Source organism: Physella acuta, unplaced genomic scaffold (genome assembly GCF_028476545.2).
Source record: "Physella acuta isolate Inbredline_101_S28 unplaced genomic scaffold, ASM2847654v3 ptg000607l, whole genome shotgun sequence".
In the NCBI taxonomy this organism is placed as follows: domain Eukaryota; kingdom Metazoa; phylum Mollusca; class Gastropoda; family Physidae; genus Physella; species Physella acuta.
This window is the reverse complement of record NW_026732126.1, coordinates 5,641-149,819: the sequence shown is the minus strand read 5'-3', so window position 1 is coordinate 149,819 and position 144,179 is coordinate 5,641. Positions and strand designations below refer to the sequence as shown.

Below are 144,179 nucleotides of genomic sequence, written 5' to 3'. Positions count from 1 at the left end.
ACAAAAGCCTTCCCACTCTAGACTCGGCCCCTAACACTTCCAAAACATACCTGTACTAACTTTGAAACCACCCTCGGTGAAAACTTCACCGACACTAGTATGGACTCTACACCTACCGATTCCAAAACATGAATGTTCCGAGTTCAAAACCAACCTTCACCGACACTAGTATGAACTCGGCTACCAACAATTCCCAAACATACATGTACCAACTTTCCAACCTGCCTCAGTGCTAACAAAATTCCCCGACCCTAGTATGAACTCGACTGCCAACAATTCCTAAACATCCCTGTACCAACTTTGTAACCTGCCTCGGTGAAAACTTCACCGACCTTAGTTTAACTCTCCCTAGCAATTCCAATGATGCATGTACGAACTTTGTAACTTGCCTCGGTGAAAACACCCCCGTCCCTAGTATGAACTCGGTTACCAACAATTTCAAAACATGCATGTTCCGAGTTCAAAACCAACCTTCACCGATACTAGTTTAAACTCTGCCCCATCAATTCCTAAACATGTATGTACCAACTTTGTAACCTACCTCGGTGAAAACTCCCCCGACCCTAGTATGGACTCTACACCTACCGATTTCAAAACATGTATGTTCCGAGTTCAAAACCAACCTTCACCGACACTAGTATGAACTCGGCTACCAACAATTCCTAAACATGCATGTACCAACTTTGTAACCTGCCTCGGTGAAATCTTCACCGACCCTAGTATGGACTCTAGACCTAACGATTTCAAAACATGTATGTTCCGAGTTCAAAACCAACCTTCACCGACACTAGTATGAACTCGGCTACCAACAATTCCTAAACATGCATGTACCAACTTTGTAACCTGCCTCGGTGAAATCTTCACCGACCCTAGTATGAAGACGGCCCCTAACAATTCCAAGGATGCATGTACGACCTTCGAAACCACCCTCGGTGTAACCAAAACACCTCCGTCCCTAGTGTAAACTCTGCCGCATCCAACTCCTAAACATCCATGGTCCGAGTTCAAAACCAACCTCGGTGAAAACTCCCACGACTCTCGTATAAACTCTCTACCTAACAATTCTAAAACCTGGATGTACTAACTTCGAAACATCCCTCTGTGTTAACAAAACTCCCCCGACCCTACTATAGGCTCGACCCCTAACAATTCCAAAACATGTATGGTCTAGCTTCGAACCCTGCCTCGGTGAAAACGTCACAGACTCTAGTTGAACGGTGCCCCTAGCCAACTCCAAACCTTCCCTGGGCACCCGAATAAAAATACCTCACCCAGCCCCTTAATCAATAAAAATTATTGATTTGTACTTTAGAGTGATTAGATTGTATGATATGTATGCTAACGTCATATCATATTTAGTTTTTACGTCATTATATTGGTGAAATTTAAATGTAGACATTTTAACGGTGTGTCATTTGACACGACGTACTATAACGTTGTTGATTTTTAAAACTTGAAGTTTATAATCTTAAGCAAATTTACCACCACCTTACCACCACCTTACCACCACCTTACCACCTTACCACCACCTAAGGTGATCAAAAATTAAGATGACAATGTAAGATATAGAAAAAGAAAATACATTGAGTGGTAAAAATAAAAAAATTGTCATTAGACGTAATGTATTATGTATAAGTAAACTTTCTTAAAAATTAAAGAAGTTCAAGTCAAAAAGAAGATTGATGAAAACTGTAATACTAAAGCGAACATGGGAAGGTAATCTGCTGCAAGACTAAGATATATATTTTGTTAACCCTTGTCTTCCTAAATTATTTTTTAACTTTTTAAAGAAATTGACTGTTTAGTTAAGGATTCTGACGCGAATTTTTTCACAAGTGACGATACTCGTGTCTGTAGCCAAGGCTGTTCTAATTTTAGAACAGTTGTCTTTCTTCTCGTTTCTCTATTAGGGAAGCCGTAAGGGGAAGACACGCGAGACGTCTTTTAAAATGTAAACAAGCGTGCACGGGGTGCACTTAAAATAAACCCCGCTGCGACAATTGTTAAATTTATCTGGCTCAGTGTGGTCAAATGGTGGTCAGATCAAAAGAAAATCGGAACGGTCATAAAAAACGTAATTACTTTTCCAGACTTGTATAAAACATGTCTACCCCGCATACCTACGTACCAACGCACCAAGTCGCCCTGTCGCCCATTAAAAAACACGAACCTACCGAGACTTCGTTTCGTCTCAAAACCTGACTTAACGGTGGTTGAAAGAAAATTCCGACCCTTAAATATATTTTTGTTTTCGCTGACCCTCGCTATAAGCGAATAGTTACAACCATTAATCTTTCATACATAGCAAGGGACGGTTCGCAGGACATGTGGAAACAAAATTTTTTAATTTGATCAAAGAATGACCGGGCGTACGATATGTGAACATAGTTCATGTACAGCTGTAGTCTAATGAAAAAAGCCGAGAGCCGTGACTAATTACAGCACCAGCTGTCGCCACACTTAACGCGTAGAGGGACTTAATGGCTTCGATTAATTACCTGTTGTGATCGCTTCAGTGAGCCCGCTATTAAGCAACCACGGGGAGCGCCGGGGAGGATCACGGGCGGATCGATAAGTACAAGCTGTCGCTAATAAGTAACAGCTTGGGGTTAAATGGATGTTATACACAATGACACTTTCTAGTACACGCTAGTGTTAGTCTTTTATTTCAAACGGCGTACAACAAAGAAATTAAAAGCAAACTAATTAAAATGAATTTCAAACAAATAAGCAAATTACGTAACTCGTTAATAAAAATTACACAATATAAACAAAGTAATTAAATTAAACAACAAGTAAACAACAATTAAAAATAAAATTTAAAAATAATAATTTAAAAAAATTAAAAATTAAAAATTTAAAATTTAAAATCAAATTACGTAACTCGTTAATAATAATTAAACTAATTATAAAATTAAATTAAAAATTTAAAAATTTAAAAAAAAAAAAAAATTAAAATCAGATTACGTAACTCGTTAATAAAAATTACACATAGGTGGACCATCATACTGATGGTCAGTGGGTGGGATCAATATAAAACCCATTAATCACTACGAGGCGCGTGTCATGGTAACAGGTGTTCCCACACTTAACGCTGGCTTTGTGGTTAACCACTTAGCTCTTTCAATTAAACGCGGAACCCCTGCTGTGATCGGGTCGGCGAACAACGCATAAAATCGGTGAAGCATAACCAATTTAATTATATGGGACAACATTTGATGGCCCAGCGGCTGCGATCGATACAATACCCATTAAAAACGCTCAGCGCGTGTCAACAAAGGATCCCGGCTCGATAAGTAACAGATGTTACATGTCTGGTTAAAGGCTGTTATACAAAGACTGTTCAAGTACATGCTAGCACACCCCTCCCCTCAACCCCCGTCATTACTCTCCGTTTACTATAAAACATACATACAACCAAATAAACAAACCAACAAATTAAACAACAAAGAAAAGAAATATATCAAATAAATAAATTAAACAAAGTAATTAAAATCAAATTAATTAAAATGAATTTCAAACAAATAAGCAAATTACGTAACTCGTTAATAAAAATTACACAATATAAACAAAGTAATTAAATTAAACAACAAGTAAACAAACTAATTAAACAATCAAAGTAATTAAATTACATAACTAGTCAATAAAAATTCAAACTAATTATAAAATAAAATTAAAATTACGTAACTAGATACAAAATAAATAAAAATCAAATTAATTAAACTTATTAAAAATAAAATTACGTAACTAGATACAAAATAAAAATAATTAAAAAGTTAAAATCAAACAAATACAAAATAAATAAAAAATCGAATTAATTAAACTTATTAAAAATAAACAAACAAAACACAAACAAAGTAATTAAAATCAAATTAATTAAAAAACAATAAAATTACGTAACTAGGTCAAAAATTAATTAAAATTTAAAAAACTCATTAAAACTAATTAAAAAACGCATTAAATTTACGTAACTAGGTCAATGATTACGTCATAATGTTACTAATTACGTCACAAGGTCACCGGTGGTGACCTACTGACCTACTCCCCATCCTGCTCACCCACCCTAGGGTGGGTGAGTATTTTACTATATGTCTTTGCGCCACCCCACATCCTGCTCACCCACCCTCACCCACCTGCTCACCCAGGTGGGTGAGTATTTTACTATATCTCATTGTTCCTGCGGCTCACCCACCCTCACCCAGGTGGGTGAGTATTTTACTATATGTCGGTGTACCTCCTGCTCACCCAGGGAGTATTTTACTATATCTCGTTGTCCCAGGCTGCGGCAGGCTGCGCCTGGAGGGTGAGTATTTTGTTATATGTCATTGTCCCTGCGGCTCACCCAGGCAGGGAGTATTTTCCTATATAGCCTTTGTTCCTGCTCCTGCTCCTGCTCCTGCTCCACATCCCGTTGCGCCTGCGCCTGCGGTCCAAAAGTGACCTAATATACTACTAACCTTTTGTAAATAACAAACAGATCTGCTACAGTAGTGATGTTATACAGTAGCTAACACATGCTGTTGCGTAAAAAATATATATGCCTGAGCTGTAGTGTGAAAGATAGGCAAACGTTCAAAACACTTCCATGACTTATTTCCCTTTTTTAAATGGATAAATATGGATGCTCATTAGCTCCTTTTAATATATTGGTACTAAACAAATTAAAAAAGCAATTACTTCTCTCAATTATTATTTTTTTAAATACACACTAAAGATTGACATAGCATAAAAATGAAATATGTTTAAAACTAATAAAATAAATACAAAAAACACATACAAATAAACATAACACGAGAAACCATTACACATACAAAGCTTTCACGCTTTATATTCTTTTGACGGGCTAAAGACTAGAGGGTAGCTCGCATTACAGCAAACAAATTGAGTAAACTATCTCTAAATCTGAAAAAATTAAATATTCAAAACTGACTAGTGCACTCACACATGACATGTTGTAATTTGTTTAAATTGAGAAAATTTTTTTTTTTTTTTCAAAACCCGATCAGGCCAGAAATTACTATCCAGTGTTTGTATTCTGTAAATATATATATACTAGGCATACTGCCTAGCTTCGCTTAGGTTTTTAAATAACATTTGAGAATTTGAATACTTAATTATTTAGCGATGGATTGGGTGTTGAGTGCTTTAATTTAAACAGTAATGCTAACTTTAGAAAAAACATGTTTTTGTTTGTTGTTTAAATACCATTGTCGGAGAAATATTGGAAAGTACGCAATGTATAAGTAAAATGGAATTAGAACTACACAGGTTCCATGAACAGTACATCTCATAGTTTATATTACATTGCCTTTTGAAATTTATTTATTTATTTAATTGGGATACGTAACTGAATTAACAACTTAATTTTGTACTAAAACAAATGCTATACTTCGTCATTTTCTGTTTCTGTTTAAAATAGTATACAATTATTTGAAAAATAATAATTTAAAAAACGTTACCTCCCTTGAAAACTGAACGTATGACGTATGTCTTTGTTTTTTTTTTACAAATAGTTGCTATGCTTATATAAGAAATTGCGGTATATGAACATATTTAACAACTATAATGGCTGTTTCCGACGGGAATAACGTTTTTTTTGTTAGCCTCCAGGGTCGGTCTACGACGTAACATAATATTAAGGGGATCGTTCTTCGATTTCTTTATATATATATCTCATATAAGGAGAATTTCACTCAAGATCATCTTTTAGCCCTCGTCGAGGGCTTTGAGTCTGACCAACAGTTTTTCCATACGGCCTAGTCATCTATAGTAGTGTATGCAAAAAATTAGCCAGATATACTGAGCTTAAGTACCCTAAAGTCTGCGTTGAAATGACCCTCTGTTTTTCCCATAAAATACAAAGATTATATAGGGAAATACAACTGGTCAGTTTTGACCGCTTTACAAAGTTTTCCCAGATATGCCGAGTTTTTTGTGACACCCCTAGGTGTTCTTCTACCACCTCACAAAATATCAAGGGGGGTCGTCGGAGGAATTTTTTTTTCGTAATAGAGCTCATATAAAGAGAATTTCACTCGCGGTCACTTTTTAGCCCTCGTCGAAGGCTTTGAGTGTAACCGACAGCTTTCCCTAAAGGTCAAGCCATTGACCTAGGAGCGTGCAAAAAATTAGCCAGATATAAAGAGCTTAAGTACCCTAAAGTCTGCGTTGAAATGACCCTCTGTTTTTCCCATAAAATACAAAGATTATATAGGGAAATACAACTGGTCAGTTTTGACCGCTTTACAAAGTTTTCCCAGATATGCCGAGTTTTTTGTGACACCCCTAGGTGTTCTTCTACCACCTCACAAAATTTCAAGGGGGGTCGTCGGAGGAATTTTTTTTTCGTAATAGAGCTCATATAAAGAGAATTTCACTCGCGGTCACTTTTTAGCCCTCGTCGAGGGCTTTGAGTGTAACCGACAGTTTTCCCTAAAGGTCAAGCCATTGACCTAGGAGCATGCAAAAAATTAGCCAGATATACTGAGCTTAAGTACCCTAAAGTCTGCGTTGAAATGACCCTCTGTTTTTCCCATAAAATACAAAGATTATATAGGGAAATACAACTGGTCAGTTTTGACCGCTTTACGAAGTTTTCCCAGACATGCCGAGTTTTTTGTGACACCCCTAGGTGTTCTTCTACCACCTCACAAAATATCAAGGGGGGTCGTCGGAGGAAATTTTTTTTCGTAATAGAGCTCATATAAAGAGAATTTCACTCGCGGTCACTTTTTAGCCCTCGTCGAGGGCTTTGAGTGTAACCGACAGTTTTCCCTAAAGGTCAAGCCATTGACCTATGAGCATGCAAAAAATTAGCCAGATATACTGAGCTTAAGTACCCTAAAGTCTGCGTTGAAATGACCCTCTGTTTTTCCCATAAAATACAAAGATTATATAGGGAAATACAACTGGTCAGTTTTGACCGCTTTACGAAGTTTTCCCAGATATGCCGAGTTTTTTGTGACACCCCTAGGTGTTCTTCTACCACCTCACAAAATATCAAGGGGGGTCGTCGGAGGAAATTTTTTTTCGTAATAGAGCTCATATAAAGAGAATTTCACTCGCGGTCACTTTTTAGCCCTCGTCGAGGGCTTTGAGTGTAACCGACAGTTTTCCCTAAAGGTCAAGCCATTGACCTATGAGCATGCAAAAAATTAGCCAGATATACTGAGCTTAAGTACCCTAAAGTCTGCGTTGAAATGACCCTCTGTTTTTCCCATAAAATACAAAGATTATATAGGGAAATACAACTGGTCAGTTTTGACCGCTTTACGAAGTTTTCCCAGATATGCCGAGTTTTTTGTGACACCCCTAGGTGTTCTTCTACCACCTCACAAAATATCAAGGGGGGTCGTCGGAGAAAATTTTTTTTCGTAATATAGCCTATATAAGGCGCCGGTCAGTCGAGGTCAGTTTTGACCCCCTCTCCGTAGACTTTTCGGCCAACCGTCACCGGCCCTCGTGTTCCATCGCCCGAAGGCACCATCGTGCCAAATTTGACGCGCCTGCGGCGCCGGGAAGTGCCCTATCGGGCACTTGACCACTTTGCTTTATATATATATATATATATATATATATATATATATATATATATATATATATATATATATATATATATATATATATATATATATATATATATATATATATATATATATATATATATACATACATATATAGGGGGGCCCAGAAATTTGTTTTGCGGGGTGGCCATTTTTTTCTAGTTCCGCCACTGGTACACGCCATCTTAAATGTATCCAATGTGACATAATTTGCCGACAGCTTCAGTGTCGCAGATTCTGTGAACACCTGCATACAACTTTACATGTGTTTCTTCCAGACTATTTTCTCCGGGGTTGCACGTGATATTTTCGGGGGAGGGGGGGGGGGACAACATTTTCCGGGGGGTGGGGGACACTGGTAAAAGTATGTTTTCTATATATATATAGTTTTCCATTTCCTTCGGACGGTGGGGGGGGGGGGGGGAGGGGAGGGGGGGGCCTGAAGAGATGCCTGGAAGAAACTCTGCATACACACTGACGAATTTTACATCTTACCTCCTTTTCCCTTACCCAACCCTAATTTTAACACAAAAAAACTGTTCGCACTCCCTCCTATCCTATTACTCTGTCTCCGTCCTCCAATTTCCTACCCAGCTAGCCTGTTCTCCACTAACCACTACAATTAAACTCTCAATTTATAAAACCAAGTGTTCACTTATCCGCGTGAATACCTAATACACGAGGAATTCATTTCCCCTGGAAATTGGTTTTTAATCCTGCCACATATTTTTGGACAAGCTGATTTTAAAACGACTAAAAATTATTCCAATTAAAGACCTGTCGGGGTAGAAAAGCTTGAAAGTTTTCCTCCATCCGCCTGCAAGTTCAAGAGCCCTTACGTTTTCAACTCGGTTTTTTTACCGGCATTTTCCGGCTGCCGGCTCATTTTCTCGGCTTTTTTTTTACATCGTTTTAAAAAGTTGCAAGATTTTTTTTTACAGTACGCTACCACATATTGCGTTATAATTACATCAGCTTGAAAACTATTAGTTTGGATGTTAATAGCATAGCAGGGAAATATAATTCATGGCAATAAATAAGTAAGTGGGTATGTTATCTGATAGACTATTGGATGCCTGCGCCTTGGAAATCAAGGTGCAAAGCCAGGGTAGCGAGTCGAGAAGAGCCTGATGTATCAGCCCCCCCCCCCCCCCACCCATTACCCACCACACAGCTGATGGACCCAAGGGACAAGACGTTACTTATACAATTTTGCATCAGCTGTGTTGAAGAAGCTGCCAAAAGGAAACCGGAGTTGGTAATCCAATCGCTAAGGGGCTCCATTACTGTTTGATTTGGAAGTTATCTCTCCCAGCTGTCCCCAGCCTACCAGCCTCATCTGCCCAGGGTTCAAACTCGGTGCTCTAAGGTTGACAACATGTGCTTTACAGCCCGGCGGTGCCTGATGATGGCCATTGTAGAGCTGTACTTCACAATTTGACTGGTTTTACTAGAGATGTGGAACTGTACTTTACAATTTGACTGGTTTTACTAGAGATGTAGAGCTGTACTTCACAATTTGACTGGTTTTACTAGAGATGTGAAACTGTACTTTACAATTTGACTGGTTTTACTAGAGATGTGGAACTGTACTTTACAATTTGACTGGTTTTACTAGAGATGTGGAGCTGTACTTCACAATTTGACTGGTTTTACTAGAGATGTGGAACTGTACTTTACAATTTGACTGGTTTTACTAGAGATGTGGAGCTGTACTTCACAATTTGACTGGTTTTACTAGAGATGTAGAGCTGTACTTTACAATTTGACTGGTTTTACTAGAGATGTGGAGCTGTACTTCACATTTTGACTGGTTTTACTAGAGAAGTGGAACTGTGCTTCGTAATAATGCTGTTTAATTGTATGCTATTTACAAAGGATGTGTCAGTACACACGGATATAGGTATTAATTGGTCTAGTAAACACGTAGACATACGTCAGTCTAGTACACACCGATTGATATCTGATAAGGATAAGTTAAGATCAATATTGATAAGGTTAGATTACTTATTTCAAAGGATTGAGCAAATATTAGCAAGGATAAAGTAAATATTAGTAAGGATAAAGTTAATATTGGTAAGGATAAAGTAAATATTGGCAAGGATAGAGTAAACATTGGCAAGGATAAAGTAAATATTGGCAAGAATAAAGTAAATATTGGCAAGGATAAAGTAAATATTGGCAAGGATAAAGTAAATATTGGCAAGGATAAAGTAAATATTGCAAGGATAGAGTAAACATTGCAAGGATAAAGTAAATATTGGCAAGGATAAAGTTAATATTGGCAAGGATAAAGTAAATATTGGCAAGGATAAAGTAAACATTGGCAAGGATAAAGTAAATATTGGCAAGGATAAAGTAAACATTGGCAAGGATAAAGTAAACATTGGCAAGGATAAAGTAAATATTGGCAAGGATAAAGTAACTATTGGCAAGGATAAAGTAAATATTGGCAAGGATAAAGTAAATATTTGCAAGGATAAAGTAAATATTGGCAAGGATAAAGTAAACATTGGAAAGGATAAAGTAAATATTGGCAAGGATAAAGTAAATATTTGCAAGGATAAAGTAAATATTGGCAAGGATAAAGTAAACATTGGCAAGGATAAAGTAAATATTGGCAAGGATAAAGCAAGTAGAAGGCCAATACACAAACAGCATTAAAAAAAACCAACGGAGCTGTCTGAAAGAGCCCCTCGACTGCCCAGATGTATCGTCAATGTAATATGTCATATCTGTGGCTGGTGGGGGGGGGGGGGGGCTAATCTAATTTCTCAGTCATCGTCTGCCGGCCGCCCCCTCCTGCTCTTTCTTGCTTGCTTGTTTTTTTAAATATTTTTTTTTTATTATGGGGGACCAATTAGAAGCTGGAGACATTGTGATAATTGTAGGAGATGAGCACATCAAACGTGATATGCTCATCTTCTGATACACTTTGAAGTGGCTGGTCGATGGTCAGTTGACACTAGGTCGCTGGGAGGTCGTGATGTCGTTGGGTTCTGGTATATTGGTCAAGTAAGAAATAAAACGACCCCGCCAAGTAATTCTGACAAGTATTATTTTTACTGCGCTTATTCTGTTAGTGTGTACTCTATCAATACCCACAAGGCGCATATTCCGACTCTGCACTAAATAAACCCTCAGCCCGTGAGCTAGTCATAGCAATGCGGCCCATATTCCAACATGGTGCAATAGCATTTCCGACTAACCAAGAGAAAAGAAATCAATTATAATTTCCTCATTAATCACCAATACTAAATTCCATCTCCCCCATCCCGCCCCTGCCTCAAATAAATACAATAAATTCCACTTGATTGTGCGCCAACAAAAACAAAAATGGACATTTTATCCAATAACGTTGGTCCCTGCAGCAAGCTGAACATGTCTCCACGTCCCCCCCCCCCCCCCCCATCCTGTCCAACATATCCAGAACCCTACACTAAAATAACAGTAGACACAGCGACTTCCTCGTGGCTTACACTTGATTAAATCATACAGTTTCGCATTCGTTTCTTTTAACCGTGGTTTAACATTTTGATGTCAATTTATATTTAAACTTCTTTTAATTTCATTATATCTACATGAGCAGATTAGCAGCTCGATAACTTTTAAAACTTTAATTGTACCAGCTCCAAATTTGCCGTTACAGTTTCACACGATGAGATTAAATTCGATAAAAATGTTTATATTTGTTACAGAGTTTGTTTGTAAAAAAAAAAAAAAAAACTCGTGTGGAGAGGGTGTGAGGGTAAGGGCAATTAGCGAGACGGTGTGTGGTTAAGGGCAATTAGCCTAATGGGCAAGCGTGAAGCTGACGATGGAGGAACCGCCTTCCTGGCAGCAGAGATTGGCCCGTTGATTCCTGCTAGCAGCCTGGGTCACGCTAGTCTGGTGCCGATACAATCAGCTGGGGTGGAGGTTCTAGGTGGGGGGGGGGGGGGTTAGGGGGGGGGGGGTTGTGTGAGAAACAAACATCCTTTCATTGAGTCGTAATGATAGGGGAGTGAGGGGAGGGTACAATTTAAATCGACGCTAAGAGAATATATGGTTCTGGAATCTACGTGGTTAATTGGGTAATTGTCATTACAGTGTCATTAGAGCTAATACGTTAATGTGGCACAAGCCTGATATAGAATACATGGGACATTTATGATTGCTTTTATTTCAATGGAAATAATTAAGTCCAGCGCTTCACATAGATACACAACATAGATACACTACATAGATACACAACATGGATACACAACATAGATACACAACATAGATACACAACAGATATACACAACATAGATACACAACATAGATACACAACATAGATACACAACATAGATACACAACATAGATACACAACATAGATACACAACATAGATACACAACAGAGATACACAACATAGATACACAACATAGATACACAACAGAGATACACAACATAGATACACTACATAGATACACAACATAGATACACAACATAGATACACAACATAGATACACAACATAGATACACAACAGAGATACACAACATAGATACACAACATAGATACACAACATAGATACACAACATAGATACACAACAGATATACACAACATAGATACACAACATAGATACACAACATAGATACACAACATAGATACACTACATAGATACACAACATAGATACACAACATAGATACACTACATAGATACACAACATAGATACACAACATAGATACACAACATAGATACACAACATAGGTGCACAACATAGATACACAACATAGATACACAACATAGATACACTACATAGATATACAACATAGATACACAACATAGATACACAACATAGATACACAACATAGATACACAACATAGATACACAACATAGATACACAACATAGATACACAACATAGATACACAACAGAGATACACAACAGAGATACACAACAGAGATACACAACAGAGATACACAACAGAGATACACAACATAGATACACAACATAGATACACAACATAGATACACAACATAGATACACAACATAGATACCAAACAGAGATACACTACATAGATACACAACATGTATACAAAACATAGATACACAACATAGATACACAACATAGATGCACAACATAGATGCACAACAGAGATACACAACATAGATACACAACATAGATACACAACATAGATACACAACATAGATACACAACATAGATACACAACATAGATACACAACATAGATACACAACATAGATACATAACATAGATACACAACATAGATACACAACATAGATACACAACATAGATGCACAACATAGATACACAACAGAGATACACAACAGAGATACACAACATAGATACACAACATAGATACACTACATAGATACACAACATAGATACACAACAGAGATACACAACATAGATACACAACAGAGATACACAACATAGATACACTACATAGATACACAACATAGATACACTACATAGATACACAACATAGATACACAACATAGATACACAACAGAGATACACAACATAGAAAACTACATAGATACACAACATAGATACACAACAGAGATACACAACAGATACATAACATAGATACACAACATAGATACACAACATAGATACACAACATAGATACACAACATAGATACACAACATGATAAGCTAGAGACTGCAGCATTCGAAGTTCAACATAGATACTCAACATAGATACACAACATTAGACTCAACATTTAGACTCAACATTTAAATTGTAGCTTATCAAATCCTGATATATTCTACTTCAAAGTACATAAATACAATTCAGCTAAATGAACCGAAAAGGAAGATTACATGTCTTTGTGAAGAATTACTGACAGCTGAAATTTGTTAAACACATGATGTTGCTACTAACATTACACTGCCGTGCCATAGACCTGCAAAGCTTTTTTTGACTGCCAAAGATAGGGCGACAGGCATAAGCAAGTAGTAAATAACTTGATTGAAATGTGTAATACGATATAGAGCAAAAACATTGAGTTTAAACAAATATCAACTCTTATGCTCTCTGACCGTTACTGTAAATATTTGAAAGTGTTTATTGCAATCTCGACAAGCATGAAACACCATAATTCTGAATCAGAGAGAAATCTTGGCGTTTATTACTTCCCCTTGAAGCAAACATTTTGTTTGATAGCTTTAAATTTTTCAGCTTTCTGGTAAGCAGCCTTTACGTTTATTTGTATTGTTGGTGTGAAATGATCTCAATATGAAACCTATTCAAAAGTTTAAAATAGCTTCCGTTTAATGGACTGCTACAAAAATAATGAGCGATCACGTGATTCGGTGAGCTGTTGTCGTCTGTCCATACAGTCAGCGCCCCCCCCCCCCCCCCCCCTGTGTGTGATGTAATTTGTTTACAGCTCAGGATAAAGTAACTCGTTTCTATAACGACAGAGTTGTGGGGATTTGCATTTTTTTAGATCTCTGACCTGACACCAAATAAAAGGAAATTAAACACAAACGGTGTTGAAGATAATGAAATATGGAACAATGCACTTTACGCTGAATCTATACATTTTTAGTGTTTGTGGACAGATGCGTAGGCAGGTGGGGTGGGGTGGGGTGGCCATGACCTTTTTAAATGAGCTAGTCCCTTTAAGACACTTTATGTTTACAATTTCCTAATTTCACAAAGCCGCACGTTTAGTTTTTAATATGACACAAAAATATTGACTCACACCTTTTCAACGTAATGTGAAAAAATAAGTTTCCTTAGACCGGCACTCATCGTATTAACATATGTAGTAAAAAAGTTCTAGGAACCACGAAAAAATAAAGTATATAAATATATCATGTTTTATTATGTAATCATCATACCAAATATGATAAAATATCACAACATTTTAGACAAACCCTTCGTGTTTTATAATGTATCCACCATTCCGTTTGGGGCTGTATTTTATTACATTATTTATTTATTATTTATTCGATTAGAGAGTACTATACACATTCGAAAATATATCACCAAATACATACCCTATACATACCAGTATACACCAAACACATACCCTACCACCAGTATATATCAAACACATACCCTACCACCAGTATACCATCCTCTGACCCTACCACCAGTACACCACCCTTTAACCCTACCACCAGTACACCACCCTTTAACCCTACCACCAGTACACCACCCTCTAACCCTACCACCAGTACACCACCCACCCACCCTACCCTTACACCATCAACTTGTTATCCCAGGGACCACCGTGCTAGCCCTACCACCATTACACCACCCACCCACCCTACCCTTACACCATCAACTTGTTATCCCAGGGACCACCGTGCTAGCCCTACCACCATTACACCACCCACCCACCCTAACCTTACACCATCAACTTGTTATCACAGGGACCACCGTGCTAGCCAGCCCCCCGGTCAGGACACGGAGGAGCTATGACGGCGGCTATGTGGGGGACGAGCTAGAGGACGTCCGTAGCTCGGACCTCGGTCTACTGGACCAGCTACTCTCTGGGGCGGTCAGCAAGCGCCAGTGGTGCCGGAAAGGGATGGCGTACAACCAGGTGCTGGGCAAGTGCCAGTACACCTACTCGGTGAGTTCTTGTTTCACGTGTCTGCTCATTTGTATGGCATCATTTGTAGGGGAACAGGGCATTTCCCCCCTGTCAATTACCCCCCCGGACATTTCCCCACCCCCCCCCGACATTACCCCCCCCCAGAGTAATTACCCCCCCCTGTCAATTACCCCCCTGTCAATTACCCACCGCCCAGTAGGACATTACCCCCCGGACAGGGTTAAAGTTAGGGCTAGGTTTAGGGTTAGGTTTAGGGCTAGGGTTAGGTTTAGGGTTAGGTTTAGGGTTAGGTTTAGGGTTAGGTTTAGGGTTAGGTTTAGGGCTAGGGTTAGGGTTAGGGCTACGGTTAGGGTTAGGTTTTAGGGCTAGGGTTAGGGTTAGGGCTAGGGCTACGGTTAGAGTTAGGGTTAGGGTTAGGTTTTAGGGTTAGGATTAGGGTTAGGGTTAGGGCTAGGGTTAGGGTTAGGGTTAGGGTTGTGTCTAGCGTTGGTTTTAGTTTTGTGTTAAATTTTAGGCTAAGGTGGATGCTTAGTTTTTGGTCTTTTTCTTAAGGTTTGGATTAAAGTAGTATAAAGTTATAGAATTCTAGTTAGAGTTAGGATTCTAACTTGAGAGGGGGGGGGGGGGGGGGTAATTCCCCGGGGGGGGGGGGGGGGGTAATTGACAGGGGGTAATTGACAGGGGGTAATTGACCCGGGGGGTAAATACGGGGGGGGGGATGTCCGGGGGGGGGGAAATTTCCAGGGGGGGGGGTAATGTCTTGTAGCCCATTTGTAGTGGATTCGTTCTAGAATACTGGACGTTCAACGTCTGTTGACGATTTACAATAGTTCACGTATTTTTGACGTCTTTCTAGATAGTTGACGTTCTGCATTTGTTGACGTCCTTTTAGATTGGTTGACATTATACATTATATGACGTCCTTCTAGATAACTTGACGTCTACCTAAAGTATGTGACGTCACCCTGAGATTAGTTGAGCTCTAACATTAATTGACGTCATACGTGTGGGCCACTTTACATGAGTTGCTACCATCCTCTAGTTAACGCGTACTTTCTAACCCAAAAGTCACGAGTTCAAAACCCGGGACCTTAGGTAGCCCTAACCAGCTAATGCCATGCAGTGGAGGAGGAAGTAAAAGCCGGGCAGAATGAGAGAGATGTTTAACACTGTTCCAGTCTCTAAGGCTAGTTGAGCAAAGAAGATTGAGAGGATAATGACCGTATACAAGAGAGGGAGAGATGATGGAGAGATGGAGAGAGGGAGAAAGAGAGATAACATTCTCAGCTGGCAATACAGACGGCGCCAGATAGTAAATTTCTCATATAATGACGTCATCTCTGACAAAATAGAACAACGTCCGATCTAACAAAAATATTAATTATATCATCAAATTACTTACAGCCATCTCAATTGGTTTTTTTAACCGGTGAACATAGTTTCTGTTTTGTCGTCGTAGATATTCCAACTACAGTTTTCAACATTTTTTAATTTAACTGTGGATTCCAAAATTTCCTGGTTTTATATTTCAACTTTTGTTTCCCACTCTTCTTTGAGTGTGGATTGTACCTATAGTTTTTTTGGTGTTGTTGGGAATTCCAACAATATTATCTTTCACTGATTTGTTGTAGATTTCAACAATAGTTTCCTTCAGCACTCGTTGAGTTACATTTCACATGAATTCGGTTACACTTAGAAAACCACTTCACATGTATTGGGTTAAATTTAGGAAATCATTTCACCTTTATTCGGTTAAATTAGAAAATCATTTCACATATATTCGGTTACATAAAAACTAATTAAATCTGAACGAGTTGGACAACGCGGCCGATCCTTAATCGTGTCATTTCTGGTCACAATCAGACGTCTCTTTGTTTTCGTATTGGATTCTATCTTACTCTATTTTTGTATACGTTAATCTTTGTAATTCAGATTTAATTTGTTACAAATTATTGTTTTTTCTCGAGATCTTGTTGTTTTCATCTTTTGTATGAGTAAAAAGTTAGCGTTCTTTTTTTTCTAACCTTCAGTGTGGATTCAAAAGGTGCTTTATACATATACATTATATATATATATATATATATATATATATATATATATATATATATATATATATATATATATATATATATATATAATGAGGAGTCTTCATTCGTCAGTGAATAATTATATAATTAATTATAATTTTCTGTGATTTAGTTTTGCACAGTTTTTGTTTCATGTCATCTTTTGATCCACCCTAAAGGAGAAACTGCTTTGTCTGTTTAGCACTGCTTTGACCGGAATCTTGCTTTGTCTTACGGGATGGATAGATAATTAACTAGCTGTGTTAGTACTGAAGCTAACCAGTCCCTATGTAATGTAGAAAGGTCATTGTAAGTGCGGGATATTCTCTAAATCATATTAATGCGTGCATCCAGTCGCTATTGTTAGTGCGTGTATCTAGCTACTCTTGTTAGTGCGTGCATCTAGCTACTCTTGTTAGTGCGTGTATCTAGCTACTCTTGTTAGTGCGTGCATCTAGCTACTCTTGTTAGTGCGTGCATCTAGCTACTCTTGTTAGTGCGTGCATCTAGCTACTCTTGTTAGTGCGTGCATCTAGTTACTCTTGTTAGTGCGTGCATCTAGCTACTCTTGTTAGTGCGTGCATCTAGCTACTCTTGTTAGTGCGTGCATCTAGCTACTCTTGTTAGTGCGTGCATCTAGCTACTCTTGTTAGTGCGTGCATCTAGCTACTCTTGTTAGTGCGTGCATCTAGCTACTCTTGTTAGTGCGTGCATCTAGCTACTCTTGTTAGTGCGTGCATCTAGACGTGGTATCTTATACAAGTGCGTGCACCCAATCAAGTTGCTCAGTTCATGCATCCAGTAACTCCAGTTAGTGCGTACATCCAGTCACTCTTGTTAGTGCGCGCATCCAGTTACCCAATTTAGTGCGTGCATCCAATTACATTTTAGTGCGTGTATCCAGATACCCAATTTAGTGCGCGCATCCAGTTACCCAATTTAGTGCGTGTATCCAATAACATTTTAGTGCGCACATATAGTCACGTTTGTTAGTCACTCTCGATGTGTGCTTCTAGTCACTGTTGATGCGTGCTTCTAGTCACTCTTGATGTGTGCTTCTAGTCACTCTCGATGTGTGCATCTAGTCACTGTTGAATCACGAATGCTGTCTGGCCCGTCATTATCTGTCCCTTATCAAACATCTTGTTCCATTCTCTTGCAAGCAGAGTTTCTTCCAGACATCTCATCGGTCTTTGCCCCCCCCCCCCCTAAACGAAATGAAATTTATATAATTTATATAGAAAATATATACTTTTAACAGTGTCCCCCCCCCCCCCAAAGTAAGTCTACCGCCCCCCCCCCCCGAAAATTCCAAGTGCCCCCCCCCCCCCCGGAGAAAAAAGTCTGGAAGAAACAATGCTTGCAAGTTTGTTTATTCCTGCTCTTGTTCCAAGTCTCTCAGCCACCGCATGAACTGATCTAATGGAGAAGTTGAGACGTGTTCATGTTTTAATCATCGCGATCATGTGAACATACTCCAACAGAACTGAGTTTAGTAACGCTACGTGCGACATCAGCAAGGTTCTCCTTGCTTTACCCACAGCACAGAATAACATACTAGTGTGTATGGGCCCATAAATGATGACATACAATTATACCAGCTTTTTTACACTCACAATACCCCTAACTCCTCACCTAACAAAAAGAAACGCCCCTGGATGAAATGTCGCCCCCCCCCCCCAACTCCAAATGCAGTCCAATTTTAACAATACTTCACGTGCATTGACTTGTATTGTTCATCGTTTGATATAAAAAGTATGTTGTGGAGGAGCCTACTCAGATCTGGTGTTACCGCCTTAGGGTGTTCGCGGATGTGTCACAGCATTGATTAATTAATCAACGCTAATTAATTTTATAATGATGTTAGGATATCCGCCTGAAAAGATCAGGTTGTCTACGGTGTAAGCGCTGTAGTTTGTAGGAGCCTACACATCAGGATGTTGAAACCTACACATCAGGACATTGAAACCTACACATCAGGATGTTGAAACCTACACATCAGGACATTGAAACCTACACATCAGGATGTTGAAACCTACACATCAGGATGTTGAAACCTACACATCAGGATGTTGAAACCTACACATCAGGACATTGAAACCTACACATCAGGATGTTGAAACCTACACATCAGGAAATTGAAACCTACACATCAGGACATTGAAACCTACACATCAGGATGTTGAAACCTACACATCAGGACATTGAAACCTACACATCAGGATGTTGAAACCTACACATCAGGACATTGAAACCTACACATAAGGACATTGAAACCTACACATCAGGACATTGAAACCTACACATCAGGATGTTGAAACCTACACATCAGGACATTGAAACCTACACATCAGGATGCTGAAACCTACACATCAGGACATTGAAACCTACACATCAGGACATTGAAACCTACACATCAGGATGCTGAAACCTACACATCAGGATGTTGAAACATACACATAAGGACATTGAAACCTACACATCAGGACATTGAAACCTACACATCAGGATGTTGAAACATACACATAAGGACATTGAAACCTACACATCAGGACATTGAAACCTACACATCAGGATGTTGAAACATACACATAAGGATGTTGAAACCTACACATCAGGACATTGAAACCTACACATCAGGATGCTGAAACCTACACATCAGGACATTGAAACCTACACATCAGGACATTGAAACCTACACATCAGGCCATTGAAACCTACACATCAGGATGTTGAAACATACACATAAGGACATTGAAACCTACACATCAAAATGTTGAAACCTATAAATCAGGATGTTGAAACCTATACATCAGGATGTTGAAACCTACACATCAGGACATTGAAACCTATACATCAAAATGTCGAAACCTATAAATCAGGTTGTTGAAACCTACACATTAGGATGTTGAAACCTATACATCAGGATGTTGAAACCTACACATCATGATGTTGCAGCCGGCACATCACTATTTTTCATTGCCCTCTCCAACACATTCAATTGCCCATCCCCCCCCCCCACCATATATGTTATAATATATCATTGTCATTTATGTTGTTCTATATTTACAACCGCACGTATTCCCATCCAAACTAGATTTACGGCTCACACACGTGTGTAATACAGTTTTTATTTTTTATACTTACAGGCCATGCGTGCTTTCAAAGGCAAGAATTAACCTCAAGCATAATCTCAAGTTGTTTGGAAGAGTTGTGATTTTTAACGTAGCCCCCACCGCCCTCACCCGCCAATTCTTCCCCTACCCCCTCCCTCCCTACCCAGCAAGCCCCAAACAATTAAAGTCTTGGGTAACTAAAACTAAAACACATTGTTATGATTCTAAAAGCTCAGCTATTACTAAACTTCAAATTTCAAATGGTTCCGTATTCTAAAACTGTTCAGCTATTCAAACCTTTAAACATGTAGATTGTTCCGTACACAAAAACAATCTCCAGAGCCCGTTCCGCTTATCGTGTTCATATTTCATTTTTTATTTATAATCTCCGACTAGGGTGGTTTGCTGTACGGCCCGCGCTGTTTGATACAAGAGATAGACAGTGGTGTAGAACAACCGAGTTAAAATCAATGAGAGAATAGAATCAATTCTGGCGATTGCGCGGTTTTTTTTTTAGAGACTTGCAACAGAAACCCAAACCCTACCCAGTGTGTACCTTGAACAGGAGATGATTATAAAATCAATAGAAACAATTATGAAAATGTAGTTTAACTGCCAAAACAAATAGTTATTTGATATTTTTTATAATTATTATAGATCCCAATTTATTTTTTGCATTTTTAACTATATTTTTAAAAATAAATTTGAGATTTATAATTTAGTTACAAATAGTTTTCGTTCATGTTACGCTTTATGAAATCAATATCACGTGAAGAAATTTTTGCTTTTGTTTAAAATGCACATATTGTTTGAATCTAATAGAATAAAATAAAATATTTCATCTGTGTTGTTTAATTTGTTATATAATGTCCACTTTCATTAGAGTTGTCTAACGTTTCGTTCTGGTTTAATTATAGTTGTACGTTGATGTAAGGTTAAATCTTGAGTCGGTGTGGTTATCAAATGGTGAGACATTAGCTGTGTGGTTATCAAATGGTGAGACATCAACTGTGTGGTTATCAAATGGTGAGACATTAGCTGTGTGGTTATCAAATGGTGAGACATTAGCTGTATGGTTATCAAATGGTGAGACATTAGCTGTGTGGTTATCAAATGGTGAGACATTAGCTGTGTGGTTATCAAATGGTGAGACATTAGCTGTGTGGTTATCAAATGGTGAGACATTAGCTGTGTGGTTATCAAATGGTGAGACATTAGCTGTGTGGTTATCAAATGGTGAGACATTAGCTGTGTGGTTATCAAATGGTGAGACATTAGCTGTGTGGTTATCAAATGGTGAGACATTAGCTGTGTGGTTATCAAATGGTGAGACATCTACTGTGTGGTTATCAAATGGTGAGACATTAGCTGTGTGGTATCAAATGGTGAGACATTAACTGTGTGGTATCAAATGGTGAGACATTAGCTGTGTGATATCAAATGGTGAAGCATTAGCTGTGTGGTTATCAAATGGTGAGACATTAACTGTGTGGTATCAAATGGTGAGACATTAGCTGTGTGGTTATCAAATGGTGAGACATTAGCAGTGTGGTTATCAAATGGTGAGACATTAGCTGTATGGTTATCAAATGGTGAGACATTAGCTGTGTGGTTATCAAATGGTGAGACATTAGCTGTGTGGTTATCAAATGGTGAGACATTAACTGTGTGGCTATCAAATGGTGAGACATTAATTGTGTGGTTATCAAATGGTGAGACATTAGCTGTGTGGTTATCAAATGGTGAGACATTAGCTGTGTGGTTATCAAATGGTGAGACATTAGCTGTGTGGTTATCAAATGGTGAGACATTAACTGTGTGGTTATCAAATGGTGAGACATTAGCTGTGTGGTTATCAAATGGTGAGACATTAGCTGTGTGGTATCAAATGGTGAGACATTAACTGTGTGGTATCAAATGGTGAGACATTAACTGTGTGGTATCAAATGGTGAGACATTAGCTGTGTGATATCAAATGGTGAAGCATTAGCTGTGTGGTTATCAAATGGTGAGACATTAACTGTGTGGTATCAAATGGTGAGACATTAGCTGTGTGGTTATCAAATGGTGAGACATTAACTGTGTGGTTATCAAATGGTGAGACATTAGCTGTGTGGTTATCAAATGGTGAGACATTAGCTGTGTGGTTATCAAATGGTGAGACATTAGCTGTGTGGTTATCAAATGGTGAGACATTAGCTGTGTGGTTATCAAATGGTGAGACATTAGCTGTGTGGTTATCAAATGGTGAGACATTAGCTGTGTGGTTATCAAATGGTGAGAATTGCTTTGGTTAATAAACCATGGGGTATTGCGGGTCGGGTTATTTAATGGTGGGGAATTATTAATGTTGTTGATTTGTTGTGGGGAATTATTAATGTTGTTGATTTGTTGTGGGGAATTATTAATGTTGTTGACTAGTTGTTGGGAATAATTAATGTTGTTAAAGTCGTTGACTGGTGTTGGGTAATTGATGTTTTGACTAGTAATGTGGAATAGTCAATGTTGTTAACTAGTGGTGGTGTTGACTAGTTGTGGATATTGTTGATGTTGCTAACTAATTGTGGGGTATTGTTTGCCGGATTATTATTTAGACATTAGTGATGTGACATTTAGAAAATATCAGGTGCTTACAATACAAGCTTTTTATGAGACGGATTAAAAAAAACCCTAATAGTTTATTATTTAAAAAAAAAAGAATTGAATGAATAGGGAATACATCTAACACTTAGTCTAGATCAAATGTTTGTAAACGCTAACAGCTTTGACAGAGATCAATACCTTTACCAATCAATGAACTCTAGTTTTCATACTAAACAAAGGAGTCACATTAATTATGCAGCCTCCAAATTGACTTGATATTTTTCTCAGTCGCTAGGGGATACAAATTTCATCTTTCTTACTGTAGTAGTGACGTGTACAGTACCCGCTTAACTCAGCGTAGATCTTACATCACGCTATACAAGGTTATCAAAGGGCAGGTCTAAATCACTTCACTAAAGCGTATATCTAGGAGACAATGTCATTTCTTTTCAACTCTTTTTAACTTTTGAAAATCCCATATGCAGAGTCTGACGGAAACGAACCTACATCTGTCAGTGGTCACTAGAATAAAAAAAACCACACGATTAAACAGACCAATTATTTAACAAACTAGCTGGGCTATATATAGGCCTACACAGAAGATTAAATAAGCATTTGAACGACCGTAACACATGGCCCCCAATCCCCCCCGAGGGATTTGAAGTTCTTTTAGTCAAGCAACCATCGTCCATGGGTATATTTGAGGATAAGCCCACAATGAAATATAACATTTACCATAACTACCACAGTTCATCTATATATTGCGATTTCGCATGTAAGAAAAATGTTCTCAAACTACAAGATAAGCAGCGGTGACTATTGTTAGTTACACTGTACATAAACAATAACACTATTATTTCTAATAATTTAATTTTATATTTTAAAATTTTGGCTTTTTGAAAAATAAATAATTAAAATGCTTTTTCAAACTTGTCGATACGTAATACCGGAAATGAAGCTGATCTGTTTATTTGATCTCCGTATAAGAAAGAATTATGTGGCCAGTCTCAGTCGCACCTAACATACTTTACTCTATTCCAGCTAGGTACTCTTTAAAGCTGGGTCGCTTCTACGCCCAAAACAGCCAGGATGACATCATCTTAAAAGTTAACTTCAACCAAACAATTTTTCTAAATCATAGCCAACAAAAAACATCAAACTAAAAGTTCAATATTTTAAAAACCAGAGCCCAGCCTAAATTATTTCACCCCAAAAAATGCAAGTGTCGATTTGACCTCAGCAAGGTAATCTCATCCTTAAGATGGATATGTCTCGAGTTATAAACGGCTAGCCGAACAGATTTACTCGAGAAAAAAAGGATGAAATGTCCACAAGAGCCAATCAGCACAGATGTACACAGCCTTTGCCTGTCAATGCAGAAAAGCCTGGCCACATAGACGCAGTAGATAAGACGCGCTCTCTGCTTTCTATGGCAACAAACGGACTGCGATGAAAATCGTGTTGTATTACTTAAAAATCCTGCGTGGCTTAACCGCAAAAATTTTAAGCCGAAGCAACAGAAAACATACACTCAAAAACGTTAAAATAACAGCCTTGAAGAGTAAACCAACGATAATCCATTATCTCGTATTAAACATTCTATACATGGGCCTCAGAATTAATTTTTAATTTTAATACCCCCCCCCCCCCACACACACACACTAGCCTCGAGTTTTAAAAAATGCAACACATTGACGTCACGCTGACCCCCTCCTCCTCACAAAATTCCGACACCCCCCCCCCACCTCATAAGATCTGACGTCATTTATGGACGACCCCCCCCCCTTCCCCCTTTATAACAGTTTTTATTTTCATGGACTATTGATTAAATGACTGGAGACGGCGTGGTCGGGTAGGTAAACGCATGGTTACTAACACAATAAGACCCAAGTACGCCAGATGAAGCTCATAAGCTGGGGACAGTAACCCAACTAGAAGAGAACACTCCAAAATCAAACAACTGCTGCCTTGTAGATAATTTTTGGGGTGGACAAAGGCTATGGGGAAATTTCAGAAAGAAAAACTGACAGGTCGGAGTCAAATGATGATATGATGCATAGCATCTTGACTCGCACTCCTTATATTGTGTAGGAAGATGGATCTATCACCTTTAATATTACCTTAAAGAACGAAGAAGTGTTTGATGATCCATGATACCCCAAGTTGGGAAGGGGGGGGGGTGCATCAACTACATGGAAGCTCTGATCAGCCCATCAGCTGGAGTATATGTAAACACTTGTGTGGTCAGTCTAATCAATGAGTGGATGTAACTAATGAGTAGATGGCCCAGTTAGTGGTGGCCATACAACTACAATCTAATCAATGAGTGGATGTAACTAATGAGTAGATGGCCCAGTTATTGGTGGCCATAGAACTACAATCTAATCAATGAGTGGATGTAACTAATGAGTAGATGGCAATCAGTGGTGGCCATAGAACTACAATCTAATCAATGAGTGGATGTAACTAATGAGTAGATGGCCCAGTTAGTGGTGGCCATAGAACTACAATCTAACCAATGAGTGGATGTAACTAATGAGCAGATAGCCCATCAGTGGTGGCGATGTAGCTATCATTATAAAATCGTCCAAATAAGCTTGACTTCAATTAACAAAAGCTCTAAAACGTAATGAGTTGTTGTTTCCTTCACGTAAACCAGCTAGGTAGCGACTAGTCCTATTGTCTAGGAAGATCGATCATAGATCAATAGTCCATTCTAATCACAATCATCTCGTTTTTACTCGTGAATTCTTGCATTAATATTTAACATCAGCAATGAACCGTAAAACTTACCAACCTTTCTCCCATCCTCTGGTGTATGTGGCGTCAAGCAGGAGGCACATAACACAACTGAATTACTTAAACTTTGTCAACAGTCTTTTTTGTATTTAAAGAAAAGGATTGTTGATGATAGTGGGTAATGCTTATTTAGTCTTAAGGTACGGAAATAAGCAACGTGCTTATTTTCCCTACCATCAGACGAAATAAGCACGACCATGCTGGCTCGGGAACGAGCAAGATGGAGAGAGCTAGGATGAACGGTGACCAGAAAGATGCGCAACGGAAAAAAAGAGCAACGGGGAAAAGCGCAAAACAGAAAGCGCATCGGAATAAAAGCGCAATGGAAAAAAAGTGCAAAACAAAAAGCAAAACGGAAAAAAAGCGCAAATGAACAGCGTGCCGAGGATGTTTTTGGTCTGCTGTCTTAAAGTTTGGTGTTATTGCCAGAACAAAATTTAAATTGAAGGCCACATCTAATTTTGGTCACATTGATCACACTATCCTTTCACATGTCAAGGTCATAGAGACAGATAAATACTTCGCCTGTCACTTGAATTGATTGGTTCTTTTTTATTTTATAAACTAGTAGCGGTCAAATAAAAATAATATTCAATGTGTGCCATGTGGGCCGGACTCTCGATGAAGCAATTGAGTATTTGAAAAAAATGTGAGACGCTCTGGTCTAATGGTAGAGCGTACAAGTACTAACCCAAAAGTCTCGTGTTCGGATCCTTGACTCGATTCCATAGAACGTCATTGGAGGGGAAGGAAAGACGGGGGTTCTTGTTTTCGTGACGGTGTGTCACTAGGGGAGTGGGTGATTAGCTAAGAAACTGTGATGTAACAGTCACATTTAGTTGTATTTCTCAGAAGTAACGAGGAACAGAAATTCCATTTTTTGTTTGTTTTGTTATTACAGGAAGGGGTGGAACACTTTTGTGACGTCCATTTTTGTGACGACTTGTGTTGATATTTTGATATAGTGTGCATGTCAAACGGCCAAATCAAAGGTGTTATCACGGCCAAACAATAAATATCTCATGGCCAAGAAACGTGTGATGTCTTGGCAAGGTTAAAATATCATTGAATCACACGTGGTAAACAAAAAAACGGGCAATATTCTAATAGTGTTTTCAGACCTTCTACAAATATGTACTGGTGAAGTGTTGAGGAAAAAAGGGAAAGAGAGAAAGAAAGAGATAACGAAACATGTCAGTTGCTTGGCAATCAATGCCAATCAAATGTAAACAAGAGGCCACTAACACAGTTTACACATTAATGAGGAAATGAATGTCCTGGCTGGTAATTGATCTAGCGTGAGATGATTTTCATCAGGCCCCACTCGATCAACTCTTCTCCGTGCTGGCTAGTTCCGCTCTACCCCCGCCACGAGATGGGCAGACGCCGGCGGTGATGTTATGGTCTCAGCAATTAAAGCTGGCAATGTCGGGCTTACGTTTCCTATTGGTGGGCGAGGCGGGACATTAAGATTAACACGGCTGGTGTGATATGGTTCTAGGCATCCAATACAACTAGGGCAAGTCATCATTCGTCTAGTAGGAGTTCAACTGTTTTTATCTAGTGAAGTTAATAGTTATCCACAGCACTTTAACACGGTCTAGTGGAGTTATCCACAGCACTTTAACACGGTCTAGTGGAGTTATCCACAGCACTTTAACACGGTCTAGTGGAGTTATCCACAGCACTTTAACACGGTCTAGTGGAGTTATCCACAGCACTTTAACACGGTCTAGTGGAGTTATCCACAGCACTTTAACACGGTCTAGTGGAGTTATCCACAGCACTTTAACATGGCCTAGTGGAGTTATCCACATCGCTATACTGTAGCCTAATAGTTATCCACAGCACTTTACCATGGCCTATATAGTTATCCACGGGACGGAGTGGCCTAGCGGTAAAGAGCTAGACTGCTAACCCGAAAGTCTCGAGTTCGAAACCTGTATATAATCAGTAGAACATCACGTTTATAGAGTTATCCACACCACTCTACAGTGGCCCAATAATTATCCACAGCACTTTACCATGGCCTAAAAATTATCCACACCACTGTACCATGTCCTAATAGAGTTATCCACATCACTCTACAGTGGCCCAATAATTATCCACAGCACTCTACAGTGGCCCAATAATTATCCACAGCACTTTACCATGGCCTAAAAATTATCCACACCACTCTAAAGTGGCACAATAATTATCCACACCACTCTACAGTGGGCCAATAATTATCCACAGCACTTTACCATGGCCTAAAAATTATCCACACCACTCTAAAGTGGCCCAATAATTATCCACACCACTCTACAGTGGCCCAATAATTATCCACATCACTGTACCATGGCCTATAGAATTATCCACATCACTGTACCATGGCCTAATGTTACAGGCTCACCCAACATTTGCACAAGAAAATGAACAAACGTTGTAACAACAGATGTACAAATGTAATTATTTCAACAATAAATAGCTATCAAGCAGAAAAAAAGCACAATATCTATTGATGTATCATATAAACTATTCTATTGTAATTAGTAGCAGGGAGAAGCTCACATATCAGCTTGGGTTATGATTACATGTACAACATGGATGGAGGGCTGGGACTGACCAACTACAGTGTAACAAAAACTGGGGGGTGGGGGGGGGGGAGGAGTGGACCAGTGAACTGGCCTAGCTGGGTCACAAAGTTGAAGAAACAGCAGGGGGGGGGGGGGACTGACAAATTATCAATGTTCATAAAAAATGAAATGGGAAGAAGGGGGTGGGATGAGGAAGACCAGTGTACTAGCCAACTACAGAAGACTTCTGCAGTTGTCCAGTACACTGAGGTGACCAACACTGACCAGGGCTGGGACTGGCCACTGCAAGTCAGGGCTGACAGCTATACATGCTGCTGTCAACAATGACAGCTACACATGCTGCTGTCAACAATGACAGCTACACATGCTGCTGTCAACAATGACAGCTACACATGCTGCTGTCCACAATGACAGCTACACATGCTGCTGTCAACAATGACAGCTACACATGCTGCTGTCAACAATGACAGCTACACATGCTACTGTCAACAATGACAGCTAGACATGCTGCTGTCAACAATGACAGCTACACATGCTGCTGTCAACAATGACAGCTAGACATGCTGCTGTCAACAATGACAGCTAGACATGCTGCTGTCAACAATGACAGCTACACATGCTGCTGTCAACAATGACAGCTACACATGCTGCTGTCAACAATGACAGCTAGACATGCTGCTGTCAACAAGGACAGCTAGACATGCTGCTGTCAACAATGACAGCTACACATGCTGCTGTCAACAATGACAGCTACACATGCTGCTGTCAACAAAAGGCATGTTAACATTAGAAAAAATACCATTCAGCCTAACTCTACAATTAGATCTAGTTGGTTCTTACTTCAACTCCTGTAAACAGAGTAATCTCAACAATGTATGTAATACATAATGAAAATGTTCCCTGTTGATGTAAAATTAGAATTTTCCCCGGTAAAGAGTATTTTTCCACCATGAAATTGTTTGGCTATTGATTTGGGTACAATATTCCAAGGCAAAGTTCATTTTTTCAATGAAATGTTCAGTTATTGAATTAAAAATGAGGATTCCCCTGGATATGAGCATTTACCTCCTGTTATGCATTTACATAATGTTTTTAGGCAATGAGCAGTATTTCAATGAAATCTTCCCAGCTATTCTATTAGTAATGTTAGAGCACCCAGATAATGGGATTTTCCCCGTAATGCACATTTTTGTAAGAGTAACCATGTGTGAATAGGTAAACAAACAGATTGTTCATCAACCGTAATTAGCATAGAGATAATTAATGTGCACCTTTTCCATCAGCAGAGGCATCTTAAGCAAGAAAACACCAACATCACCTAAAATCTCATCACAAGAAAACACCAATTTTACCAAACTATTTCACCAAAAGCAAACACCAATTTTACCAAACTATTTCAAAATAAGAAAACACCAATTTTACCAAACTATTTCACCAAAAGAAAACAATTTTACCAAATTTTTTCACCACAACAGACCAATTTTAGTTGAAGAACAGCTAATAACTCATACCATGCAACTGCCAGTTTTCCCCTTTTCTTGGAGGAGACAAAAACTGATATCAAATCTATACTTGTTGAGTTAATAAAAAAAATGTTCCAATAAACACATATTGCCATTTCTCTCATCAACAATTGTAATCAACAGATGACTAGTTCTTACAGGATCTCAACAGTTGTGCCCTACATTACAAACATATCCTACTTTATGCTCACAATACAGAGGTCCCAACACTACAGAGCAGAGGTCCCAACACTACAGAGCAGAGGTCCCAACACTACAGAGCAGAGGTCCCATCACTACAGAGCAGAGGTCCCAACACTACAGAGCAGAGGTCCCAACACTACAGAGCAGAGGTCCCAACACTACAGAGCAGAGGTCCCAACACTACAGAGCAGAGGTCCCAACACTACAGAGCAGAGGTCACAACACTACAGTGCAGAGGTCCCAACACTACAGAGCAGAGGTCCCAACACTACAGAGCAGAGGTCCCAACACTACAGAGCAGAGGGCCCAACACTACAGAGCAGAGGTCCCAACACTACAGAGCAGAGGTCCCAACACTACAGAGCAGAGGTCCCAACACTACAGAGCAGAGGTCCCAAACAAATTTCTTTACTTGCTTAGAATCAAATCATTTTTAAATTAACAATGTAGGTATAGGTACCAGAAGTAGTGTAACATGTCCACTATGCATATCTTGGAAATAAAAACTTGCAAAAGTTATTGTCATATGAAAACATTTTTCCCAAGGAACATGTATACTAACTTGCTGCAAGTTTTTTTTTCTAGACAAGTATTGTATACGTGTTGCAATAGTGCAAACATTGTGTTACAATATAAATTACAACAGATTTTTGAACAGACAGTAGCCAGGGGAAAGTAGGTCAAGATGGCAGAGAAACCAAGGGAATTAATACACATTGTTGTAATAAAAAAACAGGCTAATGATATCAATAGCTCTACCAATTAGTAAATTACAAAATATCCTATTTTAATTGAAAATAAGGTTGGACAGATTGTAAATGAAACTACTCAGAGATTGTAAGTTGTGCATTGTTTACTAAGGTCAGCTTTTATTCATTCAAGCTTTAAAAAAATTAAAGCTAGTTGTATCTATGTACAATTTAAAATAAAATAGCATTGTGGGAAATGTTTATGATGTACAGTTTGAATATCAGTTTGCAATTTTATATGATATACAATTTGTGCTTAAAAAGTTTGTAATTTTATCAAATTGTACAATTTTTGTTTTCATAGTAGTTGCTATGATGGTTGTAATGTTAGCTAGTAAAAAAATAATAACATTACTTTCCACCATTGCAAATAAATGTAAACTTTCTGTGTTTGTTACTGTAAGCGAGCAGTAATGAATGTCAAATTTTATGGCTTGATACTAAAGCAGATGGAAGATCAGTTACAAATACAACAATAGGATACTAAACCACAGCTAATCAAAGAGAATGGGCAGACCTAGTGGCCATAAATAGTTTGTAAATATTGTGGCTTTCATCTGCACAAAATGGGTACAAAATACAATTAGCAATGAATAGGAAACAGAACAAATAAATTATACATTATACAGACATATTTATCTAGTAATATTTACAATTAATATAAAGATAAGAAAAACTTAAATGTGTAAGGTATAAACAATATGTAACACAACAAACCTCAGTCAAGTGTAAACAATGTAACAATGAAATAAGTCAAATATCATTGGAGAACCAAAGGGTGAGCAGTCATATGACTGTGTGATGACATATTCTATCTTGTTATAAGACAAGTTATATCACTGGTGGTTTCAGGTAGATGAATGTTAATGGTAGTGTCAAGTAGTTTATACTAGTGTCAAATAGTTTATATAGTAGTAGTAGTTTATCTGGTAGTCTCAGATTATTTTATCACTGATAGTGTGAAGCAGTTTGTGTTTACTGGTTATGTCAGGTGTTTTATGATTGGTAATCCTAAACAAAAACACAATGTAATGTTAGTTAACTGATAAAAAATAATTTAACTGATTCAAATATATACAACCAGGCCCATGGCAGAATATACTGCAAAGTCAAACATGTCTTCTGTCACACTGACAATGTCCACCATCACATGGACAGTGTCCACTGTCATGACAACAATGTCCACTGTCATGACAGCATCCACCATCACATGGACAGTGTCCACTGTCATGACAACAATGTCCACTGCCACACTGACAACATCCATCATCACATGGACAGTGTCCACTGTCATGACAACAATGTCCACTGTCATGACAGCATCCACCATCACATGGACAGTGTCCACTGTCATGACAACAATGTCCACTGCCACACTGACAACATCCACCATCACATGGACAGTGTCCACTGTCATGACAACAATGTCCACTGCCACATTGACAATGTCCACCATCACATGGACAATGTCTAATGTCATGACAACAATGTCCACTGCCCATTAAAAATGTTCACTACTGTCATTATAATGCTGATGCTAATGATCAATCAACAACACCTATGATTAAACAAAGAACTGAAACACAAAGAGTTAAAAAATTAAACACACAAAAGAACTGATTTCAGTTAATGCCACAATTCTTTGCACAATAAAATTATGGTCCAACATTTGGTCTTCAAGAATTGTATGTCAATTTATAGGAGAAAAGATAATCTTACCAACTACTTTAGAAGTTACGGTCAACATGACAATCTCACTAGGTAAATTATTTGGATGATACTCAAACTGGTTTACACTATTACTTTTAATGTAAAAGTAATAACTATAAACCTTATAAAAAAATTGGTGATTGTTTAAAATGTACACCTGAATAAGAGTTTCTAAAGCTTCTGACAATCAGGGTTTGAAATAAACTTATTTAATATATGCTGTAAGCCTTAAGGATAATCCCCTCCCCACTGTAAAACACTAGATAATCTATTACCAATACACTACTTTGTTGATATTTTAAAATTTACTTAGACAACACTTGTTTGCTAGGTTGACTTGATAAATTTGAGCAGTACTGTCTTGAGCCACTAATCCTAATAAGTGTTAATAAGGTTAATCCATGTGTTAGATAACTACAACCCAACCGCAGTCATACAGCAAGACTTTGCTATTTATAACAACTTAAAAATTATGATATATAAATCACTATTTTGCATGACAGCTCACTGACAGGTAATCCTTTTTAATATATAAGGACCATTGGTTAAATAAAGAACTATTATTTTTTACTTGTTGTAGGCAAAGATACATAATTATATAAACAGCATCTAGATGCAGTAAGTTTTTACTTTAGTAACTAAATAAATAATTGTTATAATGATACACAAAATATCTGTAACAGATTCAAATTTAAATATGATTAAACGTTTAATCAATTTGCCAGTAATGGCTTGAATGTTGAGGACATCAAAAACAAAAATGTCTATTTGAATTGTGTTACTTGTATGTAAAGTATACATGGAGTGATGAATTATCCACCATCACTGTCCTCAAGTTTGATCTGCTACTATATGTGGATTGATGCGAGTTATCCACTATCACTGTCACTGTCCTCTAGTGTCACTTGCTGCATGCTATTGATAAGGCCCTGGCGCTGGGCATGTTCAATGACTGCTTGGTGGCAGAAGACATACTGGTCTGGCATCTGTATGGAGAAAGCTCTCTGGGACCTGATTCTTCTCACTGTCTCTTTCACGTCTACAGTACCCACATGTTCTAGGCAGCGCAGGCAGATGTCAACAGTGATGAAAGTACCTACAACAGATCAACAGTGATGAAAGTACCAACAACAAATCAACAGTGATGAAAGTACCTACAACAGATCAACAGTGATGAAAGTACCTACAACAGATAACAGTGATGAAAGTACCTACAACAGATCAACAGTGATGAAAGTACCTACAACAGATCAACAGTGATGAAAGTACCTACAACAGATCAACAGTGATGAAAGTACCTACAGATAACAGCGATGAAAGAACCTACAACAGATCAACAGTGATGAAAGTACCTACAACAGATAACAGTGATGAAAGTACCTACAACAGATCAACAGTGATCAGAGTACCTACAACAGACCAACAGCGATGAAAGTACCTACAACAGACCAACAGCGATGAAAGTACCTACAACAGATCAACAGTGATGAAAGTACCTACAACAGATCAACAGTGATCAGAGTACCTACAACAGATCAACACAAATAAAGTGTGTTACTTACCTGTGCGTCCAATCCCAGCACTACAATGTACAACAATGGGAGGCCCTAAGGGGTGCCCCGCCCAGGCAGTGCCCATCTCTTTAGTGGCAGCTTCCTGTATACTCCTGACCCTAAAGAGAAAGTCTAAGAAAGGTGCGGCAGGTGGGACGCCATAGTCAGGCCAGCTGGTGAACTGTAGGTGTGTGATTTGACAAGACTCTCCTGTCTGGAAGGCAAACACACTATTGTAAGCAGCCATTTTGTTTTAAGTACACAGGGAAATATTATATAGCTGTGAGGACCATCCATTTGTTAACTACAGATGTTCCATCATATAACTTGGTCACCATTTATTAGTCATTATGTATTTATTCCATGTATTAGTCACTGTGTATTGGTCCCCAATATTTAATCTCCATTAATTAGTTCATGAGACAAGGGGTAGAGAGCTTAACTGCTAGCAAGGAAGTTACAAGTTCAGGTCACTGACACTAGTGTCAGCATAATGTCTCTGAGTCCACCCAGCTCTAATGGGTAGATGCGTCGCTTTAGGGAAAGTATTGACAGCTGAACAAACAATCCCTTTATCTGCAGCAAGATGAGCTCTACTTTACATGCCTTATGAAACATTAAAACAAAAAGGGGAACTTTATTCATTTGTCAGTGCCTGTGTATAAGTCACAAGTCAGTAGTCCCCATATGATTTACACCATGTATAAGATTAAACCTCCCCAAAAAAAAAACCAGCCACAAAACTTACATTTGTGTTGTGAAGCACAAGGATGGTCTCAGTAAAATTCTCATTGGCAATGATCCCGTTGTTGTAGACGATAAACTCTTCAAACTGTTCGTCTGTCTGCTCATCATTAGGCCAGTACTGACCACACTTCATTCTAGATCTTTCTACAGTTCTAGTCAAACAAATGTCATCTATCACTAGCTGGTACAACATTTGTTAATTATACAAACACTGGTCATTCATTCATGAATATCCTTCTGTACAATATCAGTTATCTATTGATAGCTTGAAAAATTAAAGCTCTTAAAACATTATTTATAAATTTTATTGAAATAAATACCTTGTGGTCATTACTATAACTCTACACTGGTTATGCCAAACCATCCTCCAAAAATCAACAAATGTCTTGGGCAGAGGACCTGTGAATGGAGGAAAAAATAAATTCAAACAATGTTTTTAATTGTTACTACCATTTTGTATGTGAGTCTAAGAGTTGAACCAAGCCCAAGATAAATCTCTCTAACTACTAACATATTTAACTGTAAATGGCACAAACACCAAGTTTTAAATAATTTTTGTAAAAAGATTACTTCAGTAATGTCAGAAAATATCAAACAGATCACAAATGTGTACTAGTATATAATCTATAGTAACCTTGAGTTGAAATAAATGCATTCTTCTGCATGTAACCATCGACAAAGTTAGCATTGATGTAATCAGAGCTGGGGTCGTCATCAATGATAGGGAGAACAACACGACTGTGGTCCAAACAAAGCACGTCTGTGTATCTGTTCTTTGTCACATTAGCTTTCAATCTAAAATACACATGCATTGAAAAGTATAAATGGTGAGTAAAGAACAAGATATTCTTCAAATAAAACATATCAGCTTATTTAAGCAAGTATAAACAATCAAACTATTAATCAAGCTAATTCCAGTCAGTATTGTTGATTGGATTATTCATCTAATTCTACTCAGCTTTACCACATTAGATTTGATGGGTGACCTTGCCTAGTTCAAACTACATACCATTACCTGACCTAAATTGATATTTCAATACTGTTCAACTAACTCATAAGTTATCATCTCTTGAGCAAACTAAAGAAATTGGCTTGAGTGTTTAGCTTATACATTTCAATGTAAGAACAGAGATAATGATTTAACAAAATATCAGCTACACACTCATACATCACCTAAACTGCAACAATTATTATTCACTATTGCTAGTGATAATAATTTGGCCTAAATAACATAGTTGCACATAAAATAAGAGCAGAATATAACATTATCTTCGGCAATTCCTTGAGAATACAACATCATTAGTATCATTAATACCTTAAAATAAACAGAATAGGGATATTAAAATTTAAAACCCAGAGATTATTTAGCCACACAACCCAGTGAACCAGGTATTAATTCACTGCAATTACAGTTAAAATAGAATGATATGTAATTGTATCAAGAAAAAAGAAAATAAATAATATGGCATAAATCACTCGTAATCTATTTAACACAAGTATTGAGTTATTCAACATTAGGTAAACTTACTTAGAAGTATTAAACGTTCCTGAGGGTGCCTCCATTTTGATTGAAGCATATTCAGCAAAAAGCCCTTTCCGTTTGAGTGTGTTTATTTTAGTTAAGAGTCCTTGTACAGTTGTACCGTTGCTATCAGGCATGTGAATAGAATCATCTAAAATGTTTGAACCAGAGGAAGGTGGACGTTTTTTACACGGCATTCCATCTGTTGCAGATTCACTAGCATCAGATACATCAGAGCTAGCCTTACGGGAGTCAGAAGTCTTTCTCTTCCTGTTTGTGGAGCCATGAGCATCCTTGTTGCTGTTCACCAAAGAGGGGAGCCCATCTTCTGAATCTTTCTCATCCATCTCGTCAGAATCTTCTTTCTCTTTTTCTCGATCTTCGTTTGTGTGTTTCTCGTTAACAGTATCTTTAGAGCTTTCAGAGTCAAAATCACTAGTGTGATTGTCTATGTCTGTGGAGATACTGCGTGAGATGGACCTGCGAGTGGCAGTGACACTGGAGGGGCAGGGTGTGAAGTAGGTGCTTGGATCAGGCTGTTGGTTAGTGGCACACAAGTAGCACATCTGTAGCCAGATCTTGTGGCTGGGTGCCTGGGAACCTCCTAGCTGAATTGGCAATGTTTCTTTGGGAACGTATATAGACAGTTCGGATATGTTCACAGTGTACACCTGCACAAAAACAATTAAGGATCAGTGACTTGCATTCGATATCAGGAATATAAAACTATTGAAACATTTTTTTTTAAATTTTAATATTAAAAAAAGTTTTTGTTTTAAAAATATAATGGTAAACAACTGAAGCTGAGGCTAAAAGTAGAATTTGAAAATAATTGTTAGCAAAATGATGATTCTTATGTATGCATAACTACTTACCCTGTCTCTTAATTTCTCCTTAACAAAAAGACGAAGTATCTTGAAAGGTGCTTTAAACCACAATGGTGCAGTCACTATAAGAACACGTTTTAATCTGGCAGGATAGGCTCCCTGGTAGCAGTAAAATAAAAAACTACTTACTACAATACCAACACAACAGGCTTTATATACTTGTGGGAGGATTTTGTTCTTAATGTGAATGGTGTGTCAAAGATGTTTGAGGTGAGTGAAAATGTGGATGTCTGAATTATTCAGTTTATTTGTACTCTCAAGTAATTAATGAGCATTAGTTAACTAATAGGAAATTTTTAATGTTTTCCATTATAATTGAAACAGAATAGGTGAAAGCTCAATCAACATATAAAAAATAAACAACTGGAACAAGTGTAAAACCACATGAAATACTGACTGAATATAATCCAATACGTTTCAGCTACTGTAAAACCTGATGTGAAATATACCTTTTAATGTTACTAGCAAACACAAGCATTTAGATCATTGTAATTATCTTTTAAGCACAGTCTAAGATTGAAAAAAAAATGTTCCTTACTTTTAATAAATTGAGAATTTTAATGCTGAGATCATAATCAAAGTTGGCATATTTAGAATCTGTCATATCATAGATAAAAACTAAACCTTGGCGTTGAGTTTCAATGCTGAAATTATAAAATAGAAATATTATTTTTTTACTTAATGATTAAAATAGATGACATTAATTAAATAATAAAAAGAATGAATATATTGCTATTATTTTAAAGCGATAACATAAAATTATCCAAAACTAAAGAAAGATGAAAGAAAAAAACAGATCACCTTTCCAGAGCAGCATCCAGCTGGTAGATGAGTGATTTCAGAACGACCTGGTGTGTGGTTTGTGGGGGGTAGTGGAGGCGAGCAGAAAATAAAGCTACAGCTGCACCATTATTATCTCTACCTGGCTAGAAAATATACAGATTATAAATTAACACCAAACTAGAAAAGTATTGAGATAAGTTAGTTTTATACTAATTTACCAAGTACCTACCAACAAAGTAAATTTTTCAGTATTTAATTCTTTTAGAAGAAACTGGTCATTGACATCTATTGTTAATAAATCTTCCTTCTCTCGAGTTGACTATAGTAAACAATAGAAGAAAACATCACTTCAATATTTAACAAATAAATTGATTTTTTAGAACTTTCTTTTAATATAAAGACGTTATTTTAAAAAATAATTAAATTAAATTAATGTATTTATAAATGGGGTTAACAGATCAATTCAAATGGCTCTTAATTAAAAAATAAATTACACACATCAGTGCTTACTTTGGTATGCTTTTAGGAGTATACCAAAATAAGAAAAAAAACTAAACTTAAACACACACCAAAACAATACACAATCAGGACACATAAAAAATTCAACAACACATGAATAATCAAAGAGGATATTTTCCTTTCAGTGTTATGGTCGTAAAGATGAATGCTTATAACAATACTCACACTTTTATATAATATAACAAGGGATAAAATGCATACCAAGCAATAGGTTTGAAGCCCAAATTATTATTATGTTAAATCAAGCCAATTAAAAGATAGAAATATTACTACTTAATCATACCTCATGTGAAAAAAAGAGATCTATTGCTCGTTTAAGATCAAATTTTCTTGCCATAAGAAACTTGCAACCTGCACTCCATGATACTGGAGATCTGTTACGACTCTCTTGCACAATATTGATTTCTTCTAAAAATTGTTGAATGGCCTTGGAAAGAAGTAAGCTAATGTTTTAGTAAAAAAAAAGAATGAATTACAATATACAAAAAAAAGGAATGTAATATTTATAAACAAATAGGCCTAACTATTTTTTTTATCACTTTTTTTTAGTTTTCTCTCAGAAGTATACTTGATCAGCCACCAACATTAAAAGGTTGGTTAAATACCAGATACCATCATTTTAAGATTTCTCTTTAAGCAACAAAATAAATTGGGCCTTAAAGAAAAGAATCAACTCATAAGTTCTCTGGTAACTCAACTGAGTTGGTTGTAACTTTCTATACTAATGCCACCAAAGAAAGAATTTCTAATGACTTTTTCCTTTTGGTCACTATTATGGGTATGTTAATATGGTTAATTATAATAGGTAGTCCAAACTGAAATTAACTATTGATTGCAGACTTCTGGAGTGAGTATGTCATGAAAGAACTTTTAACTGTAAGGTCTATGCCACAAATTTTATAAAAATATCTCAATAAATAAAAAAGTTATGCGATTTTTAAAAAAGCAAAATTTGGTAAAAAACTGATTTTCAAAAAGTGCCATTTTTGAGAACCCATATTTTTTAAACTAAATAACATAGAAGTGTGGAAATTGGTAAAGTTGCTGCAAAGTTTGTAATATATATGCCCAATTTTTTTCAGTCATCTAAAATGAGTCTTTCTAAGGTAAAAAAATAATTGAAAATGACAAAAATGCGTTTTGGTCACTTTTATTTTCATAAAAAAAAACAAATTCAATTTTTTTTTTTTTTGCTTTGGAATAACTCTAAAATTATTGTGTTGGTAACATCGACGTGGAAAAATGTGTTAATTATTTTCAAAAATCACATGAGTTAAAATATTATTTTAAAAAATACCACAGTTATCTAGTGCAGGACAAACAGAATCAAAATTTAGTAGAGTAAATTTAATGTAATGTAGTTTAATAAAGACGTGATGCCTACAAGTGATGCAGCAGTTGATGCCACATGCTTTGGTTTCTTTTCAAACCTGATAACTGCTTTGGGGGAACAGTTTTGGGGGAACATCTTTGTACGTCTTGTTTCCCTCAACCTTGATCTTGTGGAGCATCAAGAGTAAGTAATATGTTTTGGGAATTGTAGGGGGGAGGGGGGAGTGGGGTCTTGGCCTTCTTCCCTTCCCTTGTAAGGAAAGTTCTGGATAGGCCACCGTAAATGTCTCCAGCTATGGAACGAACAATTGATTTAGTGATTAATAAAATATAATTAAATTTACTACTAGCCTATTGTGTAGGCCTACTATTTGTCCTATGACTATAACTGGAAACATATGAAAAAGCCTGAAAACACCTTTTTGTTAAAAGTAATTTATATTTTTTAATATATATTTTTAAGAGTAATTCTACTGAATGAAATTTGAAATAATCGTTGCTTGTCCCACAATGGTTGAGATATCCAATGATGAAGATGCCATACTGTGGTTCTCAACATCCTATAGGACAACTTAACTGTCCTTCATTGTTACTATTATATGCATATAAAATAAATAAATAATGAGAAATACTACTAGTACTACTTACACTTACAACTAATATAACATTTAAAACTAAGTCACAACATGTACAATCTTAATAAATTGCACAACCATCTAAAAATTGATCTGGTACATTTTATTAAGGAGACTGGCGCAGACCATTTCACATTATTCAGCAGGGGAATCAGAATCAGAGTGCACAACAGAAAATAAAAAAACTAATCACATTAGTCCTTCATATTTAGTGTCTTTTGTTTTAAATACATTGATAAAAATGTATAGTTATTATAATTATAAATTTCTTTTGTGTTTCATTAGTATTTTATAAGTATTTAACCTTCGTTCCCTGTAAATAATTGAGTTCGTCCACATAGTAACCAGGATAGTCTGGTGGCCATTTTGAATTTGTCGATTCATAATTTTGACGTGATAGTCCAGATAAACTGTAGTAATACGACCCTATCATTGATCCCAGTCAATAGATTTTAAAGAATTAGTAAACACTAGCATCTAATAGTTAAGTGCATCCATATTTTAAGTCCCTAGAATGTCCTGAATTAAATAGCTTCACGTCTAAACACACCCTGTGTACAAGCGTAGTTCACCCGCTAAAACCGTGGACTTGTAGCGTTTAAATTTACATTAATAACGTGTACTAATTAAACCAAACTGACATTCAAACTTAAAATTCATTTATTAAAATGGAAATGAAACTTTAAAAATGATACTTACAACTTGTTTGAAGGCTCTAGCAAGGGTAAAATCCGTTTAGCATCATCGGTCGTCAACCTTTAAAACCGTTCGGCGAGCAACTTACTCGGGGCTGAAAGTCGACTCGAGGGTTATATGTTTATTGGGGGTACGGCTTTGCGACCGTAAATCAGAAATACTTGAATTTACAACACAAAGTAGTTATAAAACTGAACTTTACATCGGTGTAAAAATTGAAACAGAATTTGTTTGTTTCCGTGTATATATCGTCATTTAAAGTTTAAAATCTGTATTTTTTAAATGAAATAAACAAGTTATTTTTTCAATTTATACATCAAACGATAGCCTAGAATTCGATCTTTAAAATGACATTAAGATTATGCTTCTACGATGCTTTGTCGCGAAGCCGCGACCAAATAAAACAGTGTGAGGTCGATCGGTACACGCAAAACGGTGAAATTTGTTGACGTAACTGATACTTTTCAAACAAATATAAAACACATTCAAACATGTGTTACAGATATAAAAATACCAGATTACGACAGATAAAGACTTAAACTTTATTGACATATAATTTTTATTCTTATAGGACAACTAGAAGTAGTGAAATTTTTTTTTTGAAAACCGCAAAAACTGACCCTAAAACGCACTTTTTCGCCAGTTTGGACTACCTAATTATAAGTGTCAGGGTAGATAACATGCAGCTTATGTAACAATTCTTGATCAGTCAGGTGAACTGTGTTCACTGATGTTTTCACACATGGTAGCTGACAGCTGATGTTACCATCAATATGCTGCAGATAACTGTCATTTTAAGTTAATGATTAGGTTTTAAAGCAAATACTTAAAGTCTTTTTTTTACTGCCATATTTCAGTTTTTCATACTGCAGATCTAGATCTATAATCTATTCTAGATTGGGATAATATTTAGAATTGACCTTTTGTATTCCTAGCTGAACCAGGGCCTGGCATGGCAATCAACCCTTGGGCTTTCTAAATTGAGTTTAATATAACTCAAAAAATTATATGGACAATCTTATTGTATTAGACTACATAAACTCACATTAGCAACAATTAATTAATTAATTTAATTAAAGTATTGAGATTACAAATTAAATGTATGAATGTTCCTTTAGTGGTAAAATTTCAAATAAACGTAATTTGATTTCATAGGCCTATCAGTCCAAATAAAAAAAAAAAAACAATAGGCTCCCGCACCCGTTTTCTTGAACACTAATATCTCGCATGTGTTGTAGTTCGCTTTAATAGAAGCAATATATAACATTTGAACTCACAATGACCCCAAATCAGTTTTCCCTATGGCTGGGTTGGGTGGGGGGGGGGGGGGGGGAGGACTACGACGACGACAAATTTCGACAAGCTCAAAGCAATGGTCTTGCTATGACGTATGCTATACGCCTACACTGTTCACATCTAAACCAATGTGAACTCACAGTGACCCTAGCTAGACCGTGTCGGTATTTTTCTTGCGCTGACGAGAAAAAATGAACGGGCAATCAATGGATCAACTATGTTTATAATTGGCGTGTTTAAAAACCTAAATCTAGAAAAAATATACAGTCTATTAGAAAAAAACAATTTTAAAAAATACACCCATGCAATCAACTAGGATAATAATTTATATTGAATGAATTTATATAAACAGCAAAATATAGGGTATTTAGAAACAGTAACACAAGAACAAACGATAGCAAATCTGCATAACTAATTACAATAACATAACTAACAACAAAATACTAGCAAGTTCACATGAAAAATCAAATAAACATAAAAGGTATCATTTTAATACAGGTTGTACAAGTGTGTAACTAACTTAATGCCGGGTCCGAATAGCGTCCATGGCTACAGGGACCCGGCTCCGAATAGCCACTTCCAAAAAAAAAAAAGGATAGGCAGATGAGATTCCAAGAAGTCAAGTGAAGATCTGTTCTGATTCTGTACAGACAGAATCTAGATTTCTAGACTCCTATTCTAGATTTAGATCTAAGTAAAAATATTGAAATAATTCTTACTGAAGCGCATCAATTAAATTAGATAATCTATTTCAAGCACTTCAAATATTTTTTTTTTGTTATTCAGGCCAAATATTTTCAGAAACGTTTTATATTACCTTTTCTTCCTGTTCGGTAAGATCAGCAGCCATTATGTTTCTTGTGCCAACAATAATTTTTATTAAGTCGTAAATTGGAAAAAAAATAAACACGCTAGGCACTAAATTATTTTTATAGTTTTGTATGATTCTGTTTTATTTAATATTTTTCTTCGTTTTTAAAAATGTATCACTTATTTATTTTAGTTGAAATAGCTATCGAATAAACAATGAAGTGATTTACGACTAAACTTTTTCACAACATTTTGACGTCACTGTTTATTAACGCCATATTTTTAGACTCAAGACTATCACAAAGACTGATTGGGTTGTTTTTATTCAATTACATTTCCATTACATTCTGTCACATTGAACTAATAACTCGCTGTTGTAAATTTGATTATAGTAAATCCAAATTATGGCTCAGAGTCCATCGGGGAGTGCCGTGAAAGCTCTCCAACTTGAATTGAAGAAGATTCAAGCAGAACCTGTGGAGGGTTTTCGTGTCAAGCTAGCAAACGATGACAACATATTTGAATGGGAAGTTGCTATATTCGGGCCACCAGGAACCTTATATGAGGGTGGATATTTTAAGGTAAAACACCAGGATGCTAATGTATTGTAATAGGCCTTTGTGGTAATTAGTGCAATTATTTATAGATACATCTAAAAAAGAAAGATATCTTAGGGATGTGAGGCTAATAAAAAAAGCTAGACTAGGATTCTTGATCCCTCAGGCTTGGCTTGGAGTTATCCTGTCTAAAACTCTAAACTTTAGAGTCTAAAGTATAAAAGTAAGTTTCTTAACTAAGAAGACTGAGTGCTAACTATTTTCACTAAAGAAGAGCTAAGAAATAAGATATATCTTATGAAGTTGAGACTAGCTAGAATCTACATCTAAATCTAGGTCTTACTTAGCTACGGTCAGGTGTTGCCATTGGAAAACCTAGATCTAGTCAAAAGAAGAAAATTGATTTTGGTCTGTTCAGACTCTTAACATTTAAGGGTTACTTAGGGTTAGGCTAATAAAATAGTCTAACTAAGTAGGCTAATTGGATGATTTTAATTGCAGCTGAAAATATGAACATAGTATCCTCACTTCCAGTTTCAAGCAAATGAATAAAAAAAAAAATAGGAATAGGCTTGTCAGAAAACATGTTAGCATGCATGTCTCTAAATAAAAAAAACATATTTGGCCCTTATTAGCTAATATAATCGACCCTTCGAATCCCGGACAGATTGTCCCCCTGACATGGCCTGAACTGAACTGACTCTATTTAAAGTCTGCTACTATTTTACTAAGAACAAGTGACATGTGATTTAACACTTGATTATCAATTATTGTACCTGATGTTCCATAAGTCAGATGAAGTAGGGTTCATCTGTTTCTTGAACACAGCATATGAAGGAATAGTGTTGTCAGCACTATGCTCAACAACCACCTTTTCTTTCCTTAATATGAGTCAGGTACCCACCTGAGTTCAATGGACTCAGGGACTACATACAAACTTGAGTCTGAGATACAAACCTGTGAATTACATTAGAAGTTCAGTGCTCTACCACCCAGCCAGTGTGAGATAATTGTGCTATTTAATGAATTTATGAAATAAAGAGGGAGTGATCTCCCCTAAACTTTCTAGGATATACCTATATAACATTATGAAGGATGGCAACTTAGGATATAGACGTGATTGTGAATAAATTTTTAATTACTTTAGAAAAACAAAAAAAGTTAAGTACTACTTCTGGTCAACGGAAATTACTCAACATTTGACAGACGGCAGAGAATTAGATCTTTTGCTTATATGTAAAATTTTGTTTGTCTTTCTCAAACAATACTCTAGTTATAGGCTTTTGAAAAATCAAAAATTATAATATGTTCCACCTCCGGAAATCTTTGAAAAGTTGATACAGAACTACAATTTTTGTTATAATACTTATATATGAAATTTCACCAATCTAGCTGTAACGGTACTGAAGTTGTCATGTTACAGACATACACACACAGAATCATACTGCCAAAAATTGCAATACACACACAAAATCATACTGCCAAAAATTGCAAAACTATGTTTTTCCGACTCAATTAGGTGTGTAAATCATTGAGATTTGTGGAAATCTCGGTTTTGATTTTTTGCTCGATTATAATACTTCCTTCTAAACAAATTATCTGTATGGTATATAATAGCCTCTCTGTTAACTAAGTAGCCAGTTACATTTTCCAATAGCTGTTATTAATTGATCATGCGTTTTATAAAACAATATATATAGTATATTACTATATAGGAAACAAGTGGGCTATCTCAGGACAATCTTATAGCATAGACAAAAAATAATTAATATAACTCACCCTTTTGATATAATGTAACCTCCATGGGGATTTTTCGACAGCAAATTTTTTGCATTTACATTACAATATTCATACAAAATTCACAGTAAACTTAAGAAGAGTAAAGGTGATTTAAAATATATTTACGATTCATCAAACCAAGAGACGTTTAAATTTATAATTGCTGTTAAGTTATATAAACACTGAGTTTTTGTTTTACTAGGCACACATGAAGTTTCCTCCAGATTACCCCTATTCACCACCCAGTGTACGGTTTATTTCTAAAATGTGGCATCCTAATGTGTATGAAGTAAGTTTTAGTTTTTACATCATTCTTTTTAATATATTGTTGTAAACTAAATAATTAACCTTTTTATGTAACAACAGCTATTACATGACTCAAAGAAATCAATGAAAACTGTCCAAACCTAATTTGAAGTGACTTTTGTTTTAGAATGGTGAAGTTTGTATCTCAATTCTCCACCCACCTGTTGATGACCCCCAGAGTGGTGAGCTGCCATCAGAGCGCTGGAACCCTACACAAACAGTCAGGTAGCCAGAAAAGTTTGACTTGCTATACATTTTTGTATATAGAGTTTGTCCACTTGTTTAATGCCCAATTACATTACAATTGCATGTGCCTAATTTGTTTTTTTTTTACTTGTAACAAATCAACAAACTGGTATTGTATTCTTCAGAACAATTTTACTCAGTGTTATCTCCCTGCTGAATGAACCTAACACATTTTCACCTGCCAATGTTGATGCTTCAGTCATGTTTAGAAAATGGAAAGAATCTAAAGAAAAAGAGAAAGAGTATGAAAATATTATAAGGTAAAGATTTTATTTTATAATGACTTGACTTAGTCCTCTTTGCTCCTTATGGAACATAGGGCCTCCACCATTTCCTTCCATTTCTTCCTATCCCCGGCTATTAATTTTGCCATCTTCCAAGACATCCCTGTTGGCTTAAGTTCTTCAAGAAGACTCCGCCTCCAGGTCTGTCTTCGGCACCCTCTCTTCCGCTTTCCCTGGGGGTTCCACTCAAGCACTTGGCATGTAACATTTCGGTGAGCCTTACGCAGTGTGTCCTTGCGGATTTGGCTGCATTGCGTCATACTTCTCCTAAGTGGAGCCCTGGTTCCTCAGAGGACTGGATTAATTTCAGATTTGGCTTCGGTTTCTGTAACTATCTTTTGTTTTATGTGGACGAGTAGTTAGCCCATCGCACAACCCGCAACCTGGAGGACCAGGGCACAACGTTTGATCTGGCCCCTAGCCGCGCAGATCTGTCCGACTTGGTTAGACCTGCCAGGAGCACTAGGCTCCCACCGGCATAGCTCTGGGGGTTGCTGGGTCACACAAGCCATCGCACCACTTCAAGGCAGTGTGCCATTAGGATGGTTTATTTTATAATATAAGTATATTAATGGCAGTGTATATTCATATATCATAACAATGTTTACACTTTATTTTAATACTATGATAAAACATACTTTTAAAGAAATTGTCAGATTACATTAGTTGTAAACCTGTTTCCTGTTAGCGCACTTGTAGTAATTTGAGGAGTATATAGGAGTATATTTACCATCAGTTACTCTACTTTTTCAAACACTTATGCATGGTTAGATTTTCAATCTTTATCTGTTGTCCTTGTATTATTATTTAATTTAGCCCACAATGACAACTTATTCCCTCTATAAATTGAACTGTTTTCCAAACTGTCAATAAATGTATGTGTAAACACCCATATAAAAATGTACCAGTTAAAAACTATTTTAAAATGTATTCAGAAAACAAGTCCAAGCTACAAAAGAAGACGCAGCTAGAGATCAAGTTCGGGTACCCACAACATTGCAAGAGTATTGTGTCTCATCCATGCCATCTCATGATAACCAAGTGGATGCTGACTTTTATGACGATGATTATGTAGATGATCTGGATGATGATGAACAGGAGATGTACCATGAGGAGGATGAGGAGGATTCAGGCAATGAAGAGTCTTGATGGCATCATTAGTTTTCTTGTCTACTTCCTCTCAGTCCTGTGTGTGTACCATAGGCGAGTGGACGGTGGGGGTCTAGATGATAAGTATGAGATGTGTTAGTGGATGCTAGGCTTGATACAATACCTTTAAGATCATTCAAGTTTTAAAAAAAAGTACAGAAGTTTTTCTTTATTAAATAAAGGATAAAAAAAACTAGATGTTAAAGGTAATATACTTAAAACAACTGTTGCTTCTGTTATTATAACAGGCACTTGTATCAGGAGTATTTCACAAACCCCCCCTTCTCTTCTCTACCCCCACAGTCCTCGCCCTCTTTGCATTACCATTGTGATCACATTTGATTAGCATCTACCCCTTTTTTTTTCTTAGGGACAAGATGAGACAAAATTTCTGATAGAACTCAACCTTGCTAATGTCATCATATTCAAATAAATAATTTTTCTATCTCTTTAGAAGCAGTCACCTGTGGTTTAGTTTTTGTTTTTGTGTTGCATTTTTTCCTTTTGAATACTTGCAACTTGTAGTTTAACATTAGCCTTTTTTTTTATTCAGTCAGATTCTCAACCCCTTTTTAAATTAAAAGATATGCAAGGCTTTCCACACAATACCTACAGAAAGAAGTATAAAATTCCTGGGTTCTGGGATAACTACCATTCCTTGTCTGGTTTGTTTGACAGCCAGTTTCTTGTATGGTTTAAAGATTGTAGAAAAATTTTCTACTTGTAAGTAAAAAAACATTGAACTGGTAATTGCAAGTCATTATTGTGTTTATTATTAAAAATGTTTGTTCAAGTAGAATGATCAGACCAGATGAGTTTTTGTGCAGAGGAGTTTATTAAATAGGAACTAAAATACCTTGCATGCTTTTTACATTTAACTCTTTCCAGTTGAAAGTAAAAAAAAATCTTTGCATTACATTGTGCAACTGCTGGAGGGGCTTTAACAACACATTTGGTTTTTACAGTAGGAGTAAAATCAGAACAGACTTGTTTGGGGGGAAATCTCTTGTGGTCCGACATTTTTGGAAAGAGTTAATAAAACATGTACATGTATTATATATTTAAATAGGTTTTTTTTGGTTATTTGGTGTTTCTATTTTTTTAAATTATTAAACTCTTTTGCCAATGTGTCTTAATAATTATTTTAAGGAACTTGAAACAACTTTTTGGTAACTAAGGTTTTTAGTAAATATTTTTTTTAAACAAAACCTCGAGCATTTGATTATTTTTTTTAACATAGTATAGTTTAGCTTTTGTTTCACAGGTACCAGAGAAGTTTTGGTGATAACAATTCTAAATAAATGGTCAAGCCATACATTGTATAGTATCCTCTACTTGATGTTTTCTTTCTATTTTTTAAATTGCATTTTTTCAACTTGAAGCTTTGTCAGTGATAGCCCACACAGCAGGTGGACTAAATGTAATTGTATGGGAGTTAAAAGGGAAAAAGTAAGTAGCTTTGTTTCTCTTACTTGTCCATAGCTATACAATGGTATATTTGAACTAGCCGAACTCTTCCACTCTTGTCATCTTGATTGCATCGATTTTATCTAGGGTAGTTGTATGATGAGGCACAGAATTACAGGGAATTTCCTGTTAAAAAAAATACAGGAAATTCCCTGTGTGCAGAGGTCTTACCATGATCCATAATCAGAGACTTGTATAGATAAGCATCTGTTGATAGGATAAAGTGATGTAATGGGAATGCTAGTTGAAATATACTGAAGAAGTGTACATTGATGATAATCTAACAAGATGAGAGCACACAACTTGTGTTCCTCACCTTCTCTTGTGGATTATCTTTTTAAGTGTGTATAAATAGTTAACTTTTTTTGGTACCATGCAGATGTACAAATATACTATTTTGACAAAAATGAGTATGTTGTCTTACTTTTTTTCTTGTTGTGTTACTAGTTCTTGTTGTCCATTTTGAGCATGGCAGAGGTTTTCTATGACATGCTCATTTTGTTTTGTTAATGCTCATTAAACTTAGATGTTCCAGCATTTTATATGCATTTTTTGTACTTTTCATTTGGAAGTTGTTTTTGTTTGTTGACTCAATTATAACAAATAAAAAAAAAGATTTTTTTTCTTTAGCCAAATATGTAAGTACCAGGAAAGGTGCTTGGTTTGGCTTGAAATTTTTTGACAAACTCCTTGGCCAGATCAAATGCTACATCACTGGTCTAAATGAAAAGGCCTCTTAAAATGCTTAAATATTGACATTTGGGAGTAAATTAGAGTAAATTACACTTATTTCATGTGCATAATTTACAAAATATGATTAAATTTTGTATCATATTTAAAATAAACTAATACAATATAATTCACATACAAGCCAACTTATATGATATGCATTACATCAATTCCAATTTTTGTGGCTTGTGTGGAAAGATAAACAGTACAGTGACTAGATTTGTGGTCAAGCCATGAGACTTATTACCACATAATTTATTCATGCATCATTGAATGTTTACTTGAATGTTCTGTTCATAAGCAGTTTTAAATTGTGTTACTACTGGTCAGTAATAAAACTATCAATAGGTGAATAGTTTTATCACTATGTAGAATGAACTTCCTTTTTTCAGGTTGTACTATTCCAAGTATCTCTATGTAGGTTTGTTGTGTGTGGAGATTTGATCTTTAAAATGAACTGGTCATATGAATTGATTTGAATTAAATGTCTTTTGAAGAAAAGATTGTGTATAGTTGTTTCTTTGTTTGCAGAAGATATCAGAGACTATACTGCTATGAGAAATATACCATTGGTATTCAGCATGGAGAAACATACCATCAATATATAAATATTGTATGAAGAAAACAAAAGGATACTGGATAGAGGAACATACCATTTAGATACTGTTATACATAAATATGTCATTATTAGATTTAGAATCAGATTATCAGTATACTGTACTGAGGAGTAACCTACCACTACAATCCAAATACGTTTTAGTATTTCAAAACTATTTCACCTGATTTGATTAAAAAATAATTATTATTAATAATGGTCATTGCAAGGCTTACTCGTCCACATAATAGCTTCTGTAAGAAACATTAAAATAGAGGTAGATTCAAGTTCAATATATGGTCATTTATCTAATAGTATTGAAAGTCTCAATAATAATTTTTGTTCACAAAAAATTTATTATTAAAAAGCAACAAGTGTTCAACAATCACAAGAAAAATAGTAACGTGTGACAAAGTGTATCATCGATCTAACATTAACTTTTTAAAAAAAAAAAACCTTGCAGGCTTGTTTCCTGACAGATAAGTATACGTCGTTTTTAGCACTGGCTTAAAAACACACAAAAATACCTTAATTATTTAAAGAGTCGATAAAACTGATTTGCTTAAAATAAATTTGAAAAAGAAAAACAATTTTAAAATTACTAAACGAAATAGATGTGTCTGTGCTATGATTAACATGGTCACTACGACAACCTTGTTATTTCCCTTGAACCTATTTTTAACAGTAACCAAACTGATCTCCTCTCTTATCTACTGTCCTTTCTTTTAAATATATCCATCGAGACTTTGTCCGATTTTTTCACCGTTGTTTTAAGGCGTGGCTTGACGTCCTCCTCCGACGTATCGGCGCTGCCGTGCTGGTAGTCGGTGTTGTACTCGGAGCTTGTCTCCCCTTCGTCTGACGACACTTCCTGTTTCTCCACATCGGTTTGCTCCCCTTCTTTCGAGCCGAAACGTTTTTGGAACGCGGACAAAACCTTGCTGGGTCTTCTGTCCTGACGTTTCTTCAGGACCTTCTGTTTCCGTGCCTTGAGTGATGCGACACGAATTGCCTTGTCCTGGAGATGTTAACAACAATTTAGAACTCTATCCAGTTGATAAACAAATGGCTTCATAGTCTGATGTCTCAAGGAAAAAGAAAACACGGAAAGTCAAGGGAGACGTGGATGTGCACCGAGGTGAAGCAGCCGGCAGAGGAAGGAATGTCTTGGGAGACTGCCAGAAAACTTGCAGGAGCAGTAGCGTAGCGAGGGGGGGGGGGGGCGGGGGGACATATGTCCCCGGGCGCCGACCTCAGGGGGCGCCAAAATGGGTTGGAAAAATAAATTGAAAGGTTGAGGGGGGTGCAAATCGAAATCTCTAGGGAGGGGGGGGGGGGTGCAAATCGAAATCTCTAGGGAGGGGGGGGGGGTGCAAATCGAAATCTCTAGGGGGGGGGGTGCAAATCGAAAAGTTTTTTCCCAGGGCGCCGGGAAGGGTCGCTATGCCTCTGTGCAGGAGACCGATAAAAGTGGAGCCAGCCTTCTGTTGTGGCCCCATGTGTCTTGGACCCAAAAGATGATGACTGTTTGATGGACAAATATGAGGGGGCAAAGCCTGGGTAAGGAGTTGAGAAGAGCCAAATGTTGCCCGTGTATCAGGCCCCATTTCTCCAAACAGCTGATGGGTCTTAAAGAAAGGCATAACCTACACAGCTTGACTTCAACTGTGTCGCAGGAGCTGGCGAAAGGAAAAAAGAGTTAGTTATCCTATCGCCTAAGGGGCTCAACTCCTGTTAGATTTTGGAGTTACCTCTCCTAGGCCGGTTGTTGTCCCTAATTAACTAGCCTCATCTCGGGAATTTAAACAGTAGAATATTTCATAACTTAAACATATTAACCATAAAATACCTCCAACATAACGTTTACATAACTAGGTAGTCCATTAGCAAAAAAAAAAAAAAAAAAAAAAAACAGCAACAACAATATTGCATTTAACTGTTGACATTCAAGCCAAACTAAAGTAGATTTAGTTGTTATACATTAAAATTTGTCAACAAAATTAGCTCACCGCCTCGTCTTCGCTCGAATCAGTTTCAACACTCAAGTCATCCGGGTCACCGTAATCAACCTAATAGGATACACACATAGGCATACCTATATATATATATATATATATATATATATATATATATATATATATATATATATATATATATATATATATATATATATATATATATATTTTTTTTTTTTTTTTTTTTTTCTTGGAGTTATTTCTATGGTAGACTGAAGTCAAACCATAGTTTATGAGGGCACACGTTTGATATTTCAACCATCTATGTACATATACATACATAAGCAAAGGTTTGCGTATCCAATCATTATCAGAATAATGGTCCAAAGATTGCTGCCCTCGTGAGATACCACCACCTGCCCCAGTTCTAGAACAACACATTCGTCTTAGACCAGCCACACAAACGTACTGGGTTCATACAAGCAGTGCAGACGTTTCCTAACTCAACGAAGCAATCGTTGCAGTATGGCGCTTTACAGTTGACGCAGTCAACAAAGTTCTCTGTGTCTTTAGCCTTTCCTTCTTTACCACAACACAGACAGCGCTTCCTCTTGCGGCCCATCAGTTTGGTTACAATCCTGTGTGGACAGTGTTGTTCTAAGCCACAGGGTCGTTTTACAGGCTACTTTACATCAATACAAGTAACATGGATTCATCAACACAGCATGACATATAACACACTTAGTGTCGAGCACAACGCAAACATAACATGAAACATGACACACAACATACATGACACGCCCAACACATCGCTAGTCTCACAACGCTGAGCATGGCATGACACACATCGGGTCCATCATAAAGCTGTTTGTCGTTTAACCCTGATACAAGTAAAACGTGAGGGTATCTATTATGGAGCAATATCCCTAGATGCGTGTAAAACCTTGTCACTATAAATAAACAGCATGCATCGCCGAAAAGTGTTTTGTTTTTTAACTTTTAAGTTGACGAAATTTTAAAAGAGTCTGTGAAAATGATATTTCTCACTTTACTTTGTGCAAGGTTATGTAAAAAATAGTTGGAGGGTGTCAGTATTATTCTCAGTTCCTTCTAGTTTTTAACAACTCGGAAAAAGTCGACTGTGAGTCAAGCAGAAGCAGCCGGAATGTGGTGGGCCCAACTTGGAAGAATCACCCGGAACCGAGTAGGATGGAAGGAGTCTAAGTGAATGTGATGATGAACAGAACATACTTGAAGCACTTAATTAAGAAGACTAAATATTACACACTTGATGCAGCTAAGAAGACAAAACACTACATACTTGCAACACGTAAGAAGACAAAACATTACATACTTGCAGCACGGAAAATTGGCCTCTAGACTACTGAGAATACTGAGTTTTTCTATGCCCTTTTCATTCTTCCATTTTCTTTGAAGTTGACGTCTCATGGTAACTAGAAAACCATCTCTTCTCTAACAAAACAATAAACAAAAAACATGCATTAGTTGGGAAAATATAACGCATCCTTCAGCCGTTAGGATAATGTAAGTCTTAACAACCTGATTATAGTGATTGTAGTGCACCGATATTACCAACATGATGTGATTGTAGCGCACCAATCTTACCAGCATGATTGTAGCGCACCAATCTTACCAAAATGATGTGATTGTAGCGCACCAATCTTACCATCATGATATGATTGTAGCGCACCAATCTTACCAGCATGATATGATTGTAGCGCAACAATCTTACCAGAATGATTGTAGCGCACCAATCTTACCAGCATGATATGATTGTAGCGTACCAATCTTACGAGCATGATTGTAACGCACCAATCTTACCAACATGATATGATTGTAGCGCACCAATCTTACCAGCATGATATGATTGTAGCGCACCAATCCTACCAGCATGATATGATTGTAGCGCACCAATCTTACGAGCATGATTGTAACGCACCAATCTTACCAACATGATATGATTGTAGCGCACCAATCTTACCAGCATGATGTGATTGTAGCGCACCAATCTTACCAGCATGATATGATTGTAGAGCCAGACGGCCCTAGCCTTCTCTCTCACGGGGTAGTAGCATGCGGCCACTACGTGCCGGAGCCGGAGACCGTAGGCCTCAAAGAGCGTCAGGAAGAAGCAGATACACATGATGCCAGCGATGGTCTTGTAGGCCGTGAAGTTGGGCTCTTTCGCGTGAGGTAGGCACGGGCTGGTGTCAATGTCAAGGCCGGAGTCTGCCACTGGTTCAATGACCCCGACCATTGCCTGGCAGGTAAAGTACAGGGTTATAAACACGGGCAGGTAGACAACAGGTATATAAACATTAGGGCAGGTAAAGTACAGGTATATAAACACGGGGCAGGTAAAGAACAGGTTTATAAACACGGGCAGGTAAAGAACAAGTATATAAACACGGGCAGGTAAAGTACAGGTATATAAACACTGGAATAGGTACAGATATGTAAACACGGGCAGGTCAAGTACAGGTATATAAATATTGTGGCAGGTAAAGAACAGGTATATAAACACGGATAGGTGATGTACAGGTATATAAACACTGGAATAGGTAAAGTACAGCTATGTAAACACGGAGCAGGTAATGTATAGGTATATAAACATTGGGGCAGGTAATAAACAGGTATGTAGACACTTGGGGCAGGTAAAGTACAGGTATCTAAACAATGGAATAGGTAAAGTACAGGTATATAAACATTGGGGCTGGTAACAAACAGGTATGTAAACATGGGGCAGGTAAAGTAAAGGTTTATAAAAATTGGGGCAGGTAATTGACATGTATGTAGACACTTGGGGAGGTAAACAACAGGTATGTAAACACTGAGGAACCATTAATTTGTTATTCTGTTGTAGATACATGTTTCTATTTTGAAGAGATGTGTTATTGTGTAGTTTAAACATGTTTTTTCAGTCATGATTTAACATGCTTATCTTGTAGGCTTACAAAGCACTGTTATATTTTGTACATGCCTGTTACATGCTTGTCTACATGTACCTTGTACATATCTGCCATTGGACCTTGACCTTGCACGTGCAGCTGCAGGTGTGGGGGTACGGCTGCGCTGGTCCGGACGTCCATGTGTCGTCTGATGAGGGAGAGGATCCAGTAGAGCCCGTAGTCACAGATGATGTAGTAGGTGGCGTGGAAGGCGGCAAACAGCCAGAACATAACGCCTTTGATCAACTTTTTGATCTGCCAAGTTTTGCAACACTTATTATTTCTATGAATATTAAAAAATTTGATTTGTTTTTTTACAATTAGAAATCAGCTCTAGTTTTTTTTAAATGAAAAACTTTATTCATCAACATCAGCACTTTTGGACCCCGCCATCCTTGACCTTCATCACAAAAAAAAGAATATTGTATTTTAAAAATGTCCACCCCTCACCTAGCTCGTCGCCACAATACTTATATCCCCCCCCCCCCTCTCATTGGTTAGGCTAATTACGTCATTTCAAGGCTATGCCTTATGAACCAAAAAAATATTTTTTAACATATAAGACTTGGTTGCCGATAGCTGCAGTACTTTCTAGCTATGCATAGCGCCTAAGATCTGACACACTTTCAGTGCAGATACACATAATATGTAAACAAAAGATCAAGTTCGTTTTCGGTGTATCTTTCCTGGTTGCCATAGCAACGGCGTGACGTCATACCTCGCTTTTAGTCATCATGTAGGAAAAGGTTGGGATGTACTTGAACGTCTCCATCACCTTCAGGGGCATTATCGTATCTTTTTTCATCTCTTTCCTCTTCGCGTCGATCTAACAAAACAGGCAATTTTGAAAAAAAATAACAAAAGTACACAAAAATAGTTTTTACCAAAAATAAATACCACAACAAAGTAAGTATACATCAACAGGTAGGCCTGCTGGGGTAACAAGCCCAGGTAGCTCGCACCTCTATGTGGGGGTGGGGTAGGGGTGTAGGACAGATTAACCTGTGGGTGGCATTTGGAGTTGGGAGCATATCACAAAGCCATAGCTAGTTCTTTTATTAAGTGTTTGTTTAATAGCACAAATAGAGCAGAAAACGTACATCAAGTTAGGGGTCGTCCATAAATGACTCACACTCGTAGGGTGGAGGGGGGTCGGTAATTTTGTGACGATGTATGATGAGGGGAAGGGGGGGGGGGTTCAGATGGTGCGACGTCACACTTTTGCTTTATAGAAAAGAAATGTTAGAAAACGAATGTTAGACGTTATTTTGCGTTTTAGAAAACAGTTTTAATAAATTGTAATAGGAATTGATTAAAATACTCTAATTTGACAGTTCAGACATGATTTTGGAAAAATATCGATGTTTGAAAAAAAATTCAACTGCAATTATGAGGGGGGTTGTAGGCCGAGGTGTGACGTCATTTTAGTGGGGGGGGGGGTCTGCCTTTTGTGACGACGTGTGACGGAGGGGAAGGGGGGGGGAGATAAAAATAGTCAAAAAAGCGTGACGTCATTTATGGATGACCCCTTAATGGTTAGAGGTTCTCTCAGGGATATATCCGTATGGCAGTGCCCCTCTCCCTGAATTCGTCCCACCACCTCCCCAACTAGGACGAAATTGAAAAAAAAATTAAATTTAGATAGAAAACATACTTTAATCAAGATCCTACTCCCGGAAGTGCCCCTTCGGATCAAAGATCCTGAAAGAAACCCCGTCTATTGTCTAAAGGCATCAATAGAAGAGAACACCTACATCAAGCAGATGGTTAGTCACGTAGACGTTGTCGTAGTGGTCTTTATACAAGTATCCCCTCCTGTACATGACCGCCTTGACCACAACCAGCAGTATGGTAAAGGCCATGACGTTATCTATGATAGCTTGGATGATGTCAAACACGCTCAGTTTCTCGCGGATTTCGCGTAAAATCGCTTCTCTGATTTCACTGGCAGATGGGAAAATATGAAATGGTTTACAAGTTTAACCCGATAGTAAAGATATTACGTGCATTATATAAATTAGTTATTGTTTCAATAAGTTCATAAGTTAGCATTACATCTGTATTTTTATAGTTTTATTATAATATATCAAGTGATGTTTTATACTGATTAAGAATTCTTATAATAAATAATTAGGGATTCTGTTCAAGAAGTTTTAAATTATAAATTTGTATTCATTATCTAGAGTTTGTGTCAATAACTGTGCCAATTAGCACATGTATCATGTCATGATATTGCTGATGTAGTACATGTATCATCTCATGATATTGCTGATATAGTACATGTATCATGTCATGATATTGCTGATGTAGTACATGTATCATGTCATGATATTACTGATGTAGTACATGTATCCTGTCATGATATTGCTGATGTAGTACATGTATTATGTCATGATATTGCTGATGTAGTACATGTATCATGTCATGATATTGCTGATGTAGTACATGTATCATGTCATGATATTGCTGATGTAGTACATGTATCATTTCATGATATTGCTGATGTAGTACATGTATCATGTAATGATACTACTGACATGTATCATGTCATGATAGTGACAGACTATCCTATCCGACCTGTAGGGCCTGGACTGGTTCATGTTGTAAGTAAAGTGGTAGTCGAGCGTCACATTGAAGTAGAACATGTCCCTCACGTTGTACATCTTGGACACAAGTGGACGAGCTACCTGTGGATAGTGCACACAATTAGATCAGTGGTCAGCTTAAATAGTGGACAACATTAGACCAGTGGTCAGCTTAAATAGTGGACAACACCAGTGGTCAGCTTAAATAGTGGACACCACTAGACCAGTGGTCAGCTTAAATAGTGGACAGCACTAGACCAGTGGTCAACGTAAATAGTGGACAACATTAGACCAATGGTCACCTAACATAGTGGACAAGACTAGACTGGTGGTCAGCTTAAATAGTGGACAATACGACCAGCGGTCACCTAGCAGCTTAAATAGTGGCCAAACCACTTAGCCACGATCAAAGTACCTAATGATTGCAATACAATATGTAATGATTACATTGGCTACAATAAAGTTATGTTATGGTTATCTTGCACACAATAAAGTTATCTAATGGTTACCTTGGAGACAATAAAGTTATGTTATGTTTACCTTGGAGACAATAAAGTTATCTAATGATTACCTTGGAGACAATAAAGTCTTTAATGGTTACCTTGGAGACAATAAAGTCTTTAATGATGCCCACAATCAAACACAGCAGCTCAGTGATCTTGGCGATGTAGCAAACATAGCTAACCAGTGTGACGATTCCACAGACGAAGTCAAATATACTCATAGCATTACAGCAGTCCCTATAGCCGTCATCAAATGCCTGGAACACAGAAAACATAGCAGTACATACAGCGTTTCTTTCAGGCATCTCTTCCGAAGCACGCATCCACCCTCCAAATAATGTATATAGAAGATATATACTTTTACCAGTATAGTCTTTAGTCTACATACATGAGTTAACTGCAGTTTCTATAAAAATTAGAATTTTTTGCTAAAATGGTAGGACTTGTCCATTTATGTGCAATCCGAAGAACCTTGCATGTACTGTAGGTTAAGAGAGATACCAACTTGCCCCTGACCATACGTCTGATTTGAGATGCATCATGTTGTCATGGTAACACAACAGACAGGTGACACAGGCGACTGACCTTTTTACACTTCCGGTACGGCTGGCCCAGGTTGTCGTTGCAGACGTTGACCATGTTGCGCAACCACTCGAAGACCCGCCCCACGATAGCCACGATCTCCTCTACAGCACGCAGCAGCGCCTTGAAGGCATCCCTTACGTCATCGGCAAACTTCTTCACCGCCACCAACATTTTTCTGGAGGGAAGGGAGGGGGGGGGTAGTGGGGGAAGTATTATAACTATTATGTATATAATATCTTTTAGATATCGTGTATTATGGTAAATGCAATGGTATTTACTATAATAGATATGTCATTTCTTTTGATCTGGATTTGTTCAGTTAAAAGACACAAATGATGTCCTGTGAAGATCATGTGACTCATTAATTAGCAGCAACAAATAGATGACGCGGGACTGCCAGGAATATTGCCAGAGATCAACAGAGGTGGGGGGAGCTTTTTGTGGCGGCCCCATGTGTCTTGGGCACAAAAGGGGAAATAGTGATGATAGACCAGGTACTCAATTAATGCCATTACTGAAATTAAGTGGCTCGCCTCATGTCAGAGTATACATCACGTGACTCACGAAATGTCAGCAAACACAGATCACGTGACTCACTGAATGCCAGCACACACACAACACGTGAATCGTTGAATGTCAGCACACACATAACAGGTAACTCACCAAATGTCAACACACACAGACCACGTGACTCACTGAATACCAGCACGAACAGACCACGTGATTCGCTAAATGCCAACACACAGACCACGTGATTCGCTAAATGTCAACACACAGACCACGTAACTCACTAAATACCAACACACAGACCACGTGACTCACTTGATGTCAGAGTACAGATCACGTGACTCGCTGAATACCAGCACAAACAGACCACGTGACTCACTAAATGCCAACACACTGACCACGTGACTCACTAAATGCCAAACACACAGACCACGTGACTCACTTGATGCCCGTGATGACCGACAAGAGTGGTGACGCCGCTGCCTCGACCAGCTTCTTGGTCTCGTTGAGTGCCATGCTCTGGCCACACGTCACAGCGTCAGACAGCACGTCCATATTGCTGGAGAAATTGTGGACAGGATGGTTCATCACTAGCACCATGGCGTACATGATGAGGAATGACCTGTATAGATGGCGTACATGATGAGGAATGACCTGTATAGATGGCGTATATGATGAGAAATGACCTGTATAGATGGCGTACATGATGAGAAATGACCTGTATAGATGGCGTACATGATGAGGAATGACCTGTATAGATGGCGTACATGAGGAATGACCTGTATAGATGGCGTACATGATGACGAATGACCTGTATAGATGGTGTACATGATGCGAAATGACCTGTATAGATGGCGTACATGAGGAATGACCTGTATAGATGGCGTACATGAGGAATGACCTGTATAGATGGCGTACATGAGGAATGACCTGTATAGATGGCGTACATGAGGAATGACCTGTATAGATGGCGTACATGAGGAAATGACCTGTATAGATGGTGTACATGATGAGGAATGACCTGTATAGATGGCGTACATGATGAGGAATGACCTGTATAGATGGCGTACATGATGAGGAATGACCTGTATATAGATGAGGAATGACCTGTATAGATGGCGTACATGATGAGGAATGACCTGTATCGATGGCGTACATGATGAGGAATGACCTGTATAGATGGCGTACATGATGAGGAATGACCTGTATCGATGGCGTACATGATGAGGAATGACCTGTATAGATGGCGTACATGATGAGAATGAGGAATGACCTGTATAGATGGCGTACATGATGAGGAATGACCTGTATATATGGTGTACATGATGAGGAATGACCTGTATAGATGGCGTACATGATGGGGAATGACCTGTATAGATGGCGTACATGAGGAATGACCTGTATAGATGGTGTAAATGATGAAATGACATGTATAGATGGCGTACATTATGAAATGACCTGTACAATTTGTGTTTGTGATTTCATATTTCCAACAGAGAAAAGATAACTCTACTCCAAGATTTAAGAAAACGTCAGTGTGTCCAACATTACCTCCCTTTACTAGAGCAGAAGTTAGGTAAGGCCAGGTACACGATACAACGAACTCCTCTGAAAAATGCCAGACCAATGGACAGTCCCAGTCCTAAGATGACACACACGACCAGGGCAAACTCCATGTTGGCCTCAAGCTAAGAGAAGTTAATTATAATTATAATTTTAAAAGAATGGGGTTAAGAAAGGAAACAATAATTGCTATAGCTACAAGAGAAAAAAACTTTCTCGAGAGAGCCATGTTTAGCCTTCATGATCATGTGATTGTTTTTAAAACCAGGGAATTTTATATTACGAGGCGGAAACTTCAGATACAACCAGAGTTTCTTCCAGGCATCTCTTCGGGGGGGGGCTTCCCCCCCCCCCTCCCCCCCCATGAACGAAATGAAATTTATATAATTTAATTAGAAAATATATAATTTTAATAGTGTCCGCCCCCCCCCCCCTCCGAAGAAAGTCTACCACCCCCCCCCCCCCCAAAATTTCAAGTGCCCCCCCCCCCCCCCCGGAGAAAAAAGTCTGGAAGAAACACTGGATACAACCAAGTCATTTTCTTTTAAAATGTTTACAACAGCGTTTAGCCAGCGTGTCGAGGTTACTATTTCAAACACTCTAAGGCAGTGTAGATGCCTTAGACAGAATATTGGCGCTTTCTGTTTCTTGTTTAATCGAATGATCTATCTTTATCTGAGAACGAATGTAATTTAAAAGGCTTTTTGGTAATTTTTACATATTGGAATAAATGCAATAAGGTGTTTTAAAGATTTTTTGTTTGTTTGTGTTTCTAGCATGTTCTACTACTGTCGGTAATAGCAGTATGAAAAACATCCTAGAGTTTTGTATTACTAGTAAATCGTTTACAGCGTGGTTAAATTGTTTTTCGGACAATCCGTTTTTGATAATATGACCTTCAGATAGAGGAATTGTGACACACGGTGTTGTGACATGCTACTTTACAACACTAGGCGAATACACATCGATAGTTTTATATCTGTTTCTGAGAGGGGGGGGGGTTCTCTCATTGTGCGACCCTAGGGCGGTAATAGCTTCTCTTTGTATAATACAGTCATAGAATATATATATATATATATTTATTTATTTTTTACATTTTTTTAAAAATTTAAAACAGTAATAATAATTTATTCGATGGTTTTACACAGCTTCAAAGACATGAACATCAATTGTATATAATATAGTAACTAAATGCAGAAAATAATATGGCATAAGAACTAGACTAAAATAAGGTGTGCAAACTCGGTTTACAATTGTCTTTTTTTTTCCTTGATGTAATATTTAATTTGGAAATATTTACCGGTCACGACAAACCCCATAACAGTTGCATAAAATGCATTTTATCAAAATTGAAGAATGCCAATAGAAAATTGTTTTAACCTTTTTTCACCTTTATATATAATTGTATTTTTATTTAAAATTTCATAAAAGTTAAAAAAATTATATGGTTTTTTCAAAATTGTAATTAGTTAATTAAATACACTTAATTAACAAGCGGTGAACGTTACATTGTGTTTGTTTGTAATAGGAATTATAGCTTAATTTTATGATTTGGCAAATACTAATAGGTTAATGCCCTTGATATACTTAATAAACCGGGAGTGATCTCCCCTAAACTTTCTCGAATATTCTTATATAACTCGGAATATAGACATGATTTTAAATTACTTTTAAATTTAGAATAGAATCTCGTAGAAAAAAGAATTGCGCCCCAAGCGAACGCCAAAACAAAATGTGCATAATAGTGCGCAATATTATTAGTACTTTATAAATTTATATGCGCTTTTTGAGAAATCGAAAAAAGCGTAAATTAGTACTTCCAGTCAACGGAAATTACTCAAAATTTGATAGAACGCAGAGAATTAGATCTTTTACTTACATGTGAGATTTCATTTATCTAACTGAAACAGTACTCAAGTCATAGGCTTTTGAAAATTCAAAGTAGAAAAAGTACCACTTCCGGTTATCGGAAATCGCTCAAAAGTTGATCAGGATCTACGATTTTGACAAAATACTTATATATGAAATTTCATCAACCTAGCTGTAACGGTAATCAAGTTATCGAGTTTACACACAGACACACAGACACACAGACATACGGACAAGATTGCAAAATTATGTTTTTCCGTATCAGTGAGGTGTAAAACGTCGAGATTGTAAAAATCTCGATTTTTTTTCACGATTACAAGACTTTCTCTATACGAGAAAGTAAAAAGTATAGAATTTATAGAAAGTAATTAATAATTAGTAAATTACAAAGCATTTGAGCGTTACATTTATCGTATTAAAAAGTCAATATAAACTTGTTCAACAAAGATGCATTATTTTAATAATTGAGAGAATTATGTGCAGTGTTTCTTCCAGACTTTTTTCTCCGGGTGTGCACTTGATATTTTTTTTTTGGGGGGGTGGGGGGAGAGAGAGGGGGCGGACACTGGTAAAAGTATGTTTTCTATTCAACTTCCTTTCTGTTCGGGGGTGGGGGGTGGGGGTGGGGAGGTAGACAATCTTCGGGTGAGGAGCCCCCCTGGAAGAAACTCTGATTATGTGGGCTAGCTAATGCGAACTGTCTGACCGAATCCAACCCCCCCCCCTAGTTAGCTACACACCTTCAAACACTAACTAATGTAGTTGTCTACACACCTTCAAACACTAACTAATGTAGTTGTCTACACACCTTCAAGTACTAGCTAATGTAGTTGTCTACACACCTTCAAGTACTAACTGATGTAGTTGTCTACACACCTTCAATTACTAGCTAATGTAGTTGTCTACACACCTTCAAGCACTAACTAATGTAGTTGTCTACACACCTTCAAGTACTAGCTAATGTAGTTGTCTACACACCTTCAAGTACTAGCTAATGTAGTTGTCTACACACTTTCAAGCACTAACTAATGTAGTTGTCTACACACCTTCAAGTACTAACTAATGTAGTTGTTTACACACCTTCAAGTACTTGCTACTATAATCTAGTTGTCTACACACCTTCAAGTACTAGCTAATGTAGTTGTCTACACACTTTCAAGCACTAACTAATGTAGTTGTCTACACACCTTCAAGTACTAACTAATGTAGTTGTTTACACACCTTCAAGTACTTGTTACTTTAATCTAGTTGTCTAGACACCTTCAAGCACTAACTAATGTAGTTGTCTACACACCTTCAAGTACTTGCTACTATAATCTAGTTGTCTAGACACCTTAAAGCACTAACTAATGTAGTTGTCTACACACCTTCAAGCACTAACTAATGTAGTTGTCTACACACCTTCAATACCTAACTAATGTAGTTGTCTACACACCTCCAATACCTAACTAATGTAGTTGTCTACACACCTTCAGTCACTACCTAATGTAGTTGTCTACACACCTTCAATACCTAACTAATGTAGTTGTCTACACACCTTCAAGCACTTACTAATGTAGTTGTCTACCCACCTTCAAGCACTAACTAATGTAGTTGTCTACACACCTTCAAGCACTAACTAATGCAGTTGTCTACACATCTTCAAGCACTAAGTTAGCTGTGTACACACCTTCAAGCACTAACTAATGTAGTTGTCTACACACCTTCAAGCACTAACTAATGTAGTTGTCTACACACCTTCAAGCACTAACTAATGTTGTTGTCTACACACCTTCAAGTACTAACTAATGTAGTTGTCTACACACCTTCAAGCACTAACTAATGTAGTTGTCTACACACCTTCAAACACTAACTAATGTAGTTGTCTACACACCTTCAAGCACTAACTAATGTAGTTGTCTACACACCTTCAAGCACTAACTAATGTAGTTGTCTACACACCTTCAAACACTAACTAATGTAGTTGTCTACCAACCTGCAAACAAAGGAAGAAAAATATCGCCATGGACAGCAGAAGACCGAAACAGAAGCCGAGGAAGTTTTTGATGATGGTGTTCGGGTAGAAGCCGTCGTTACAACATTTGAAGCCCAAACTTCCTTTAGGGCAACAGAACTCGCTGGAAAAATGGGCAACATTTTATGGCAACAGAACTCGCTGGAAAATTGGGCAACATTTTATTGCAACCTAACTTGCTGGGAAAGTGGGCAATATACTTTTTTAGGGCAACAGAGCTCGCTGGCAAAGCGGGCAACATTTTAGGGCAACAACACTCACTCACAAAGTGGGCAACATTTTAGGGCAACCTAACTTACTGGGAAAGTGGAGAACATAATAATTTAGGGCAACAGAACTTGCTAGGAAAGTGGGCAACATAATGTTTGTTAGCATACCTAAGTATATGTCTTTATGTGAATGTTATGTGTACGGTGTTTGGTGCTCCCATTAGCCAAACGCTAATATGGTAGTTATTGGCAACTCTAAACGTCTTTTTCCTAGCTGTATGAGGTAAGCTACATGTAGATCTATATTGTCTACCAAGCATATGTTTTCTCTGTATCAACTATAGACATCTCTATATCGAACATACACTGATCTACTTGTTTATCAAATATACATTTATGTGTTTCAAACTTACGTATTTATGAATTAAACATACACTTGTAACATACACTTAGAAAAATTTTAATAAAAATATAATTATAATTGCTCGACATATTTACATATATATATATATATATATATATATATATATATATATATATATATATATATATATATATATATATATATATATATATATATATATATATATATATATATATATATATATATATATATATATCAAACATAAACGTGTACCAAACATGAGATGTTAATAAAAAAAAATTGAAAATGAATCTATAATTACGCGAATGTGGGGACCTCAACACAGCAGGGACAGAAGGCCCTACAGATGGTCTCCCGAATGGAGGAGGAGATGCCGTCACAACATTGTCTGAACCAGCTGGTCACGGGGGGCAGGCCGACCATCTCACGGACTGTGTTCTCCTTGGCTCGGCCCAGACGGATCAGGATTTTCCTCACCCTCAAGGCTTTCATCACCAACTCTGAGGCCGACATTGTGGGAAATCTTCAATCAAAGCAATGGAAGCGTGACAAATATTTCAAGGCGATTTCGTTAACGCGTTGAATCAAACTAGTAGCATTTTGACAAATATTTCTAGATAATTTCTTCCATTGAATCAAATTAGTGACATCTTGACAAATATTTCTTGATAATTTCTTTCATTGAATCAACAATGGAAGCTTGATATATTATATTTCTAGACGATTTCTTTTCTTTGTTTTCATTAACGGAGATGGCATGATATTTTTTATGCCACGCACATTGCTGCGCACATTTTAATGACGTCATTATAAAAATATGTTTATTTTAAAATATTAGCTCGAATCATTAGCAGACATTAAAAGTTTGTTTCCTGATCTACCCCACACCCGCGCTACCCCATAATTCAATGAATGTGGATGCTAATGCAGCAAATTAGCTTGAATTAGGAGTCTCATTATTTAACATATCAGGAAAGTTAATTAAATAACAGTTGATTCTCAAACTAAACTTCCAGTAGACCCCAATTGTATAGCTAGGCACATTGTCACACAACACTCGCTAGCAGAGGCGTAGCGAGGGGGGGGGGGGGCGGGGGGGTGTGGACCGCACCGGGTGACACCATTTAGGGGGGGGGGGTGACACCAAGGCAAAAAATAGCATAATATATAGAGAAAAACCTGAGGGGGGATGCAAATCGAAAGTTTGAGGGGGGTGAAATCGAAAATTTGAAAGTTTGTCCCCGGGAAGGGTCACTACGCCTTTGGGGGTGACACCATTAAGAGCCGCACCGGGTGACACCCGAGTTCGCTACGCCACTGCTCTCTAGTAGTGGACCGTTGTGACGTCACTTATCACTACTTCACCGTAGTCTAAAGATATCGATTTATCATCGATATCTGCTGACCATCTTTTGTTGAAAGTATGTCGAGCAACCAAAGACACTTAGTTTTTAAAAAATGTACTCGCTGAAATTTTAAAAATATTATGAATAAATTCTACACATGTATCATAGAACTTTGATTTCGTTAAGTGGATTCGTATAGTAGTATAAATCTACCCTGGAAACTGATTGGTCAATCCCCATTTTACAAGGTGAAGGTCAGTGTTGATAGCAACTCTCTAATCTTGATAACATTCGCGCCTAAAGATCTACTTCTAGTCAGTTGTCATTGTGCTTAGTCAGATCTTAACCCAGATGTCTGTGTGTACGTGTGTTCTGTGAGCTGAGGCGTGTTGGGTGTGTGTTACACAGGAAGTCGCTCACCTAACGATGACACGGACATGGTTGACCGCCTGCGTGGCTGTCTTGACCTTGACCCTGGCAGCTGGTCAGGTCAAGCCGCGCAGCTGTGTTAGACAAGACGACTGCAGCTGTAGGTTTGATGACACCGGAGCTGTGGTCAACATCCGACCACTGGCCAAAAGCGACGGCACACCACTGTAAGTCTTTTCTTCATGGCCCGCCACTGTAAGTCTTTACTTCATGGCCCGCCACTGTAAATCTTTACTTCATGGCCCGCCACTGTAAGGCTTTACTTCATGGCCCGCCACTGTAAATCTTTACTTCATGGCCCGCCACTGTAAGTCTTTACTTCATGGCCCGCCACTGTAAGTCTTTACTTCATGGCCCGCCACTGTAAATCTTTACTTCATGGCCCGCCACTGTAAGTCTTTACTTCATGGCCCGCCACTGTAAGTCTTTACTTCATGGCCCGCCACTGTCTTTACTTCATGGCCCGCCACTGTAAATCTTTACTTCATGGCCCGCCACTGTAAATCTTTACTTCATGGCCCGCCGCTGTAAGTCTTTACTTCATGGCCCGCCACTGTAAGTCTTTACTTCATGGCCCGCCACTGTAAGTCTTTACTTCATGGCCCGCCACTGTCTTTACTTCATGGCCCGCCACTGTAAGTCTTTACTTCATGGCCCGCCACTGTAAATCTTTACTTCATGGCCCGCCACTGTAAATCTTTACTTCATGGCCCGCCACTGTAAATCTTTACTTCATGGCCCGCCGCTGTAAGTCTTTACTTCATGGCCCGCCACTGTAAGTCTTTACTTCATGGCCCGCCACTGTAAGTCTTTACTTCATGGCCCGCCACTGTCTTTACTTCATGGCCCGCCACTGTAAGTCTTTACTTCATGGCCCGCCACTGTAAATCTTTACTTCATGGCCCGCCACTGTAAGTCTTTACTTCATGGCCCGCCACTGTCTTTACTTCATGGCCTGCCACTGTAAATCTTTACTTCATGGCCCGCCACTGTAAGTTTTTACTTCATGGCCCGCCACTGTAAGTCTTTACGTCATGGCCCGCCACTGTAAGTCTTTACTTCATGGCCCGCCACTGTAAGTCTTTACGTCATGGCCCGCCACTGTAAGTCTTTACGTCATGGCCCGCCACTGTAAGTTTTTACTTCATGCCCCCCCCCCACTGTAAGTCTTTACTTCATGGCCCGCCACTGTAAGTCTTTACTTCATGGCCCGCCACTGTAAATCTTTACTTCATGGCCCGCCACTGTAAGTCTTTACTTCATGGCCCGCCACTGTAAGTCTTTACTTCATGGCCCGCCACTGTCTTTACTTCATGGCCCGCCACTGTCTTTACTTCATGGCCCGCCACTGTAAGCCTTTACTTCATCTTTTGCTCAACGCTTTAGCCACATAAGAAGTGATGACTGCGACAATTAGCTAGATCTAGACAAGCCTGATATCTTTCATGCCAGCATCCAAAGTCAACACTCAGTTCATTTCTTGTTGTAATCCATTGATCTACTTTCATAAGGATTAATTTAAATTTGTGGTGAAATTCATATAATGTACATTCATTCCAAAACGTTAATGGAATCCACCAGAACACCTATTCTAAGACGTAACACACAAACTAAATACTTTAGTTCTTCTATTTCCTCTTGCCTGTATTTGCTGGCGAAACCTTTTTCACAAGACATGCTCACTTTCTTCTAAATTTATCCATATTATGACGGATCTCAATACAACTTTCAAAATGATTTCCTGTAGGTTCAAGGACGTCACAGGCAAAGATGGTTTACTGTATTCATACAACCCCTGCGTGCCTTTCACAGAGGATCAGTGTGTTCACAGTGCTGTAAGTTTGGTTGTGGTGTGTTCACAGTGCTGTAAGTTTGGTTGTGGTGTGTTCACAGTGCTGTAAGTTTGGTTGTGGTGTGTTCATAGTGCTGTAAATTTGGTTGTGGTGTGTTCTCAGTGCTGTAAGTTTGGTTGTGGTGTGTTCATAGTGCTGAGATGTAAGTTTGGTTGTGGTGTGTTCATAGTGCTGTAAGTTTGGTTGTGGTGTGTTCATAGTGCTGTAAGTTTGGTTGTGGTGTGTTCACAGTGCTGTAAGTTTGGTTGTGGTGTGTTCACAGTGCTGTAAGTTTGGTTGTAGTTTGTTCACGGTGCTGTATGTTTAGTTGTGGTGTGTTCATAGTGCTGAGATGTAAGTTTGGTTGTAGTGTGTTCATGGTGTTGTATGTTTAGTTGTGGTGTGTTCATAGTGCTGAGATGTAAGTTTGGTTGTGGTGTGTTCACAGTGCTGAGATGTAAGTTTGGTTGTGGTGTAATCACAGTGCTGTAGGTTTGGTTGTGGTGTGTTCACAGTGCTGTAGGTTTGGTTGTGGTGTGTTCATAGTGCTGAGATGTAAGTTTGGTTGTGGTGTGTTCATAGTGCTGAGATGTAAGTTTGGTTGTGGTGTGTTCATAGTGCTGAGATGTAAGTTTGGTTGTGGTGTGTTCACAGTGCTGAAGGTTTGGTTGTGGTGTGTTCATAGTGCTGTAAGTTAAGTTGTAGTGTTCAGAGCGCTGTAAGTTTGGTTGTGGTGTGTTCATAGTGCTGAGATGTAAGTTTGGTTGTGGTGTGTTCATAGTGCTGAGATGTAAGTTTGGTTGTGGTGTGTTCACAGTGCTGAGATGTAAGTTTGGTTGTGGTGTGTTCATAGTGCTGTAAGTTAAGTTGTAGTGTTCAGAGCGCTGTAAGTTTGGTTGTGGTGTGTTCACAGTGCTGTATGTTTAGTTGTGGTGTGTTCACAGCGCTGTAGGTTTGGTTATAGTGTGTTCACAGTGCTCCAAATTTGGATGTAGTGTGATCACTGTATGTGTTACCGAAGCATATCTTACCTTTCTATTACCTGCATGTTCCAGGTATGCCAACGTGAAGGCACCAACGGAACTGCCAAGTCCCTGGTCAACCAGACCAACGCTCAGTTTGGCTTTGACGGACATCACGTGCAGCTGACCTACTTCTCATCAGCCGGTGGTTTGTTGAGGTCATTGACGATTTATTTTTATATTTTAAATGTTCATGTACTACATTTTTAAGATCGAGGGCGATTGGATATAGATATAAAAACTTTAGAAAGATTTACCAGCACTAAATTCACGTTTGAGAATATATGCTTAGCTTTAGACAAGTTGTAATATTTAATAATGATCTTGTTCCGTCTTCAGGTCAGCAGTTGTGAGCCTGGTGTGTTTAGTGAATCAAACTACTCCTGTCTTCACTGCCTATGGTTATGATGAAGGCAGTAAACTTTATGTAAGTCTTTGTGAGACACAATAAACTTTATGTAAGTCTTCGTGAGACACAATAAACTTTATGTAAGTCTTTGTGAGACTAGACACAATAAACGTTATGTAAGTCTTTGTGATCCTTGTGTGTTTAGTGAACAAGAAAACGAGAAAACTCCAAATTTATTCTAGGGTGGACAAGGACTATGGGGACAAAAAAAATAAATAAAGCAAGCTAAAATTAGAGTTAACAAACCATGTACGGGGCATGATTGACACGTAATACTTGAAAGTGTTTGAGGACATCCCCTCCACTATTACAATACAGGACGTGTCTTGACGTGTCTTGACGTCTCTCCCCAGAACTTCCAGCTGGGCTCCCAGTGTGCGTGTGAGAACGGCTGCTACACTGCCCCTGATGACGGAGGGATAAGTGCAGGCTCCGTGCTCATCATAATGTGAGTTTTTATACTGTTGCAGCTGCTCGTTAGTTTGTATATGTAATGTTTATAAAACATAAGAGATCTAAAGCAAACCTTCCACCCCTCTATAATCAGATTTTTTGTGACTGTGTTCCTGTACCTGTCCCTCGGGTCAGTCCATGGATGTGTCAATAAAGGGGAGTCAGGTGTGCAGGTGGTGCCACATTACCAGTTCTGGCTAGGATTTCCTGGACTGGTTAAGGTAGTTTTACCAGCTTCTGTTTCTTTCTTTTAAAATATTCGATTTCCTAACCTTTTTATTTTCTTTATTCGTTTTGTTTTTAATTTCGTTTTTCTAACTCACTGTTAAATTTAAGTTCCTGTTTTTATTTTATTTTTTATTTTTTTTTCAATTTCATCTTTTCTTTAAAAATTCTACCTAGTATCGTATTGAAATTTAGTCTCATACTGCTTGGGTTATAATTATTAACTTGATATTATTGTAATATAGCGTGATATATATTGCGAGATATATAGTGTGACATATTGTGTGACATATTGTGAGATATATTGTGTGACGTGACTTATTGTGAGACCAAACTTGTGGTGCATATTACACTACCATAAAGTGGTACTGTATTTACAGGATGGTTGCTTGTTTGTGGTTAGATGTGCTTGCTGCCAACCCGCCCCTGTCAAATACGATGGTGTATGAATGGCTTCAACTGATTACATTATGTTATATACATTTATATATCAATTTATCAATACATTATGTTAACATCGCTTTATGTATCAACATATCAATAATTTTTGTGTTTGTTTTACACTGCGTCATTTTGTGATAGTCTGATAGATAAAAATATGATGTGGACCCGTGGTTGGTTAAAATGACAATGATGAAGAAATCAAGTAGGTGGGGGGGGGGGGGGGTGAAAATGAATGATGTCAACTTACGATGGGGGTGACAGTAAAAAGTTTACCAACTTACGATAAAGTCACACCATAATGTGATTACTACAATAACGTTTTAACCTAATGAAAATGAAAATTAAGCATTTCTCTTTTGAGAACTTTTTACCAGGGTCGTAGTTTATCAGATCCTTGATTGGGGGTCGGCGTGGTCAGTTCGGTAAAGCTCATGGTTGCTAAATGAAAGATTCCGAGTTTGAAACCTCGGACACTTGAGGCACGATGGCTAGGGACAGCTACTCTTCTAGGAGAGACAACTCCGAAATGAAACAACAGCTGCCTTGTAGTTTGTTTTTGGTTGGATAAAGGCTATGGTAGTAAAGTTAGGAAAAAAAGCCGGTCGAAATTGCAATCAATGGCATATAACAGGTTAACACGTAATACTTGATTGTGATGGAGAAAATCAATCCAACATAACAATCAAGAAAGAAGAAGAAGAAGATCCCTGATGATTCATAACATAAATCACTTTGCTTACATTTAAGTGTTTCAAATTAAATGGTTCCATCGGGAATTCCAGACTCACAGGCCGATAGTCTTGTATATTGTGCTGTTTTTTTAAAGAGCCAAAACCTATCAGAAAATTGTCTCGAACTTATCTCAGTTTTCACCTCTCATTTCACCTGTGTGTGAGTGAAATGACCTACACATATAACACTTCGATACTTGCCGTAGTTCCAGCGCCGGCGCCAGGTTATTTAGCGCCCTAGGCAAAACTTATTAACCCCCCCCCCTTTCACACAAACTAGTTGCTAAAACATATGTATAAGAAAACAATTGATTAAAAGTGACTTATTAATTTATTATCAATTGCACACACGTTATAAGTACACATCCAAATCAAATTCAATTCCAGTTTGCAAGCGTAATCTTATTCTATTGAAATTGCTGCTAAGTCCACGAGGCTACTTTGAACTTTACTACATAGCCCCCCCCCCCCCACCTTAGAAAATTTCAAGTGCTTACCCCCCCCCCCCCTCCTCCCTTTCTCCCGGGAGAAAAAAGTCTGGAAAAAAAACACTGAAGTTCTTATAGTGTTGGGCTCTCTGCAAACCTCCCAAGGTGAGTTCCAGAACGGACCTTACCTGTCTTTCGTTATAATTGTAAAATGTCTATATTGTGTGATGATGTAACGATTTTTTTTTTTAAAAAAAAGGTTATAAATGTTATAGATTCCTTCCTACAAATTGTTATATATGAATCCTTTAGGATAACGTCAAAAATATGAAAAAACCACTTAATTAATTAGATGATTAATTTGCGACTACGACGATTTTAGACGCATTTGTTGCACTATCTCATAATGTATGTCTACAAACATTAAGTATTGCAATCTACAAAGGCTACTGATGTATTTGTTTTTTCTACTTGATAATGCTAAAAAATCTACCAAACTATTTTGTTTAGAACTTCTGCTCTATATAATTTGTACGATATCAAATAATAACTTGTAATAAGTTGATTTATAAGTAAGCGGTCAACCTACGGTGCAGGAATTTGAAATAAATGGAAAGTTAAGCAACGAATTATCTCCCATTTGGAGTTCCAAATACCAAAACATTTTTCAAGGGAAATGACTTTCACAAAAATAGCTAAATTAACCAAGCGTAACTAATACATGCTTGAAAAACATCATAAAACGCTCCAAATTTCATGTGGTAATAAATAGATTTTATGTGAGCTATGTAGCTGTGTCAAAAGAACATATTTTACTCTTTGAATACTTAACTGTAGGTTTTGTATGAAAGTCTAAATACGGTAACTTTATTTTAACACACTTCTAGTCAATTATGATGACATTCAATTGTCTTTAGTGAGTTGATAAATTTGATATAATTAATTTTGGATCCCTTAAATAAAGGGACGCCCTTAAAGAAAATCAAATACGGGTAAGTTAAGACATTGCTAAAATTATAAATAAAAATATAAATAAACTACAATTTGAAAAAAAAACTTTACGGTTAGTTATAAATTGTCTATTACATATTAACGAGCCGACCCGCAGCGTATCATACGCCGCTATTTAGTTGTTTTATTTTCTACTTTTCAGTAATTCATAATTTGTGAATTCGACAGTACCAATGCTGCCACTGAAAATATTTGCTTTAAAACACTAACCCCCCCCTTTCCCCTAACCCCGACCCTACACCCCCCCCCCCCCCCCGTGAAAGCAGCCTCCTCTTAGTTATTTCTTAGTTACCTCCTCTAAGTTTAAAATCGAACTAAATTATCTGCCCCTAATAGAAACCCGGCTTTACGGCTCTACGATTTGTAAACATTTAGCGTGACCACAGCTCACCAGACAATGTGGGGGTGGGGTGGGGGTGGTAGTGATAGTGATAGAGAGAAAGAGAGGGGACTGCAAGGAGGCGCTTGCAGCTTGTTTTCTAACGGCTCCCAGAAGAGAATTATATATATAGATAGATACTTTAAGAGTGGTAATATAGATTCCTAAAAAACTAAAGATTCTTCAGCTAGAGAACCATTCTTTGTAGTGTGTTCCATCCTGAATTGAAATCATCTAACTTACAATAAACTCGACTACTTGATAGACTTTACTACATTAACAACAAATATCAAACTTCGATACATAAACATAACTAGACTCGATGCTCAAGAACTACGACACCACCTCGCTTAACTTCACCAAGCTCTACAAATGGTACTCCCAATCAACAACGATTTAACTGGATCTAGTACTACACGTTAACAGTCAACACAATTCGATACCTTAATACCACAAGACTCGATACTCCCGAACTCCCGAACTACGATACCTCATCACCTAAATTCACATTTCTCTACTACCATTCAGATTCCACTAGACCTTCAACTGCGCAACAGCCGCTACTCCCAAATCTAAACGATTCCTAAAAACTTACCAAACAAGTATAATACTTTGAACACCCCGTCATTACAAAACTCTATACACCAGAACAGATTTCTAAATCAAAGTCAGAGAAACGAGACTTACCAGCCCTATTAAAACCAAAATTGCGAGTGATTTGGAACGCCCCGTCATGCGCTGGAGCGATCACTAAATCAACATTAAAATGAGAAAACCGTTTGAAATGTTCGAAATGTAAATTACGGACTTATTTAAATCGATTTCTACATCAATTATGTGACACCAAAATAAAAACGCAAAGTGACTGGTAAAAAGCGCCCCGACCTTTCCAAATTAGGGAGGTGGGGAATACATATATGCCTATATAGACCTACTTTTGGGGTGTGGGTGCAAAATTGATAGTTCGTCCTGGGCGCCGGAATAGATACGCCTTTGTATATTACCATCTATAGTTTATAAAAGATAATCAAAGTTATGAATTATTAGGTTTTTTTATAATAGCGAGTAAACCTTTTTGCGCCCCCCTAGAGATGGCGCCCTAGGCGACCGCCCAGTTCGCCTTATAGGTAGCACCGGCCCTGCTTAGTTAACGCTGCACTATAATTTGACGAGTTTGCTGTTTGTTGGGATGTTTGATCTGCGTGAAACAGTTGATTACACTTACATACCAGTTGGTTACACTTACATCCCAGTTGATTACACTTACATACCAGTTGATTACACTTACATACCAGTTGATTACACTTACCAGTTGGTTACACTTACATACCACTTGATTAAACTTACATACCAGTTGATTACACTTACATACCAGTTGATTACACTTACATACCAGTTGATTACACTTACATACCAGTTGATTACACTTACATACCAGTTGATTACACTTACATACCAGTTGATTACACTTACCAGTTGGTTACACTTACATACTAGTTGATTACACTTACATACCAGTTGATTACACTTACATACCGGTTGATTACACTTACATACCAGTTGATTACACTTACCAGTTGGTTACACTTACATACCAGTTGATTACACTTACATACCAGTTGATTACACTTACATACCAGTTGATTACACTTACATACCAGTTGATTACACTTACATACCAGTTGATTACACTTACATACCAGTTGATTACACTTACATACCAGTTGATTACACTTACCAGTTGGTTACACTTACATACTAGTTGATTACACTTACATACCAGTTGATTACACTTACATAACGGTTGATTACACTTACATACCAGTTGATTACACTTACCAGTTGGTTACACTTACATACCAGTTGATTACACTTACATACCAGTTGATTACACTTACATACCAGTTGATTACACTTACATACCAGTTGATTACACTTACATACCAGTTGGTTACACTTACATACCAGTTGATTACACTTACATACCAGTTGGTTACACTTACATCCCAGTTGATTACACTTACATACCAGTTGATTACACTTACATACCAGTTGATTACACTTACCAGTTGGTTACACTTACATACCAGTTGATTACACTTACATACCAGTTGATTACACTTACATACCAGTTGATTACACTTACATACCAGTTGATTACACTTACATACCAGTTGATTACACTTACATACCAGTTGGTTACACTTACATCCCAGTTGATTACACTTACATACCAGTTGATTACACTTACATACCAGTTGATTACACTTACCAGTTGGTTACACTTACATACCACTTGATTAAACTTACATACCAGTTGATTACACTTACATACCAGTTGATTACACTTACATACCAGTTGATTACACTTACATACCAGTTGATTACACTTACATACCAGTTGATTACACTTACATACCAGTTGATTACACTTACCAGTTGGTTACACTTACATACTAGTTGATTACACTTACATACCAGTTGATTACACTTACATACCGGTTGATTACACTTACATACCAGTTGATTACACTTACCAGTTGGTTACACTTACATACCAGTTGATTACACTTACATACCAGTTGATTACACTTACATACCAGTTGATTACACTTACATACCAGTTGATTACACTTACATACCAGTTGATTACACTTACATACCAGTTGATTACACTTACATACCAGTTGATTACACTTACCAGTTGGTTACACTTACATACTAGTTGATTACACTTACATACCAGTTGATTACACTTACATAACGGTTGATTACACTTACATACCAGTTGATTACACTTACCAGTTGGTTACACTTACATACCAGTTGATTACACTTACATACCAGTTGATTACACTTACATACCAGTTGATTACACTTACATACCAGTTGATTACACTTACATACCAGTTGGTTACACTTACATACCAGTTGATTACACTTACATACCAGTTGGTTACACTTACATCCCAGTTGATTACACTTACATACCAGTTGATTACACTTACATACCAGTTGATTACACTTACCAGTTGGTTACACTTACATACCACTTGATTAAACTTACATACCAGTTGATTACACTTACATACCAGTTGATTACACTAACCAGTTGATTACACTTACATACCAGTTGATTACACTTACATACCAGTTGATTACACTTACATACCAGTTGATTACACTTACATACCAGTTGATTACACTTACATACCAGTTGATTACACTTACATACCAGTTGGTTACACTTACATACCAGTTGATTACACTTACATACCAGTTGATTACACTTACATACCAGTTGATTACACTTACATACCAGTTGATTACACTTACATACCAGTTGGTTACACTTACATACCAGTTGGTTACACTTACATACCAGTTGATTACACTTACATACCAGTTGATTACACTTACATACCAGTTGGTTACACTTACATACCAGTTGATTACACTTACATACCAGTTGATTACACTTACATACCAGTTGATTACACTTACCAGTTGGTTACACTTACATACCAGTTGATTACACTTACATACCAGTTGATTACACTTACATACCAGTTGGTTACACTTACATACCAGTTGATTACACTTACATACCAGTTGGTTACACTTACATACCAGTTGATTACACTTACATACCAGTTGATTACACTTACATACCAGTTGGTTACACTTACATACCAGTTGATTACACTTACATACCAGTTGATTACACTTACCAGTTGGTTACACTTATATACCAGTTGATTACACTTACATACCAGTTGATTACACTTACATACCAGTTGGTTACACTTACATACCAGTTGATTACACTTACCAGTTGGTTACACTTACATCCCAGTTGATTACACTTACATACCAGTTGATTACACTTACATACCAGTTGGTTACACTTACATACCAGTTGGTTACACTTACATACCAGTTGATTACACTTACATACCAGTTGATTACACTTACATACCAGTTGATTACACTTACCAGTTGGTTACACTTACATACCAGTTGATTACACTTACATACCAGTTGGTTACACTTCCATACCAGTTGATTACACTTACATACCAGTTAATTACACTTACATACCAGTTGGTTACACTTCCATACCAGTTGGTTACACTTCCATACCAGTTGATTACACTTACATACCAGTTAATTACACTTCCATACCAGTTGATTACACTTTCATACCAGTTGATTACACTTACATACCACTTGATTAAACTTACATACCAGTTGATTACACTTCCATCCCAGTTAATTACACTTACATACCAGTTGGTTACACTTACATACCAGTTGATTACATCCCCATACCAGTTGATTACACTTACATACCAGTTGGCTACACTTACATACCAGTTGGTTACACTTCCATACCAGTTGATTACACTTACATACCAGTTAATTACACTTACATACCAGTTGATTACACTTACATACCAGTTGATTACACTTACATACCAGTTGATTACACTTACATACCAGTTGATTACACTTACATACCAGTTGATTACACTTACCAGTTGGTTACACTTACATACCAGTTGATTACACTTACCAGTTGGTTACACTTACATACCAGTTGGTTACACTTACATATCAGTTGGTTACACTTACATACCAGTTGGTTACACTTACATACCAGTTGATTACACTTACATACCAGTTGATTACACTTACATACCAGTTGATTACACTTACATACCAGTTGATTACACTTACATACCAGTTGATTACACTTACATACCAGTTGGTTACACTTACATACCAGTTGATTACACTTACATACCAGTTGATTACACTTTCATACCAGTTGATTACACTTACATACCACTTGATTAAACTTACATACCAGTTGATTACACTTCCATCCCAGTTAATTACACTTACATACCAGTTGGTTACACTTACATACCAGTTGATTACACTTACATACCAGTTGGTTACACTTACATACCAGTTGATTACACTTACAAACCAGTTGATTACACTTACATACCAGTTGATTACACATACCAGTTGATTACACTTACATACCAGTTGATTACATCCACATACCAGTTGATTACTCTTACATACCAGTCTATTACACTTACATACCAGTTAATTACACTTACATACCAGTTGATTACATCCACATACCAGTTGATTACACTTACATACCAGTTGATTACACTTACATACCAGTTGATTACACTTCCACACCAGTTGATTACACTTACATACCAGTTGATTACACTTACATACCAGTTGGTTACACTTACATACCAGTTGATTACACTTACATACCAGTTGGTTAAACTTACATACCAGTTAGTTACACTTACATATCAGTTGATTACACTTACATACCAGTTGGTTACACTTCCATACCAGTTGATTACACTTACATACCAGTTGATTACACTTACATACCAGTTGGTTACACTTCCATACCAGTTGATTACACTTACATACCAGTTGGTTACACTTACATACCAGTTGGTTACACTTACATACCAGTTGATTACACTTACATACCAGTTGATTACACTTCCATACCAGTTGATTACACTTACATACCAGTTGATTACACTTACATACCAGTTGGTTACACTTACATACCAGTTGATTACACTTCCATACCAGTTGATTACACTTCCATACCAGTTGATTACACTTCCATCCCAGTTGATTACACTTACATACCAGTTGATTACCCTTACATACCAGTTGATTACACTTACATACCTGTTGATTACACTTACATACCAGTTGATTACACTTACATACCAGTTGGTTACACTTACATACCAGTTGGTTACACTTACATACCAGTTGATTACACTTACAAACCAGTTGATTACACTTACATACCAGTTGATTACACATACCAGTTGATTACACTTACATACCAGTTGATTACATCCACATACCAGTTGATTACTCTTACATACCAGTCTATTACACTTACATACCAGTTAATTACACTTACATACCAGTTGATTACATCCACATACCAGTTGATTACACTTACATACCAGTTGATTACACTTACATACCAGTTGATTACACTTCCATACCAGTTGATTACACTTACATACCAGTTGATTACACTTACATACCAGTTGGTTACACTTACATACCAGTTGATTACACTTACATACCAGTTGGTTAAACTTACATACCAGTTAGTTACACTTACATACCAGTTGATTACACTTACATACCAGTTGGTTACACTTCCATACCAGTTGATTACACTTACATACCAGTTGATTACACTTACATACCAGTTGGTTACACTTCCATACCAGTTGATTACACTTACATACCAGTTGGTTACACTTACATACCAGTTGGTTACACTTCCATACCAGTTGATTACACTTACATACCAGTTGATTACACTTACATACCAGTTGGTTACACTTACATACCAGTTGATTACACTTACATACCAGTTGATTACACTTCCATACCAGTTGATTACACTTACATACCAGTTGATTACACTTACATACCAGTTGGTTACACTTACATACCAGTTGATTACACTTCCATACCAGTTGATTACACTTCCATACCAGTTGATTACACTTCCATCCCAGTTGATTACACTTACATACCAGTTGATTACCCTTACATACCAGTTGATTACACTTACATACCTGTTGATTACACTTACATACCAGTGACCAGCAAACAGCTTATACTTTCAGATTTACAAATTGTAAACGTCATTTGAAAACCTTATTATTCAAATCAGAATACCTTAAAATGTAAATAAAAGAAAATATAAAGTTTTAAAATCAATTCAAACACAAACAGGCACAAGAATTGAGTGTATTGCTACATTATTTTTATAACGGGAGCTCATTGACATAATCAACATAATCAAATTATAGTTAATTGACAATTTAATTTATTTAACACTGTGTACAAAATCTGCATAAAAATGTGTACAGGTATTATGTGTACGTCATCAGTCACGTCTTAGCGCCAGTGTTTCTTCCAGACTTTTTTCTCGGGGGTGGGAAGGGGGGAACACTGTTAGAAGAAGAAACACTGGTCTTAGCAAAGACGAAAAAAAATCACTCCGCGAATTTGACAGCGTACACTAAGTGAGATGTCACTCCCTCTATCTACATCTTGCCCGTAGGTTGCCTTGCTCAGTTAAATAATATAAAATAACATATGGTATTATAATAACGTCAAAATAAAACAAAATGTCTTTTGTCGATGTTACAAAGGTTTTTTTTTCAAAGAGTTGATAATAATCATCATCGTTCTGTTGTAAGATTCACCCCAGAAAGTATAGAATCTCTGTTGTGATTACCAAAGCCAGATAGGAAGTGGTCTAATGAAGTGGTCTAATGAAGTGGTCTAATGAAGTGGTCTGATGGAGTGGTCTAACGATGTGGTCTAATGAAGTGGTCTAATGAAGTTGTCTAATGAAGTGGTCCCACGAAGTGGTCCCACGAAGTGGTCTAATGAAGTGGTCTAATGAAGTGGTCTAATGAAGTTGTCTAATGAAGTGGTCCCACGAAGTGGTCTAATGAAGTGGTCTAATGAAGTGGTCTAATGAAGTGGTCTAATGAAGTGGTCTAATGAAGTGGTCTAATGAAGTGGTCTAATGAAGTGGTCTAATGATGTGGTCTGCTTGACAAGATGTGGCGCTGCTCTACTGCAACTGTGCGATCAAACGTTGTTATACTCTCCCTTGTTACGTCTGCACACAAAATCCCAGGATAACCGGAAGCCGTCCTGTGGATTTAAAAAATGGCGGACAAATCAACACGCACACAGCTGAACACGCAAGTTTCGTAAGATGTTGACAATATCAGAAGCTAACAATGTAAATATGTTGATGACATTAGAAGCTAATATCGGCAATGTAAATATGTTGATGACATTAGAAGCTAACATTGCTAGTGTAGAGATGTAGGCTACCAGTGGCTTGCAGACCCAAAGTTTACACTTGACAAAGTTTACTGGACAGACCCAACAAACTCAACGGAAAAAGTGGCCTACTGAGACCAACATTCAAGATATTTACATTGAAAGACTCAATACTCACCAGGTGTGTAGAATTTCTTCAAACTCATGGATTTAATGTTTTCAGCTAGCTAGTCAACACGTATTAGAAGCGGCAAAATATTTAAACATTGTTAACTAAAGACTGAACTGAATGCTATAGGGGAATGAACTCACTAGGATTAACCCAGGAAGAGCTGTCCAAAAGTTGAAGTTGGGGATTATCTCCTTGCCCCCTGTCTTTGTTCTGGTGTAGTTGAAAACCATCCCACCCACAAAGTAAACAAACAGTAAACAAAAGAATCTGTGGACAAAAGGAGAACATTGGAGGGCAACAAATATCCTCGTCGTCTTGCTGGAAAAACTACCCTGAGATTGAAATCAAGAGAGGAAGCTAGAAAATGTCGTTGTCTACATACACAATGAGCATAATTGATCCAACTGTCAGTCCTTCTGAGCTAGATGGTGGATCAATGTGCTTACACGTGTTGGGACAATTACACATGGACCACATGCTCATCGACTGAAACACAAAGCAAAAAGTCAGCAAAATATTTCATAATAAAATGTCATTAAACGATGTGAGAAATCTTATTACAGTACATGTTGTTAGTCTTTATACCAGCGTGTGTGTCGTGATAACGCACATCAATACGGATTTAACATGCTCGTTCTGTGGAGTGTTGTTGTGACAGAGGCTTGACCACAACAGGATGACCAGTGGTCAACCCATACTAGCCTAGTGAACACGTAATGAAACAACTGCGCAACAACAAGTCTGTAATAGAATGACTTGAGTCTCTCATGTTCACTAGAGCTCATAAGTTTCAAGTCTAGAAGTCCTTACCACAACATTAGGTATCGATTCTCCAATCACATCCAGTTGCGCTGTCGTGTACTTCTGATCGCAGTACAGTATCACATCCGTTTTTCTGGAATATATGTATATATATATATATATATATATATATATATATATATATATATATATATATATATATATATATACACTGAGAGCATAAATACGTTTATAGGCATACTGCCATATAATAAATTGATAAATTGTATTGCACACCCAAAAAAAAAAAAATTAACCCATAAACAACCAACGCTCAAGTAAAATCACGTGATCAGAGTTCAAAGGTGACTCCTACTTGCCGGAATCGGAGGTGTAAGTGACCACTGGGTAGTAGCCGTTATAAGACCACGTGGTCTTTGACTGGAGGCCAACATCGACGTAATCACTGCCCGACCTCTTGCACACCTGCAGAAAGTAAACATCCGATGACGTCACGAACTACCGGATGTTGACATAGTATCTAATTTAAGAGTAAGACGCATCACGTGACAGGACAAACACAACTTACGGCGGCGTCACGACAGTTGCCCAAACTGAGGGGGAAACACGGGTTGTAGGAGTAGAAGTTGCCGTTGTAATCCATCTCGTCTGCAAATCTTTGACAGGGAGAAAGGAAGGAGATTAGATAAACAGGTAAATTTAACGTCCGAAATCTTAAGGAGGTTGCCGGCAAAAAAAACTTACGAAGGTTGCTCTCCAAAAGCTTTTTTAGATTTGCCGTCCAAAAACTAACGTAGTTTTGCCTTCCAAATACTTAGGTAGGTTTGCCGTAAAAAAAACTAACGTAGATTTTCCGTCAAAAAACTAACGTAGTTTTGCCTTCCAAATACTTAGGTAGGTTTGCCGTAAAAAAACTAACGTAGATTTGCCGTAAAAAAACTAACGTAGTTTTGCCTTCCAAATACTTAGGTAGGTTTGCCGTAAAAAAACTAACGTAGATTTGCCGTCAAAAAACTAACGTAGGTTTGCCGTCCAAAAACTTACGTAGGTTGGCCGTCCAAAAAAGTACGTAGGTTTGCCGTCCAAAAACTTACGTAGGTTTGCCGTCCAGTCGCCCGATACTGCTGATATCAACGACGCCCCGACCGTCGCTGTACCGACACCGACAGGCATCGATGCCGTCACAGCTGACGGCCGTCACAATGTCACCCTGACCTACTAGACAGGTGACCAACAGGAAGTGGATGTAAACCACGCTGTCCGTCGCCATGGCAACAACACACAGGGGACGTCACTTTAAAACAGAACCTAGCGTTAATCTAAAACCCAGCACTAGAGTGGCATTTAAGTTGTGTCACAATGTCATCTAGATGTCAACTGGATGACACACAATGTCACGTTGACCCAGGCTTGTATGACATCAGCTTAAAATTAGTCCTCGAGGTCCTAACACAGTTAGGTCCTAGTCCTAGTTGAAGCATCAACACAGAACTGCAACACACCATGAACTCTAAGGTAAAAGTGAACCAGTGTACAACACAAGACTAGAGTTATCAGCCCTGATAGATATTGTTTCGTTATCTGGTATTTATGCAATGGTTATCAGATAAAGTTCATCGTATTTAAAATACCACTACAACGTAGTAGAATCTACTGTAATCTACACGAACACACTAAATAAAAGTCACCCGTCGTGTTTTATTTGTGAGATATTCAGCAGCAGATCTTTGTTATTGATAAATTGAATGCACTCGATCGTCACTAGATTGTTGTTATACAATCGCTAGTGGTATTTAGTAGTCTCTGAATGTTGTATTTATTTATTGTTGTGTTAGTGATCTGAAGCCTAGTCTAATTCAAATGACAAAGTAATTGTATAGCTAGTTATTCAATACAGAGATTATGTCAAAATCAAATTATTTCACAATCAGAAAAGAGGTTATGTTACTAACGATAGTGAGATGTTGTGACAATGGAAAATATATTTCTTTTTTATAAATTAAGAAGTTTAATAGGGACAGAGCCAAGATCGAACTTTCATAATTTATCCCCACCAATTTTGTCCCCATCAACTTTGCCCTGTGACTAGTAGATTATCTTTCCCGATTAAGTACAAGCCTGATTTGTCCATTAGATTTCTCCTTATAAAAATAAAATTCACTTTTTTCCCCATGACATTGTTGTCTCCCTCCTCTCTTCACCAACCATGACGTCAAGGGCTGGTTCAAATAAAATCATCAGCCATTTTAAATGTGTACCAACAAAGGAGGGTAATTTATTTTATTCGTGAAACTTGAGTCGTCGTTCCTGTTCAATTCTCAAGTGATCTGTTTTCGTTATTACTTCCCTTTAAAAGGTAATGGGAATTAAACTGTCAGGCTGTCACAGTTAGACAGCTGGGATTTAGTTGGCTGAAGGTCTCTACTTGATGTGGCTTGATGTGGCTACACTTACCCAGGTATCGAAGCTACTCAAGATCTGACAATAACGATGATCCTTAACATTGCCCTGATCCATAGCCCAACCCTAACCCTGGCCCAAAACAGCGAAAGTAGCAGGGTGAAAAAGCTCGATACACGCTGTATTCGATACCCGCTCTATTCTATACCTGCTGTATTTGATACCCAGTGTGCACTATATCCACAAGATTTAGTTGGCTGTACATCTCTACTTGATGTGGCTAGAGCTGGCATTAGGGTTAATGTTTAACCGATTCGATTTCATGTTCAGCATGACGTTCGCATAGTTTTTTTTCGCTGGGAGTTTTAAGCTAACATCATTATATAGGCAATATATATATATATATATATATATATATATATATATATATATATATATATATATATATATATATATATATATACACTTACATATACACATACATGAACATATAAATACATATATAGGTACATATTTTAATACATTCATGTACACATATACTCATACACGAACTTACATAGATACACAGGCATATACACATAAACACTTGCACATAAATACACACTCATACAGACATACACATATTCAAACAGTGTACTCAAACAAACATACATACACATGTATACATGCATACACCTAAACATAGACCTACACTACATGTCCATATGTATCTTTAGAAACACAACACCAATTAGGAGGAAATAAATATTTATTGCCATTAAACACAGCTGGTATGAACAATGTGTGGATGATATGGATACATTGTTTCTTTCAGGTATCTCTCATGACTAAATAGAAAAAATATACAATGTATATGTCCGACCCCCTCCCCTAAGTATCAAGTGCTCCTCCATGGAGAAAGCGCCTGAAAGAAATCCTGTATGGATATGGTGGAGCAATGAATGGATGAGTGGATACAGTGGACATATAGTGGATATACGGCGAATGTGGTGGAGTATTTAACAAACTTGATGAGGAACAAAATGAAGCTGTAGACAAACACCATTCTTAAATAATATTATTAATACAACACTAGATACATACACATGGAATATATATATATATATATATATATATATATATATATATATATATATATATATATATATATATATATATATAAGTCAAACATATTCGCAGTTTCTAAATGTTGCCAGATTATTTTTTTAAATCAACAGATCAGTTTATACTTTAGAAATCCGACCAGTCATGCTTCATCACGTGATCATGTCACGCCACTCAACAATGTATATGTTTGAATGTTTGGTGAATTAAACCCATCAACTTCATCAAATCGATTGGTAGTTTACTTTTGTAGGTCTGACACAGCTTACGCTGAATTTAAAACCATCCTGAAATTTGCCAGATAAAATTTTTTGCATCACACATTAAAAATACTGTAAACATTTAAAAATTTAATTGTTTCAAATATTAAATTTTCCTTTTTTTTATTGTTTCAATACATTATGTTGCAATGTAAGCTACTCTGTAATGGATAAAGAAAGCTCGTCTTGATGAAAGGTAATGTAAAGCTGATGATGGTTATTACAATTATTACTATGATTAAAATTTATGATAAAATTTATTGTTGATAAACTACTGGTGGTGAAAACTAATGTTGATAAAAACTGCTGTTGATAAAAGCTACTGTTGATAAAAGCTACTGTTGATAAAAGCTACTGTTGATAAAAGCTACTGTTGATAAAAGCTACTGATGATAAAAGCTACTGTTGATAAGAGTTACTGTTAATAAAGCTACTGTTGATAAAAGTTACTGTTGTTAAAGCTACTGTTGATAAAAATTACCGATCAACCTACCGCTATAAGACCAGGCAATAGAGACCAAAAACTCAGGTTAGGGACCAGTTCTCTCCCCGTGCCCTTAGTTCTGACATAGTTCACCATCATTCCCCCGGAGAAGTACACAAATAGCAGGACAAAAAATCTGGAATTCAAACATGGAATTGTTTCTTAAAAATACAGTCTTAGACGTAAAGGTTTGCAATTGTAGCTTGTGTATAGGTGTGTAAGTAGGCGACCCTATATAGGCTAAACAAGCGTGACGTCATTTCTGGATGGAACTTTTGTGATAATTCCAAGAGGTGTATCGAAGCTACAATTTCCCAGGTATCGAAGTTACAATTACCCAGGTATCGAAGCTACACAAGACCTGCCTATTAACATGATCCTTAACATTGCCCTAAAAAAGCTCGATACCCGCTGTATTAAATACATGTTCTATTCAATATCCACTGTATACTATATCCACAATATTCGATACCCACAGTATTGCCGTAATGCAGTCCGTGAAGCACAAGATTGCGTCTAATGTCTACCACCCCCCCATCTCACCCCCCCCCCCCCCCACCCCCATCCAACACACAACTTTAGATCTCTGCTTTCAACTTACATAATGAGCATGATAGATCCAGGGGTCAAGGAAGAACCATCTGGAATCGGATCTGTTCTTTTGCAAGTGTTTGCACATGCGCAGTTGGACCATAAATTCATAGACTGGAGAAGGCACAAACATTTTTAAAATAAACAGAAATAAATATTAGTACAAACTAAACTTCCTAATTTAGATATTCGAGCAAAAACTTTAATCCAACTTCAAAGTTTTTGTCGTGAAATGGCCAGAACTTTGAATGCCAGAGTTTTGGTTCATTGATTGATTTTTTTTTTACCAGCGACCATCACGTGCTGGTGAAGAAATCACGAGTTCAGTGAGGTTGAGTGTGACCTAGTGTGGTCTAGTGTGGTTGCGTGTGGTCTAGTGTGGTTTAGTGTGGTTTAGTTTGGTTTAGTGTGGTCTAGTGTGGTTTAGTGTGGTTTACTTTGGTTCAGTGTGGTTTAGTGTGGTTTAGTTTGGTTTAGTGTGGTCTAGTGTGGTTTAGTGTGGTTTACTTTGGTTCAGTGTGGTTTAGTGTGGTCTAATGTGGTTTAGCGTGGTTTAGTTTGGTTTAGTGTGGCTGAGTGTGGCATAGTGTGGTCTAGTTTGGTTTAGTGTGGTTTAGTGTGGTTTAGCGTGGTGTAATGTGGTTTAGTGTGGTTTAGTGTGGTTTAGCGTGGTCTAGTGTGGTTTAGCGTGGTCTAGTGTGGTTTAGCGTGGTGTAATGTGGTGTTCGTGTTGTGGTATTGAGGATCTCACATTTATCTCACAGAGAAAACTCCTCGTTTGCTGCGGGTAAGACATCTATAGACAAATTTAAAAAATAAATAAATAAAAGGGAAATAACAGATGAACTAACCAGTGTCCCTGGAGTGACTTCCCCTATAACATCAAGCTGTGGAGTTGTTTTAGCCGCGTCACAGATAAACATCACTTCCGTTTTTCTGTGGGGTAGAGACAAGATGTGTGGGGTAGAGACAAGATGTGTGGGTTAGAGACAAGATGTGTGGGTTAGAGACAAGATGTGTGGGGTAGAGACAAGATGTGTGGGGTAGAGACAAGATGTGTGGGGGTAGAGACAAGATGTGTGGGGTAGAGACAAGATGTGTGGGGTAGAGACAAGATGTGTGGGGTAGAGACAAGATGTGTGGGGTAGAGACAAGATGTGTCGGGGTAGAGACAAGATGTGTGGGGTAGAGACAAGATGTGTGGGGTAGAGACAAGATGTGTGGGGTAGAGACAAGATGTGTCGGGGTAGAGACAAGATGTGTGGGGTAGAGACAAGATGTGTGGGGTAGAGACAAGATGTGTGGGGTAGAGACAAGATGTGTGGGGTAGAGACAAGATGTGTGGGGTAGAGACAAGATGTGTGGGGGTAGAGACAAGATGTGTGGGGGTAGAGACAAGATGTGTGGGGTAGAGACAAGATGTGTGGGGTAGAGGTAAGGTGTGTGGTGTAGAGACAACATGTGTGGGGTAGAGACAAGATGTGTGGGGTAGAGACAAGATGTGTGGGGGTAGAGACAAGATGTGTGGGGTAGAGACAAGATGTGTGGGGTAGAGACAAGATGTGTGGGGGTAGAGACAAGATGTGTGGGGTAGAGACAAGATGTGTGGGGTAGAGACAAGATGTGTGGGGTAGAGACAAGATGTGTGGGGTAGAGACAAGATGTGTGGGGTAGAGACAAGATGTGTGGGGTAGAGACAAGATGTGTGGGGGTAGAGACAAGATTAGTGGGGTAGAGACAAGATGTGTGGGGTAGAGGTAAGGTGTGTGGTGTAGAGACAACATGTGTGGGGTAGAGACAAGATGTGTGGGGTAGAGACAAGATGTGTGGGGTAGAGACAAGATGTGTGGGGTAGAGACAAGATGTGTGGGGGTAGAGACAAGATTAGTGGGGTAGAGACAAGATGTGTGGGGTAGAGACAAGATGTGTGGGGGTAGAGACAAGATGTGTGGGGGTAGAGACAAGATGTGTGGGGTAGAGACAAGATGTGTGGGGTAGAGACAAGATGTGTGGGGTAGAAACAAGATGTGTGGGGTAGAGACAAGATTAAATTTTATAGCTGTAAATAAATCAACCAATCAAACGGCGTGAGGTGTCGAGTTACGCAATCTCAGAGGTCTTGGGTTCCTCGGATATTTCTCTCCGTAAATAATTAATTTTTACTAAAGTTCATAGTTCACAGGCTACAGGCTTGTGTGTGGCCATCATTTCTATTGGACTTGGATACAGGCATACAGCACCGTTATCCAACCAATAAATTTGGTCTAGTTCAGTTGTTTACAACTTGACTGAGGGCAAAGATCAAAGGTCACGTGAGACTTACTTGCCGTCTGATGTGGTGTACGTCACCATGGGGTAGAAGCCAGTGTAGGACCACACGGCTGTCGTCTGCTTGCCCATCAAAGAGTAGTCCGATCCGACTTTTTTACACGCCTGAATTAATGATACATATGGGAGAATGGTTAGATTCATGGTTAGATTCATGGCTTTACTTTCGTTGGTTTACTGAGTTAGATTCATGACTTTACTTTTAGATTCATGAATTTACTTATTTAGATTCATGGCATTACTTATTTACATTTATGACGTTACTTATTTAGATTCATAGCTCTACTTTAAGATTTAGGATTTACTTATTTAGATTCATATTTACATTTATGGGTTTAATTAGTTAGATTCGTGGCTTTACTTATTTAAAATTAAATTTATTTAAATCTCGTGAAACTTGGGTATGATCACACGAAGATGCTACCATTCAAAGTTAGAGAGGTTCAAGAGACATAATTAGACAACAAATTATGCCTGAATCATCTGAGACAACTCTATTGTTGATGAATTACTTCCCTTGACCTAGCAAAGACTCACCGCCGCGTTTGGACACCCGCCAACGCTGAACTCAAAACACGGGTTGTAGGAGTAGGTGTTGCGGTCAAAGGCGGAGAACACGTCTGGGAACCTGGGGGGACAACAGTTGTGGGAATAGTTGGTGGTCACACAATACGTGTGGGAATAGTTGGTGGTGACACAATACGTGGGTGAATAGTTGGTGGTGATTCAATAATAGTGTGAATAGTTAGTGGTGATACAATAATGGTGTCAATAATGTTAGTAGTGACTCAACAATTGAATGAAAATTTGTGGTGACACAATTATTGTGTGAATAGTGGTGACACAATAATTGTGTTAATAATGTTAGTAGTGACTCAATAATTGAGTGAATGTTAGTGGTGACTCAAAAATTGTGTGAACGGTAGCATTATAACTGTGAATAATTTTTTTTGTTTATAGAGAGCATGTCTACTAAGTGATGTGTATCTTTACAAGTGAATACAGCTATTGAAGTGTAACATTACACATAAGGTATACCATCGCTACTGAGCTTTTAGAAAACCATCATTCAACGAACTACATGTGTTGTGGTGTGTCACGACTCGTGTTTTTGCTTGTGTGTAACGGATCGTGTTGTGTGTAACGACTCGTGTTGTGTGTAATTGCTCGTGTTGTTCTGTTGTATCTAACGGCTAGTGTTGTTGAAAGTGACGGATCGTGTTGTGTTGTGTGTAACGTTTCGTGTAGTATGTCACGACTCGTGTAGTGTGTACCAACTCGACAAATAAAAAAACGTTACCCAGCGGTGCCGTCCTGTTTCCCCAGACTGCTGACGTCAACAGTTCCAGAGCCGTCACTGAAGACACACCTGCACGGCCCCTTCCCATCGCAAGACAATGACGTCACCGGCTGGACCAGCCCAGCCCCCAGGACCAGGACACAAAATGTCGTGAGACCACAACAAGCCGTCATGGTCTCGGTTGTTCTTGTCACGTGACTCCCTGAACTCCTGACTAAATCTTCTCGCTGAAGTATATCACAACACTGACTGGCTAAATGTCAACACTGACTGACTAAATGACAGTACTGACTGGCCAAATGTCAACATGGACTGAGCAAATGACACAGATGAAGAGGGAATGCCCGTTCTGTTTTTATCGCCCACACAGCTAACTCTAATGATGTGCATCTGCAAATCGATCCTGATATCTACGCTGATGTAGATAACACACTTGTATATCGAACATATTTGATTCGATCATCTGATAACAACGAATAACCATCTATATATTTTAACCTTTGAGTTCAATTGTACTATAACCATTGTGGCTATTTTAACGTGACGTCACTAGTGTAAAGGGCTAGTCATCTCCTGGCGTGTCGGACATACCTAGCCATAAAAATATCACAAAATCAACTTTTACGATTCTTTACCTTTCTTTAAGATAAATTGTATTCAACCGAAATTTGGGGTATAGTTATGGTTATATTAATTCCACAAGCGCCGTTATTTAAATTTAAACGTGGTTATTTTGAGTTTGAAAAAAAATAAAATCGACATCATCTTAGGCTTTGACACATGATTTGGTTGCACGATCTATCAGGGCCTATGTCTAGATTTTATTGTTTTTAAAAACTTTTATTGAAAGGCGGGAAATACAGTTACATCTGATACATTTATTCACCTGTGTGGACGTCATAAATGAATGCCCCCTATATTCAAACAGAACTAATAAAAATGGATTAAAGGGAGGTAGCTGCGCAGACACAAAAGCGTCAAAAATAATTTCATTGTTATTTCCCTTTGACCATCGCGTAGCGGATGGTTTTTTTATTTTATTTTTTTATTTTTTTTTTATTTTTTTCTTGTTCTCTGGCTCATTTTAGAAAATGGTTTATGGAAAAGATTTTTTAAATTAATAAATTACAGCCAGGATATGCTGTGTTTATTAAACAGATAATTAAGGGGAAACAATTTGTACCATCATAGTACGTAGAAAACATTTACATTGTTATTTCCCTTGGAAAGTAGGTAAACGTTTTTAAAATCGGTATGTAATCTATATAGTTCTTTTTTTTAAAGCATGTTATTGATAAAATATTTTTTAAATATGCAGTTTTCTTTTTTTGTTTTTGTTGTTGTTGTTGAATAAAACAAAACTGTTCAGAGAATGTTAAGAGTTCGTCAGCTTACTAAATAAAATACACCAGGGGAAGTAATTTATACTCTTCACAAAACTCTGAAAACATTTTCATTGTTGTTTCCCTTTGACCGTAGAGTTAATTGTTTAAAGAATTATGATGCGTTTTTTTTAAATATATCAATGTATTTTAATCTACATTTTAAAGTATAAGCTTACTATATTTATTTAAAAATCTAAGATGTCTTTGGTTTATTATCTTTAGTGTACAGTTTTATTGCAGGTAATAAAAAACCGTTTAAAAAGGTTGTAGGTATCGAAGCTAATTAACTAAACAAAAACTTAAGGGAAGCTATCTCTACTTATGCTGGAAAGTAAGAAATATTTGCATTGTTATTTCCCTTTGACCGTAATTTCTTAACTTTTTTGCGCACCATTTACTTTTCATATCCCTCTGATTTTACATTTGTTTATTGAAAGCCTGTTGTTTCAAACTTAAACCAGCAAACTGTTAACGATTTTCTTGCAAATCTTCTTATATTGGAACAAAAAAGTACTCTTTGTACTTAAGATTTTAAATTAAATATTGTTGCATTGTCTTTAGATTGCAGAAATACATTTTTAGGGCAATATAATAAGCAACCTATTTATTATATATGAGTATTATATATGAGTATTATAATCTATCTCAGGGGTCGGCAACCTGCGGCTCGCGAGCCGCATGCGGCTCTATTAATGTCAGGATGCGGCTCGCCAGTTATTATATTATTTTATTTTCATAATTCATAAAAATATTATACTGTAAAAAAAACAACTTTAAACAAAATAAAAACTGAGAATTGGTGGAATAGATGTGACCAGCCCTTTGGCAGTGGTTCCATGCTTTCCACTACCTAAGTGCACATTTAAATTTTTTTTCTAATATTTTGAATTGTTGTTTTTTTTTTTTTTGTTCAGAAGGCATTTTTTGATGTGCATTAATTTGATTTGAGTGACAGTTTTTTTTAGTTATTTGCTTCTAACTTGGGTAGGGATAGTGCTATGGTTATATAATTTGATTTTATTATCCGAGCAGAACTAGCTAAAATACTTTATGTTCTGTGCTAAAAATTGTATGTTTTTATATGAATAAATAGTATTTCATACTTAAGCACATGTTTTTTAAATATATTTACCTAATCGTAATCAAATACCATAATATTGAAAAAATAAAATTGTTAGTGGCTCTTTAAAAACTGGGAGATTTTACAAATTGTAACTTTAGGCTCTTCCGCCACACAATGTTGCCGACCCCTGATCTATTTCATTTCTAAAAATATATTTCTGTATATCTTTACAATAATGTTGTGAACATTTTACTATAAAGACCAGGCTTGTACAATTCATGTCCATTTAGGCTATTGGTTTAGTATTTCTTATAAACAGTAAAGATCAAATCCTTTGATGATTTTTACTGGTTTTCAAGACTAGTTTTATTTATAAAAATATTTAGATATTGATTATTTAAGTGAAGCATAAAATTTAAAATTTAACAATCCTGAAAGCAAAATAGAAAAATTTTAAAACCCTTTAAACTTTGTGTTCATCTCAGTAATATTTTTATAATTGACAATCACTTATTACATGTTTAATTCATCTCATGTTCAATATACAATCATTTAGTGGTGCAACGCAACTTATTCTTTTGTCAAAATAATTTAATCTTCAAGGGATTATGGAAATTCTGAAAAATCTCACGAGGTCATTCAGTTTGCCTGAGATGTTTTTTTTCCATTACTTTTTGTTCCTATTTACTGAATACTAATGTCCAAATATTTTCTCAAAAATTCTTTTAATTTTGTAGGCAGCTTTTCAACTGGAAGTTTAAGTATTTGCATTTTATATTTACATTAAAATTTTGATCATAATTTTTTACCAACCATCATTTAGTCCAGGTACCATTCACTCAAAAAACAAAAGGAAAAATATTTTAATGGCATTTATTCAAATGCAAAAACAAAATAAGTCCATTCATCTACTGCTGTTACAATACAACACAATGAAATGTTATTTGAATGAATTTGAATTGACCATGGCAGTAAAACAAAATATCTCGAATGTAATGCAATGAATTTGTTATGTCCTACTTCATGTATTTAATAATTACATTTTTATTTTTAAAAATATCAAACAGCTGCTAATCAAATTTACTGTAATAAAATCATTACTGGATATCAATGCTTAGCTAGGCAAAAAACAGGGTGCATAAAAATTGATTTTTTTTTTTTAAATATTAAAAATAAACATTTCATTAAAAAAATCAAGAATCCATTGAATGCTGTTGTATTGTTATATTCAGAGAAACCAGCTGAATATGAATCACCAAGGAAATCACCAAGCAAAACACACAATGCTGAAATAAATTGAGGGGAGAAAACTGATGACCCTTCATCAACAATATTTTATAATTATTTATTTACCTTAACAACAAAGAGTACAAAAAAAACCCTAAGTAACATTTTGATTTACTAAAAAGAAATAACTAATTCGTTTAAATTTTCTGGGTAATCTTGAAGAAAAACTAAGCTTCCTGAGTGATTTAATCTTTCTCTTGAAATGTGTAGATCTTCAAGCTTTTTAAAACTTTGACTCAACTTCTGTTAACACAAAAATATACCACACATCAAGTTCCCACAAAGAGCAGGAATTGATCCAACATTTAAATCTAATATTTTGACTATAAAATATTGAATCTCATATAACTGGCACCATTCTTAGCAAACATAAATAAACAGCTTGAAGAGGACTTACAGTAAAACATGATAACAGGATTTTTATAGTTCACCTCTATAATAGCAAAAGATTCTCCATTAAACTGTTTGAATATTTGTAATTATGGAAATCAAATTTTAACCAGTATCACATAACAGAAGTGTAGTAGTGTTATATTTACACTTTGTTACAAACTAATAAATAGTAACAACAATCATGATAAACAAACTATTTAACTAGGTTTCTTAAAGTTTTTTATGACATCAAAAATGTTACTTTTTAATCAATCAGGTATATTTTATTTGACAATGTCTAGTAATCCAGACAGCTTTAATTAAACATTTTAACCACAGCTAGACAAAGTAGTTAAAAACTAACTGAACAACAGAAGTAACCTTTATGGTGGATAAGTCTGTATAACAGAAGTGAACACAGAAATCAAGTGCGGGTAACTCTAAAAAATTTTAATCCTCTTTAATAGAAGATCAAATATGTCCAGCTTCTGTCCCTACTTTTTATTTTCTACTGAAGTATCCAGGACTACATAAAATGAGCCAACAATCAAATATCAGTGTGACAATAGCATTTCTCAATAAAAGCTGCTGGATTTGTCTTGTTACTTCTGATAACTAAAGCCAGCTAGGAACTAGATTCTAGATTGGTAAATAACTTGCAACAGCCCGGAGCAGTCTAAAAAACTAGTTGAGCTAAAACCAGTAGATAAGTATCATAAGATCTTACATTTCTCACTCACTCGTGTATCAGCAAACTTCAGCTTTTAAAATTTTGTAAAACTATAGAGATATGTATACATTTTGTTAAAAAGATTAGCAAAGCTTAGATTGGTAAAAGCTGGAACAATTATCTTCAGCTATCAAACTAAGAAACTCACATCACATATATATTTATGTGTAAAGTTGTTATAAAACAAAGCAGTCATTTTTCAAAAACAAATCACAATAAAAATTTCTAATTAACTGTAGTGAAAAATTTTGCATGAATAATTCATTAGTGATATGATTAATTTATTTTTTTCCCTTTTAATGATATAATTAACATAAAATGTCAAAAAAAAAATATTTATACAGCCCAAAAATCAGTGACACTGGTGTCTAAAGGGACGACATGGTCTATGTTGGAAACTATATTCCCTCAAAGGACCAAAAACCTGTGTGCAGAATATATGTAGTGTACATGGTGCTCTCAAAATGCTAATATAAGACTGGGTGACACAATCACTGTGATGCAAGTTGACAACTACCCATTACAAAGCTTAGAGGGAACATAGGTTGGAAAATACATTTGGGGAAAGTTATTCATAAACCACTCCCCCCCCCCCCACCCCATTTATACATGACCAGTGTACTTCTTACTGCTGTCACCAGCATTAATAATTGTATGCATCAAAAGACTACAGTGGACATGATTGTTCATTAAGGTATTTATAGCTTTTTTTTGCAGAATTTATGTTAACTAAATTTATTTAACTCCAATAACACACATTTAATGATAATTTTGAGAAAAAGTAATTTTAAGTATCAACTTTTTGCTGTAGAAATAAAAAAACAGAACAGTGGCTTTAAAGTTAGTTCACACTATGGAAAGACCTTGCAATGTTACTGACTAGCATGATATAAAAACTAAAATTACTTGAGCGAATAAATACTGAATCACCTAGCTAGATCAAATACAATATACATATAATACACACTATATAATACACACTATGTAACACACTACAAATGTTGGGCAGCAGATCAACTACTAGTTTATCTAATCATCACCATATAATCATGGTCTAATCATCACCATATAATCATGGTCTACTCATCTCCATATAATCATGGTCTAATCATCGCTTTATAATCATGGTCTAATCACCTCTATATAATCATGGTCTAATCATCTCCATATAATCATGGTCTAATCACCTCTATATAAATATAATCACAGGTTCTAAAGTTTAAATTTAAAGACAGAACAAGCTGTCTGTACCTTATTTCAATGACAGTCAACATGTGCTGTCTGTCTCTTAAAGACAGTCACAATGGCTGTCTATATCTTGAAGACATTCAGTTTATGTTGTCCTCCCCTCTAAGTAATGCTGGTTTAAAGTTCCGTGACAAAAAGTCAACAAGTTGAGAACAGCTTATCCCTCTCCCTTAGTTCTGATACACAAACTAGTTTTATTTTATTATCTACATAGATCAAAATAAATAACAGGAGAAAATGATTGAATAACCAACTTTACAAATATGTACAAACAAGCCAGACTATCAAATTACATATGTACATAAACTGCAAGTTTCATTTCATTTATATGTAACAAGTATCAAATGTTCTCTAGATGAATTCACAGAGATGTTTTGACATCACTGACTATCTTAATACCACTAAAGGGATGCTAGACATCTATCCTAAACATCATCAACATGGGAACTAGAAATCTAAGGATAATAACATGTACAAGATTTAAACCACGCAAGTTTTAATCATTTATTTTATCACTGATTTCAATGTTAAAATGCTATCAAAGTACTATTCTGCTCTTTATATGAAATATTTGAAAAAAAAAAATATGTATTAATTAGCTGCTGCTAAATTATTATAATTTACCATTTTAAAAAATCTGTTGTTTTTTTTAAATCAGTGGTAAAACACAATACTGACTTCTTTATGTTTCACTAAACAGTTTAAAACAGTTCCCAAGTGTTGTTATATATTATATCAACCACCATAAATTTAAAAAAGCCTATTAAAATACCTACTTTACATGAGTGGAATAATTAGATGAGTTGATGAATGAATCAAAGCAACCATAGTTTTGAATGAAAGACAATTCTGTGCATTTCCAACTAAGGCTTGGTGTATTTCTTTCAAACAAAGCAACACATCGAATTTGATGCATATATCGTAATCATTCATAGAAAAGTAAACAAAATAAGCTTTCAACTTCCAATAAAAAATGTTCTGGTTATTGTGAAATAAATGAGCAGCAGTTTTAAAATAAAGTCGTTCTATTTACACTCAAAACATCCACAAACAAAATCTACTTTGTGATGGAGAATAAAATGATGAATAAAAAGGTAAACAAATTAAGTTGGAACTATATACCAGTGACACAGTCTAAGGCCACGTAATATAAGCTCACAGGCGGTTGAACCACTTGACACTTTGTCCAGTGCTATAAGAACCTGACAGGTGGCTGAACCACTTGACATCTTGTAATGCATCAACCTGACAGGCGGTTGAACCACCTGACAGGCGGTTGAACCACCTGACACAGTTGAACCTGTGCTGTAGTGTACTGATCACATGTGAAAATATAATCCATAGAAAACCAGCAACAAGAGAAATGCTATCTTTGCTAAGATCTGTAGATCTTTATCACATCCTGGATTATCTGTCTACAGATGGGGCAGAGTCCTTTCTCATTACGGATAGTGGTGGCACAGTCAAAACACAGACACATGTGTCCGCAGGTGTAGAGCACACAGTTGATGGTCTGCTCCCAGCAAACCTTGCAGTCTGACGCCCCATCCTCCTGCGGGATGTTTGGTGAGAGGGGGGTCGTGGGGAGAGATTTGGGGTGCAGACCAAACCGGAGCCCATCACCAGATTCTTGCACAGGTGAGATGCAGGTGACAGGCACACTGTTGCTCCTTAAGACGTGCGCAGGTAGGGACATGGGCCCTGAGCCACCAGCTGGAGGCATAGCTACAGCCAGGGCCGCGTTGGCAAAGGCGGAACCAAGTTCATTGAATGATGACGCCCCTCCAGTAGTTGGTAAGCTGCTGGTGTAGTTGGTGAAGGACTGTGAGCGAGCCAGACGACCTTGAATTGGGGTCATCGTTGTTCCTGTGGGCAAAATCAGATTGATATATTAGGGGATCAACATAGGAGATCAAATGTTGTGAATTTCAAAGATAAAAAATGGTAAATATCAAAGAACAAAAACAGTAAATATCAAAGATCAAAAACTGTAAATATCAAAGATCAAAAATTGTAAATTTCAAAGTACAAAAACTGTAAATATCAAAGATAAAAACTGTAAATATTGAAGGTGAAAATTGTAAATATCAAAGATTAAAAATTTTACAAATATAAAAAAAGTATGTATCAACGATGGTAAATTGTATATGTTTAAGATTTTTTTTAAATTGAATACTGTATAGAGGCTAAAGTTAAAATGTTACTGAAGGATCTACACAAAAACTCTGCCTTATCTTAGCATGAGGCAATAAATAAAACCCTACCAATGAGTTTAATTTTTTGAATGTTGCCGTACACATCAAAGAAAGCCCACAATGGAAGTGTACGGTCTACGTGCATCAACGTAACAGGAGCTTGGTTGTTGCGTGCATATTTTACTTCACCTAAAGATAAGAAGGTATAATTGTATTTTAAATGTCACATGTAAAAAAAATAGTGTTACAATAAAAATATTCATACTTCTATATTATCCTATGTAAAATAACCTTTACATGCCAATCCCATGATTACATACCAACCACAGGCCAATCCCATGACTACATACCAACCACAGGCCAATCCCATGATTACATACCAACCACAGGCCAACCCCATGACTACATACCAACCACAGGCCAATCCCATGATTACATACCAACCACAGGCCAACCCCATGACTACATACCAACCACAGGCCAATCCCATGATTACATACCAACCACAGGCCAACCCCATGACTACATACCAACCACAGGCCAATCCCATGATTACATACCAACCACAGGCCAACCCCATGACTACATACCAACCACAGGCCAACCCCATGACTACATACCAACCACAGGCCAACCCCATGACTACATACCAACCACAGGCCAATCCCATGACTACATACCAACCACAGGCCAACCCCATGACTACATACCAACCACAGGCCAATCCCATGATTACATACCAACCACAGGCCAATCCCATGATTACATACCAACCACAGGCCAACCCCATGATTACATACCAACCACAGGCCAATCCCATGACTACATACCAACCACAGGCCAACCCCATGACTACATACCAACCACAGGCCAATCCCATGATTACATACCAACCACAGGCCAACCCCATGATTACATACCAACCACAGGCCAATCCCATGATTACATACCAACCACAGGCCAATCCCATGATTACATACCAACCACAGGCCAATCCCATGATTACATACCAACCACAGGCCAACCCCATGATTACATACCAACCACAGGCCAATCCCATGATTACATACCAACCACAGGCCAATCCCATGATTACATACCAACCACAGGCCAATCCCATGATTACATACCAGATTCAGTTAAATAAAAGCTGAGTTCATCCCCAACTTCAGGATTTCTACAAACATCTTTGTTGACCACCCAGTACTCCAGCCTGTCCAAGAGAAGATCCGAGTCATCTGGTAGGGTATTGGGGTCAACTTTGGAAGGGTCACAGGCAGTTAGTCCAAATCCCAGTCCACCAATGTAGGAGCGGTCAATGCCCAAAACCTGTACACAACAGAGGGAGTGACAGTTTACTGGTATGGTCAATTATATACACAATTTGTACATACCTGGTGTGATGTAGAGTAACAAAGGGAAAGTTAATTACATTATTAAAAAAGAAAAAAAATTCAGATTAGATCAACAGAGGATTTACACACCTGGGTGACTATATGTGAGATATGTACACACCTGGATGACTATATGTGAGATATGTAAACAAGTGGAGTGTACACACCTGGGTGACTATATGTGAGATATGTAAACAACACACCTGGATGACTATATGTGAGATATGTAAACAACACACCTGGATGACTATATGTGAGATATGTAAACAAGTGGAGTGTACACACCTGGATGACTATATGTGAGATATGTAAACAACACACCTGGATGACTATATGTGAGATATGTAAACAAGTGGAGTGTACACACCTGGGTGACTATATGTGAGATATGTAAACAACACACCTGGATGACTATATGTGAGATATGTAAACAAGTGGAGTGTACACACCTGGATGACTATATGTGAGATATGTAAACAAGTGGAGTGTACACACCTAGATGACTATATGTGAGATATGTAAACAAGTGGAGTGTACACACCTGGGTGACTATATGTGAGATATGTAAACAACACACCTGGATGACTATATGTGAGATATGTAAACAACACACCTGGATGACTATATGTGAGATATGTAAACAAGTGGAGTGTACACACCTGGGTGACTATATGTGAGATATGTAAACAACACACCTGGATGACTATATGTGAGATATGTAAACAAGTGGAGTGTACACACCTGGATGACTATATGTGAGATATGTAAACAAGTGGAGTGTACACACCTGGATGACTATATGTGAGATATGTAAACAGGTGGAGTGTACACACCTGGGTGACTATATGTGAGATATGTAAACAACACACCTGGATGACTATATGTGAGATATGTAAACAAGTGGAGTGTACACACCTGGGTGACTATATGTGAGATATGTAAACAAGCAGGGTCTACACACCTGGATGACTATATGTGAGATATGTAAACAAGCAGGGTCTACACACCTGGATGACTATATGTGAGATATGTAAACAAGCGGGGTCTACACACCTGGATGACTATATGTGAGATATGTAAACAAGTGGAGTGTACACACCTGGATGACTATATGTGAGATATGTAAACAAGTGGAGTGTACACACCTGGGTGACTATATGTGAGATATGTAAACAACACACCTGGATGACTGAGATATGTAAACAAGTGGAGTGTACACACCTGGGTGACTATATGTGAGATATGTAAACAACACACCTGGATGACTATATGTGAGATATGTAAACAAGTGGAGTGTACACACCTGGATGACTATATGTGAGATATGTAAACAAGTGGAGTGTACACACCTGGATGACTATATGTGAGATATGTAAACAGGTGGAGTGTACACACCTGGGTGACTATATGTGAGATATGTAAACAACACACCTGGATGACTATATGTGAGATATGTAAACAAGTGGAGTGTACACACCTGGGTGACTATATGTGAGATATGTAAACAAGCAGGGTCTACACACCTGGATGACTATATGTGAGATATGTAAACAAGCAGGGTCTACACACCTGGATGACTATATGTGAGATATGTAAACAAGCGGGGTCTACACACCTGGATGACTATATGTGAGATATGTAAACAAGTGGAGTGTACACACCTGGATGACTATATGTGAGATATGTAAACAAGTGGAGTGTACACACCTGGGTGACTATATGTGAGATATGTAAACAACACACCTGGATGACTATATGTGAGATATGTAAACAAGTGGAGTGTACACACCTGGATGACTATATGTGAGATATGTAAACAAGTGGAGTGTACACACCTGGATGACTATATGTGAGATATGTAAACAGGTGGAGTGTACACACCTGGGTGACTATATGTGAGATATGTAAACAACACACCTGGATGACTATATGTGAGATATGTAAACAAGTGGAGTGTACACACCTGGGTGACTATATGTGAGATATGTAAACAACACACCTGGATGACTATATGTGAGATATGTAAACAAGTGGAGTGTACACACCTGGGTGACTATATGTGAGATATGTAAACAACACACCTGGATGACTATATGTGAGATATGTAAACAACACACCTGGATGACTATATGTGAGATATGTAAACAAGTGGAGTGTACACACCTGGATGACTATATGTGAGATATGTAAACAACACACCTGGATGACTATATGTGAGATATGTAAACACCTGGGTGACTATATGTGAGATATGTAAACAAGTGGAGTGTACACACCTGGGTGACTATATGTGAGATATGTAAACAACACACCTGGATGACTATATGTGAGATATGTAAACAAGTGGAGTCTACACACCTGGATGACTATATGTGAGATATGTAAACAAGTGGAGTGTACACACCTGGATGACTATATGTGAGATATGTAAACAACACACCTGGATGACTATATGTGAGATATGTAAACAAGTGGAGTGTACACACCTGGGTGACTATATGTGAGATATGTAAACAACACACCTGGATGACTATATGTGAGATATGTAAACAAGTGGAGTGTACACACCTGGATGACTATATGTGAGATATGTAAACAACACACCTGGATGACTATATGTGAGATATGTAAACAACACACCTGGATGACTATATGTGAGATATGTAAACAAGTGGAGTGTACACACCTGGATGACTATAGTCTCCCCACATCTAACTGGTCTGCTGGTAAACACAAAAGCATTACAGTACTCCTCCCTGAGCCTGACAGCTATGGTCCTGTCTGTGTTGATTCTGATGTTCTTGCCCTGCAGGGTGTGGAGGTGGAGGGGTGCCAGGGGTATGCCAGCATGGTAGTTGACAGGCAGGCCCGTGGGGGTGCTGGGAGGGTCTGATATAGACATGAATGTGAAGTGGTCTATCTCTGAAGGCTGGGGGCTGGCATCAAATTGTGCTGCGTTGGCTGGAGGTTCAATTTCTGAGGACAAGTCATTCATTTTAGTCGGTGGCAAAAATTTTAAGTAAGAGAGGCAAAGAGATACCAAAAGCTCAAGCATTGAAAGAATCAAAACTGCACTGAAATAGTAAGATGTCTTGTACAGTAGTAAATACAATGTCTTATCCGGTTGATGGCTTATGTTAACTAAATGAGGAAGTGATATAATCATTCATATATATTTCTTACCTACAATCATTTAACACAGTGACACATAGAGACATTAGCACAATTAAAAACAGGGCATTGTTCATTTAGATAAAATATTTTAAGTATTCCAATTAAACAACAATTATATTAAATATATGGAGTTTTGTACGAATTTTAGCATCATCTCAAGCACTATCCTTAAAGGCACGTTCCATGAACTTCCGCTGGCTCAAGCAATGTTTCTAATTCTAATGACTAATGCCAGATTTGTCTTTTCTAGCGATGTCTACACGTCTTTGTTAGCCAATGTCTACACGTCTTTGTTAGCCAATGTCTACACGTCTTTGCTAGCCAATGTCTACACGTCTTTGTTAGCCAATGTCTACAGTCTTTGTTAGCCAATGTCTACACGTCTTTGTTAGCCAATGTCTACACGTCTTTGTTAGCCAATGTCTACACGTCTTTACTAGCCAATGTCTACACGTCTTTGTTAGCCAATGTCTACACGTCTTTACTAGCCAATGTCTACACGTCTTTGTTAGCCAATGTCTACACGTCTTTGTTAGCCAATGTCTACACGTCTTTACAATATGACTAGTTCATGCTTTTGGAAGCACAAGTGCCACTCTGTGCTTTTGGGCATGACACCTTTTTTTGTGTGCACATAGAATATAGATGTGTGGATGACGACCTATGATAGTCTGTAAGAAAAGTGCGCACGTTTTAGTTCAGCCTTGGTCTGATGGTCTAGATGTGGAGGTCACGTGGTTGTGTCATGTCTGGTGTAGGCAGAGGCGTAGCAAGGGGGGCGGGGGGGGGGGGGTGGTGCGGACCGCACCGGGTGACACCATTTAGGGGCGGGGGGGGGGGGGTGACACCAAGGCAAAAAAATAGCAAAATATATAAAGAAAAACTTGAGGGGGGTGCAAATTGAAAGTTCGAGGGGGATGCAAATAGAAAATTTTAAAGTTTGTCCCCGGGACGCCTCTGGGGGTGACACCATTAAGTGCCGCACCGGGTGACACCCGACCTCGCTACGCCACTGGGTGTAGGTGGACAAGTATAGGATATTTGAGCCGTGTCTAGATCGTGAACCTGTAAAGTTGTCTAGATCGTCGTAATAAAAGCAGTCTAGTCCGTGTGCAATCTGTACCATCGTATGATATTCTCATGTCAGTGAACCGTTCAAGTAAAAAGACTGTCGATCTGTGCACCGGTCACGTGCACCGGTCACGTGGTTTAATGTTCAGGGAAGTCATAATGGCCAACACTAAAAGCTAGAACTATTGTGAAGATATGTCAAGTCCATGTCTACACATCTTTAAAATATGTCAAGTCCATGTCTACACATCTTTAAAATATGTCAATGTCTACACATCTTTGAAATATGTCAATGTCTACACATCTTTAAAATATCTCATGTCCATGTCTACATATCATTAAAATATGTCAAGTCCATGTCTACACATCATTAAAATATGTCATGTCCATGTCTACACATCTTTAAAATATGTCAAGTCCATGTTCAGACATCTTTACCTACCTTCAGCACAGGTTAAAAGGAAACCGTGTACCCGTGAAGCGAGTGTACAAGGAAGTGGTGTCAACCCATCCCACCATACCCCGCATGTCAACCATACACACATGCAAATACCAGCCAAGCATTCAGTCGGGACTGTGCTGTGTAGTGAGGGAACTAACCTCGGTGTCGGGGCTACAGGTTACAACAGCTTACGGACAGCCTTTTTAACAATCGACGATTCTCTAATGCGGCATACCAATTATGCTACATTGTGAACCGGTGCAACGTCAACACGGCCCCGTCAAAATAGCCCCGTTAAAAGGGCCTCGACATGTAGGCCCCCGACAAATAGGGCTAACGACGATTGGGCTCCCGACATGTTGGCTACAGACAAATCGGCTCCCGACAAAATATTGAAGTTCTGATGGTAGCCACAAGACAGAGAGATGGTCAAATATTGGAGAGTTCTGATGGTAGCAACAAGAGAGATGGTCAAATATTGGAGAGTTCTGATGGTAGCAACAAGAGAGATGGTCAAATATTGGAGAGTTCTGATGGTAGCAACAAGAGAGATGGTCAAATATTGGAGAGTTCTGATGGTAGCAACAAGAGAGATGGTCAAATATTGGAGAGTTCTGATGGTAGCCACAAGACAGAGAGATGGTCAAATATTGGAGAGTTCTGATGGTAGCAACAAGACAGAGAGATGGTCAAATATTGGAGAGTTCTGATGGTAGCAACAAGACAGAGAGATGGTCAAATATTGGAGAGTTCTGATGGTAGCAACAAGAGAGATGGTCAAATATTGGAGAGTTCTGATGGTAGCTACAACACATAGAGATGGTCAAATATTGGAGAGTTCTGATGGTAGCAACAAGACAGAGAGATGGTCAAATATTGGAGAGTTCTGATGGTAGCAACAAGAGAGATGGTCAAATATTGGAGAGTTCTGATGGTAGCCACAAGACAGAGAGATGGTCAAATATTGGAGAGTTCTGATGGTAGCAACAAGACAGAGAGATGGTCAAATATTGGAGAGTTCTGATGGTAGCAACAAGAGAGATGGTCAAATATTGGAGAGTTCTGATGGTAGCCACAAGAGAGATGGTCAAATATTGGAGAGTTCTGATGGTAGCAACAAGACAGAGAGATGGTCAAATATTGGAGAGTTCTGATGGTAGCAACAAGAGAGATGGTCAAATATTGGAGAGTTCTGATGGTAGCCACAAGACATAGATGGTCAAATATTGGAGAGTTCTGATGGTAGCAACAAGAGAGATGGTCAAATATTGGAGAGTTCTGATGGTAGCAACAAGAGAGATGGTCAAATATTGGAGAGTTCTGATGGTAGCAACAAGACAGAGAGATGGTCAAATATTGGAGAGTTCTGATGGTAGCAACAAGAGAGATGGTCAAATATTGGAGAGTTCTGATGGTAGCAACAAGAGAGATGGTCAAATATTGGAGAGTTCTGATGGTAGCAACAAGAGAGATGGTCAAATATTGGAGAGTTCTGATGGTAGCCACAAGACAGAGAGATGGTCAAATATTGGAGAGTTCTGATGGTAGCAACAAGAGAGATGGTCAAATATTGGAGAGTTCTGATGGTAGCCACAAGACAGAGAGATGGTCAAATATTGGAGAGTTCTGATGGTAGCCACAAGACAGAGAGATGGTCAAATATTGGAGAGTTCTGATGGTAGCAACAAGACAGAGAGATGGTCAAATATTGGAGAGTTCTGATGGTAGCAACAAGAGAGATGGTCAAATATTGGAGAGTTCTGATGGTAGCAACAAGAGAGATGGTCAAATATTGGAGAGTTCTGATGGTAGCAACAAGACAGAGAGATGGTCAAATATTGGAGAGTTCTGATGGTAGCCACAAGACAGAGAGATGGTCAAATATTGGAGAGTTCTGATGGTAGCAACAAGAGAGATGGTCAAATATTGGAGAGTTCTGATGGTAGCAACAAGAGAGATGGTCAAATATTGGAGAGTTCTGATGGTAGCAACAAGACAGAGAGATGGTCAAATATTGGAGAGTTCTGATGGTAGCAACAAGGAAGATGGTCAAATATTGGAGAGTTCTGATGGTAGCAACAAGAGAGATGGTCAAATATTGGAGAGTTCTGATGGTAGCAACAAGAGAGATGGTCAAATATTGGAGAGTTCTGATGGTAGCAACAACACATAGAGATGGTCAAATATTGGAGAGTTCTGATGGTAGCAACAAGACAGAGAGATGGTCAAATATTGGAGAGTTCTGATGGTAGCCACAAGACAGAGAGATGGTCAAATATTGGAGAGTTCTGATGGTAGCAACAAGAGAGATGGTCAAATATTGGAGAGTTCTGATGGTAGCCACAAGACAGAGAGATGGTCAAATATTGGAGAGTTCTGATGGTAGTCACAAGACAGAGAGATGGTCAAATATTGGAGAGTTCTGATGGTAGCAACAAGAGAGATGGTCAAATATTGGAGAGTTCTGATGGTAGCAACAACACATAGAGATGGTCAAATATTGGAGAGTTCTGATGGTAGCAACAAGACAGAGAGATGGTCAAATATTGGAGAGTTCTGATGGTAGCCACAAGACAGAGAGATGGTCAAATATTGGAGAGTTCTGATGGTAGCAACAAGAGAGATGGTCAAATATTGGAGAGTTCTGATGGTAGCCACAAGACAGAGAGATGGTCAAATATTGGAGAGTTCTGATGGTAGTCACAAGACAGAGAGATGGTCAAATATTGGAGAGTTCTGATGGTAGCCACAAGACAGAGAGATGGTCAAATATTGGAGAGTTCTGATGGTAGCAACAAGGAAGATGGTCAAATATTGGAGAGTTCTGATGGTAGCAACAAGAGAGATGGTCAAATATTGGAGAGTTCTGATGGTAGCAACAAGACAGAGAGATGGTCAAATATTGGAGAGTTCTGATGGTAGCAACAAGAGAGATGGTCAAATATTGGAGAGTTCTGATGGTAGCAACAAGACAGAGAGATGGTCAAATATTGGAGAGTTCTGATGGTAGCAACAAGACAGAGAGATGGTCAAATATTGGAGAGTTCTGATGGTAGCCACAAGACAGAGAGATGGTCAAATATTGGAGAGTTCTGATGGTAGCAACAAGACAGAGAGATGGTCAAATATTGGAGAGTTCTGATGGTAGCTACAACACATAGAGATGGTCAAATATTGGAGAGTTCTGATGGTAGCAACAAGAGAGATGGTCAAATATTGGAGAGTTCTGATGGTAGCAACAAGACAGAGAGATGGTCAAATATTGGAGAGTTCTGATGGTAGCCACAAGACAGAGAGATGGTCAAATATTGGAGAGTTCTGATGGTAGCCACAAGACAGAGAGATGGTCAAATATTGGAGAGTTCTGATGGTAGCAACAAGACAGAGAGATGGTCAAATATTGGAGAGTTCTGATGGTAGCCACAAGACAGAGAGATGGTCAAATATTGGAGAGTTCTGATGGTAGCCACAAGAGAGATGGTCAAATATTGGAGAGTTCTGATGGTAGCAACAAGACAGAGAGATGGTCAAATATTGGAGAGTTCTGATGGTAGCCACAAGACAGAGAGATGGTCAAATATTGGAGAGTTCTGATGGTAGCAACAAGAGAGATGGTCAAATATTGGAGAGTTCTGATGGTAGCAACAAGACAGAGAGATGGTCAAATATTGGAGAGTTCTGATGGTAGCTACAAGAGAGATGGTCAAATATTGGAGAGTTCTGATGGTAGCAACAAGACAGAGAGATGGTCAAATATTGGAGAGTTCTGATGGTAGCAACAAGACAGAGAGATGGTCAAATATTGGAGAGTTCTGATGGTAGCAACAAGAGAGATGGTCAAATATTGGAGAGTTCTGATGGTAGCAACAAGAGAGATGGTCAAATATTGGAGAGTTCTGATGGTAGCCACAAGACAGAGAGATGGTCAAATATTGGAGAGTTCTGATGGTAGCCACAAGACAGAGAGATGGTCAAATATTGGAGAGTTCTGATGGTAGCCACAAGACAGAGAGATGGTCAAATATTGGAGAGTTCTGATGGTAGCAACAAGACAGAGAGATGGTCAAATATTGGAGAGTTCTGATGGTAGCAACAAGAGAGATGGTCAAATATTGGAGAGTTCTGATGGTAGCAACAAGAGAGATGGTCAAATATTGGAGAGTTCTGATGGTAGCCACAAGACAGAGAGATGGTCAAATATTGGAGAGTTCTGATGGTAGCCACAAGACAGAGAGATGGTCAAATATTGGAGAGTTCTGATGGTAGCTACAAGACAGAGAGATGGTCAAATATTGGAGAGTTCTGATGGTAGCAACAAGAGAGATGGTCAAATATTGGAGAGTTCTGATGGTAGCCACAAGACAGAGAGATGGTCAAATATTGGAGAGTTCTGATGGTAGCAACAAGACAGAGAGATGGTCAAATATTGGAGAGTTCTGATGGTAGCAACAAGGAAGATGGTCAAATATTGGAGAGTTCTGATGGTAGCAACAAGAGAGATGGTCAAATATTGGAGAGTTCTGATGGTAGCAACAAGAGAGATGGTCAAATATTGGAGAGTTCTGATGGTAGCAACAAGACAGAGAGATGGTCAAATATTGGAGAGTTCTGATGGTAGCCACAAGACAGAGAGATGGTCAAATATTGGAGAGTTCTGATGGTAGCAACAAGAGAGATGGTCAAATATTGGAGAGTTCTGATGGTAGCAACAAGACAGAGAGATGGTCAAATATTGGAGAGTTCTGATGGTAGCCACAAGACAGAGAGATGGTCAAATATTGGAGAGTTCTGATGGTAGCTACAAGAGAGATGGTCAAATATTGGAGAGTTCTGATGGTAGCCACAAGAGAGATGGTCAAATATTGGAGAGTTCTGATGGTAGCAACAAGACAGAGAGATGGTCAAATATTGGAGAGTTCTGATGGTAGCTACAAGAGAGATGGTCAAATATTGGAGAGTTCTGATGGTAGCTACAAGAGAGATGGTCAAATATTGGAGAGTTCTGATGGTAGCCACAAGACATAGATGGTCAAATATTGGAGAGTTCTGATGGTAGCCACAAGACAGAGAGATGGTCAAATATTGGAGAGTTCTGATGGTAGCCACAAGACATAGATGGTCAAATATTGGAGAGTTCTGATGGTAGCCACAAGACATAGATGGTCAAATATTGGAGAGTTCTGATGGTAGCAACAAGACATAGATGGTCAAATATTGGAGAGTTCTGATGGTAGCCACAAGACATAGATGGTCAAATATTGGAGAGTTCTGATGGTAGCAACAAGACAGAGAGATGGTCAAATATTGGAGAGTTCTGATGGTAGCAACAAGAGAGATGGTCAAATATTGGAGAGTTCTGATGGTAGCAACAAGACAGAGAGATGGTCAAATATTGGAGAGTTCTGATGGTAGCCACAAGACATAGATGGTCAAATATTGGAGAGTTCTGATGGTAGCAACAAGACAGAGAGATGGTCAAATATTGGAGAGTTCTGATGGTAGCAACAAGAGAGATGGTCAAATATTGGAGAGTTCTGATGGTAGCTACAACACATAGAGATGGTCAAATATTGGAGAGTTCTGATGGTAGCAACAAGACAGAGAGATGGTCAAATATTGGAGAGTTCTGATGGTAGCAACAAGAGAGATGGTCAAATATTGGAGAGTTCTGATGGTAGCCACAAGACAGAGAGATGGTCAAATATTGGAGAGTTCTGATGGTAGCAACAAGAGAGATGGTCAAATATTGGAGAGTTCTGATGGTAGCTACAACACATAGAGATGGTCAAATATTGGAGAGTTCTGATGGTAGCAACAAGAGAGATGGTCAAATATTGGAGAGTTCTGATGGTAGCCACAAGACAGAGAGATGGTCAAATATTGGAGAGTTCTGATGGTAGCAACAAGAGAGATGGTCAAATATTGGAGAGTTCTGATGGTAGCAACAAGACAGAGAGATGGTCAAATATTGGAGAGTTCTGATGGTAGCAACAAGAGAGATGGTCAAATATTGGAGAGTTCTGATGGTAGCAACAAGAGAGATGGTCAAATATTGGAGAGTTCTGATGGTAGCAACAAGACAGAGAGATGGTCAAATATTGGAGAGTTCTGATGGTAGCTACAACACATAGAGATGGTCAAATATTGGAGAGTTCTGATGGTAGCAACAAGAGAGATGGTCAAATATTGGAGAGTTCTGATGGTAGCAACAAGACAGAGAGATGGTCAAATATTGGAGAGTTCTGATGGTAGCAACAAGACAGAGAGATGGTCAAATATTGGAGAGTTCTGATGGTAGCCACAAGACAGAGAGATGGTCAAATATTGGAGAGTTCTGATGGTAGCAACAAGAGAGATGGTCAAATATTGGAGAGTTCTGATGGTAGCCACAAGACAGAGAGATGGTCAAATATTGGAGAGTTCTGATGGTAGTCACAAGACAGAGAGATGGTCAAATATTGGAGAGTTCTGATGGTAGCAACAAGACAGAGAGATGGTCAAATATTGGAGAGTTCTGATGGTAGCAACAAGACAGAGAGATGGTCAAATATTGGAGAGTTCTGATGGTAGCCACAAGACAGAGAGATGGTCAAATATTGGAGAGTTCTGATGGTAGCCACAAGACAGAGAGATGGTCAAATATTGGAGAGTTCTGATGGTAGCAACAAGACAGAGAGATGGTCAAATATTGGAGAGTTCTGATGGTAGCAACAAGACAGACAGATGGTCAAATATTGGAGAGTTCTGATGGTAGCCACAAGACAGAGAGATGGTCAAATATTGGAGAGTTCTGATGGTAGCAACAAGACAGAGAGATGGTCAAATATTGGAGAGTTCTGATGGTAGCCACAAGACAGAGAGATGGTCAAATATTGGAGAGTTCTGATGGTAGCCACAAGAGAGATGGTCAAATATTGGAGAGTTCTGATGGTAGCAACAAGACAGAGAGATGGTCAAATATTGGAGAGTTCTGATGGTAGCCACAAGACAGAGAGATGGTCAAATATTGGAGATTTCTGATGGTAGCAACAAGAGAGATGGTCAAATATTGGAGAGTTCTGATGGTAGCAACAAGACAGAGAGATGGTCAAATATTGGAGAGTTCTGATGGTAGCTACAAGAGAGATGGTCAAATATTGGAGAGTTCTGATGGTAGCCACAAGAGAGATGGTCAAATATTGGAGAGTTCTGATGGTAGCAACAAGACAGAGAGATGGTCAAATATTGGAGAGTTCTGATGGTAGCCACAAGACAGAGAGATGGTCAAATATTGGAGAGTTCTGATGGTAGCAACAAGAGAGATGGTCAAATATTGGAGAGTTCTGATGGTAGCCACAAGACAGAGAGATGGTCAAATATTGGAGAGTTCTGATGGTAGCCACAAGACAGAGAGATGGTCAAATATTGGAGAGTTCTGATGGTAGCCACAAGACAGAGAGATGGTCAAATATTGGAGAGTTCTGATGGTAGCAACAAGAGAGATGGTCAAATATTGGAGAGTTCTGATGGTAGCAACAAGACAGAGAGATGGTCAAATATTGGAGAGTTCTGATGGTAGCCACAAGACAGAGAGATGGTCAAATATTGGAGAGTTCTGATGGTAGCAACAAGAGAGATGGTCAAATATTGGAGAGTTCTGATGGTAGCAACAAGACAGAGAGATGGTCAAATATTGGAGAGTTCTGATGGTAGCCACAAGACAGAGAGATGGTCAAATATTGGAGAGTTCTGATGGTAGCAACAAGAGAGATGGTCAAATATTGGAGAGTTCTGATGGTAGCAACAAGGAAGATGGTCAAATATTGGAGAGTTCTGATGGTAGCAACAAGACAGAGAGATGGTCAAATATTGGAGAGTTCTGATGGTAGCCACAAGACAGAGAGATGGTCAAATATTGGAGAGTTCTGATGGTAGCAACAAGAGAGATGGTCAAATATTGGAGAGTTCTGATGGTAGCAACAAGACAGAGAGATGGTCAAATATTGGAGAGTTCTGATGGTAGCTACAAGAGAGATGGTCAAATATTGGAGAGTTCTGATGGTAGCCACAAGAGAGATGGTCAAATATTGGAGAGTTCTGATGGTAGCAACAAGACAGAGAGATGGTCAAATATTGGAGAGTTCTGATGGTAGCTACAAGAGAGATGGTCAAATATTGGAGAGTTCTGATGGTAGCTACAAGAGAGATGGTCAAATATTGGAGAGTTCTGATGGTAGCCACAAGACATAGATGGTCAAATATTGGAGAGTTCTGATGGTAGCCACAAGACAGAGAGATGGTCAAATATTGGAGAGTTCTGATGGTAGCCACAAGACATAGATGGTCAAATATTGGAGAGTTCTGATGGTAGCCACAAGACAGAGAGATGGTCAAATATTGGAGAGTTCTGATGGTAGCAACAAGACATAGATGGTCAAATATTGGAGAGTTCTGATGGTAGCCACAAGACATAGATGGTCAAATATTGGAGAGTTCTGATGGTAGCAACAAGACAGAGAGATGGTCAAATATTGGAGAGTTCTGATGGTAGCAACAAGAGAGATGGTCAAATATTGGAGAGTTCTGATGGTAGCAACAAGACAGAGAGATGGTCAAATATTGGAGAGTTCTGATGGTAGCTACAAGAGAGATGGTCAAATATTGGAGAGTTCTGATGGTAGCCACAAGAGAGATGGTCAAATATTGGAGAGTTCTGATGGTAGCAACAAGACAGAGAGATGGTCAAATATTGGAGAGTTCTGATGGTAGCAACAAGACAGAGAGATGGTCAAATATTGGAGAGTTCTGATGGTAGCCACAAGACATAGATGGTCAAATATTGGAGAGTTCTGATGGTAGCAACAAGACAGAGAGATGGTCAAATATTGGAGAGTTCTGATGGTAGCAACAAGAGAGATGGTCAAATATTGGAGAGTTCTGATGGTAGCAACAAGAGAGATGGTCAAATATTGGAGAGTTCTGATGGTAGCAACAAGACAGAGAGATGGTCAAATATTGGAGAGTTCTGATGGTAGCTACAAGAGAGATGGTCAAATATTGGAGAGTTCTGATGGTAGCCACAAGAGAGATGGTCAAATATTGGAGAGTTCTGATGGTAGCAACAAGACAGAGAGATGGTCAAATATTGGAGAGTTCTGATGGTAGCAACAAGACAGAGAGATGGTCAAATATTGGAGAGTTCTGATGGTAGCCACAAGACATAGATGGTCAAATATTGGAGAGTTCTGATGGTAGCCACAAGACAGAGAGATGGTCAAATATTGGAGAGTTCTGATGGTAGCAACAAGAGAGATGGTCAAATATTGGAGAGTTCTGATGGTAGCTACAACACATAGAGATGGTCAAATATTGGAGAGTTCTGATGGTAGCAACAAGACAGAGAGATGGTCAAATATTGGAGAGTTCTGATGGTAGCAACAAGAGAGATGGTCAAATATTGGAGAGTTCTGATGGTAGCTACAACACATAGAGATGGTCAAATATTGGAGAGTTCTGATGGTAGCAACAAGAGAGATGGTCAAATATTGGAGAGTTCTGATGGTAGCCACAAGACAGAGAGATGGTCAAATATTGGAGAGTTCTGATGGTAGCAACAAGAGAGATGGTCAAATATTGGAGAGTTCTGATGGTAGCAACAAGACAGAGAGATGGTCAAATATTGGAGAGTTCTGATGGTAGCAACAAGAGAGATGGTCAAATATTGGAGAGTTCTGATGGTAGCAACAAGAGAGATGGTCAAATATTGGAGAGTTCTGATGGTAGCAACAAGACAGAGAGATGGTCAAATATTGGAGAGTTCTGATGGTAGCTACAACACATAGAGATGGTCAAACATTGGAGAGTTCTGATGGTAGCAACAAGAGAGATGGTCAAATATTGGAGAGTTCTGATGGTAGCAACAAGACAGAGAGATGGTCAAATATTGGAGAGTTCTGATGGTAGCAACAAGACAGAGAGATGGTCAAATATTGGAGAGTTCTGATGGTAGCCACAAGACAGAGAGATGGTCAAATATTGGAGAGTTCTGATGGTAGCAACAAGAGAGATGGTCAAATATTGGAGAGTTCTGATGGTAGCAACAAGAGAGATGGTCAAATATTGGAGAGTTCTGATGGTAGCCACAAGACAGAGAGATGGTCAAATATTGGAGAGTTCTGATGGTAGCAACAAGAGAGATGGTCAAATATTGGAGAGTTCTGATGGTAGCAACAAGACAGAGAGATGGTCAAATATTGGAGAGTTCTGATGGTAGCAACAAGAGAGATGGTCAAATATTGGAGAGTTCTGATGGTAGCAACAAGAGAGATGGTCAAATATTGGAGAGTTCTGATGGTAGCAACAAGACAGAGAGATGGTCAAATATTGGAGAGTTCTGATGGTAGCAACAAGAGAGATGGTCAAATATTGGAGAGTTCTGATGGTAGCAACAAGAGAGATGGTCAAATATTGGAGAGTTCTGATGGTAGCAACAAGAGAGATGGTCAAATATTGGAGAGTTCTGATGGTAGCCACAAGACATAGATGGTCAAATATTGGAGAGTTCTGATGGTAGCAACAAGAGAGATGGTCAAATATTGGAGAGTTCTGATGGTAGCAACAAGAGAGATGGTCAAATATTGGAGAGTTCTGATGGTAGCAACAAGACAGAGAGATGGTCAAATATTGGAGAGTTCTGATGGTAGCCACAAGACAGAGAGATGGTCAAATATTGGAGAGTTCTGATGGTAGCAACAAGACAGAGAGATGGTCAAATATTGGAGAGTTCTGATGGTAGCCACAAGACAGAGAGATGGTCAAATATTGGAGAGTTCTGATGGTAGCAACAAGAGAGATGGTCAAATATTGGAGAGTTCTGATGGTAGCAACAAGACAGAGAGATGGTCAAATATTGGAGAGTTCTGATGGTAGCTACAAGAGAGATGGTCAAATATTGGAGAGTTCTGATGGTAGCCACAAGAGAGATGGTCAAATATTGGAGAGTTCTGATGGTAGCAACAAGACAGAGAGATGGTCAAATATTGGAGAGTTCTGATGGTAGCTACAAGAGAGATGGTCAAATATTGGAGAGTTCTGATGGTAGCTACAAGAGAGATGGTCAAATATTGGAGAGTTCTGATGGTAGCCACAAGACATAGATGGTCAAATATTGGAGAGTTCTGATGGTAGCCACAAGACAGAGAGATGGTCAAATATTGGAGAGTTCTGATGGTAGCCACAAGACATAGATGGTCAAATATTGGAGAGTTCTGATGGTAGCAACAAGACATAGATGGTCAAATATTGGAGAGTTCTGATGGTAGCCACAAGACATAGATGGTCAAATATTGGAGAGTTCTGATGGTAGCAACAAGAGAGATGGTCAAATATTGGAGAGTTCTGATGGTAGCAACAAGACAGAGAGATGGTCAAATATTGGAGAGTTCTGATGGTAGCAACAAGAGAGATGGTCAAATATTGGAGAGTTCTGATGGTAGCAACAAGACAGAGAGATGGTCAAATATTGGAGAGTTCTGATGGTAGCCACAAGACAGAGAGATGGTCAAATATTGGAGAGTTCTGATGGTAGCAACAAGAGAGATGGTCAAATATTGGAGAGTTCTGATGGTAGCAACAAGAGAGATGGTCAAATATTGGAGAGTTCTGATGGTAGCCACAAGAGAGATGGTCAAATATTGGAGAGTTCTGATGGTAGCCACAAGACAGAGAGATGGTCAAATATTGGAGAGTTCTGATGGTAGCAACAAGAGAGATGGTCAAATATTGGAGAGTTCTGATGGTAGCAACAAGAGAGATGGTCAAATATTGGAGAGTTCTGATGGTAGCAACAAGAGAGATGGTCAAATATTGGAGAGTTCTGATGGTAGCCACAAGACAGAGAGATGGTCAAATATTGGAGAGTTCTGATGGTAGCAACAAGACAGAGAGATGGTCAAATATTGGAGAGTTCTGATGGTAGCCACAAGAGAGATGGTCAAATATTGGAGAGTTCTGATGGTAGCAACAAGACAGAGAGATGGTCAAATATTGGAGAGTTCTGATGGTAGCAACAAGACATAGATGGTCAAATATTGGAGAGTTCTGATGGTAGCTACAAGACAGAGAGATGGTCAAATATTGGAGAGTTCTGATGGTAGCAACAAGACAGAGAGATGGTCAAATATTGGAGAGTTCTGATGGTAGCCACAAGAGAGATGGTCAAATATTGGAGAGTTCTGATGGTAGCAACAAGACAGAGAGATGGTCAAATATTGGAGAGTTCTGATGGTAGCAACAAGACATAGATGGTCAAATATTGGAGAGTTCTGATGGTAGCAACAAGACAGAGAGATGGTCAAATATTGGAGAGTTCTGATGGTAGCAACAAGAGAGATGGTCAAATATTGGAGAGTTCTGATGGTAGCAACAAGAGAGATGGTCAAATATTGGAGAGTTCTGATGGTAGCCACAAGACAGAGAGATGGTCAAATATTGGAGAGTTCTGATGGTAGCAACAAGAGAGATGGTCAAATATTGGAGAGTTCTGATGGTAGCCACAAGACAGAGAGATGGTCAAATATTGGAGAGTTCTGATGGTAGCAACAAGACAGAGAGATGGTCAAATATTGGAGAGTTCTGATGGTAGCAACAAGACAGAGAGATGGTCAAATATTGGAGAGTTCTGATGGTAGCAACAAGAGAGATGGTCAAATATTGGAGAGTTCTGATGGTAGCAACAAGAGAGATGGTCAAATATTGGAGAGTTCTGATGGTAGCAACAAGACAGAGAGATGGTCAAATATTGGAGAGTTCTGATGGTAGCCACAAGACAGAGAGATGGTCAAATATTGGAGAGTTCTGATGGTAGCAACAAGAGAGATGGTCAAATATTGGAGAGTTCTGATGGTAGCAACAAGAGAGATGGTCAAATATTGGAGAGTTCTGATGGTAGCCACAAGACAGAGAGATGGTCAAATATTGGAGAGTTCTGATGGTAGCAACAAGAGAGATGGTCAAATATTGGAGAGTTCTGATGGTAGCAACAAGACAGAGAGATGGTCAAATATTGGAGAGTTCTGATGGTAGCAACAAGAGAGATGGTCAAATATTGGAGAGTTCTGATGGTAGCCACAAGACAGAGAGATGGTCAAATATTGGAGAGTTCTGATGGTAGTCACAAGACAGAGAGATGGTCAAATATTGGAGAGTTCTGATGGTAGCAACAAGAGAGATGGTCAAATATTGGAGAGTTCTGATGGTAGCCACAAGACAGAGAGATGGTCAAATATTGGAGAGTTCTGATGGTAGCCACAAGACAGAGAGATGGTCAAATATTGGAGAGTTCTGATGGTAGTCACAAGACAGAGAGATGGTCAAATATTGGAGAGTTCTGATGGTAGCAACAAGACAGAGAGATGGTCAAATATTGGAGAGTTCTGATGGTAGCAACAAGAGAGATGGTCAAATATTGGAGAGTTCTGATGGTAGCCACAAGACAGAGAGATGGTCAAATATTGGAGAGTTCTGATGGTAGTCACAAGACAGAGAGATGGTCAAATATTGGAGAGTTCTGATGGTAGCAACAAGACAGAGAGATGGTCAAATATTGGAGAGTTCTGATGGTAGCCACAAGACAGAGAGATGGTCAAATATTGGAGAGTTCTGATGGTAGCTACAACACATAGAGATGGTCAAATATTGGAGAGTTCTGATGGTAGCCAAAAGCGAGACGATGACAACTACTGAAGCGTGACCAGCAGCCGTTCAACCAATCAGCACAAAGTGTTGTACCGTACCGGAGGTGTCAATCACCTGCCATCACGAACGTGCACATTGACCTAACGGTGCCACCAGTCAGAGAGTGCTCTACTCTACACCTCAGGTAAGACCTCAGGTAAGGTAGACGTTACTTCCACAACCCCCCCCCCCATCACACACACACAGAACGTGCATTTTACCATGGAAACAACTAGACAAGCGTCCTAATTACTTTCACCGTGTTTTTCCCCTGCATCGTATTCTCTATTGTAGAGGGTGTTTGCCGTACACGTTAGTGAGGCCCGTAGCAGTACCGGTTAGATAGCTGTTGTACAAGTCTTACAAGAGGGGACAACACAGTGGCAGCTACTGGAGCAGTACCGGTTAGATAGCTGTAGTACAAGTCTTACAAGAGGGGACAACACAGTGGCAGCTACTGGAGCAGTACCGGTTAGATAGCTGTAGTACAAGTCTTACAAGAGGGGACAACACAGTGGTAGCTACTGGAGCAGTACCGGTTAGATAGCTGTAGTACAAGTCTTACAAGAGGGGACAACACAGTGGCAGCTATTGCTGGCCAGCACAAACCAACAGGTGAACTAGCTGTCTTGTAAGTCACATATATGATACAGTCACATAAAGACAGTAACTTTAAAATCTTCATCTTATCAACTCTAAATAAACCGGGAGTGATCTCCCCTAAACTTTCTCGAATATTCTTATATAAAATAACAGGGGATGGGAACTCGGGCTATAGACATGATTTTTAATCCATTTTAAATACTTAAAGTTTTAAAAATAGAATAAAATCTCGTAGACAAATTAATTGCACACCAAGTGAACCCAAATAAAAAAGCGCATAATAGTGCGCAATATTATTAGTACTTTTAAAATTTACATTAGTTTTTTTGAGAAATCGGAAGTAGCGTAAATTACTACTTCCTGTCAACGGAAATTACTCAAAATTTAACAGAAGGTAGAGAATTAGATCTTTTACTTACATGTGAAATTTCATTTATCTATCTGAAATAGTACTCAAGTTATAGGCTTTGAAAAATTCAAAGCAGGAAAATTACCACTTCCGGTTATCGGAAATCGCTCAAAAGTTGATAAGGATCTACCATTTTGATAAAATACTTATATATGAAATTTCATCAACCTAGTTGTAACGGTACTCAAGTTATCGTGTTTACACACGGACACACACACACACAGACAGACAGACGGACACACAGACATACGGACAAGATTGCAAAATTATGTTTTTACGTATCAGTGAGGTGTAAAACGTCGAGATTTATAAAAATCTCGATTTTTTTTTTTGCACGATTACAAGACTTTCTCTATACTTCGTATATATATGAGAAAGTAAAAATATATGTTTGTCTTAAATTTTTTTCCTTCTAATTCTGACCAGATATTGTTCCGAAAAGTCAATCATAATCTTTACTTCTTAAGTTTTTGTTTTTTAGATACATTTGAATTTATTCTAGTCGGACTAACCAGTTAAATCAGTAGGCGACTCCACAGTTGGTGACTTAAGCAGGTTAAATGGTTAAAAATATTTTTAAAGAACGTACAGTTTCGGTTTTATGACTCACGACTGTGAAAGTATTGAAATGAACAGAACGTACCAATGGCAATAGCTTTAGTTCAATGTGAGAAGGCTCATGTCGGGGGGGGGGGTGTCCAATCCCCTCCCCTGAACACCCTGCCTACACTACAATAACTTTTATAAGAGACAGTGCACCAGATAGAAATGTAAAACGTCTATCGCATACATACCAAATATGCCGGAAGTCAATGTAAAGTCAATTTAAAGTTAACTTGTGGCTTGCTTAGTTGAAGGAAGGGAAACACGTGACACATGGAAACAACACTAGCTTGTTACTTGGATATCAAATTGGATGTAACTTTAATAAACTAGTTGAGAAGGAAGGGATGAGTGTAGTTAGATAAAGAGCTGAATAGACAGATGTGAAGGAGAGAGAGAGAGAGAGAGAGAGAGAGAGAGAGAGAGAGAAAAGACGTGGGTAGAGTAAGAACACACAACGTACCGGCATTAGCGTGAGAAAACTCCACCCCGACAGTGTTGCCGTAGATATCCAGCATGGCCCACAGCGGCAGGTTGGTGGCCACCCCGCTAAAGAACAGCCCCTTCTCCTCGCCGTTCACGCCGTAGTACACGTCCCCCGCGCGGTTGACGCTGAAGTGCAGCAGGATGTTGCTGGTGGTGTAGCGCTCACCCAGAGCCTTGGCCCAGTTGCCCGGCTTGTTGGTCAGGTCAGGGCAGGCGTACCTGGGCAGGTCGCTGCCCCTGACCGTGGCGGGGTTGATGTTGGTGAACCCAAACCTCAGGACCCCACTCCAACTGGTGTTGGTCTCCACGAACTTGACGTACACCTGCAGAAACAAACACGCCATAAACACCTGCAACAACACGTCATAAACACCTGCAACATCACATCACATACATCTGCAACAACATGTCACATACACCTGTAACAACACGTCATAAACACCTGTAACAACACATCACATACACCTTCAACATCACATCACATACACATGTAACATCAAATCACATACATCTGCAACAGCACATAAAATACACCTTCAACAACACGTCACATACATCTGCAACAACACATCACATACACCCTCAACAACACGTCACATACATCTGCACAACCAACACAACATACACCTGCAACAACCAACACAATAGCATACACCTGCAACAACCAACACAATAGCATACACCTGCAACAATCAACACAATAGCATACACCTGCAACAATCAACACAATAGCATACACCTGCAACAACCAACACAATAGCATACACCTGCAACAACCAACACAATCGCATACACCTGCAAGAAGCAACGCATGAAGCTACAGACTAAGCAGAGAAACAAACACCTCTAGGTGAGCACAATGTAGGCGGGAGTCAGCTACATTAGACAGCAAGACCAACATTTTTACACCGTGTGAAAACATTAGCCACACCCTACAGATTACAAATACGTTTTTGTTCAGACGCTATTTTAAAAAATAAAATTGAAACCTACAAGATATAATAAAAAAACATTTAAATTTAGACTCGTAGCTTCTTTAAATAAACTATTTTTTTTTTCGAATTGCAATTCAATCCTTGAAAGTTTCAAACAAAGCCAAGGCAGTGTTTGAACAGCAGACGATGAAGCTACATGGCTAACAAACGAAGCAGACGACAAGGTAGCTCTACTCCCCAACCAACTGGCGACCAAGGCACAACTAAAACCCGGCAGCCCGCTTTGTTTTTTATACTCGTTATTTGCCTTTTTTTTTTATAGAGCCGCTAAAGTCGGAGCTTACCTGCGGCAGGAGTAGCTCTGTAAACACAAGACGCCGCTATGATCGACCAGTCAAACACCTTAACCATTCCCTACCATCCAGCTGGGGGGGGGGGGAATTACAGATACTTATGCAGTACAGCAGTAATAGAGGGAGATTTTTGGCCTTTAACTCGAGCTAGTCAAGAGGAAAATGTCAATAGTACTATAGGGAGATTTTTGGTCTCTAACTCTGGCTAGTCAATATGAAAACTTTTCTAGAGGGAGAATTTTTTGCCTCTAACTCTGGCTAGTCAAGATGAAAACTTTACTAGAGGGAGATTTTTGGTCTCTAACTCTGGCTAGTCAAGATGAAAACTTTACTAGAGGGAGATTTTTGGTCTCTAACTCTGGCTAGTCAATATGAAAACTTTACTAGATGGAGATTTTTGGTCTCTAACTCTGGCTAGTCAAGATGAAAACTTTACTAGAGGGAGATCTTTGGTCTCTAACTCTGGCTTAAAAGAACATCAGTTGAACAAAAATGCCACTGACATCAGATAGACAGAACTGCCACTGACATCAGGTAAACAAAAATGCCACTGACATCAGACAGACAGAACTGCCACATGACGTCAGTATTTGGCCGTATCCCACGGACTGGTGTAACCAAGTTTACAGAGAGTGATTAAAGAGCCGGACGGCAACCCCGGGGCATGATGTTAAACGACAGTACGGACTACCACTGCGTGTTAGGTACGGCCTTACGTTCTCCAGGCCATTCAAATGTCAACATTCTCCCATCTTCCTTAAGTCAGGACGACGATTAAGACTGTGTAAACTACACTATCTGAAGGAAACTCTAGCTAATATTCACGTAATTTCCTACATGAGTATAAAGGAATATGTTGACGGGCACAACCGCTGGCGTATTGCCTGAGCTTGTCTGAGTGGAGACAAATGATGGGCACAGACTGAAATCTGTTCTCTCTGCAGGTCCTAATTACCAATTATCAAAGCCCCTTACCGACCATCTGTTTGTGAAGGGCGGGGTGGAGCGTGTTTACATATGAACAAGGACATACGCTCTTTGTCTTACACTCGGCGGGGAGAGGAGGGAATTCACACAGAATTAGCTGCACGTATTTGTTGATGGAAGCCTGGTCGCCGCTGGAGCAGACTCAGATCACTTCAATAACCAGCCGGTTGCTTCAAGGTAGTTCTAAACACTGAGGACCGTTAAAGTGTTCGTCATACGTGACGTCACACAATAGGCGGAAAGGGGGGGGGGGGGCGCTCAACCATATTTTATAAGAAAAGAAAATGGGAAACATGTTAATCGTATATATATATATATATATATATATATATATATATATATATATATATATATATATATATATATATATATAATTCTCTTCTTGGAGACCCTAGAAAACACCAAGCTGTAAACGCGCTCCCTACCACCACCACCCCACATAGTCTGGTGAGCTGTGGTTCATGCTAAATGTTTACAATCGTAGAGCCGGGTTTAGTGACGGCTATTAGGGGCAGATAATTTAGTTTTAATTATTATAGTCGTGTAGGGTTGAGACATTGTGGCGTCACCAAAGGGAGAATTGTTAAAAAATTTACAGTTTTTGTTGTTTTTTTTGTGACGACGGTGGCCGGGGAAGGGTTAAAGTCAGCTAAAATCACGAGACAAGCCCTAAACTCTACGAAATAAATTTATTCAACGGAACATGTTCACCTAACCACTAGTAAATTTCACAAACCTTCAAGCAACCCACTCCGATTTAGGTATTTGTCAAGTAAAAAAAAAATGCCTTTCTTGAAAAATTGACGCATAAACTAGACTTAAGTACCCACACAATCTACACGAGTTGTTTCGTTTCTTTCGTGTCAAAGACGGAATTAAACTTTTGTAACCACTCCCCATTTATCAAACGGAGCAAAGAACAACTAAGTTTCTGGTCTATGCCCTACAGATTACTACACAAGCACTGGGTGTTGATCGATCCACTGCTGAATGACGCCATTGTTAATAGAGTCCATATAATCTGTTCTCTATATTAACATAATAAAAGCTTAACCTCAAACTAGAAAATACGTTCTTATCAACTAGCTATACACACATTCATATCGCATGTAATGCCGTCAATACTTCGACACTTGAGGATTGTGTGGCTAATATAAGTACCTAAACATGGTCTGGCACTGGTAGACAGGATAACAAAATCTCAGGTCTACATTACGTGTTCCACTTACAAACGCTGGCACAAATAGCCGTTATTCGCCATTCAAAAGAATGTGTTTGATTTCGTTAGTTTTTTTTTTACAATTGTTCAACATTCACGTAAACACACAGACAAGAATCATCATTGACATGAAATCTAGATCAACATTAGACACAAACAGACAAGAACCAACATTGGCATGTAATTTAGTTGGAACATTGATGTCCCTATAACAAAAAATAAATTTTAAAAAATAAAAACTACAGCACTCACCCTCTCGTTAATTGCGATGGGTCTGTTGCTGAAGCAGATCCCTTTACAGAAGCTCTCGTGGCGCCTGGCCCGTGTCTTGTTGTTGAGGAGCTGAATGTTGTCGCCATGTGTGTCGTGGAAGAGGAGGGGGGCGTCTCCTCGGGATAGGTTTAGATCTCCTGGCAAACCTACAAAAGGTCAATAGGTTCAAATGTATAAGATAACTTCTACCGACAGGTAAATAGGTTTTGATCTAATAGATCCTATAAAACAAGGGTCATAAATAGGTTTCGATCTAATAGATCCTATAAAACAAAGGTCATGAAAAAACCAACCAACACTCAACCAGTAGTGCTAACGTTAACCAACCTTTACAATATCCAACCAGTAGAGCTAATGTAAACCAACATTACAATATCCAACCTTTACAATATCCAAACAGTAGAGCTGATGTTAACCAACCTTACGCTATCAACTATTAGTGCTGAGGTTAACAAACATTCAGACTATACAACCAGTTTAGCTAATGTTAACCAACCCTGACAATATTTAACCAGCAGCGCTAATGTTAACAAAAATTGATTTTTTTTTCGCTAATCAGTAGAGCCAATGTTAACCATCAGACTAATCAACTAGCGGGGCTAATTTTACCCATAAAAAATGTTTCTCAATGAACGCCATTTCACGTGAGACTTGCCCAATGAGTGCACTCACCCCTACCTCACTACACTTTGCCAAGTCTCATACATCGACCTGGGCGTATTCACCTTTCTGGTGCACCGATATAGATCCAAGACAAAAGAGGAATGATGACAAGATCAGCTGAAGACTAGACAAGGAACATTTACCGAGTAGTAGGGTCTTAGAAATACATCCCAATTACATGTGAAATAGTTTAATAATGCCAAGTGTTGTATCTAATTTGAAGATGATTTCCGCTAGATGCTACATGAAAGACAGGACCAGATTTTCTACCAGTCCACGTTTGATGTATACTACACCTTATCATCTTGTCATTAGAAAGTAAAGAACCGAGACTCCAATAGTCAGTGATATGCATCGAGTCATCATCGGAGGTTTGTGTGTAGGTAATCGATCAGACTACAAATCACATCGATATGCCGGTAACCTTTTGCCAAGATAAAAAGCTGATATGTTAATGAAACGCTGATATGACGCAAGATTCTAGTCACTAGGCACAAGATAACTTGGACAGAACAGTGTCAAGTGTGCATGTAACTCTTGACGCAGCTATGGAACAGCTTTGGTCAGACGCAAGCCTACGTTAACATTGGCTGTCTATGTGTGGACTTTGTTGAGTGAGCTGTTGTCTGTTAGTGGTCGGTCTGTGCTGGATGCGTGGTTGTGTTGCAACAGAAAACACGACTAACATAGCGCTACAGACCAGGTATAAAACTGACAAAAGAAAACAATGACACGCTATTGTAATCAAAGTCGAGGGGCGTAGACCGGCTTAACGGGAACACAAATACAAACAAGAAACTAAATAGAATCTCTCTCGGCAAACAAGTTGCTTCAACACAGGTTTATATCGGGGTCTTACACAGACGGCGGTACAGGACTCAACCCCTGCTTGCTGACGGTAGTCTGCTAAATGTGAACATGTATAGGTTCCTGGATATGTGCCCAGTGGCCGCGAACTTCATACCATATCTAGGTGACAAATACCTATGTATCTTATTTTAGCGTTTAGTAGACAAAACATTTCATAAATAAGAATAAGTCTACAGAAAAGAAAAAGCTTTCGCTTAATTTTTCTTTTCGCGCATGCAATTTATTACGCACATTTCGCGCTTCAAAACTGGCATTTCACACCATTCCTTATCAGCGTGTTTTGATTATACCTGTGCCAAAGTGTTGACACGGAATCAACACTTGTCCCTGGAACAAGTATGTCCAGATACATGTAACTTGTTGCAGGATTTAGCTTGGTAGTGTAAATGTTACTCGTGCACGCTCTTGGTGTCAACAAAGATCTTTGTACACGATCCATTCAAATTGCTAGCGGGTTTATCACAACAAAGACCTGCCATGACAATGATATCTGTCTCTTCAGGAAATGTTTAAACGAGGCTCTACCTAACTACATGGAGAGGTAAAAAAAATACTCCAGACTGGTTTATTAACAAGTGTTACGGGCTAACCCGGAAAATGTTACATGGTGCACCGGAACTTTTTTTTTTTTACAAGTTTGTAAGATATAAATAAAGGACTAAATGATGTGAAATAGTATCGATAGAACGCTCCGTATGAGGAAATTCGTGTCTAATTAAAACTAACTTCCTGAGCCAGCCTCAAACGAATTGTTGATGCTTCCAACTAAGTTCCGGCTGGTTGGCTTCTGTGTACATCTAATGATCTGCTCTGAGCACATCTGGTTGCACTTAGCTTCATTAGGACGATGGCGTTCAAATAGGTACAAGTTATTTTGGCAGTTAACGTTATGCTGCACAAATTGCATTTTTTTACAACAAATTTTTCGTGGTAAAGTTTAAAACGAGAACATGGCTGTGCTACTGGAAGTTCACCATCTATAGAGCCATTTAAGTTAATGACAGCGAACATGGCTGTGCTACTGGGAGTTCACAGTCTATAGAGCCATTAAAGTTAATGACAGAAAACATGGTTGTGCTACTGGAAGTGCACTGTCTATAAAGTTAATGACAGAGAACATGGATGTGCTACTGGCAGTTCACTGTCTATAAAGTTAATGACAGAGAACATGGCTGTGCTACTCGGAGCTCACTATGTATACACTTTGGAGGTGTAAAGTTTAAGACGAGATCATAGTTGTGCTACTACTAGGTTTACTATCAATTGATCAGTTTAACAAGCACTGTAGCCTGTTGGAAATATTTGGTCTCATATTACTTTTAAACTTTTACTTTCAACAATCTCACAACATGGCTGCTTCTGTATGTATATGTTTTAAATGTTTGTGGTAAGCATGGCAAAATGACGAATTATGATGATAAATTAATAAAGCTACAATGATAAATTACTTATAAACAACAATAATAAGACATCCAATAGATATTTTCTTTTAAAATCCACGTATGTACAACGTAATGCATCTGATTCAATAACGCTGAAAAACTTCTCCGTTACAGACTTCGTGGAAAAGGTAAAGCCATTCTATACTGAACCATTTTTTAAAGTCTATGCCCCTAGCAAGGCAGACTTCAAGCAAACGTGATCTAAAGACACAACGAAAACATTTCAAGTCTGAGCACAATCATTCGAAACCAAAAAACGTCAAACGAACTCCTAGCTGTGGGCCATAGACATAAGACAAGCCCGAAATAAAAGAAGCGGGCGGTGGATGTGATAAAGCGAACACAATACCTTCAAGCTGCAGGGAAAGATGTTTTCTGTTTAGTCTTGCCCTCGAGAGCTGGGGTCGAGTAATGATCAATTGATTGGGCACATTGATACCTGTCCACAACGCTTCTTGGCAGGATGAGGAACTAGCTTCAAACGACTGCGACCGTTTAAGTTCTTCCCGTCTCCTCCTGTTGCCGCGGCCCTCGTGTGGCTGGATGCGGATAGGCAGGTCGGACATGCTGGATGTGCAGGGTTCGGATCTCAGTCGGACAAGCTTAGGTTTGGAATACGTGGCCACTGTTATATCGATGCTGTGTTGTCTGACGGCTGTTTTGGGCGAATGCTGCTGGTCGCTGCAGATAGCTGCATTCTTTGCGTTGTCTATTTGCGGGGACAGGCACTCGCACCTGAAGGAGGATATTGGTGTTGGATGATCAGGTTGTTGAGATGCCCTTTGTCTGTCAGTTCTAAACGGCGAATTGGGCGGTAGGTTCTCAGACTGTGGGGTGGTTCTTTCTGATCTGAAGGGAGAGTTGAGTGGCCCATGCTCCGACTGGGGAGTTCTTTGAAGCTCTGAAGAAGTGGAGGATCTCTGGGCACGCCGGAGTCCAGGGGAACTTGAGACGTGCTCAAAAGAAAAGGCACGCTTCTGTTCGGTCGATCCACCAGTTAAGTTAGCCTGTTCTATCCAGGAAGCTCTCTGGCGACTGCGGTAAGGGGACGAGATGGCCACATGCTCGAGCTGGGGGCTGCGGTGTAGCTCTGAGATCCCTGAAGGCGTGGACGCCCGCTCGCCCCACGAGACCCTGTCCCTGAAGGGAGACGATGGTACAACAGAGCGTTCTGTGGGTGGGGATCGCTGCACATCTTCAATACACGTGGACTCGCCCTCGCTTCTGTGGTCAAGCCTGCCGGACACCGGGTCGGACGAGGAGAGATGCTGAGATCGACAGCTGGTCTGCTCGCTGCTGACCTGACCTTGAGTGAGGGAAACGACTTGTTGAGATCTAGGGTTGCTGGGTCCTGATATGGACAGCTGCTCTGTGCTGCTCTGGTCAGTTCGAGATGTCTGTTGACCGACGCTGTTGGTGATCTCAATGGTCTGCTGCACGTTGTGTCTTTTTGTCACAGAAAAGTGATCAATGATAAAGTTTTCCATGTCATCGAAAATTCCCATACTAAAAGCTGGTATTCACGATGTGGTCTAGAAAACCTGATTTAACACAAATCCCAAGTGAAACAAAAGATCCACCCTTGTGTATTCAGCAAACTTTAGCACTTGAACCATGCTCCAGAGGCAACGATAAAAAAAAAACCTGTCTTCACAAATAATCCAAACGAAAAAAAAAATGAACACACTGCGTGGTACACACCAGTTTAAAGAATTCACCGTAAAAACAAAGGGCGAGGTAAAGAAACCAGGGCAAGCAGATTCTTTTTTTTAAATCTCCAGCTAAATGTTCTTTACTTTGGCCGCAATCCTGGTGGCATCTACGTCGATACCGCCCATGATCTTCTGTTTATGTCGTCACTGATTGTTACACCAGGTGCAGTAATGACGGGTAACAACAGCTACGTTACGATACTGAGGTAAGACGGCGAGAAACTGCGATACCTAGTGAGTACAGCTCGGCTCTGCTCAATAACAAACCACTGTATACTGCTATTATCTAGAGGAAATTCTGTGCTGTGCCACCACTTTGAATCAAAACTGAAGTGAAAACCTCCTTGGTTTGATTACAGCAAAGGCAGTCCCATCTGAAAACAGTAAGCCAAGCCACACCATTGGCAGAGAATAAAACGATGAACATAATTACTCCATCGCAGGGATGAAACAGAGGGCAAACCGTTCCTCTCATTTGAACTTCATGAAAGATGGTAAGGCGAAGGCGGTGTTCCAGTTCGTTCTGTTCCACAGGTTTTCCTTACCTGCAGCTCACACTTTGCTTTAGGAACTTCCTTTGTTCTAATTATACTTTTAAAAGCACAACACCTGATTTTTTACACTACTTGCTAATACACAAACAAGCCAACTAATTAACTATTTATCTGTAAAGCTGTCGTCAGATAAATTAAAATAATTGTTTCTTCTAAACACAAAAATGCTCACATATTTTTAACACAGTTTAAAGTGCGATAACCTAAAAAAAAATGGTGCGCGGAACACAGTCAGCACGTGTATACTGTAGGCAAAACTAGATCGACACCGTAAACTCCGGTTCCAGACTGCTATCAGTTTGTAAAAATAACAGGTTAGCAGAAAAGATGAGGCAGGGAGAGGCCAGGCCTCCAGCAGCCGATAAGCGGTACTAGACAAACCTAAAGGTAGGCTCGGGCAAGAAGGAAAGTGTACGGACACTCAGCGGCCATGTGTTAGATGACCAGCGGATAAACTCAGTGCTGCGGGCTACTGGCATTGGGAGAGTGCCTGCTACAGGCTAGCATGTTGTGACATGCCTGAAGGGTAACACAGAGTTTTTGGCTCAAACATCACACATGCCAGGTTGAACTCAAGAAATATGCCCTGTTCAATAAATATCAGAGATCAAAGTTTCTATTTTTAGATACACAGACAAAAAAATAATAGCTTGAAGTCAATTAAGGTGAAGTGTAAACAAAATAACAAAGTGCAGTAAATCTCTGTAAATCATAGAACACCAAAAGAAAAGAATTCTAGGATAATGGGTTGTCTCATACTAATATTCAGAGTTTCTTTCAGGCATCTCTTAGAGGGGATGGTGTTACACAGCCTCTCAAAGCTAGTATACCTCCCCCCCCCCACCCTTGAATGTAATAGGGAAAAAAATTATGTAGAAAATTTATAATTCAACCCATCTCTTTCTTTCCCCCCCCCCCCCCCAATGGAGAAAAATGCTAAAAACAAACACTGCTAATATTCTATCCAATAACTTAAACTTAAGGCTATGAATTAATTATAAATGAAAACTATAGTTGATGTACAGAGAAGCCATAGTTTGTACTTGATAAATATCTAGTTCATACACTTGTTTTTTTTTTTTTCTAATTTGTGGATATAGTGTAGACATATGAGTCAGATAACAACTATTAAATCAAGTCATGACATTCATCATTGTGTATCTATCAGCTGGTCTAACCACACAACCACAGGTCTATAATTGTAGCAACTCAAACACTCTCCTAAAATAACTTCCTGGCTACAAGACTAAAATAAAACCAATTTGACACAACAGTTATTTGAACCCTGATTACACACAACATACTTGAGTCACGCAGCCTGAATATTACCACACTAAAACACTACTCCATTTGTGTTTGCCTAGATTTGATTATTTCCACAACACAATATGATATCAAATATGTAACATTTTCCCCATTTCAAATGCTGCATTCAAGATAGATAGCTACAGGCAATATAATAGTAAAAATGTAAAAATACTATATACAAACATTCTTTCATAAATTCTTGTTATGATGAGTTTACTCCTTATACCCCCTACCCCCTCCCCCCCCCCATAATTGGTGCAGGGTGCTTGATGGTCACATGCCCAGGGACTTTATAATCTCTCAATAACTGTCATGGACCACAGTACACTGCTTTGCCCAGAGGGCCATGTTGCTGTAAATATGATGTAGCCACTCCCACTCTCTTCTTTACACATTCGTATTAAAAAAAAACATAAAACGTATTACCACCAAACACTTTCAGGTGATAAAATATGAACAGTAAACCATTACACCTATTTATTCCTATGCTAATATTTTGAACCAAACAAGCAAACTTTTAATAATTAAAATGTCAAGAAAGACCAAACATTTCAACAACAAGTACATTTCAATTGAATAAGAAAAAATATATTTTAGAATAACACAGAAAATAAAAAGTGTGTGATATAGCCACAGAGTTTTAAGTGTATACAAAATTGTGAACTAATTCACACCTCAATTTGATTTGCATTTCTCACAAAAGTATTTTAAGAAACAGAAAGGGTTAAAGGAAACACCTAAAACTGCTGATTTTTATGTCAATACTCTGATGTTTTAAACCTTATCCAAGTAGATCTAGTTTTCATTAGTCTAAACACACCATTTGCACTTTTCACAATGACTACTATTATGAAATTTAGTATTCTTAAGACAAATATATGGCAGTAACACCCACAAAGTCCTTAAGAAATCAATGCTTAATATGTACCATGAGCTTAAGGCAGCTCAGGTTGGAGGGAGGAAATGATGGCTAGACTGTAAAAGATGAATACAAATATGATATATACTGTGCTAAGGGAAGTGCCCACAACAGACTGATGAACTATAGACACAAGGATGACTTGGTAGAAGCAAAAGGCACAGCAGGGGACAAACAAAGTGAAAGAAATGGTTGACACCCTATGCTCCACAAGGGGTAAAGTAGTGACCTAAGTAAGGTTACTTATTATGGTTAAGCCCTATCATTTTTTTCAATTGAATACATATGCAAAGAAACCAATTTTGCAAAATAAAATAGAGAAAGGATGATCATAAAAGAAAAAAGTAACAATATGTTTATTCCTAGGGCTAGCTCAATTCAACAGCATAGAGGTTATGATTAATTATCATTAAGTACACAGGGTTTAGTATTGTTGATAATGATTTTCCTGTTAAATCTTTGCTGTAACAATTGGTCCATTTAAATACTGACATCTGACCTTAAAGTTTGCATATATTTTAACTGTTAAATTAAACAGTGATGTTACTGACCATCAGGTTACATTTAGGGAGACTTGACAGGAGAGCAGCTCTGAGCCATTGATTTTTAGAGACGACCAAATATTTTCTTATAAAGGATATTAAAGTTCAATTTCCTACTCATCTCACTTTACTGACTTCTTATTTTTACTAATGTTAAACAGGCTTTTTTTTTATTGTTTTTAAATAATAAAACATAAGTCATATTAAGATGAGTTGTTTCCCATTTCACAATTTAGTTTTTGCTCACATGTTTACTTTAAGCAAATACTCCCTAAAATAATTCAGCTAATGTGATTTGAGTTAGTTAAAGATAAAACATTACCCAGTGCTTAAAAAATACCAACAACTTATAGGCCATCATGTAACTAGACATATTCTTGTTAAGAAAATGACCCAAAATAGCACAATATTGTTAAGAAAATGACTAAAAATAGCTCAATATTGTCAAGTTTACATTGGACATACAGACATAAAGCCTTTCAATCCTAACAGTGCTATGTCAACACAAAGAAATTAAATTTTGGATAGACATGTTGTGTTTTATTATTAAATGTATAAATATTAAATGTATAAGAATTTAAAACTAAATTAGAAGCCTAATGTGACAACAATGAGTGAACAACATAAAAATCCTTTCTTAGAGTACTTAACTACAAGAATTACTGAACTAATTAAAAGTGACTGATACTTTTAAAAATTTGTATTTAAAGGCATCAAATCTTTTTGTTCCTGGTAATTTCCTTCCAAATATGATATCAATTCATGGCGGATTGGGGGTCCTGTATTTTCTTAATTTATATTTTATTTCATTTCTTTTTCACACAAGTGCCTGATTGTTTTTATATCCATCCATGTTTTCTGGTGATTTAAATAATTTACTTGGTAACTTTTACCTCCATTTAAACAAAGCCATTTTTTGTAAATTACAAATAAATTAATAACATAATTTTAAAAATTACCAATTATTGATTATTAGTGTTGTTTCTTTAAATTTAATTTAGTCTGTAATGAAAAGGGAGGAGGAATGAAAACTACTAGTCTATATGATTTTCATCATTTAAATGTGATAATACAAAGAAATGGATGATTCTGATTCTGTGTCAGAAATGGTTTCTTGTTTTTTTTTAATTAGGCTAATACAAATGTATTAATTTTTGGATAGTACCTCATTATACCAACCTATGCATAGGTCTATCTATTTTCTTTTTGTTGTTGACAAAGGGACACATTTTTATTGCTGCCTAAGCCTTTTTAATTCTTTTATTTATAGGTCTTAGTGGTCTATGTATGTAATATTAGTCTAGTCTAGATGGATAGGTATATTTAAGAAAATGTAGATCTAAGCCTACACTCTATTAGATTTTGATTTAATAAGATAGAATCGGGGAAATTTTTTAACCAGTGTCCAATAATACAATCTTCCAAAAAAAAGGTGTTAGGTTACTGGTCGTGGTACTTAACTACTAAATTGTAACTAAATACACACATTGCTGGCTAATGTCATTGCTAACGGGCCCTAACCCTAACGGCCCCCAACCCTAGTCCAACCATACGCCTGACCCTAATTTATAACCATAAAATTAGTCGAGATTACAATACAACAACTCAACACACCGATTTTTATTATTTTACTTTTTAAGTATATACCTAGGCCTACTATTATTAATTAATAATTATAATTATCGGACAACGGTGTCTAAAATTAAAATCATCCCTACTCGGATCTACTAATAAATCTAGATAACAAATCTAGTCTAGAATCTAGTCGTCCAGTAAGTCCAGTACATTTGAGTAGGAATGAGAATGAGATTATTCAGAGTAGTCAGTGGTGAGTAGTTTCATAGTTCATAGTTTTAGTTTGAGTAGAGAAAGAGATCTAAATAATTAAAAAGTAAAGAAAAAAATAATTTGACTATTTTGACGCTTACCTCTGTTAGAACTAGTCGATCCTGTATTTCCCATTTTGTCTATAAATTAAACTAAAGAGTGTTATTGTTACATAGCTATCGATCAATTCTAAAAGTATTAACTATGCACTGCTGTTAAAGTGTAATAAATGTTCATTTTCAGAAGAATGTAACCAAAACTAGATTAATAACTTGGAAATCCCAACAATGTTTCCAGCGGATGTGGTTAGAAAATTTTATGTCTCGTTCAAAAGAGTTCTGTTGTTTACATCATAAACGAAATAATTTTTATTTGAAGTTAGGCCTAATATATTTAAAAATAAAATTTTAAAAACATGTCACCAAATCTAGTATAATTTTAGTAAGATGAGTTTGTTCTATTTTCATTGTTTAGGTCTAATCATTATAATGCATTCAAATTCGTGTTATAATCAAGTTGTTAATGCAGACTATAAATTAAAGCACCCCAGATCTATAAATAATATTAGATCTATATTATTATTATTTTTTAAAAAAAACTTAATTTAATAATTAGGCTTTCGAAAATGTAGGTGTAGGTTATTGCCATTATTGGCTAAGGCCAAATGTTTCATTTTCTCCGTTTTTAACTATCGTAATAGATGTAGATCTAAGTATCTAGTTAGGCTAAGTAAAAAAAAAAAATTATAATAGTAATAAGTTTGAAAAACATTTTTTTCAAATTCTTTTTAAATCATTGTTTTTTTTATTGTGACGTCACATACTCCTTCCCCCCCCCCCCCCCTGAATAAAACTGCAGGTTTCTCCTTCATGATGCGACACAACTGCACTATGAGTTGATCTCAATTCATTTTTTTTTTTTTTTGGCCAACTTAAACTTTTTGCTTGGAATTATTTGACCTAGATTCTGGAGGGTTGTGTGAGTGAGGGGTCTCATTTCAGTTCCCACAATGCCATAATAATGTATTGCTTCAAGCAGGCTACACAGATACAACTCGCCACACTGGATCTTATCCAGATAAGCCCCGCCAAAAAGTTAACTCCCGCCACCCCAAAAAGATTATGAAAAGGATATGGAACTTGTACTTTTTAATTTTATCAAAGGGGGTGAAATGGAGACATGCCATTAAAATTTGCATGAAAGGTCTGTATTTTATTACCTTTAACCCCAACCCCAATCCTAACCCTAGAGGCTGACAAAGAGTTGTCTTATAGGGTGCGTTTAAATATTCAAATGTTTAGACATAAGAAATAGACCACAAGTGGCGGGTCTTAACTTTTCGCCGGTGCACGTTTTGCACTAATGGCGTTGCTTATCTGGACAAGACCCGAGACACATGTGATCAGAATGAGTGTCTGTAAAGCTTTTATCTGTGGACTATGTTCCTGGGTGTGTGACGTAAGACATACTAACATAACTTAAAACCCTACTTAACACTGCAATATGAACCATATTGCCCATTGAAACTAAACAGCACCGAACATATGCAGTGTTTCTTCCAGGCATCTCTTCGGGGGGGGGGGGGGCTTCGAAAGAAATGGAATTTATATAGATAGAAAACAGTGTCCGCCCCCCCCCCCCCCCAATTACAAATGCTAAACCCCGAACGAACGTACCAGGTCGTGCTGTATAATAAAGCATTGAGAGTACTTTGATCATCCCCCGTAATAGTGAAGTGTAATATCCGTCTACGACCGCCAAAGTGTCAGGGGCGTCGCAGGGCGCTCACGCCACACACGGGAGAAAAATGTCTAACAGAGACCTTAGGGTAGCACAATTATTATATCACAGTTCTCTCTCTTTTTTTCAATGGAATATTGAGTTCTTTGTTGACTGTAATTCCATCCCAATGCTTCCCCTCTCTCTTACTCCGATTGTCTATGGCAAAAATTTAAAAAGCAAAATGTTCTGAGCATAATTTAAAATCGAGTATTTAAAAAAAAATCTTTAGTCATTATCTATTTTATACGAGCCTATATATTGTATAATAAAGCAGACTATCAAATTTATGTCATAATTGCCAAAAACTATTCCCATAATGCACTTAGGGGGGGGGGGGGGTTGGGGGCAGAGTTTCTTCCAGACTTTTTTCTCCTGTGGGTGGGGGGGACTACATTTAACGAGGGGGACGGTCAATGGTAAAAGTATATGTTTTCTATATAAATTACATTTTGTTCTGGGTGGGGGTGTTTGTCAGGTGATTTACAAAGGGAGGCGAATCTTTTTTTAAATGCTCAGCTACCTCCCTTACAAATTATATTTAGAAAATTAGTAACGTTCTATTTGTGTGACTGCTAGTATTGCACCACACTCGTGTCGTAGACATAAAACGATCAAATACAAGCCAGCTATCGGACTGAGCCGTGGTGGTGTGGGTAAAACCATGACTTTATCAACAGAGCCTAAAGCTGATGATTTGTGCTCCAGTTCTCGGGCTGGGGTACAACCACACCACTAACTCGATACTCAGTTCTTTTGTTGGTTTTGTTTTTGTTGTTGTTTTTTTTTCAAGTTTTATTTGTATCTGAAGTTTTTATCGCATATTTAATTTTATCAAATATGTATCTTTGAAAAAAAAGTTAGATCGAATAAAAAAAATTAAAAAGTATTTCCAATACACTATAAATTAAATACAACCTCTATCCCAACCTAATTCCAACATTATTCATAGGCTTACTAATTTGAATAAAATAATAAAAATGACAGTGTATATAATAATAAAACCCACAAACACTTTCATTATATATATATATATATATATATATATATATATATATATATATATATATATATATATATATATATATATATATATATATATAAGCATATTCGGATTTTTCTTATTTAAATTAAAAAGAGAAAAACTGGAGGTGTAAAGAGAAGAAGTGTTGAAGAGGGACTCAGAGGGTGGAGCATAAAGGAAGCAACACACTGTCAGTATAATGTGACGTTGAGGACAATCCCAAAAGCTGTTCGACATAAGTAGTTTGCACACTTTGTTTATAAAAAGAAAAAAACATTTCCTCAGTGATGCAAGTTTACATGAAATTTAAGGATTGTCACTTTTTGGTCGCCTCAGGTCCGGAAAAGAAAAATACACAAGCGCTGTATCTATTTTTATAAGCGCTTGTTCATATGTCCGTTAAGTGACATAGACGTCCTACAAATAGGATCTCATTACAGACAAGACAATGTCAATGTACAGTCATTTGTCTAACTGACGTGTACTTAGGGATTGAGACTAATTATATTGGGAATATTAGCTTGTACGTGCACGGCAAAACGCATGTGAAAAAAAAAATTCGAACACTTTTCTTGAACTAATTTACCTAAATTCCCGTGAGAAAGTAGACTATATTTTTTTCAGCATCCATAGATTTATGTTGCAGTTACCAGGAGCGTCCCTACTCTCGTGATGGCCTGGAGACAAATATAACATGATGAAACGCAGTGAAACCATATGAAACCACATGATGCGATTCTCGCACGTGCTTCGCTTCTACAAGCGCTTATTAGTGACTTGATATCCTCACTCCGACTGAGTTTTTTTTAAAATTACTCCTTAACTTAAACTGTTGTCTTGTTAGTGATTGTTAGGTCTCTTGTATTGTGTATATCATGGCTACGCCCCTTGAGTGTTCAAAGTGTGTTTACTGTGATGTGTATCTGATGTGTACTTATACGGCAGTTAACGAAAGGTATAGTCAGCGACAGAGGACGTGTCGTCTGAGCTGTCTGTATATAAGAATAAAGTACTAAGGTTAACTCAGAGAACTATGTCTACTTAAGTAATGTAACAAATTTAGACATTAGTAGGCTTAAATGCATCGTGTGAATTTTAAAGGAAAGTCTATTTTTAGCCAATTTACAAAAGCTTATATATATATATATATATATATATATATATATATATATATATATATATATATATGTATATATATATATATATAAATATATATATATATATATGTATATATATATATATGTATATATATATATATATATATATATATATATATATATATATATATATATATATATAATGTATATTATTATTATCGCTTTGCATTCAGTTCGATTTTAATGAAGTCGACAATACATGGGACAAAAAAGTGTTTGCATTAAAACCTGACCAGTATCTCTATAAGACTAGGCATGCTGCCCAGCTTCGCTTAGGCTTTCGGAAACATTGAGAATTTGAATGCTTAATTAATTCGCCCATATAAGGCGCCGGTCAGTCGAGGTCAGTTTTGACCCCCTCATCGTAGACTTTTCGGCCAACCGGCCCCCGTGTTCTGTCGCCCCAAGGCAAGATCCTGCCAAATTTGAAGCGCCTGCGGTGCCGGGAAGTGCCCTATCGGGCACCCGACAACTTAGCTTTATAGATCATCTAGATCAGGGGTCTCCAAACTACGGCCCGCGGACGGCCCGCGAGGTCCTCTCATCCGGCCCGCGGAGATCTTTTTGTCCACGGAAAAACGTTTGTTGGTGATGGCTGAGGAACTTTGCCCAGAAAAATCAAAGACATGCCTGGAAGAAACTTGCCCCCGAACTGAAGTTTTATAGTTAATGCTGCCCTCGAATGGACTGAAAAGTTTGGAGACCCCTGATCTAGATCTAGATCTAGAATCTCTAGATCTATATGATCTAGAATCTCTAGATCTAGATGATCTAGATCTAGATCAATATCTAGATCTAGAATCTCTAGATCTAGAATCCAAATAGATAAAATAATTTTTTTAAGTTTAGGCCGAGAAAATCGTATTGTATACATTTCATAGCGTACATAGATCTAGCTCTAAATCATATTTGAATGAAATAGTTCATTTCTTTTTATTCTCAACTCGGAAGATGACGTCATCAGTTTCGTGCTCTTTTTTTAGTGTAAACAATAAGCGACGTCATTGTTAAATGCGTTCTTGTCCCAAGTTTAAACACTTTTCCAGTTGCATAAATAATACTGTTTCTCTACATTCGAATACGCCTTTATTTTTTATTTTTCTTCTTTAAATAAAATTGTGGTTATACATTTAAAACATCTAACATATTATTTTCAACAAAAGTCCGTATAAAGGTATCCATATATCGCTGCCGATTATGACGTGATGTCCGGCGAAAATATTTTGCGGACAGACAGAGAGAGAGAGAGAGAGAGAGAGAGAGAGAGAGAGAGAGAAGAGCGCACATGGCCTTTTATATATTAGGATAATTATTTATCTGCATATTGTGTAGGGCGTGAGAGCAACCATCGGTGACCAACAATCCATGTTTGTAACCCAACAAATCAAATGTTCGCCAGTGCTTAATTGTGTTATCTCCCCTTTCGTTATCGAATTTAGTAATCTTTAAATTAATTGTTTATGACTAATTTCATAACTGGTCAGATCAAACATTACAATTAGAGGCTATTTCTCATTTTAGGGCGTTTTATATATTTTCTTTTTTTTTTTTTTTTGACATATAATTAAAAATATTTTTTTCTCTTTTGCAATTATCCAAGGGAACTGTTGATCGACATTAATTAATGAGCGTACTTAAATTAATGATTAAAAAAGTTTGTTAGTTGAGTCTTTATAATATATTAATTATTATAATATCAATTAACAATATCTTTATACATGTTTATTTGTTTATGCAATAAAGAAATTTAACTTTACAAATTAAAATTGCTTCATTTATTTTATCAGATTATTTTTAAGAATATAAAAGGGAAACTAGCCAGAAACAATAAGGCGAAAAAAGTGAATATATAGGTTATCTCCCTTAGCCCTTGTGATTGTAATTAGGTTTATTAACATGCTTCAACGCTAATCTATATTATTTTAATATAACATAGAATCATAGAAAGTTAATTTAAAATAGTAATAAACCATCAAAACTGCTTTATTACTGCGTTTAAAATATTATGAGTAATTTACAAATACGTCATAGCATCATCAATCGTCAGTCATGGTGTTATGGCATTTGGAGAGCGTCAACCCTACGCCAGTACCCCAGGTCTTTCTATACTTAAACCAGTATCTCAGGTCTTTCTATCCTTAAACAAGCCAAGGCCCTGGTATGTCCAGCAAAGATAAGACTATATCTATTGGGTACTATACATTTGGTAGGGTCTAATATATGGATTTTTGACATGGCATCATTTTACTGGAGTGCAGTGTTTCTTCCAGACATTTTTCTCCGGGGGTGCACTTGAAATTTCCGGGGGGCGGACACTGTCAAAAGTTTATATTTCATATATAAATTCCACTTCATTCGGGGGGGGGGGGGGCGGTAGATTTTCTTCTGGGGGAGGGGGGTACGGAGCCCCTCTGAAGAGATGCCTGGAAGAAACTGTTTATGACAGAGTATTATTTTATAGAAGATTCTAGTCAACTTAAGGTGAGAGGGGGGGGGGGGATTTTATTGAAGATTCCTGGAACTTATGACAGTGTATTATTTTATTGAAAAAATTCTGGAACTTATGACAGTGTATTATTTTATTGAAAAATTCAGGAACTTATGACAGTGTATTATTTTATTGAAAATTCTGGAATGTATGACAGGATAATATTTTATTGAAGAATCCTGGAACTACAATGTTCGAAGCACGAGTTTACCCCGTCCTTTTGTCCAGTTATTTGGCTATGACGTAATCTGTTCTTGTCGTTCGCTGGTCATTGTCAGGGCAGTTCACCTACCACAACCCATCCCGGCGTGTGAGCTCCATGCCCAGTTACATACCCAACTACAGCCAGTAACCCATTAGAGCTGGATGGCCTCAGTAATGTTCTATTGTTCTAGTTCGTAATTCGATCTTCGAATTCAAGACAGATCCAAACTCGAGACTTTCTAATAAGTACTAGCGTGCTCTACCATTAAATACGCCGCCCCATGTCGTTATATGAAAGTATTGTGCGTCCTTTGTCCACTATTCTGCAGAACTAGAAAAACTGTGTTCACTCTTTTATTCTTAATACATCGACCGTTTAAATTTACACTTTTATTAGTTAAGTTTTTATATTTTAAATAAGAATTTTATTTCATCCATATTTAGTGAGTGTGTGCAGGTTTTTTTTAGCTTCCATCACTACGTGGCTTTATCATGGAGAGCCCCCACTATACGAATCACAAGACCACTTCTCTATTTAAAACAACATTAGATTACTCAGACAAACGTCAACTTTTTTTTGCCCGTTGAACTTTGCTTGGGGTACTTTTGGAAATTGTTTACTAATCTTGATTGCTTTGGTTAATTATGTTTATGTTTTTAATGGCCTATCGCGTGTTGGACTAGCGAATGCAATAATTTTGTTTAGTGTTATAATACTTGATCGTGACAGCTTGATTGTTGTTTCTTTTATGTATCATATTGTACCTATACAATATATATTGTATTTTTGTTGATTAATATTCTATTTACATGAACAGTATTTTAATCCAAGTATATAAAAAAATATAATCTAAATTTAAGTGAAGTCTAGAAAATTAAAAGGTTAGGCTAGGTTAGCCTGTCGCCCCTCCTAGGACAAAGACCGCTGACAAGAGCTTTCAAGGCATCTCTGTCATGTGCTAGTCTCTCCAACAGTCCCCAGGTGTATCTAAAGACGATTAAAAAGGTTAATCCAATTATATTTTTAAGTTTTAAATTTGTGAACAGCACAACTATAGTAAAAAATATTAATCTTATAAAAAAAAGAATTTATTGAAAAACAACGTTTAAAAACAGAAGTTTTGATCACCACATAAGAAAAACTCAAGCCTTTTTAAATTATTTTTTAATATATTTATATACAGGGTATTATAGGGCAAGCACAAACATTTCTAAGCTTCGAAAATCCTATGACGTTATGAGAACCTTAACAATGACCTAATGGAAACATCCTAAAAATGACCTAAAGGGAGCGTGATGTCAAATTGCAAAAGAAAAGGTCACACTTTGAAATATAACCCAAAGTTCCAAAGCAGGGCGTAATGACAGTTGAACATTAACATGAAGGGTTCAATATAGATAACTATTTTAAAATAGAAGAATACAGAAGCTTACAGCAACTGAGCCAAGAGAAAGGGCTCTTTGGCATGTTTAGACTCCAACATACAAACATGGCGTCGAGGCCGGGTCAAATCTATCAGCATGACGTGGTTGCCCTTCTTGCCTGATAAATCCTGTTTCAGGTATTTGAGCAATAGAAGCTCTCATGCCTATCCAACCATCACCAGAACTCGAGCGTTTGGCTCTCCACGGCTGGCTGAACAAACTTCCTATGCCATTGTGGTTGGTTGTGGTCCCATTCAAACATCCTATGCCATTGTGGTTGGTTGGGGTCCCTTTTAGACCTGGCAACCAGTATACACAGCAATCATCGGGAGTCTACGATCATCGTTCAACTAGGCCTCTGACATTCACAGCAGTTGTTAAACTAGGCCTCTGACATTCACAGCAGTTGTTAAACTAGGCTTCTGACATTCACAGCAATTGTTAAACTAGGCCTCTGACATTCACAACAATTGTTAAACTAGGCCTTTGACATTCACAACAATTGTTAAACTAGGCCTCTAACTTTCACAGCAGTTGTTAAACTAGGCTTCTGACATTCCCAACAATTACTATTGCAACTTTGTAAGCCTCGTTGAACATGGTATTTGGCATTTACAGCAGTTACTGTAGCAACTCTTAGTCTCATTGAACTGGGTAATAGACATTTACAGCAGTTAGCATTCCAAATCTCCGAAACTTCACGAACCAGGTATTGAACATTGACATCACTAGCCATAACAAGTCTTTGAGTCATTCAAACTAGGCTTTGGGTTAAATATACTCTGCTTCGTTGCTTTTCTTTGGATTTCATTGAACTAGGCGTTGTACTACATTATAAAGCTTTGCCATTAA

General features: G+C 37.9%; 7 protein-coding genes across 8 annotated transcripts; 2 read left to right on the top strand and 5 right to left on the bottom strand.

The window, feature by feature from the left end:
* Positions 1 to 32,145: 32,145 nt before the first annotated feature.
* On the bottom strand, positions 32,146 to 43,254 carry LOC131947804 (tyrosine-protein phosphatase non-receptor type 9). The gene is made up of 12 exons (XM_059309136.1): positions 43,214 to 43,254; positions 38,721 to 38,864; positions 38,148 to 38,237; positions 37,937 to 38,061; positions 37,674 to 37,779; positions 37,124 to 37,234; positions 36,255 to 36,919; positions 35,361 to 35,521; positions 35,047 to 35,125; positions 34,728 to 34,878; positions 33,989 to 34,193; positions 32,146 to 33,522 (listed from the first exon to the last, which is right to left on the bottom strand). Exons 1-12 carry the CDS (start codon positions 43,244 to 43,246, stop codon positions 33,296 to 33,298), a joined length of 2,097 nt encoding a protein of 698 aa, XP_059165119.1. The 5' UTR covers positions 43,247 to 43,254; the 3' UTR covers positions 32,146 to 33,295.
* Positions 43,255 to 43,468: 214 nt separating this feature from the next.
* LOC131947792 (ubiquitin-conjugating enzyme E2 R2) lies at positions 43,469 to 49,926 on the top strand. The gene is made up of 5 exons (XM_059309112.1): positions 43,469 to 43,787; positions 45,745 to 45,831; positions 45,976 to 46,073; positions 46,220 to 46,354; positions 47,314 to 49,926. The coding sequence occupies exons 1-5, from the start codon at positions 43,611 to 43,613 to the stop codon at positions 47,525 to 47,527; spliced, it is 711 nt and encodes a 236-aa protein (XP_059165095.1). The 5' UTR covers positions 43,469 to 43,610; the 3' UTR covers positions 47,528 to 49,926.
* A 1,067-nt stretch (positions 49,927 to 50,993) lies between these two features.
* On the bottom strand, positions 50,994 to 66,161 carry LOC131947794 (DC-STAMP domain-containing protein 2). Its single transcript, XM_059309117.1, has 15 exons — positions 65,764 to 66,161; positions 64,830 to 64,971; positions 60,974 to 61,110; positions 59,865 to 60,044; positions 58,916 to 59,090; positions 58,429 to 58,587; positions 57,820 to 57,929; positions 56,997 to 57,186; positions 55,961 to 56,068; positions 55,300 to 55,497; positions 54,309 to 54,554; positions 53,628 to 53,746; positions 52,743 to 52,911; positions 52,328 to 52,387; positions 50,994 to 51,336 (listed from the first exon to the last, which is right to left on the bottom strand). The coding sequence occupies exons 1-15, from the start codon at positions 65,973 to 65,975 to the stop codon at positions 51,025 to 51,027; spliced, it is 2,517 nt and encodes an 838-aa protein (XP_059165100.1). The 5' UTR covers positions 65,976 to 66,161; the 3' UTR covers positions 50,994 to 51,024.
* A 919-nt stretch (positions 66,162 to 67,080) lies between these two features.
* Positions 67,081 to 71,711, top strand: LOC131947768 (cation-dependent mannose-6-phosphate receptor-like). Its single transcript, XM_059309064.1, has 7 exons — positions 67,081 to 67,404; positions 68,985 to 69,072; positions 70,125 to 70,249; positions 70,431 to 70,518; positions 70,854 to 70,948; positions 71,048 to 71,174; positions 71,559 to 71,711. The coding sequence occupies exons 1-7, from the start codon at positions 67,235 to 67,237 to the stop codon at positions 71,625 to 71,627; spliced, it is 762 nt and encodes a 253-aa protein (XP_059165047.1). The 5' UTR covers positions 67,081 to 67,234; the 3' UTR covers positions 71,628 to 71,711.
* A 9,296-nt stretch (positions 71,712 to 81,007) lies between these two features.
* LOC131947805 (uncharacterized) lies at positions 81,008 to 84,513 on the bottom strand. The gene is made up of 7 exons (XM_059309137.1): positions 84,099 to 84,513; positions 83,573 to 83,660; positions 83,360 to 83,469; positions 83,053 to 83,137; positions 82,625 to 82,728; positions 82,383 to 82,509; positions 81,008 to 81,935 (listed from the first exon to the last, which is right to left on the bottom strand). The coding sequence occupies exons 1-7, from the start codon at positions 84,272 to 84,274 to the stop codon at positions 81,870 to 81,872; spliced, it is 756 nt and encodes a 251-aa protein (XP_059165120.1). The 5' UTR covers positions 84,275 to 84,513; the 3' UTR covers positions 81,008 to 81,869.
* A 2,059-nt stretch (positions 84,514 to 86,572) lies between these two features.
* On the bottom strand, positions 86,573 to 91,867 carry LOC131947808 (cation-dependent mannose-6-phosphate receptor-like). Its single transcript, XM_059309141.1, has 7 exons — positions 91,472 to 91,867; positions 90,709 to 90,799; positions 90,167 to 90,276; positions 88,695 to 88,779; positions 87,854 to 87,957; positions 87,262 to 87,388; positions 86,573 to 86,795 (listed from the first exon to the last, which is right to left on the bottom strand). Exons 1-7 carry the CDS (start codon positions 91,642 to 91,644, stop codon positions 86,733 to 86,735), a joined length of 753 nt encoding a protein of 250 aa, XP_059165124.1. The 5' UTR covers positions 91,645 to 91,867; the 3' UTR covers positions 86,573 to 86,732.
* A 6,958-nt stretch (positions 91,868 to 98,825) lies between these two features.
* On the bottom strand, positions 98,826 to 135,544 carry LOC131947801 (protein neuralized). 2 transcript variants are annotated; one of them, XM_059309126.1, is made up of 7 exons: positions 135,352 to 135,544; positions 125,393 to 125,559; positions 121,624 to 121,969; positions 103,832 to 104,121; positions 100,882 to 101,080; positions 99,821 to 99,940; positions 98,826 to 99,422 (listed from the first exon to the last, which is right to left on the bottom strand). In XM_059309126.1, the coding sequence occupies exons 1-7, from the start codon at positions 135,383 to 135,385 to the stop codon at positions 98,932 to 98,934; spliced, it is 1,647 nt and encodes a 548-aa protein (XP_059165109.1). In that variant the 5' UTR covers positions 135,386 to 135,544; the 3' UTR covers positions 98,826 to 98,931. The 2 variants fall into 2 exon arrangements, with proteins under 2 accessions (XP_059165109.1, XP_059165108.1); XM_059309125.1 differs by lacking the exon at positions 135,352 to 135,544 and adding an exon at positions 128,738 to 129,500.
* Positions 135,545 to 144,179: the final 8,635 nt, after the last annotated feature.

Excerpts from the sequence above, each read along its gene's own strand:
- LOC131947804 (XM_059309136.1), bottom strand. The coding sequence starts at position 43,246 with ATGGCTGCTGATCTTACCGAACAGGAAGAAAAG. Across the intron at positions 35,126-35,360 it reads TGCATTTATTTCAACTCAAG|GTCCTCTGCCCAAGACATTT; the intron begins GTTACTATAGAT and ends CTCCATTCACAG. Across the intron at positions 34,194-34,727 it reads TTGTGCTTCACAACACAAAT|ACAGGAGAGTCTTGTCAAAT; the intron begins GTAAGTTTTGTG and ends TTTGCCTTCCAG.
- LOC131947792 (XM_059309112.1), top strand. The coding sequence starts at position 43,611 with ATGGCTCAGAGTCCATCGGGGAGTGCCGTGAAAGCTCTCCAACTTGAA. Across the intron at positions 45,832-45,975 it reads GGCATCCTAATGTGTATGAA|AATGGTGAAGTTTGTATCTC; the intron begins GTAAGTTTTAGT and ends CTTTTGTTTTAG. Across the intron at positions 46,074-46,219 it reads AACCCTACACAAACAGTCAG|AACAATTTTACTCAGTGTTA; the intron begins GTAGCCAGAAAA and ends TGTATTCTTCAG.
- LOC131947794 (XM_059309117.1), bottom strand. The coding sequence starts at position 65,975 with ATGTCGGCCTCAGAGTTGGTGATGAAAGCCTTGAGGGTGAGGAAAATC. Across the intron at positions 61,111-64,829 it reads TTTTCTTCCTTTGTTTGCAG|CTTGAGGCCAACATGGAGTT; the intron begins GTTGGTAGACAA and ends AACTTCTCTTAG. Across the intron at positions 52,388-52,742 it reads GCACTGCTTGTATGAACCCA|GTTGATTACGGTGACCCGGA; the intron begins GTACGTTTGTGT and ends GTATCCTATTAG.
- LOC131947768 (XM_059309064.1), top strand. The coding sequence starts at position 67,235 with ATGACACGGACATGGTTGACCGCCTGCGTGGCTGTCTTGACCTTGACC. Across the intron at positions 70,519-70,853 it reads ATGAAGGCAGTAAACTTTAT|AACTTCCAGCTGGGCTCCCA; the intron begins GTAAGTCTTTGT and ends GTCTCTCCCCAG. Across the intron at positions 70,949-71,047 it reads GGCTCCGTGCTCATCATAAT|ATTTTTTGTGACTGTGTTCC; the intron begins GTGAGTTTTTAT and ends CTCTATAATCAG.
- LOC131947805 (XM_059309137.1), bottom strand. The coding sequence starts at position 84,274 with ATGGCGACGGACAGCGTGGTTTACATCCACTTCCTGTTGGTCACCTGT. Across the intron at positions 82,510-82,624 it reads GGATCAATTATGCTCATTGT|ATTCTTTTGTTTACTGTTTG; the intron begins GTATGTAGACAA and ends TTTTGTCCACAG. Across the intron at positions 81,936-82,382 it reads CTCTTCCTGGGTTAATCCTA|GACGGCTTCCGGTTATCCTG; the intron begins GTGAGTTCATTC and ends TTAAATCCACAG.
- LOC131947808 (XM_059309141.1), bottom strand. The coding sequence starts at position 91,644 with ATGACGGCTTGTTGTGGTCTCACGACATTTTGTGTCCTGGTCCTGGGG. Across the intron at positions 90,800-91,471 it reads AAACAGGACGGCACCGCTGG|GTTCCCAGACGTGTTCTCCG; the intron begins GTAACGTTTTTT and ends TTGTCCCCCCAG. Across the intron at positions 88,780-90,166 it reads TACACCACATCAGACGGCAA|AAAAACGGAAGTGATGTTTA; the intron begins GTAAGTCTCACG and ends TCTACCCCACAG.
- LOC131947801 (XM_059309125.1), bottom strand. The coding sequence starts at position 128,954 with ATGTCCGACCTGCCTATCCGCATCCAGCCACACGAGGGCCGCGGCAAC. Across the intron at positions 104,122-121,623 it reads GTTTTCTCACGCTAATGCCG|AAATTGAACCTCCAGCCAAC; the intron begins GTACGTTGTGTG and ends ACTTGTCCTCAG. Across the intron at positions 101,081-103,831 it reads GGGAGACTATAGTCATCCAG|GTTTTGGGCATTGACCGCTC; the intron begins GTGTGTACACTC and ends TGTTGTGTACAG.